This window comes from Aedes aegypti, chromosome 3 (genome assembly GCF_002204515.2).
Source record: "Aedes aegypti strain LVP_AGWG chromosome 3, AaegL5.0 Primary Assembly, whole genome shotgun sequence".
NCBI lineage: Eukaryota > Metazoa > Arthropoda > Insecta > Diptera > Culicidae > Aedes > Aedes aegypti.
The window spans coordinates 5,895,622-6,013,204 of NC_035109.1; the positions used below are offsets into that span (position 1 = coordinate 5,895,622).

The 117,583-nt window shown below is 36.7% G+C and overlaps 5 protein-coding genes and 2 long non-coding RNA genes across 10 annotated transcripts; 5 read left to right on the forward strand and 2 right to left on the reverse strand.

Annotated features, from left to right (window-relative positions):
- Positions 1-5,677: 5,677 nt before the first annotated feature.
- LOC110678424 lies at positions 5,678-12,142 on the forward strand. The gene is made up of 2 exons (XR_002501595.1): positions 5,678-6,382; positions 11,146-12,142. It is a non-coding gene; the product is annotated as an uncharacterized LOC110678424 (long non-coding RNA).
- A 9,760-nt stretch (positions 12,143-21,902) lies between these two features.
- On the reverse strand, positions 21,903-79,468 carry LOC5570305 (cyclin-J). Of its 3 annotated transcripts, none has more exons than XM_021848987.1 (4): positions 79,239-79,468; positions 78,972-79,161; positions 77,928-78,657; positions 21,903-21,989 (listed from the first exon to the last, which is right to left on the reverse strand). In XM_021848987.1, the coding sequence occupies exons 1-3, from the start codon at positions 79,263-79,265 to the stop codon at positions 77,933-77,935; spliced, it is 942 nt and encodes a 313-aa protein (XP_021704679.1). In that variant the 5' UTR covers positions 79,266-79,468; the 3' UTR covers positions 21,903-21,989; positions 77,928-77,932. The 3 variants fall into 3 exon arrangements, with proteins under 3 accessions (XP_021704679.1, XP_021704680.1, XP_001653129.2); XM_021848988.1 differs by lacking the exon at positions 21,903-21,989 and adding an exon at positions 56,821-57,139; XM_001653079.2 differs by lacking the exon at positions 21,903-21,989 and having other exon boundaries at positions 77,742-78,657.
- LOC5568435 (polycomb group RING finger protein 3) lies at positions 22,857-40,861 on the reverse strand. Its single transcript, XM_001652217.2, has 4 exons — positions 40,598-40,861; positions 40,337-40,489; positions 23,413-23,699; positions 22,857-23,348 (listed from the first exon to the last, which is right to left on the reverse strand). The coding sequence occupies exons 1-4, from the start codon at positions 40,701-40,703 to the stop codon at positions 23,223-23,225; spliced, it is 672 nt and encodes a 223-aa protein (XP_001652267.1). The 5' UTR covers positions 40,704-40,861; the 3' UTR covers positions 22,857-23,222.
- On the forward strand, positions 39,762-40,325 carry LOC110677737. Its single transcript, XM_021848990.1, has 2 exons — positions 39,762-40,062; positions 40,120-40,325. The coding sequence occupies exons 1-2, from the start codon at positions 39,890-39,892 to the stop codon at positions 40,295-40,297; spliced, it is 351 nt and encodes a 116-aa protein (XP_021704682.1). The 5' UTR covers positions 39,762-39,889; the 3' UTR covers positions 40,298-40,325.
- Positions 52,921-54,810, forward strand: LOC5570307 (threonine aspartase 1). Its single transcript, XM_001653078.2, has 3 exons — positions 52,921-53,143; positions 53,206-54,143; positions 54,333-54,810. Exons 1-3 carry the CDS (start codon positions 53,116-53,118, stop codon positions 54,414-54,416), a joined length of 1,050 nt encoding a protein of 349 aa, XP_001653128.1. The 5' UTR covers positions 52,921-53,115; the 3' UTR covers positions 54,417-54,810.
- Positions 79,469-85,328: 5,860 nt separating the features above from the next.
- On the forward strand, positions 85,329-86,106 carry LOC110678425. The gene is made up of 2 exons (XR_002501596.1): positions 85,329-85,444; positions 85,526-86,106. It is a non-coding gene; the product is annotated as an uncharacterized LOC110678425 (long non-coding RNA).
- Positions 86,107-92,567: 6,461 nt separating this feature from the next.
- LOC5570310 (poly(ADP-ribose) glycohydrolase ARH3) lies at positions 92,568-115,467 on the forward strand. Of its 2 annotated transcripts, XM_021854289.1 has the most exons (4): positions 92,568-92,644; positions 92,682-92,923; positions 93,025-93,704; positions 115,211-115,467. In XM_021854289.1, the coding sequence occupies exons 2-4, from the start codon at positions 92,764-92,766 to the stop codon at positions 115,406-115,408; spliced, it is 1,038 nt and encodes a 345-aa protein (XP_021709981.1). In that variant the 5' UTR covers positions 92,568-92,644; positions 92,682-92,763; the 3' UTR covers positions 115,409-115,467. The 2 variants fall into 2 exon arrangements, with proteins under 2 accessions (XP_021709981.1, XP_001653130.1); XM_001653080.2 differs by having other exon boundaries at positions 92,580-92,923.
- The last annotated feature ends 2,116 nt before the right edge of the window (positions 115,468-117,583 follow it).

The window sequence follows — 117,583 nt, forward strand, 5'->3', positions numbered from 1 at the left end:
GCGGATTCTCAAGATAAGATAAACAATCGTAACTTGAGATACCAGTGTTCAGATTTATCAATTTAGGGATAAAAAGTCGAAAGATATAACGTCGAAAGGAAGAAATGTGAGATACCGTGGTGCAGTTTGGACAACCGACAAGTAATCTGAATTTCGTAAGATCAAGTTGTACCGAGAACAAATAGATATTTTTTTTTTAGAAATTTCAGTTCATTTCTCCCACTTTCACTAGTAAATGTTTATCAATTCCATGTCTCAAATTCCTGCCAAAAACTCTACAAACCGAACATTTTTCCAATTTCTAATGCATTCTATTCTATTGCTGTTGGTTTCTCCGCCTCAAATTCCCTGCTCTTTTGTTATCTCGTAGAACTAACCCAATAGTTTTGTTTCAAGTTGTAACTTTAATCTCTAGCTGAAGTGAATGTGCGTGTTCATTAAAACTGACAACCAGGGATATTGAATTGAAGACACCATCAATGGGCTCATTTCTAAAACAAATTATTTTTTTATAAATGGGCTCAATGATAACAATTATCTACTGTGATTCACAAATTTCGTTTTACAATAGACGTCAGATGGATTTGAAATTTTGACAATTTTCAACAATTGGAAAAAAAACTATGAAAATGGATCAAAATGATTTGGAAAAGCATTGAATACGTCGAAAACAATGATACACGAAAGCCTCAGTTATTTTTTCTAAGAAACTCAAAACTATCGCTCAAAAGAAACAGCTGCAAAATTCGATCATTCAGAAACTAGATAGAGGAGAAAAAATATTAGAATCGAACAATATGTGTACAGTAGTTTGAGTGTAGCTTTGATTTGGAAGTTAGACCTAGCAGATTGCATGCATTTTTTGGGTTAAACGCCATCATAAGGCCAAAGTCCGCAAAGAGACGTGTTGACGCGCCAAACAAGTAGTGTGGATCAAATATGTTGTGCCATTAAAAGTTAAAAATTGTATTCTGAGGTATTCCTGATGAATTAAGTAAGGATAAATGAAACAAAAAAAATATTTAAAACTTTCAAGTGCTATAAAAGAGAGTCAATCTCTAGAGGTTGTGTAAATACTATAGAACTGTGTATCTTAATTTTACATGTTTACACCTACATTTATTAAACCTTAAGAAAGTATATAAAGAATGACAATCTCGTAGAAGCCTTTCTATTAACGCTACATATTAATTAGGACTTTGAGGAACGAAAACAAAAAAACGAAGATGTTAACATCAGTGATACAGGAACAATTATTGAAAGCAAAAAGTTTACCGTTTCCCTGATCGACCATCGGTAAGTGATGTTATACATAGGCATTCGGATGAATAGCGAATTCTCCCTTAATCTTAGATTATCTAATTCCTACGGCATAGCCTTCATTCAAGAGATTATGTTCTACTTATAGCGAAATAAACGAATTTTGTTAAACTTCAAACTGCCTGACTTTCCTTATTTTCCGCGAAGTGAAACATAATATCAAAATATTTAACAACTTCGAACGCATCCCCATCAAGTCCCTCGACCTGAATGAATTTTTATTGAGTTGAATATTGATTTCAATATTGATTCATAATCTAGTAACTATTCTAAAGTATCCATCCGCTTCTGTTTGTCTCAAATTCATCTAAAACCAATAGAGCTCTGGAGCTACCAGGGATTGAATTCTGAGAAAATTGAGAATATCTCTCCCTTATCGCTTCCTGTAACAATCATGATCCACAACACATCATGAGAATCTGTTTATCATATTCTGTTACAGCTCTGATTTTATACGGGGGATTAAAGTGCATGATAAAACCCATCTAAACAAGCTCCAAACCACTATTGTTATAAGATGTTTGTGGATTACCCAGACAACCAAAATGTACGTATAACGAAATCACCTGGAGGCTCTATATGTGCAAAATTTCACTTATAAGATGTTGCGAAACGGCCTTCTACGTACAAAAGTGGAGGCGATATGCGTGCATATATTATGTGATGAATAATAACATACAATGCGAGTGTACAAATATTCTACCGAACTAACCTGCAATATTATGCGACTTAACTTATGATAACAAATGATGATTTGACAGCTGCTACGGATTGATTCGACTTACTTTGTAAATGTGTACGAATCGAAACAAAATGTACGAATGAACTCAGAAAAGAAGTGTTTTATGCGAGGAAACTCATCAATCTGACGAGTTTATCCACGGTGTTTAGAGAGTTTGATGTAATTAGTATGAATAAACGAGTTATAACATAAACTTTCATGCGATTTCTGGTTGTCTGGGTATTTATCATGCCTGTACAATAAAACATCTACCCCCAATGGTAAATAAGCTAGAAAAATGAATTTTATCATCGCTCTCTCTTTGAGGCTCTCGTTCGGAGTATTGTTTGATCCTTCGACTTTGACGCTTGTTCCAGCGGGGTCGGGCGATGAGGGCAGGATCAAACATGTCGTGCGTCGGTAGTTAGAAGTGAAAAAGTGCGCGGTCGGTTAGTATTGTCGGCGCGGTAGAAAGTTAGAAACGATTTCTCACCGAAGTTGGAGCTATCTAACTTCGGAAGTGGTGCATTCGAATCGTATCCGGATGCGTTCTAATGCGCCCTACTTCCGAAGTAGGGTATCTCGCATAGATTCAGAGAAAAATCCAACATCGGCGAATTGCATATTCTAATGATTGACCGAATTTACAATAGTGTTTGATCCTTCGACCTTGACGCTTGCTTCTGGGTAGTGCGTCAAGAAAGCCCGAGCAGTCGTCAGTTGTATTTCCTCTAGGGTCCCGCGCCTATTTTCCCTGAGTGCTTTTATATAGCCGAGCAATCGAGAGAAGCTGAAAGTGGTTTGTTGCTGCTCAGTCAATGATGACGGATCAATTGGTGAGCTCGTTTCATGCTACTATTTCTAATCTATAAAATATGTATGACTGCACATTTAATCGTTACAACGGTGGGACGTAAATATGATTTTTCAACAAACTTTGAATGGTTCGTCACTGTGAGTGTTCTATTCTATTCTATTCTATTCTATTCTAAGTGCTTGCACAGCCAATAATGAAAAGCATCCTGGAAATACCATAAGATTTTCTGGTACTTTCTTGTCAGTATTAATATTTGTAGCATATCCGAAATATGATACAAATATTAAAATGGCCAGGCCCACTGTGCAGACTTCAGTTTTAAGATAGTTCAAAAATTTACGGCAATCAGATTATTCACGTATAAATAATATGATTGACGAAAAATTTCAAATGTTTGAGGAAGGAACGGGGACAACCGTACCAACCGTTTCAATTCAGGGATAAAGACAAAATCGTTGAAGTGGCTTTGCTAAGAATGTTGATGCGCACTCCGTTTCTGGTCTTTATTCCTGGGATGGGACACGGGTATTTCTTCCTCATGTCCTAGCTATAAAGCCTAGGCTAAAGCGCCATTACTCGCTCTCTGAAACGAGAAGAAAACTCATTCTGACCTCTCTCCCGCAGTAGTAGTAGTAGTAACTACAGATGAAGCAGGAACGAACTCACCAGAACAAATCCAAGCTGTAAAAATGATCGCAATCACTGCTGGTTGCTAACTCTTCCTTGCCGACATCGGAGACATATAGGGAGCTGGATCCTATTCTTGGTATTCACCTCTTTGGTACTAGCTAACTTGTTGTTCCTATCACTTGAATGTTTTAGAAGCATCTTCTCACAACGGTTCACTGCACTACACGGTATCACCAGACAAACTATCAATTTTCTTCAACACACTTCCCTGGTGGCACAGCACCATCATCCATTTCAACACTTCATCGGCCGAATCCAAAATAACGCGAAATCGCGAAAAAAAAAAGTTACAAATACTTTTTTATTATTTTTTTTTCGGACCCCGACCGTTGTGACTACTATGCTACTCATAAAAATCGTAAGAACGCAGCGCCACGCTGAAAAACCGGTTTCAAAACGCGGCGAGTTGAGACACGTCGCAAATTAGTTGTGTGCTGCCCGGTTTAGTGACGGTGCGACAATACAAGCTTCACAACAAGAAACGCACGGCAGTGTATAAACGTCAAATACGAACAAAAACGATGCGAGCGTTACACTGAACGAAAACTCCGGTCGCACATTGAATGATTTGTAATTCACAGGGTCATAAAACATTATATTCCTCATTTTGAATGACTTTGAAGGAATATGATGTATCCACTGTCTGTTGAACAAAAATCATCCAATTCAGAGATGAACTTTAGATCATAATAGAATGGTATTAGGCAGCTAATTGAACAATGGTAACACGAATGAATAGCATGCAACTTATGACGGATTTCAATATCTCCCTTGTCCCAAATCGAAAATCATTCAATTACTGTCTGAAGTATCAGACGAAAAGGGGATGGTCAAATGTCAAAACAATCTTCTAAATCTAAACGTAAACATGGTGACGGCAGCGTGGTTTTCCAAGCGTTTCTGGGGGAATTTTACAGGTAATTGCACTTGGAATCTTACATTAGCCTCTTTTGTATCATTTATTTAACACTTCTTAATGGTATCTACCAATCACAGGTCGCAAATCTGCAAGTATTTGAAGGTCATACAATGTATTCGGTAGGTTGGCATCTGTTCCTGAAGACTGGTAAATAATATATTTGATAACCTTTTTAAGAAAATAAATAACAATGTACATTCACCAACAATGCTCTGAAGTTGTTTATTTTTTATTTGAATTCTTTTAAATTATTAACTACAATGGAATGGGGATTGCTTACATGCATGTATGATGATCATTCAATTTGAGGCATCTATTCGAAGGATAAAAATCATTCCAAGACTGGATGATTTTCATTCAGAGTGATTTGTAAACAGATGATTTTCGCGCAGATGAAAATCATCTTGATTGTGTCTGAAAATAGGTATGGGGCTCGGATGAGTCAATGATCATTCAATGTGCGACCGGAGTTTTCGTTCAGTGTACGAGTGGTGGATCGACCACTAATTTCCGTATAGGGGAAATCAGGGTAAAACCGACACTGTGGGTAAGATCGACACCCTTTGGTTTTCATGTTTTCAGCAGATTTTCATGCAGTTTCCACCACGCTCTATCTTAACTAGTGAAATGTTGTGTTTCGAATGAAATTACAACTGACGCTACCAATAAACTGCCAAAATAAACGACAAAATCATATTGGATAACACAGAAGCAACAGCAGTTGAAATATGTCGCTGCTATTCCTTAACTATTTCGCATGTGAAATTTTCAAAATGTCATTATTTGCTCTGCATTTACATCATCATTTACTATTATTGCGTTGATACAACATGAGGGAGAATTAAATTTTTGGTTTTTCGACAGCAGAAAACGTTATTGAAAAATAAATGTCCACTCGGGGTAGATCGACACTTTCATTTGGGGTAAAATCGACACCTTTCTTTGCTTTATAATCTAACTTCAGGGAATCTTTGTAATCGGAAGACTATCTCTGTAGTTTATGTGAGTCTTTATTTTTGAATTCCACTGAAGTTCACGGATGGCGAACTTGTTAACATGCAAAAAATGACACACTGACAATGACTTGCCACAAGCTATCATTAAGTATTAAAAAAAAAAAAAAATATATATATATATATATATATATATATATATATATATATATATATATATATATATATATATATATATATATATATATATAAGTTAAGATCGAACCCTTACCGATCCTCAACAATCATCCATACACCAATCGCTTTATTGGTGTATCATCATTTTCATCATTCCCGGCAACAACAACAACAACGACGACGTCCACCACACCGACGACGATAGCCCAGCTAGTAGAACGGAAACAGTAGTCTAGCATCAGCATTTCATCACCTGACAACATAGGTAGCATTTACGTGGACAACCACCGAACGAGACCACTAAACGAAGCCACAGCCCTTTGGACCCGCGGCATCAGCAGTTCTTCCACAGCAACAGCATAAGCATTGCAGTAGGTAGTGAGGTTTGATCGTAATCAATAATTGAATAAAGGTTCAGTTCGTTTTAGGCAGTAGATCGAATAAGTTCTTTTTTTAAAACTTAGTCTGGGTGACACCCTTCTTCACTGGCGCAGTCGGCAGTTCTAGCGTGGAGTAGTTAAAGTGTAGTGAAAAGTGTTCTTATCCGAAATCATCGGCGGCTTACCGAAGAGCAAAGGAGGAAACACCTAAACTACAGATTCTAGTGCACCGGCGGTTTACCGAGACACCAAAATCATCTTTAACGAAGCTTCACACCTGCTAGAAGACATCGAACCATCCGAGGGAATATCGGACATCGAACCATCCGAGGGAATATCGGACAATCGAACCATCCGAGGGAATATCGGACAATTTAACCATCCGAGGGAACATCGGATAAAACCGTAAGTAGAATTAAGCTTTTTTATATAAGTGATTATCAGAGTGATTTAAGTGAATGATCAAAATAACAAAATATAAGAAAAAAATATCTATTACAGTGATAGAAAAATAATTAATTTAGCTTTTTTTTATTTAAAACAAAAATCTTAGAAAACATAAATTCTCTTCACCTGTATTTTTTTTTTACCATTTTTTGAAAGGATTTTTTTTTTGAAATCCTAGAAAACATAAATTCTCTTCACCTGTATTTTTTCTTTTTTACCATTTTTTGAAAGGATTTTTTTTTATCAATTTTAACTTCAAGTGTGAAAAATGGCAAAGTTTGACGAGAACCGCGACTTGATCACTATCCAAGTCGGGGAGTTAGAAACCCAGATCAGAGAATTAATAGGCATAATGCAACAACGCGACTCTAGAATAGCAGAGTTGGAAGCGTTCGCTACGCACCAACAATCAATTGCAAAAGAAGCCGCTGTTGTTCAGCAACAAAATTCGGTGGAAGGCGCCTTGCGAGCCCTTCAGACCCCCCAAATTATCAGGATGTTGCCACCATTTGATGGTAACCCCATTAAGTTACACTCATTCATAAGATCTATTGATGATCTTATGCCTGAAATTTCAAAGGTCAAGAACACTCCAGCTTACACTGTATGGCTTCTTGCCATCAGATCCAAAATTATAGGAGACGCTGACAATGTTCTAGAATTTTATGGCACTAACACAGACTGGGACGAAATTAAAAACAGTCTGATTACACACTACAGCGACAAAAGAGATGAAGTATCTCTCACAAAGGACCTGTTTAAAATTACACAAGCGGATAAGGAGATTGAAGATTTCTATAAGGAAATAACTTTTATGTTGTCCCTTATGGTAAATCAATTAAATTTAAACGAACACAACAGTGACGTAAGAGCCGCGAAAAATCTATTTTACCAGGAAATAGGCCTGAAAGTGTTTCTTGCAGGGCTCAATGAACCGGTAGGCACTGTCATCCGTGCTCAATGTCCCACATCGTTGAAAGACGCTTTAAGACGATGTATTGAAGAAAGAAACTTTTATTATCACAAACAAAAATCTTATACCCCACCTGTCCCTACTAGGAACAAATTTCAAAACAAATTTTCAAACCCATTTTCAAGATTTCAGCAAACTCCGGTAACACAAAATTCGTTTCCAAATTACCCAATCCAAACTAATCCATTCCAACGCGTTGCACCAATCCAACGTCCACAACAACTACAGCACACCCCTCAACAGTTCTCTCCATTCCAACCTCAAGTACCATTTCAACGTACATTTTCTCCCAGTCAACCAAATCATTCTCAAAGACCACAACAACCTGGCCCATCCAATCCATTCAACCGAAATCCTAACCAATTTAGTAAACCTCCTTCCGGAACCTATCGTCCTCCAAAACCCACTCCAATGGAAATCGACCAGTCATTGAGAAGTTTAAAAGTAAATTATATGAATAGACCAAATTTTCATGAAGTAAATTGGACAGAACCAATCGATTACTACGGTCAATATAGTGAGCCATCTAACTGTTACCAATATGATGCAACTAATTATGAGCAAGTTAATATCAATAATAGTTCCGAAGAACAACCCGTTACTGAACCAGAGGGTGATACCTTAAATTTTCAGATGGAATTGCCCGAAACACCAGAAACATGATCAGTAATAATTTTCTACCCTATATAAAAATGAAAACTAAATTTGGCGAACTAAAGTTTTTAGTTGACACTGGTGCCAACAAGAACTACGTAGATCCTGACAAAATTAGTACATGTTTTCTGAAAAACTGTACACCTACAGGAGTCAAAAGTATCAATGGGAAACACAACATTAACAAATGTGTTGAAATCGAAATGTTTAACCAACCACTAACCTTTTACGCTTTGAAATTCCATCCATACTTCGACGGACTGATTGGATACGAATCACTCAGAAATCTAAAAGCAGAAATTTTAACCTCATCTAATACTCTCAAACTCCCTACTACATCAGTTAACATGCTTCGAAAATACCCCGATTCATTTAGTCGCAATCTAAATGCATATGAAGAAATTCCATTACGTCTAAAAACGAATGTACCGAATGGCGACTTTTTCGTCGAACATCCACTTCCTCTAACAGACGAAGTAATGATTCTACCAGGACTCTACACAGCAAAAGACAACAAAGCTACAGTTCTTTTGAAAAATTGCTGTGAAGTTCCAGTGAAAATCAGCCCTAATCGACTCATTTTCTCTGAATTGAATAATTTTGAAGTAGTGCAAAAAGTTGAAAATTATGAACCTGGATACGTATTTGATAACACATCAATAGATCCTAGATTGAAAAATCAGCTTCGAATCGACCATTTAAACATAGAAGAGAAGCGAAAATTGATCAATTTGATTTCGAAATTTCCAAGTGTTTTCTATTTGGAAGGTGACAATCTAAGCTTTACGAACGTCATTAAACATAGAATAGAAACCAAAGACGATCTACCCGTTCATGCAAAAAGCTACAGGTACCCCTATTGTCATAAAGAGGAGGTACAAAAACAAGTTTCTAAGATGCTGTCTCAAGGCATCATACGTCCCAGCACGTCTCCTTGGTGCTCTCCAATTTGGATCGTACCAAAGAAATTAGATGCATCTGGACAACAGAAGTGGAGATTAGTAGTCGACTATAGAAAACTTAATGAAAAGACTATAGATGACAAATACCCACTACCCAACATAACCGAAATATTAGACAAACTAGGAAAATGCCAATATTTCACAACATTGGACCTAGCATCTGGCTTTCACCAGATCGAAGTTCACCCAGATGATATCCAGAAAACAGCCTTTTCCGTAGAACATGGATTATACGAATACTTAAGAATGCCATTTGGACTGAAAAATGCTCCAGCAACCTTTCAGCGTGTCATGGATCACGTACTCCGTGACCTAATTGGAAAATGTTGTCTTGTTTATATGGATGATATTATTATTTTTTCTGTTTCTCTTCAAGAACATATTGAAAATTTGACAAAAATATTTATGGCATTGGAAAAAGTAAACCTCAAAATACAGCTAGATAAAAGTGAATTCCTTAAGAAAGAAGTGGCATTTCTAGGCCATATTGTGACAGATAATGGCGTTAAACCAAATCCAAGCAAAATCGAAGCAATTCAAAATTGGCCTATCCCCAAAAACCAGAAAGAACTAAGAGGCTTTCTAGGAATTTTAGGATATTATCGTAGATTCGTTCGCGATTTCGCCAGAATAACAAAACCTCTCACTGCTCAACTGAGGAAAGGCGAACACGTAGAGCACACAGATATTTTTTTAAAAACATTCGTTGCATGCAAAAAACTTTTAACTCAAAGCGATATCCTTCAATATCCAGATTTCGAAAAACCATTCGTGTTAACCACAGATGCTAGTAATTTTGCTCTAGGTGCCGTTCTATCCCAAGGTGCTATTGGACAAGACAGACCCGTAGCATATGCGTCTAGAACATTGACGAAAACTGAAGAAAGATATTCAGCAATAGAAAAAGAATTATTAGCGATCGTATGGGCAACTCAATATTTTAGACCCTACCTTTTTGGTAGAAAATTTACATTATACACGGATCACCAACCTTTAACATACGCACTAAACCTCAAAACACCTAATACAAAACTAGTTAAATGGCGTCTACAGTTATTAGAATATGATTTTGAAATAAAACACCGACCCGGTAAGCAAAACGTTGTCGCTGATGCTCTATCGAGGATAACACATGATATCAACGTGAACGAAGATGATTCCGACTCAGACGACTGTTCAGTGCATTCTGCTGATACAGATGACTCTGAATTCATCAAATGTACAGAAAAACCAATAAATTTTTTTCACAACCAAATTATTTTAAAAATTGACCCTAACGAATCTGAGACATACGAAGAAATTTTCCCTCGTGTGTACCGAAGAACTATTACGAAAATAACATTTGGTGTACCACTTTTAATTCGAATTTTGAAAGAATACATGGATCCCAGACGATCAAACTGCATTATGTGTCCTGAAAACGTGATACAATCCTTACAAATTGTATACAAAAACTATTTTAGTAGATGCAAAACTTTCAAACTCTGCATATCACAAAAAATTCTCATTGATCTACCAAACTTAGAAGATCAAAACTCAATTATCGAGGATACCCACGAAACAGCTCACAGAGGTATTCGTGAAAATCTGGAGGAGATAAAAAGGAGATTCTTTTCTCCTAATATGAAAAGGAAAGTTAGGAAGTACATCATCCTATGTGATACTTGTAATAAAGCAAAATACGAGAGAAAACCTTACAAAATTAAATTTGGTGAAACCCCTATACCGAAACAACCCATTGAAATTATTCACATAGATATCTACATCGCTCAACCAAATTTGTTTTTATCTGTAGCAGACAAGTTCACAAGGTATGGAACATTAATCCCAATAAAATCAAGATCAATTGCGGATATACGAAAGGCGATAATAAAATACATAACACTGTACGGCACTCCAAGCTTGATTGTCTCGGATAACGAACCAGCAATTAAGTCCATCGAAATTCGAGGACTACTCTCAGATCTCAATATACAACAATATTTTACTCCTTCGAACCACAGTCAAACAAACGGAATAGTCGAAAGATTTCATTCGACAATAACCGAAATTTTTAACGCTAATAAACACAAATACGGTGAAGTGTCAAACAAAGAAAAATTTTTAATCGCATGTTCTTTATACAATAACAGCATCCATACAGCTACCAACATGAAACCACGTGAAATTTTATATGCAGCCAAAAATGGACAGGAGAGACCGATAGAAATGGAACGCCTTGTTGAACTTCGTGACAAGCTGTACGACGAAGTTCAAGTACAACTAACCAAGACACAAAACTCACAGAATCTGTACCACAACAGGAAGCGAGAGGATCCGCCAAAACTAAAACAAAACGAATTGGCATACAACCGCATCCAAGGAGTGAAGTCGAAAATTAAGGACCGCTACCAACAAGTGCGAGTACGATCTAACCGGAAACACACGTACAAAGATATCCTAAGTCGAAAATTGCATAAAGAAAAACTGCGACGAATCCGAAAGTAACACCACAGAATCTCTAATGTGTTTTTTCATTTGTTTTCTCTTTTTAGATGACGTTTATTTGGAATATCCTGATAACAACCACATTCCTTACTCAGCTATCCCAACCACAATCCATCCACGTCATTAATCTCAAACAAAACCCCGGTCTTTTAACCATAGAAACTGGCAACAGTTTTATAAAAATAGGCAATCACAGATTGTTTCATATCCTAGAACTGGATAATTACGAACCTATTTTTAGAAAATTGCTTGCTAATATCCAAGGAATACGGACATTCTCAAATTTTACTGATATGTTTGAAATCTTAGAATCGAAATATGGAACCGTTCACAGTTTATTCAATAATCTTCGGCCAAAGCAAAGAAATAAAAGAGGATTATTTAATTTTCTCGGAACTGGAATAAAAAGAATTACAGGAAATATGGACCATAACGACTATGAACAAATTTCGAAAAATATTTTTGAACTGCAGATCAAGAACAAAAGACTTATTAACGAAAACAACGAACAGCTTAAAATTAATCTACAACTCCAAAATAGAATCAATTCCATTATCAACCGTTTAAATCAACAACAGAGTGAAATAACTAAAAACATTATATCAGCTAGATTTGAAAACGAAACCAACAAAAACTTTAAATTATTTAGAGAAATTTTGAAAATCAATTACAACTTAGACAACCTTAAATCACATTTAGAAGACATTTTTGAATCAATTCAGTTAGCAAGAACTAACATTATTCCCAAACAAATACTTTCAATTGAAGAGTTAGGATTTGTTTCAGATATATTAGAAGAACAAAACATTAGGACGAACAGTTTAGATCAAATTTTTGAATATTTAGAATTGTCAGCATTTTATAACCATTCAAAACTAATATTTGTTGTGTCAATTCCAAAAATAGAAAAAGCTATGTACACACATTTTTTCCTAGAACCTCTTCCAGTAGTAGATAAAATTTTAAAACTTCCTGCTAATGCTGCTATGCAAAGCGACAACAGAACATATTTCATCAAGAAGGATTGCCTGCGAATCGAAAGGACAAGGCTGTGCAATTTAAGCAGCCTAGAGGACATAACCGGCGACCTGTGCTACTCAAACCTACTAAGAGGACTATCAGGAAACTGTACTTTCGTAAAATGCTATCAATCAACGGAGATCAAAGCGATCATGGACAATTACCTTGTCGCTAAAAACATCAATAACACAGAAATCGAATCGAATTGTGGTCTTTCAAAACGAAACTTATCTGGAACGTATTTGATAGAGTTCCACAATTGCTCTGTCATAATAAATGGCACCAAGTTCTCAAATGTCGAAGCAAACAAATCAGAACCGACATTTGTTATGCCATTAGATGGTTTACATATCAATGAACAGACCCTGGAAATCCATAATAATATAGAAGAAATTCACATCCATAATAGACATCGGATTGAAGCATTAACTAAGGAACACAAAATTCAGACATACACATCTCTAAGTATGTCGACCGTATGTTTTCTCCTAAGTATCGTTGCAGGTCTTTCATGGATTTCGAGAAAACGCAGACAGATATCTCTTCATATTGGAGCATCCATGGAGTCTAAAAGCAAACCAGAAATTAAACCTGAGACCAGTACAATTCGGGACGAATCGTCTCCAAAAGGGGGAGTAGTTAAGATCGAACCCTTACCGATCCTCAACAATCATCCATACACCAATCGCTTTATTGGTGTATCATCATTTTCATCATTCCCGGCAACAACAACAACAACGACGACGTCCACCACACCGACGACGATAGCCCAGCTAGTAGAACGGAAACAGTAGTCTAGCATCAGCATTTCATCACCTGACAACATAGGTAGCATTTACGTGGACAACCACCGAACGAGACCACTAAACGAAGCCACAGCCCTTTGGACCCGCGGCATCAGCAGTTCTTCCACAGCAACAGCATAAGCATTGCAGTAGGTAGTGAGGTTTGATCGTAATCAATAATTGAATAAAGGTTCAGTTCGTTTTAGGCAGTAGATCGAATAAGTTCTTTTTTTAAAACTTAGTCTGGGTGACACCCTTCTTCACTTATATATATATATATGTTTTTACGTTTCAACTTATTTGATGAAAGTTATTCTCCCTTTACTCATTTAAAATTGCAGAATTAATAGAATTTGAAATGTTTTCAAAAACATTGATGTTATTGTTTATTTACAAACAATGAGGTGCGACAGTTTTTATTATATAACAATAATTACACTTTTCTGTTTTATTAAAATAAAACAGTATTTATTTTCACAACAACAATTCGCTACAACTTCATCTTCGTAAGCATTCCATGAACACAAATTAATAATATCCATGTGTATTCACCCCAACTTTATAACTTGAATGGTTCGTCACTGTGAGTGTCGACATAAACTTAGATTCATGAATTATTTATGTTTGACATTTTTTTCCAAAACAACCCTTTCTTTTTACCTTTATTTTTGTAATTATAAAAAAAAAACTTTGAATGGTTCGACACTACAAGTGTAGACTTGCGAAAGGTTCACTTTATTCAACAAACGTTGGAAGGTTCGCCACTGTAAGTGTCGGCATAAGAATAAGAGTGTTCTATAATGTTTCAGCCTATCGAGTTTTTTGTTTCTTTTCAAAAAAGTAAAATATAATAACATATGCTTTCGTCCTGAATGCTGTAGGAATGTTACATTTAGGTATTTGTTCAACAAACTTTGAATGGTTCGTCACATCAAGTGTCGGCAAAATTTTCTTCTACATAGAAATTGTTCATATCAAATGAAAATATTATATTCACATACAGTGAAACCTCCATGAGTCGATATTGAAGGGACCATCGACTCATGGAAATATCGAGTCATGAAACAGCAATCCTTTGGAAACCTGCTTCTAGGGACCATCATAGTAACCATGAAATGTTGTTTTTGGTATGGTTCCATGAGTCGATATCGAGTCATGGAACATCGACTCATGGAGGTATCACTGTATAAGCATGTTTATATCTCACAAATAATTATTTATCATGGTCCAATCGCTTATCAAAGTGAATCCTGTGACCCAACGATCCTCCCCATTAATAAACATCCTTCCCTTTGTGGAGATGCAGAGGCAAGCACGGTCTCCAAATAGCAAAGGTACACACTAACTTTCCTTCCCTCAATCCCACCTGACTGCAAGGACGTGGCCGGCGCCGTTATTGACCCTGTATAAATAGAGGCATTGAATTATGCACACTGAAGAAGATTATGGCCAATCCCAGCCGAACTTCTAGTTGATTCTTTGTGCATTTTCACTGACTTCGGTAAATCATGGAATAGCAACCATTGATATGTGTAGTCAGTCTAAACTAAGCTAAGCTAAGCTCTCTCTTTGAGGCTCTCGTTCGCTTCTCTTACCTAAGGACTGTTCATTTTATAAAGTGGACACGTTGTGCATGCTGTATCTTCAAAATTTATCCATGAAATATCAATCAGTTTTTTGGCACATCGTTCGACTAGTATTGATAATTAAAATTCTCCAAAATAATGAAATTTCACCCAAACATGGAACAATGATTAGAACGGTCAATTTTTGGAAGTTATCAATGATTGTTAGAAAATGGCTGGAAAATTCGATAATTTATATTTTTTATCTCATAAAAGGCTTGTTCTTCGAAAGCATCATCAATCAGAAACCTGATGGGAAAAAATCAAATTATTTTTGGAGCAACAATTTTACAGACATAATAAAATCATTTTTCCCGTATATTTTTAAAGAAAAAAATTTTAAATTTGAAGGGAATTGAACTGAGTAATTTTTTTTAGTTAAAAGTGCGTCCTGACGGTAGTGCTAATATAGTATTTATATGAAAAATAACTTACGCCTTCATAGAGTTACTTAATAAGTCCCCACATCACATTTAAAGCACAATATAAACACAATTGATTTATTCTTAGAAGACCATTGACAATCATCAAAATTGGCAACACTTCTGTAATAAAATCTATTTTATTTTTCACATATTATTTTCGTAATATGTTATTCTGAGATTACCAATTGAAAAATTCGGAGAAAACCGTTAACAATTTGCTGTAGATCGATAAATATGCGCACATGATTTTAAAAGTATGAGACTTTTTAGCAAAACTACCATAAACAGTAAAATGTATACCTAAGGCTGTGGTTTTAACTCACGATTTAGCTCTCGTTTATACAAATATAGTTTCATTAGTAATCCAAACTAGTTTTGAACTCGCATTTTTCTTTTTTCTTTTGCTGGGAGTGAAAGAATGGTGTATCAGCAAATTTGACAATAAATGGGTAAATCACTAAAGTTACCTAATGTCAGAGAATGGTGGAATATCATTGTTTTTTTTAAAGCTATATCTTTAGTAGAATAGTAAAGGATACAAACATACAATTTGTTCATAAAAATTAGGATTTTTGTTTTGCGAAAAATAATGTTGAACTTTAAAAAACAGCTTTTCTTAGGAGTTTTCGGAAAAACTATTTAGCTCTTCAACCAAAAGCATTTTCTAAGATCTTATATTTTCATAGCATTGTAGAATAATAGTTGAACGATACACAGAAAGCCGATTACGATTTTATCGCTAAATAAGTAAGGTATCGCATAAACAAAGTGTCCACTTTATCAAATGAACAGTCCTTATCAAGCTTATGTCAACTTGCGAAACATTGCAGATCACGGACCTATATGCACAGCTAAACAGACGTAACACTGACAAAATTTCCATCAAACACTCTCATTTCAAATTCGCTACGTTACAAATCTCACAACAAGAGTAGCGCAATAGTGCTTCAAAATCAAATGAGAACAAATTCTGCATTGCCTGGTAGCTACCATGGGAAAGAGAGGATTTTTATGAAATATAACAAAAGTCCTTGAAGCAAGTTTATTTTAGAGAACTGAGAAATGAAAAACAAAATATATTTGCTGCTAAGCATCTTGCTGAATGTTTAGAGAGTTCCTTCCAAAATTATGGAACAATCCTACTCTGAACGCTTTAAAGAACTCATGCTCAGGATTTTATAAGAGTCCTGCTAAGAATTCGTGTCAAAATCCCACCTAGTATTATATGAAACTCTGCATAAGATTTTATAAGAATCACGTCTCAGATTCCGTAAAACTCCTGCTCAAGATTTTGCGAAAACATTGGTCAGGATTAAGTTTAAATTATGTCCAGAATTTTACAACAACTGTATCTGTGATTCCTTCGGAATTTCGGCAAACATTAATTTAAAAATCCTACATGAAAATTTTCGAGAATACTCTCTAGGATTTTTAATAACCTGTCAAATTTTGGAAATTCGTCTAAGATATTATCTGTACCCCACCTAGAATTATATTGAAAACTTTCCAGCATTTCAGAAAATAACGTCCCGAATTTGATGGAAATTCACGCTTAAGGATCAATTGAATCTTGTTAAAGATTCTGTAAGTATCTTATCCAAGTTTTCCTGTTCAAGACAATGTGAAAAGTCTGGACGAAAATTCCATTGAACTTGACACAATTATCCAAATATGGGCAGCATAGAAGGTACCTCAGAAGTTCCATCAAGAATTTCTTTAAAGATTCTCCCAGACATTTCTAAGTTTTTCAGGACTCCTATCCAGTGATTCTTTCGTCGTTTGCTCTATGACTTCATCCAAGATGTCCGTTTAAAACATCTTCAAAAAATAACCAGTAGTGTCTTCAAAGATGCATCTAGGGATTTCTTAGGATTTCCTACGAAATTGTCGTTAAGGATTTTTTTCAAAATTTCGACCAGGAATTTCTATAAGGATATACTCAGGAATTACTCCGGAGATTCTTCATAAGATTCCTTCAGAATTTTTCTAGAAATTCTTTGAGAAATTTTCCTAATGAATTCTTTAATAGGTTTTTCCACGCAAAGCCATGCTAAACGTGTGTGGCTTGCATTCCCGATCGGTCCAGGGTTTTTTCGTAATGGAAATTTCCTTGAGTTTTCTGCGCATATAGTATCATCTTGCCATGACATCGCGAAAATGGCATCCTTGGCAAAGGAAGCTATCGTTTAATAACTGCAGAAGTGCACATAGAACACTAAGCTGAGAAGAAGGTTATGTCAAAGTGGGGATCTAATGCCAGGAAAAAGTTGACATTGTCCTAGGGATGTCAAAAAAGTATTTCATAAATGATTAGAGAAATTCTTGAGAAAATCCTAGAGGTATTCATAAAGTAATCGCTGATGAGACTTGTGTAACTACTAAAGATTAGACTCGAAAAAAAAATGCGACACTTCGTTTTGGGTCTATCTTTTTATAGCGTGGGTAAAAATTAATTAAAGTTTGGGTAATACTAGTTTAGAGTGTTATGTTTAAGTGTGCAAAAATTTATCGGGAGCTGTCAAGTATGTTTTTCAAGATGCATTCGAAACAAGAAGAGCTACGACAGCAAATCTTGGACGCGGTGATCGATAATCTTTGTCAGTCACACAGATGGCTTGGAATCCACTATTCCACCCACGGTGCTCCCCTGACCGTTATTATCAGAAAAAAATCTCCATCAAATCTGTGCTCACCAGTCGTTTTCTATAGCTAAGCTGCATGTCTGGGCAAAATTTCAAAAAAATCGTAGGGCCCGTTTTGAAGTTACGCCCTTTTGATTGTATAAGTCCTCAAATTTAAAGGAAATCTGAGATATTTCAACGGATTTTCATTGGCCGTGATTATCAGAAGAAATAAACCATCAAAATTTGGTTCAAAGTAAGTGTTTTTAGTTATTTGTAACCTCTGGGCAAAGTTTTGAATGAGAAGATCGTCGAAATTTTGAGTTACGCCCTTTTTGAAGTGTAAGTAATAAAATCACCAATTTCAAATAGAATAATTAAGCATTCTAATACCGGTAAGCATGTTCAAATGTTTTCAATGACACATTGCAATAACATGGCTTCAAAGTCTTTCACAATTGTCTGATTTTTCATAGGCTCAAGCGATATAAGGCATAACGGAACCAAATTTTATCATGTAACCAAATTAGTTCTTATTCAACAATATTCTGTAAAGTTTGGTGGAGCAATGAAATCACGATAAGGATTATTTAACATGCAATTCAAAGACTACTTTCGGACTTGAGTTTTCGGTTATGAGTAGCAGGGTATGAAATAAAATGAAATTAACGATCTAGAAGGCAACGATACAAAATGGAAAAAAATAATGCAAAGTATATAATTTCCGTCATTATAATGCAATTTATTGAAATATTGAGTTTAATTTAAGATGTTTGTCTTTGTCACCTTTGAATGGTTTGTTTAGCAAGGTATGATTTATGTTTGTTTGTCTTCACTAATTATAGCAGCGGGTGAGTCTTTACTTCACAGGCAAAGTTAGCGATGGAAAACATGAAAGTTTACAGATAAATCATCATTTTGTGTAGGATTCAAACTCTGTTATGGATTAGTAGGTGTGTATGGATTAGCAGGTTACCAACACGGCCTCAGAACAATTAAATATTTTCCGGTAACAAAAATTGCAGGTTAAGTTTTCTTTTAATTATAACCCCAAATATCATGAACCTGTACAAGCTTTACTAGAATGTGCTTCTATTTGCTTAAAAAGAAAATACAAGCATTCCAACATATGCATTTTTTCTGATAGTCAAGCAGCGCTCGCTGCTTTGAAATCATACACATGTACTTCAAAGTTGGTTTGGGAATGTACTCTCTTACTTCAAAAATTATCGGTAAATAAAACTATAGTTCTTTACTGGGTGCCTGGACATCAGGGAATAGAAGGAAATGAAGAAGCAGATGAGCTGGCAAGAGTTGGATCATCTCAACTTTTACAAGGGCCAGAGCCTTTCTGTGGAGTTTCACCATGCTCCATTAAAATGGAGCTCAGGAACTGGGAAAAAGCCATGGTAAATACCAACTGGAATAAAACTGTTGAAGCCCGCTAATCTAAAAAGTTTATAACACCCAATAAATCAAATACACAAAAACTTCTCGCCCTGTCAAAAAAAGACCTGTGTGCATTCACAGGACTAATTACAGGACATTGTTTAGTTAAATATCATTTACGACTAATCAAGAGAATTGAAGATGATATTTGTCGCTTTTGTAGTGAGGAAACAGAAACCTCTGAACACCTTCTGTGTAACTGCGTTGCACTTTTTGCTGTGAGATTAAAATATCTTGATCAAGGGTTTCTACAGCCCTCTGATATATGGTCCTTAGCTCCATTCAAAGTAGTTCGGTTTATACGACATACTATTCCCCATTTTGAAAATACCGAAATCATGAGATGAGGATAACTCATAGTAATCTATCACCTTGAATACGGTTATACATTAAAATGGGTGGTGTATCACAATAGATCAAACAAATGGTCGCAGTGATTATACACCCAACACAGGAAAAAAAAATCATGAACCTGAAGAGCATAACCTCGAGTTCCAGTTTCTAGAATGGCTTTACTTCGAATTCCATTATCACAGGGCAATGTCATTCAAAGTAAATATAAATTCGGGATAATAGCATTGGTGCGTTTATGGTGATGAATCTTGTGTTAATGACATTCGGGGAAATGAAACTCGTGGTTATGGGGTGGAATATTTTCAAGAGAGGTTTGATTTGAGTATTGACTTTTATGGAAGACATGTGGAATTAAGCTCTGCTAGTGCTATGATATTAAAATAAATAAATCCAAGCAATACTGAATATTTCTTCTTTTTTTAAACGTATTTCAAGTATTGATACTTACTCTTCACGAGTTGGCTTGAGAATGGGTTGATTCATTTATACAATTCTTTCACTATTGTATTTCAGGATCCAGGGCACACAAAAGTATTGTTAGTGGTCTAGAGTGCCACAGTTTGGCCAATAGTGCATTTCTCAGCAATTGAGGTTTAAGTTCTAGGGCAGTACAAAGTTAGCCAGAATAGCCAAGAGCAGCTAATTGGGTTATAACAATATTTTATGACTAATAATAACAATATAACCTTGGCTCCGTAATGCCTTCTATCGCTTGAGCCTATCAAAAATTGTTCCATTGTGAAAGATGTTGACGGCATGTGAGTGCAATGTGTCATTGAAAACATTTGAACATGCTTACCGGTATTAGAATGCCTAATTAATCTATTTGAAATTGGTGATTTCAATACTTACTTTTCAAAAAGGGCGTAACTCAAAATTTCGACGATCTTCTTATTCAAAACTTCGCCCAGAGGTTACAATTGACTAAAAACACTTACTTTGGACCAGATTTTGATGGTTTATTCCTTCTGATAATCATGGCCAATGAAAATCCGTTGAAATATATAATATACACGCTCGAAAAAGCGTTCTGGAAAACGTGAACTGTCAAAAGTACACCGTGAACTACCATGAATGTTCTCGTATACATGATTTAGTTCACGGTGTATTTTTGCTTGTTGAAGAGTTCACGCCTGCTGTTCACGGATACGAGAACGGATTTTTTTCTGTGTATATATTCCTTTGAATTTGTGGACTTATACAATCAAAAGGGCGTAACTTCAAAACGGGCCCTACGATTTTTTTGAAATTTTGCCCAGACATGCAGCTTAGCTATAGAAAACGACTGGTGAGCACAGATTTGATGGAGATTTTTTTCTGATAATAACGGTCAGGGGAGCACCGTGTTCCACCGTGTCCCGCGTTGTGAAGATGTTCCAAGAGACAAAGACCATCGAGCGGCGCGGAAGATAAGGCGGGCACCAAACAAATCCCCGGCCTCGAGTTTTTTGTCGGTACGTCCAGCATGGAGGTTCCGTTGAAGTTCTGGAAGAAAAAGATAGACAAATTCGCGAAGAAGAACCTGTTGTGGCAGGGTATCTGCGAGTGCGAACGGTACAGTAAGCCGATCATTACAACCGGCACCATAAACGGGAAGATTTATTGAGAGGAATGCTTGTAGAAGCGGTACGAAGCGAAGGGTTTAATGTGGTCCAGATGAAGGCGAACCCGCCAAATACACCAGTTTTAGGCGGTAATGAAGAAGAATTTGAATTTGAAGACAAGCAGAAAAACATTTAGAAAAACGATGAAGTTTTGAAGAAAAACTAGGAGAAATTTTGTAAGAAAGATGGGCAAAACCTCGCCCAAGATATCATGAGCATTATTAAGAAAAATGTACGAGCATTCAGCTTGGGGAAGGAAATTTCATGAATAAATTATGCCAAAATATAGCTAACATATGGTTTTTAAATCCCTGAAAATTTGATAAGTATCCGATTTGAAATGAATTTTTGGAGATCATTTTTTGTGCCTCATTTATTCTCCCAAGAATCTCTGAAAGAACTCTTGGACACGACACTGAAGACGGCCTTACAGTTGAGGTCGAAATACGCATTTCTATCTAAGGATACACACTCTAGTGGAATTAAATGCTATAGTAATAAATTTAGTTTTCATATACTTACAGGTATTCCACTGAAGAGCTCAAAGATTTATTATCAGTATCTGAAGATTTCTCTGAAGCCTTTAGAATTTTGCACCAGCGTTCACTGCAAGCAGAGTAAGGAAAAAAGTAGCTTTAGAGACAATTTTAGCTAAAATAGAGACATTAGAATCCTTCCATTAAAAATAGAGGCTTTTTAGGTACATACTTGCATTAAAATGGTAAAAATGGGTGAAAAGATCTGCTACTAGCCCATTGTACATTACCGTAGATCGATTGCATTGTTATCCGTGTTCATAAGAACACGTTCGTCCAAAACAAGGGCAATTGTTGACGGCTAGGCTCTTGTTATTTTCAAGCAGCTTAACGATCGACGCTCCGTCATCGTAATCATCGTCATCATCGAAACTTCAATAGCAGTTTTTCTGTTCATAACTAAAAAATATTCGATGAAAATATGTTCACTGTGTTTAGGTTGGAGAATGGAATACAGTGAACACATTTTCCTGTAAATTTTCTTGATTTTGAACGAAAAAACTGCTTCTGAAAATTCAGAAATCAATGACGGATCCTGCCCCCTTAACAAAAAAAGCTTGTTTTCTGCTGGAAGAGCTTGAGAATCGAACCCATTCTTTTATAATGTGAACGTGTAGCTAACTACGCCACGTTGACGACCAGTTCTGTAAGTTGCACTGTTACCATTTAGTCTGAGTCATCCACAAGGTTAATTTCTGAACCGTTGTACACCATGCCTCACCTGAACCAGCCAGGTTTTTACCGACGAAGGATACCATGAGTGTTCACCACGGTATTGCGAAGACTCACGCATTAGCCTGTGGCTACTTTTCTTCGTAAACTGTACGATTACTTCAGATTTCACGTAATCCGAGGCCACCTTTTTACACTGCACTGTAATAGAGACATTTTCTACAGAGACAGTAACTTTCGGATAAAATCAAACACCCACTCGGCGTAATAAGTATCCTTCGTTCTTTATTCTACGTTATACATCATAATTGTCAATCTCTTTCTCTGCTTATTGATTATAAAACACTCTCTGAAGATCTACTGTTTCATTTTGAATAAAACCGATTTCATTAGTCGATTGATGCAACCCGTGTTCAAGAATGATTATCTTTGTAAGAAATCGCCCCTCCTATTCGCTCACAGATTGGAGAGAGCGCATAAAAAAAATCCAACATCTATGGACATCCCAATGGTTGCATCCCTCTTATTATTTCCATGAAAATGATAAGGATTGGAGGATGATTACTTAGACTACCTTCTACTAGCGTAAAATTGGTTTAACTTTCATAAATGAATTACAGAAATAATAAATTTATATATCCACTCGCGGTCGATACTGTAGTCTTAATGGTGGGTCTTTGAAGCGCCACCTCGTGACGTAGACGAATTTCAGCGTATGATCTTTGCCCAGCAGTTCATCATTGCACAATATATCGATCTGTAAATGGTTAATCGCATTATAAAATCACCATATTCGTATCACACGAATCCAGTCTACTTACATCTTTGTATCTTTCGATACCGTTGAGCACCTTCTTAGCTAAGAATTTCTTCAAATGGGTGATGGTCGCCTGCGAGCTGCAGCGAATGAAGCGCCGCTTGAGGTGCCGCAGATTATTGCTAATACAGTCAAGGCACACGTTAACCTGCTCGTCCTGGCGGTGGTAGTCCGCCTCCTGGTGTGCCTGTTCGTTTGCCTTGTCGTCGCTGTCCTGCTGCTGCTGGGGCATATCCTTCGGGCACGGCAGGTTGCGTGATTTGTAGAATTCGCGCTCTCTCCGCATCTCATCTGCAAAAAGGGTAGCGGTAACGTCAGGGATTAAGGAAGATTGCTTGAAGTATCACGGATTTGGAGCCCAAATAGCCGATAAATGCGTAGTTATTCAGCAAGACCATGCTGAAGGGATGTATTCCATTCCAAAATGGCCAGAATCATTTAAGTGTAACTTTTAAGCGTATATGATCTTTGTGCTTGTCACACGATGTAAAAACGCAAAACTGGCCAATTTGCAAAGAAAGTTCGCAGCTACTAACTGTGCAAGTGCTCATAGAACTAGAGTTTCCAAATTTCCCGGGATTCGAATTCCCGGGAAACGGGAGATAAAATTTTCATTTCCCGGCAAATCATGAAAAACGTGATAATAAAGCGAATTTGAAACATTTCTTTAGAAATTCTCTCTCCACATTTCGATATCGAAGGGACCATTGAGATAGGGAGAGATCGTGACGTAGAACACCACGGTGCTCCCCTGACCGTTATTATCAGAAAAAAAAAATCTCCATCAAATCTGTGCTCACCAGTCGATTTCTATAGCTAAGCTGCATGTCTGGGCAAAATTTAAAAAAAATCGTAGGGCCCGTTTTGAAGTTACGCCCTTTTGAATGTGTAAGTCAACTAATTCAAAGGAAATCTGAGATATTTAAACGAGTTTTCATTGGCCGTGATTATCAGAATAGATATAATATTAAAATTTGAATCAAAATTGGTTTATACAGTTATTTGTAACTTCTGGCATGAGTTTTGAATGAGAAGATAAAAAAAAATGGTTACGTCCTTTTGGAAGTGTAAAACACTAATTTTAACTAGATTAGTTAGGCATTCTTATACCTTTGAGCATATTCAAATGTTTTCAATGGCACATTGTACTTATATGCCACCAAAGTATTTCACAATCAACTGATTTCCCATGGGCTCAAGTGTTTTAAGGTATTACGGAGCTAATTTCATCATGTAACCAAATTAGTTCTGTAGCACAATATTCTGGCTAGTTTGGTGAACCCATGTACTCACAATTTAGATTATATTACATGCAATTGATTGTTCCCTGTTGTACATCGAAGCGAAGTATACGTCAAGGAATATAAGTTTTCGGTTATGGGTAGCAGTGTATGGAAAAAAATAAAATTAACAACGTAGAAAGCAGCGATACAAATGGAAGAAATGCAAAGTTTAGAACATCCGTTTTATTTTGTTTAATAGAGTTCAAAATTGTTGCATTTACAGAGCTTAATTTTGAATATTTGTCTTTGTCAATTTGGAAAACTTTGTATAGCTGCCAAAGTATTTTCGTTTGTGATGAGTCATAGCAGCTGGTGAGTCTTTACTTCACAAGCACAGTCTGCGATCGAAAACAAATAAAAATTTACATGGAGATCTTCAGTTTGTGTAGGATTGAAATCATATTGTGGTAGGTAGACCAGCAGGTTATCAACAGGGCCACTGAACAATTTACGATTTTCCGGTCATCAAAACTGGGATTTACGTTAAATCCATGAACAACTCTGTTTTTATCATATTTTATATATCTTTTCAAAATTATCAAGGGGCTTTTCAAAATACTATCAAGGGGCTTTGAATTCCATTACCCCGAATACCCGAAGACCATCTCCGCAAGTTCCAGTTTCTAGAATGGCATTACTTCGAATTCCATTATCACGGGACAATGTCATGCAAGGTAGGGTAACTCGGTGTAATACGCCCTACCGGGGCAATACGCCCCCCTGAAGTTTCACGGGATTGAGGCTTCTTTTACACGTAAATATGATTACATTTCTTAACTATTCGCGAATAAATGATGTTGCGCATATATGTTCTTTGAGAAGTATAAACAATCAATAGAAATTCTAAAAATATCGAAAATCAGGTTTTCGGCGTAAAATTATGCGTTCGATAAGCAAGCCATGCCGCCAATGAAGCCCTTCCTTTACTATTGTACTTATTGCAAAAACTTTTACCGGAAGACGACTGCTAATGGACCCCTTTAAGCTTAGCAAGAGGTGGAATTCTCCTTGGAAACATTTCTACAACGCTGGGGACCTTTTTTCTATGGGAGGGGCATATTGCCCGGGTTGTTTTGAAATGTAAACATTGGGACGGTTTACAAAAAAACATCTAGTACACTTTTTAGAAGCAACCTGGAAAGAGAAAGTTGCATGCAGAGCATGACCAACTAAATGAGCAACCCATTGACATAAAGAACTTTAGGAGTGATGCATTTGATACTGCGATAGAGCAGTTTTTCCTTAAGGGGGGGCGTATTACACCTTTTTACCTTAATTATATATTCGGAACAATAGCATTCAGTGTAATAGTGCGTTCAGGGTGATGACACTCGGGTTAATGAAATTCGGAGTTATAATTCGGTTGGCAAAAATTCGGAGGTATAGAACCTTCTCAAGAGAGTTTGATTTTCAAGGGAGACATGTAACAGCAGGGTGGCCACCAAATTTCGATTTTGAAATTCCCGCTTTTTTCCCGGTTTTCCCGGTATATTTTAAAAAATTTTCCCGGTTCTTAACCCTTTTTTCCCACGACTTTAATTGACTATTTTTATATCAAACATCGTTCCTATGAAATTCCCTTAAACATTTTTTTTTAAATCGGGTTAAATATTTTCATTGTTTTTTTTTTCAATAGTAATTTAATTATTTGTCAATAGTTTCACTTCAAGAACAATCAGTTGATTACTAGATTGTTCTAAACCATGTAGAATCTCATTCTGAAAATTATGACATACTATAATCGATGAAGCTTTGAAGCTACCATAGAAAACAGGTGGGTTATTGTGCTAATAAAACCGATCCTAATCTTGGCACGACAGGGGCTTAATTTGAATACTACTTAAACTATATTTATCAACAAAATGGCCCTTAGGGTGATTATAATACGAATTTTTAAGTTCAAGTTCTAAGATCTAGAGAACCTGACAAGCGTTCGCGTTGAAAATTTGATGGATTGGTTATATTCTGGTGATGATCAAACGATCAAAATTTCAGCTCAGAGCGCTGTTTGGTTCTCTAGACTCGTGCTCTTGAAAATTCGAAATTTGGCTTTGGTTTATAATCATCTTAGGTGCATCTCACTACTGAGTTTCAGATTATTTGGCAGACAAAAGCCACAGGTGCCTAAGTAAATCATCAAGATGCCCAATTAAAGTATTTCAATACTTAATCCTTTGAATTTTGTTCATAAAAATGAAGAGTCCTCTGAACCAAATCAGTTCAAGGTAGGGATGAAACAAGGTCACACATGTAGAAACACTTACTTAATGCGCATTCACAATAACACCGGAAATTATCATTTTTGAGATTCATTTTATCATTTTTTACAAGACGAACATTAGCTTAAATAAGGTAACTATTTTAGATTTCTGATTTACGTCAAAAAATAAAATAAAATACATGAACGTTGGTAAACAAACTCGTGTTAGAATTCTTAGCAAAATTCCTGTACATAAGGAACTTACTGGCAAGATTTTGAAGTAGGGATGCAAAATGAATTAATTAAAGCTTTTCTTAACAAAGCTGTGGAATAAATCGAGGGAAAATGTTTGGTTGTAGACAAAATTATGACGAAAAGCGAGAATAAATTTCAGAACATTTTGAAAAAAATCCTGACAGAATTCAAATATCAAAAACGAAAGAAAAATAGAAATTCATGCTAAATTTGTGGCAGAATTTCTGTAAAATAAAGAATCCAAATAAACAATAACTGCAGAACACAATGGATTTTAAACGAAATCGAGAAAAAATCAAATTATATAAATGTCGAAGAATTAGAATTTCAACTGAACATTTCAATAAATGAATTATTGAAAATAATCACATTACTCAGTGGCGACTTGTAAACTCACGTTATTATCTGATCTACGACCCTGAAATAACTAATTTTGCAAATTTAAATTATAAAGCAAACAGTAAACGATAGAAAGCACATATTTGACGTTAGAGAATAGCCACTGATATACTGATAACACTAGTGGTTAATTATTATCGCCCAACAATGTTCTGTCTCTCCTTATAGAAACTTTTTTTTTTGTTTAGTAATAGTTGACCAAAGTCGTGTAAAAAACAGTGTCAAGGGTTAGTGGAAACGTATATTGTTAGTTGTTGGTATTTCTGATTTGATGTCAGATTTCCAGCAAAAATAGTACTTTAAGTCATGGACGAGTTTATGACAAACTCTTTGAATTTATTTTGGTTGTTATTCCTAGCCATCTATGGCTTATCCTCCGGAGGAGTTTTGATGATGTTTTTTTAGAGTCTGGTTTTGGGTTTCTTTTATAGCCGTAGATTACTCAGATCAGATATTGCTCCTGGGTTTTGCGAAAATTCAATAAAATATTCCAGACAACAAATTCATCCCAATGTTGCTTTCTAAGTTTTGCCAGAATGTTCTCCAAAGCTTTTCCCAGGAAATTTTCAAATTTTCCATCGGAAATGTCGGAATATTCACTTGAATTCTTCCAAAAAGTTAGCCAGGAGAGCGGGGATGAACCAGCCTTGGGCTGGACTAAAGATTCAATAATAATATAGTTAGCTAGGAGCAGTGTTGTGAAAAAGTCAATTTCTTATAAAACACGCTTGAAATTTTTCATGCGTGAGTTGTCAATCACGCAACTCAGCAGTCAAAAAATCATGGATGAGTTGGCTCATCTTTTTGACTCATTGTCTCATATTTCCACAGTTTACTCACACACACACACACGGCAATAATTTCTTGTTAGTCTGGTAGAATTATAGTAATCCTTTCTAACGTAAACAACAACATTCGGGTTTCACAAGTTTTGCAACTGAATCATTTTTTACGGTTTGAGTTGATTGAGTGATATTCACCAATATCTCAAGCGTGAGATTTGCGAATTGTGATTGGAGTTTGAGTCTATCAACACTGGCCAGGAGTCTCTACTTTTTTTTTTGAGTCAAGAATCTTGACACTTTGATTTCAAAATCACGCTATTATTGTCTTTACAATAACAAATATCTGTTTCTAGTTGTTTGAGTTTGAAAAGCTAATTTAGTCTTGAATTTTATTATCATCAGATCACGAAAAAGTGACTTTAGTGACCATTTTCCTGAAAAAAAGTGACTTTAGTGACTTTTTGTTGGAAATAGTGACTTTTAGTGACCAGGTCGAAAAAAGTGACCAAGTCACTAAAAAGTGACTTGCTACCAGCCCTGCTAGTAAAAAAGTTACACGCAAAAAAATTGTGCGGTAAAAACTACCATATTAGGGGGTTAACTTAAGCGCTCGCACCGGCAATTTTCAGCAGACCAGAAAGGCGCTTGATTTTACCATGTCTGTAGTCGAAATCAGATTGTTGTAAATTATTGCTGTCAAATGTACCAGTAATGTGGTGGGATGTACCGTAAACATAGTAAATTGGTCTGAAATTGCATGGTAGTTTCAAGAATGGGCGTAGTCAGCTAGAATAGTCATTTTTACCACATAATTTTTTCCCGTGTAGCGAAAAGATAAAAAAATATTAGTCCTGACAGTGTGGCGACCTCTGGATACTTTTCTTGGCAAAAGTTAGTTTTCCCATAGTAAATCCCATACAAACTTTGAACGGCTGGCGCTAAAATATAATTTCATCAATCGAGCTAAAATTGTGCGTAGTTGTTATGGGTCCCAAATGCAATCCAAAAAGTGAACTGGAGCGAGAATCTAATTTTTTCTGAATTTTAGTTCAACGTCTACTTAAGAAGATACAGGAAACCAAACTATCTTCAAAGACGTCACAGGACGGAAATTCTATGATTGTAAGATGTATAAAAATTTCAAGAGTGGTGATTTATTTCAAAGATATTGAAAATCACAGATTGCAGTTCAGTCGATGAAACCTGTCAGCCGATAGTGGATATTGACCCGCATCACCCAGCCTTTGTACTCACAGTAAGATCTCCGACAATAGTTCCTTTCGTAGAAGTTAGTGATGAAGAAGTTCGCGACTTTGGTAAAGTGGACTACGAAACACTAAACGTTTTGCTTTCGAGAGTGGACTGGTCAACTGTCTCTCAATGCAACAATGTGGATAATGCGGTGAGCATCTTCAATGGGAAACTACACGAATGTTTAACGCACTGTGTACCGTTAGCAATGCCGCGACGCAAACCTGCGAGGTCTAATGCACGCTTGTTGTATCTCCGACGGAATCAATCCAAGATGCAGAGACGATTTTCAAAAAGAAACAACGATTGCAATAAGCTGGCATTTAATCGAGATAGCCGCAGTTATCGTTACTACAATCGATACCTCTACGGTAAATATGTAAGGCGTGTTCAGGATAATTTACGAAGACATCCAAAGCACTTCTGGAGTTTTGTCAACTCAAAGCGAAATCATTTTTGAGCTTGAATGGTCACTCTGCTTCCTCGGCCGAGGACAAATGCGAGCTTTTTGCATCATGGTTTGCGAGTGTCTTCGAGACATCGTCTCAATCTCAAGCGGATCCCGATGCTGCGTCACAATCGTTACCTACTGATATTATCGATGTTGACATCTTCGAAGTTAGCTATATGATGGTGGAGGAGGCATTGAAGAAGCTAAAACCATCTATATCGCCTGCATGCATTTTGAAACATTGCAAGGCGGTGTTAATTGCTCCTCTAAAGGCTTTATTCAACCTCTCTCTCCGATGTCAGCAGTTCTCTAAAGCATGGAAAATGTCTTATATGCGAACAATCTTCAAGAATGGCAGTAGAACGGAAGTATCGAACTATCGTGGAATAACCTCTCTTCCAGCTGGATCGAAATGCTTCGAGATAATAATGAATGATGTTTTATTTTTTTGCAAGCCTGTAAAACATACATTTCACAGAATCAGCATGGATTCATCCCACAACGGTCAGTAATCTCAAATCTATGCGAGTATACGTCATTCTGCATCAAAGAAATGGATAAAGGGGGACAGGTCGACAGTATTTATACAGATATAAAGGCCGCATTTGATACAGTTGATCACAGTATTCTCTTGGCAAAGTTGAACCGTTTGGGTGCTTCTTCGAGAATTTTCAGTTGGCTGTATTCCTATCTAACCGATCGTCAATTACTCGTTAAGATTGAAACAGCCATATCAGCTCCATTCACTCCGCATTGTGGTGTACCCCAAGGGAGTAATTTGGGGCCACTGTTGTTTGTCCTGTTTTTCAATGATGTGTCCCATGTACTTTCGAACTGTTACTTGTTGTTCTACGCAGATGACTTGAAAATCTATCTCATAGTAAGAAGCATCAATGATTGCTGCCAGTTGCAAGAACAGTTGGACCTCTTCGTGAGTTGGTGTACGTTGAATCATTTGAGTATTAGTGTGTCTAAGTGCTGCATCATATCCTTTCGTAGAACGAAAAGTCCTGTTTTGTACAATTATGCCATTTAATGGTACTATACTAAATCGTGTGGATAATGTTAAAGATGTGGGAGGGGAACGTGCCTTTGGAGCCGGCCTTCTGATACCTGACCCATTACGGCTACCGCCCTACGAGCATCGATGCGCACTGCTGGGTATCGAGACGCTAGATGAGAGGCGAAAGATTAACCAAGCCGTCTTAGACAGCCCAGTATTACTTCGCCAGCTTAATATATACCTACGCTCCTCAACGTGTGCTGCGTTCTAGACAACTACTGTATCAACCACCGAGGCGAACTATGTATGGATCCAATAATCCCATTGACAGATAAGCCGGAGATTCCAAGATAATTACAATTTGTTCGATTTTAACATTTCAACTAATACCTTCAAAAATCGGTTACGCAATCGCCAGATCTAATGTATCCTGTTAAGTGTTGTCCAAGAGTTGATACTTAGTTTAGTTTAGTTTTAATTTTATTCATTAAGACCATGATGTCGGATGAATCTTCAATACAAATACAAATACAAATCGAATGCCAATTCATTTGAAGCACTTATATTCATAATTTAAAAAAATAAAAACAAATCAATACAAAAACATCGATGTAAGGGATTCGATCGCATCGATAAATCGATTCAACAGTTCAAATTTGAATCGATTCAGTTACCTCGATGTTTTGATCGAACTTGTCCAACGCTATTGTAAATGCACTTTTCATCGGGAATTGAAAGATAAGTAATATTATTATTATGATTTCTTTACATCAAATAGTTAAACGCCTGATTTTGGTAGTTCAAAACAAAGCTAAGCTCAAAAGCTACAACTAGTAGTAACCCATCATTTGTTTTGATAGCCATGATGGCCTTGCATAGCGTAATTTCAAATTATCAAAACTCAGTCTTTATAGTAAATATGTTTCGGTAAAGGCTATCCACGCTAAAATTGCAACACTCGAAAATAGCTAGAACTTTTCTGATTTTAATGTGAAACGATTGGAATTTTGAATAGCTTTATTTCTTAAGCTCAATTGAAAAGTTCCAATAAAATTTTGAAAAAGAATCGGAAAAGCAGAAGATACGCAACGGAATTTTTTACATGGCTTTTGAAAAACCATATCTTTCACAACGTGCAGTAGCAAAAAAAGCTAAGAATCGTTATTTTTATTGCTTTCCGTGTTCAACGATTTGAAAAAAGAAGTGGTCTGAAATCATCCCCGCAAGAGCGCTATTTTTTTTTTTGTTTTTTTTTTGTTTTTTACAAGGGCGAAATCTGCAAACAGATCCCCTGAGAAGATAACTCAGGGAATGCGGGGATGACGCACCAACGACGACCCGCTAAAACCGGCCTATGCACTGTGCATGAGCAATTCATTTAGAATTGCTCAAGTGGTGAACAGTGCATCGACATGACCCTTGGACTCAGACCCTCATCTCCCCGGAACCACCTTACGGTATTTCTTCGGGAAGGGACCAGTGCATATAGCACAACACGTGTAGCAGAAGTAGCCTAGGCAAACTGCTTCTCCTAGCCGACTTAAACAATGTTACAAGGGACCAGCCTCGGCAGGGCTAATCCTCTGCAGCCAACTCTTGGTCGGCGCGCCATAGACGCTGCAATTTTAATATAATGTGAGTGACAGCCGTAGTTACTGCATTCCAGCACTCGGCATCCGCACACATTCTCTCTATAATATTGTCGGGGGACGTGTCCCCTCCGCATGTAGTGAGCATGCGACCTCTCACAACAATGAAACGGGGGCAATCGAACACGACATGCTCCGCTGTTTCCTCTACACCAGCACAATTGGGGCACGCAGGAGATTCTGAGTGCCCGAACCTATACAGGTACTGTCTATAGCAACCATGTCCTGACAGAAACTGCGTCAGGTGGAAGTTCACTTCCCCATGGCTTCTACCATACCAATCTGACACATTTGGTATTAGTCGATGGGTCCATCTACCCTTAGTGGAGTTATCCCATTCCTGCTGCCAGCTTCTGAGCGTTTCCTCTTTACACGTGTCGCGGACTCCTCTGGTACCCCTTTGGTTGAAGCATTGAACATCTTCCTTGATGATGAGCCCGATGGGCGTCATCCCGGCTATGATGCACACGGCCTCTTTAGATACCGTCCGGTATGCACTTGCTACTCTTAAGCACATTATCCTGTACGTGCTTTCCAACCGCTTTAGGTTTCTGTTCGTTCTAAGCGCTTTTGACCAGATTGGTCCTCCATACCTTAGTATGGATAGCGCCACGCTTGCCAGCAGCTTGCGTTTGCTGGCAATTACAGCAGAGCTGTTAGACATCATCCTCGAAAGCGCCGCTATAGCCGTAGATGCCCTTTTACAGGCATATTCAACGTGGCTAGCGAAGCTCAGCTTGTCATCGATCATTACCCCAAGATGCCTAAGGGATCGCTTGGACTCTATGGTGCAATCACCTACCGAGATAAGCGCCCGTTGCTCGGACCTGCGGTTGTTAACCACCACCACCTCAGTCTTGTGACGGGCCAGTCCTAGTTTCCTAGACTTCATCCATTCCTCAACCAGGGAAATAGAGTGCGCTGCTGTCAACTCTACTGCCTCCATCGATTCACCATAGACCACTAGGGTGATATCGTCGGCGAAGCCAACAATCTTAACACCCGTCGGAAGGGGCAGCCTCAGTACGTCATCGTACATCGCATTCCATAACAGCGGGCCCAGGATTGAACCTTGAGGTACTCCCGCGGTAATTCGAACGCTTTTCTGCCCCTCCTCTGTGTCATACAGTAGAATCCTACCATCAAAATAGCTTTCTAGAAGCTTACACAACTGCACCGGTACCTTGAGGCAGTGAAGCGCGTGTGCTATTGCTTCCCAGCTTGCGCTGTTGAACGCATTCTTCACATCCAGAGTGACAACCGCGCAGTAACGGATGCCGCTCCTTTTATGCTCGATTGCCACCTCAGCTGTTTGAACGACCGACTGGATGGCGTCCAGAGTAGATTTACCTTTTCTGAATCCAAACTGGTTGTTGGACAGGCCGTCCGCACTCTCCGTATACGGTACTAGCCTGTTGAGGATCAACCTCTCCAATAACTTGCCCGTCGTATCTAGTAGACAGATAGGTCTATACGCCGACGGGTCACCTGGTGGTTTCCCCGCCTTTGGTAGTAGCACCAATTTCTGTCGCTTCCATACATCCGGGAAGATTCCTTGATCAATGCAGCGTTGCATCGTGGTTCTGAACATGTCCGGATCCGTGTTCACTGCCGCTTTTAAGGCAACATTCGGGATACCATCGGGTCCCGGTGCCTTGTTTGACGCGAATGATTTCACGACTTCTGCCAGCTCTTCGTTCGTCACTCTCGCCACTTCTTCTCCTTCATCTGCCGCATACGGCGCTGGGGGCCATGGGCTTATGGGATGGTGCGCGAAGAGTACATCGATTATCGATCGCAGCAACTCGGGCGATTTCTCTTGGGGCGCTATGGCTCCTTTGGTCTTAGCCATTACCACTCTGTAGGCGTCACCCCATGGACTAGAATTGGCACTCTCGCATAGACTTTCAAAGCATGCCCGTTTTCGACTCTTGATTTCCTTTTTGAGAGCCAACTTTGCCTCTCTGAATGCTGCACCGCGTTCCTCTCTTTGTGCTTCTGTGCGTGCGCGTTGCATTCTTCGTCTAGCCCGAAGGCAGATTGCTCGAAGATTTGCAATTGATTCGCACCACCAATACACTGGCGGCCTGTTCTCTCTAGGAGGGGCTTTTCTCGGCATGGAAGCATCACACGCTCGTGATATCATAGCAACTAGCTCTTCACCGTTTAGGTCCAGAGTGTTTCGTTCGCGCCTCAGGGCTTCAGTGAATACTTCGCCGTCGAAGCGCGCTGTTTTCCATCCTCGGGCTTGGGTCGAGTTACATCGCGCTGCCTTCTGCCCGCCTGGTATTATACTATAGCGAATCGATTGATGATCGCTATGAGTATAACCGTCATCAACGCGCCAGTTCATGGTACCTAAAAGGTTAGGACTACAAAACGTCACGTCGATGATCGATTCTGCACCATTTCTGCGGAAGGTACTCACTGTACCCACATTTGCCAGCTCTACATTTAATGCGGCCAGGGATTCCAACAATAGCTGGCCTCTTTGATTGGTGCAGCGGCTACCCCACTCCACTGCCCATGCATTAAAGTCGCCAGCTATCACTACTGGCTGCCGATTAGCTAGTTCGGCCTCGCAAGAGCGCTATAGGCGACGGGAAAGTGGAACCTTTCAGACGCCAACCAAACACTTCTGCCCGGGGCATTGCAAATTAGCTATAGTTTCAAGCAAAAAATCAAGCATCTGGCTGGACTTCGCCAGAAATATCAGAAATATATGTGCAGCTTCAGTGCGCATCGTACCTTCGTACTGTGCGTACACGAATTCTCTCTGCTCTTGCAAGTTTTTTAAAAAACTACCTAAAGCAATTAAACAGTACTTTTCAGTGCTACTATACAGTACTTTTCAGTATTATTTTTCTACTATTGATCCCTTTACGATCCTTGTTTGGACCCGTGCCTTCGATTTTTCTCGTCTTTTTTCGTTTATTCACTAAACATGGTTGCAACTACAAACAAATGGAAGGGTGAATCTCTGAATTCACAACTTCCTTCCAAAAAAGTGGGTTTTAAAACTGTCACTAAACTTGGCAAGAATGGAAGAAAGGACGTTTCTCCGAAATGCGAACTTTCTTCCAAGGATGAAATGAAATTGTTTCGAAATGAGCAATCAGTTCGATGCTCTAGACAAATTTTCCGAACACCAAATCGAAGCAGCCTCTAGCCCAGGCTCTTTGATTCAAGTGAGGAAGCAAAGAGTGCCGCCTATCGTGGTCAGTTGTTCCGAATTTGGGGGATTTAGGCAGGAGATCTTGAACTCCATTAGGGGAATCAAGGTCTCCTTCCAAATCGCAAAGAAAGGAGATTGTCGCGTTTTGCCGGAAACTCTTAAAGAGTCTTCTTCTCAAACATCTTGAAGAGAAGAAGCACAATTTTTTTACTTATGACGACATAACTGAACGTTTGTTCAAAGCCGTCTTGAAAGGTCTCTCAAGTAATTATAAGTCACCTGAAGAGATTAAAAATGGAATTAATGATTTACTTGGATTTTCCCCAGTCCAAGTAATCATTATGAAAAAGAGAACCCAATCTGGCATTGTTCGGAAAGGGCTTTCTCAAGAATATTATTTAGTTCACTTTAACAAAAACGATCTAAATAATATTAAAGCTTTAGAAAAAGCTAGACTTATGTTCGATGTCCGTGTGACATGGGAACATTTCCTGAAACCTGGAGGAAATTACCAGAACCCCACTCAGTGCCGTCGGTGCCAAAAGTGGCGTCATGGTACAAAAAATTGCCGCATGGATGCTAAATGCATGATTTGCGGAGGTTCTTCTCACGCCAAGGAAAGTGAAGGAAAATACCACCTCGAATTGCGGAGGTAATCATAAGACCAATTTTTTGGCTTGCCCTTTCGCTCGTGCCAGGCAGATGAAAGATAATATCCTTTACGATAACAATCGTTTCCGGAATTTCCCTGGTAGAGTATCGAACAAGGAAAAAACCGTGCCGCCACAGGTAATATCTACTCCGCCTTCAAGTGATATGTCTGCCTCCAAGTTGGTGTAAAATTTACTAATCATTTTTTTTTTTGTGGTATTCAGTTGGAGCTGCCTGACAGCTTAACTTGTCAACCCTCGGTCTGGCTTTTGCCAAGTTTCCCCTCTACCAGGACCAATACTCAGACGGACTAGGCTATGGTGCCCACATGAACACTGTTTATTATTCGTATTGTAACGTGGTAGATTTTGAAAAATACCCACATACCTTTACTTCTGAGAAACGGAAGCATTGTGAAAATCAGCAGCTCCATCAAAATTTATTTGAAATAGTAGTGTAGTAGTGGCATACCTAATACTGTCTAGTCGAAATAGTTTTGAATAATTTGTCATTTAAGTGCTTTTACATAGAGATTAGAGTCTTAATATCAATTGTCGTCAAATCTTAACAAAATTAGGCTGGTTAGCAGTAGTTATAGTTAATTTAAGGTCTTTACGTTCATATATCCTTACATAAAAAAACACTTTCCTTGTCTGTTCAAAAATTTCTCGAAACTAGCAAGTGTACCCTAATGATCTCAGCATCTTACTTTCCATAGTCATTTTATAGTGAATATTTAAGAGTTACCTTAGGCTTCTAATACAGTCTCCTACAAGATTCACTTTTCGGTGGCAAATGCAATGCTTCAGAACGCCTACTTTCTACTTGTAAATTTTGCGAAAATGAAGCTGGAATCATGTTATTTATACCGTTGTTACAAAAGAGGTATTTCTTATTATGGCAATGTAAAAACCATATTAAAAAAAGATTGTCGCCACTTATTTCTACTCAGTGAATCTATTAGTAATTTTACTCAGAGTAATATTCCCTACGTCGAATATGATAACGATGTGTCTAGCTAGCTAAAAGTAAGAGTGGCTACGGATCATTCAGGATAGCAAAAGGCAAACTGATCGTCACCAATAGTATTAATGTCCATTTCGAATAGATTAATTATTTGAAATGGGCATCAATTCTATCAATGACGCAGAATGTCCGTTGGATCACATCCGAGATATTATTGCGTCTATGCCATACGAATTATGACGCGGCTTTAAGCAAAAAATGCCAAAATGTGATACCACCACTACAGGTTACGCCTTTGGTTTCCATCATATGGGCTAATGGATTATGCCCTCCCTTCGCGGCAAGGTCGCATAACCAAGGGGAGGGAAAATTTACTAATCATATTGTTATTATATTACGTTTTTCTAATGGATCCAATAAATAATAATTTAAATATTTCAAATTGCAATGCTCGTTCCTTGAATGGTAAAGAGGACGAGCTGTTTAATTTTCTTATAGCTCATAGCGTGCATATAGCAGTTATTACTGAAACATTTTTTAAACCTGGATCCAAACTTGAAAAAGATCCTAACTTTTTTGTTTATCGTAATGATCGACTTGCTGGGGCATGTAGGGAAGTTGTAATCATCATTCATTAGCGTATTCGTGATCAAACGTCAACATCCCACCGCAAAATCGCTAGTGTTTTGAGGTGATTTTAACCTCCAAATTGTGAAATCATCACCTCCAAGTTAGTTCTAATACCCTCCGTTATATGAAATATGGTGGCGCGTCGATCGTCGCAAGTTTCTCGTTAATCAGTCAATAAAACACCAACTGTTTTTGTCATTTAAAACTAAAGTTTCTGAAACTTTAGGTGTTTCAGTTGAAACACAGCTTGGTAAATATACTTTCATAGCTGCCTATTTGCCTTTTCAATGCTTTGGATAGCAAGTTAATTTGCTCCAAACTGACTTGCGAAAATTGACTCGCAATAAGTCAACATTGTTTGTCATTGGTCATGGAAAAATTCTCAAAGTAATTCCAACGGCAGAATTTTATTTGATGAGTGCTCTTCAGGATATTTCTCAATTCAATACCCTGATAGCCCCACATGTTTTTCCTCTTCTAGAAATCCATCTACGATTGATTTGGTCTTAACCGACTCTAGTCATCTTTGTAGCCAACTGATTACTCATGCTGATTTTGATTCTGATCATGTCCCTGTTACATTTCAAATATCCCAAGAAGCGATTCTCAATCCTATCAGCTCCACTTTCAATTATTTACGAGCCGACTGGAATATATATAAAACGTATGTTGACTCCAATCTTGATGTTAACATTTCTTTAGAAATTAAAATTGATATTGACAATGCTCTTGAAACTTTAACTAATTCCATTGTTGAAGCCAGGAGCATAGCAATTCCAAAATGTGAAGTAAAATTTGAATCCGTGATTATAGACGATGATCTTAAACTCTTGATCCGCCTTAAAAACGTGAGGAGAAGGCAATTTCAACGCACTCGCGAGCCTGCTATTAAAATTATATAACAGGATTTGCAGAAAGAAATCAAGAAACGTTTTGCAAATTAAGAAACAAAAATTTTGAAAATAAGATTTCTCAATTGGATCCTGGCTCTAAGCCTTTTTGGAAATTATCAAAAATTTTGAAAAAACCTCAGGAGCCAATACCGGCATTGAAAGAGGAAAACAAATTATTACTAACTAATTGCGAAAAAGCTCAAAACCTTGCTATGCAGTTTGAAAGCGCGCTCCATTTTAATTTAGGACTTATTAGTCCAATTGAAAATCAAGTTACTCAGGACTTCGAAAATATTCTCAATCAGGAGAACGTTCTCGAAAATACCTGTGAGACTGATTTGGAAGAAATGAGAACTAAATATTATTAAAAAAAATCGAAAATATGAAAGCTCCTGGTGATGATGGAATTTTCTACATCCTCATCAAGAAACTTCTAGAAAGTAGCTTATCATTTTTGTTGATATATTCAACAAATGTTTTCCATTAGCATATTTTCCTTACAAATGGAAAAATGTTAAGGTTGTTCCAATTTTAAAACCAGACAAAAATCCTGCAGGAGGTTTTAGCTATCGTCCAATCAGTTTGCTTTCCTCCATCAGTAAACATTTTGAAAAGGTTATTTTGAACAGAATGATGGCCCACATCAACGAAAATTCAATTTTTGCCAATGAACAGTTCGGATTCCGCCATGGACTTAATTATTTAAGTTAATCAAATTTTTTTTTAAGCAGGATATGGTGCTTGCACAGTATTTGCTACACGACAAGCAACCTGGAATTCGATTTAAGTTTACCAGGTGTGCATATTTTTCGAATGAAATCGATCCAAGATATCGTTTGTTTTGTGGCACACAAAGCCAACTACGATAACGTCCCGGAAAAACTGTCAAAATGTCACGTGGAATAGTTGATAGTCATTCTGGAACCATCATGGAAGACGAACGCATGGAACGGAACACGATCGTCGATATTCGGCACACGCAATGTGCGGCCATCGATAGCATCTCCCGGAAGGTGGTAGCTTTCAACCAAAATGAGCCGTATTACAGAGCTTACGTCAAAAGGTAACTTCGCTCTAATTAACTTTCGAACAGATGTTGAACCCAAACTTCCTTTTTCAGAGGAACCAAGAGCAATCAGTTGCACCGGCTTGGGGCAAGAATCCTGCTCATATTGGGCTCAATTTTGCTGTACAATCTCATCTTCGGAACTTCCTCCAGCGGAAGGTATGAGGAACCGTCATGGCTTGCTTGTGCAATCGGCAAAATGTTGGGCATCGAGGATCGAATTTACTATTGACGAAAGCGGAGTCTCACTTCCCGAACCGGAACTACTCACCTTCCATCAGATTCGGCACCAGCTTGTAAACAATATCCTGCATTGTGCGGTCAAAGCTGATGTACTGCAGAGGATGGGACTGATGGATGACATTTTGGCAGGTTGGACAGGTGTTATTCTCCTCCAAGTGTTTCACCAGGCAGCTTTTACAAACTAAAAATACACAATTATAGCGCACATTAATCACGATTACAATGGCTCGCCGTAGTATTTAAGAATTAACTAAAAATTAATAAGAGTAATCATTTTCCCAATACTTACACGTATGAAGACATTCAGTGACAGTTGTTGCATCGATGAAGTAGCCTTTGCAAATTTCGCAAGTAATGTGTTTGTTGAGGGTTTTTAGCTTGATCCTTCTCTCCATGGCCGCGCGGAATGGGCTGGCGCATTAAAATTCACAATTCCTAGCTTTAAAATACTTAAAATACGTCTAAAATTCTCCGAAATAATCCATCTCATCAACACCACTTTTTACTTTCTGCGGTCGGTCCCCGAAGATGCTTTCTTTTCCCCTTTCTGCATCACGTTCTCCTCCCTCCCTCGCCCACAACAAAAATGACAGCGCACCGAACACCGAATGCCAGGGATAGGTAACTAATGTTAAGCTCATGATACACTTGGACAGTGGGCAAAATGGCATTCACCGCTATGGACCAATGCACGAGTTCACTAATTTGACGTTTGAGCGGTGCCAAATTCACTCGTTGCCATGGTCATGTAAATAACACGGCACCGCTCAAACGTCAAATAGTGAACTTCTGCATTGGTCCATGGACCAATGCACGAGTTCACCCCTTGACTTTTGAGCGGTGCCGTGTTATTTATGTGACCATGGAAACCAGTGAATTCGGCACCGCTCAAACGTCAAATTAGTGAACTCGTGCATCGGTCCATAGTGCATTTTACGAGACTTTTTTGAACAGCTTAAAGCTTATTTTATGAATGAAATTTTGACAGGAGGCGGTGTCGTAACGTGTGAAAGTAACAGCAATGTCATCAGTGTTGTCGTTTCGTAAAATGAACTATTCTTCTGTTTTTACTAGGGGGGAATCTGCAACCGAACGCCTGAGAAGGTAACTCAGGCAGTGTGGGGATGCCGTACCAACGAAGACCCACTAAAACCAGCCCATGCACTGTACTTGAGCAATTTTTGTTAAATTGCTAGTGGTGTACAGCGCATTTACATTACCCTTGGCCTCAGACCCTTATCTCGCCGGAATCGCCTTTTCGTTATTTCTACGGAGAGGGGCCAGTGCATATAGCGCAAGTTGTGCTAGTCTTCAAAAAATCTCACTCCAATAGCTGCTGAGATTTAAAAACTGCCGGTCAAGATCGATTGCGCGCGCTTATTATGTTTCAATCTGAAGCCTGATTCGCTGCTGACAAGTAATTTCTCGGCCTATCTTGATGCATTGGAAATTTCTGCAAGAAATCGCTTAAGAATGCGCTTTTTTCTGATCGCAGTACGCAGTTGAAAAGAACTGTCAGTTCAAATGGGAGTCGCTGTAGAAAATTTCTGCAAGGAATCGACGAGAAATTTCTTTAGCGATTCCTTTTCAGTAGCAAATCAGGCTTGAGCATGCATTGAATCATGCGTTTTATATGAGAGGATTGAATCATAGGGTTCAATCCTTGATTGATGAGTGTTATTGAAATATATTGAGTCATCCATGATAATGCGTCAAACATTTGTGGGAAAATTGTCTTTGACAGGGCACATGGGAGGCGCTTGAGGCTTTGGGTATATGTACTTAGTAATCATTCTTGGAGAATTTTTCATAGTTCTGATGATCATATATTTTTTTGTTCCAGTTAGCTCTCACAATGACACTGTCAGATGTTCGTGTTTGGTGAAGTGTTTTGTGTGATCTTAGTTACATTTTTTTTTTCGATATATTACAGAGAGCTCTGTTCCCGTAATTCGATCGGACATTACTGCTACAGTATCTATGGAGCTAATATGATTGGCATTTGGATTGCATATTACAATGCCGTAATGATTTGTTACATGAAAAATATTGAGCGTTTTGCACCTTATTAGACTATTGTGCAGAAAATTTTTGCACATTGAATATTTGCACACCTCACACATCAGTCTAACAGCATGCTTTGATGATAACTTTTTTCGTCTTTGTTTTGATTTTGTGCTCCAAAATGACATCCACGCACCACCATGTAACGCATTTTATAAGAACATTTTACAAATTTTGTATGAGCTGTAATATCCGAAAGACCCCCATCCTACCTCTTCAGCGTTATTAAATTAGTGAATAAGCTCTTGACTTATCCACCGGTGAACTAAATTGGATCGATCCAGGAATGCAATCCGAACATTGCCAGAAACGCCACCGAAAGAATGGTACAGTGCCCAGAGGAGAATTTACACCTCTTGATGACGAGTTGAGTTCGTTCCTCAACGTGGAGTATTTGAGTGAACCGTTAGATAACGACAAGATCAAGTTGTTAAAAGTTCTTCCGTTAGGTTAGGAGGAATGCCGGTTTGCTAATATATTACATCCTGAATCTGTGGGAAACATATTTGATTCTGGATATGATTTAGATGATTCTAATATTATAGATTCAGCAATCAATAGTTTTCCAAAGATAAAACTCCCCAATGAGCCTTACGGCTGCTGACTGTTATAAAATGCTTATCCCTTCCCCAATCTCCCGTTTGCCGTCCGCGCTTCCAAGGGCCATGTAAGAAGAACAATGTAAAAGAATTCTGTTAGTGGGGTGTAGCTGGCAATACGGTGGAGACTTTTTACATCAATGCTGGTTGCTTTCAAATAAACATAAGCATAACGAAGCATTCACCCAGTCTATTTGAATGCTTTGAATTTATTTGAAACGTCATGCATAGCTTTCAAATCATACTGCTGATGTTAATGAGTGTGCAAATTGTCTCCAGTACATGAACATTTTCATTAGAATCTAAAAATTCGTGCAACGGTCAATATACTTAATGTGAAAACAGGAAGCTAAATGCTCAATGCGATTATTACAAATAAAAGAAAATTATATGTGACACAACTTCTACTTTCTTCTTCGCGCTTTGGCCACATATGCTATTTTTTATTATTATGCTTAAAATTCAATTTTCGATTTTGTTTCAGAAACTGAAACATAATGGTTATACAGTCACCTCTCCATATCTCGATATCGAAGGGATACATCGAGATCTCGCTGATCGAGGATTTTTTCGTAAAGAAAATTTTATCGATTCCCAGGGCATATAGTATCTTCGTACCTGCCACACGATATACACATGCAAAAATGGTCAATTGGCAAAAAAAGCTCTCAGTTAATAACTGTGGAAGTGCTCATAAGAACATTAATCTGAGAAGCAGGCTTTGTCCCAGTTGGGACATAATGCTAGAAAGAAGAAGACATCGAGATAGGGACAGATCGAGACAAAGAACATTAATTTAATGAACACTAGATTGAAAATCACTCCGTTACCAGGAAAATAATACACAAACAAACTTCATTTCAAATCTGGTCTAGTAACTTTTGATAATGCTCATATGACATATAGAGAGAAAACTGGGAACAAAAAATCAAAACAGTAAAAATATCATATCGAGATATGGAGATACGCAAAAATTGTAATTTTATTCTGCTGTATTGTTAGTGGCCACCCTCAAAATTAAATTGTATATTGTATATGAGACATAGATAACATGGTTCTATATGATGAAAACAGCAAGTCCATATGTTACTTCTTAAAAATCCATTCAATAGACCATTTCCGTGAAAAAAAATTATTCGCTCATATGATTCCTATCAATTTACTGAACAAATTATCCTAATGAAACCCATATCACAGACAAACAGAAGTCACACTCATAATTGTCCATCGACCACCTTCTCAACGGGTTGATTCGAAAATATGTTAGGTGGTCAATCTGCCACCCGCAGCGCTCGCATCGTTTTTGTTCGTGTTTGACGTTTACACACTACCACCGATTTTAGCATTGGGCGTACATGTCCTCGTGACTATGATTTTGATCGAGATTTGTTCTAAGTGTTACGTATGTTTGTCTGTGCCCATATTTTTGAAAGCCTCTAGCTATTTAAAAACAATGAAAAACTGGCGACACGCCGTTTTACCCCACGGTCCCTACACTGTAAGCTCAAAGTACCCTTTAAAGGGTAAAAAACTACCCTCTTTGAGAGAAACTAGTGTAACTCATAAAAAGAGTAAAGGGCCTTTACTCTTTAAAGAGTACTAGGCTTGTACGTCAAATCAACGAGTGAATTTTACCCACTATCCAAAACATATTTTTTCAGAAACAGAGTAAAATTTACCCTTTTTTCGATATGAAAATTTGTTTTAATTTTTATAAATCTGGAGCTCGATTTGAAAAGGTCGAATGTGACATTTTTGACTGTCTGAGATAACTCTCTATGAAGTTTCTCAAACGATATTCAATTCCTATTTCAAGCAAACAGCTAAAAAGCACACAATATACGTATTAAGACACAAAACGAAATCCCTCCCAGTAAACCTTTAAACAAACGCATAAGAATACACTCATTTTTTTTAATTTACGAGCATACATAAGTTTTCCGTCTATCTGAGATTGTTTGTGGTTCATTCGACCTAATCGATACGACCTAATGCCAGTCACCGCTGCACATCGAACGGGCACGTTCAGACGTTTGACGTCTGAAAATGTCCATATGTCAAAGTACGATCGGACTGATTGATGGTCAGTGAAGCACATACGACCCACCGTTGTAAACAGAAATAGAGATTTTCAGAGAATTTCTGGAGTTTTCTACATAAAGGTATGTATTGCATAACGTTGACGATGCGATTAATGCGATCAGCGATGTTACTCAGTGCAAATTCACATCTCCGCAAAATGTCTACTTTACAGAAGATGCAACGGATGCGGCTGTCGGATAGATTTACTTGCTCGTATCTTTGAAAAAATCTTCATAAGGCATCATCGGTACTTCTGTGGTGATGCTCGGAAAGCAACAGGCCGAAGATTAAACCAAAGTTGAACGAAGAGAGCAAATTGTCGCTGTCGGTTTTCTTAAACTTTTCCTTAAGATCTTTCACAATCGGGAACACTAAAAAATGAATTCCTTGGAAATGACAGCACCAGCACTGCTGTTTGCCTTCATCTCAATAAATGATTTGCTTAGTAGCTCAACCAGAGTCTGATTCTGGGGGGATTTTGTAAACTTGAAGATATAAGACAATAGGTCGAATACGCGTTTTTTCAGATTTAGCTACATTCGACTGAAAGCGCAATAGGACGAATGAACAAATTTTTATTGTTCCTAGTTTCTGTTAATTACGTCAAAGTGTCAATTATTTTTGTATTTTTGAAGAAATATAATATCAAAATGGTACTTTACCCTCATATTAAGCTGAGTAGAATCTACCTAATGGTTAAATAAACACGAGTATTCTACTTTTGTTACTTAGGACCATTTCAAATCGAGCTCCAGAAATATTAATTTTCGTAAAATAATAATTAAAACAATATTATTACTATAAAAACATTTTATTCAAAAATATCGCAAAAATCGATTATTGTTCTGATACGGGAGGATCAGCCATCACATTTTGAGTTTTTGACCGGGTAAATGGGGCTGCTGCTTCTGGAGGTTGTTGTACTGCATAAGCATACGGAATGAACTCGACAGAAAAGCTCCCTGTAAAATATAATTGTTTGTATACTCCACTGCACTGTGACGTCTCGCATCAATTTTGACAGGTACTGGTCCTGTTGTTTACAGTTTGGACTTAGTACTTTTTTCGAATCATTCTTAATTTCGTGAAAGTTTGCTGCGAGGAGAGGTCAAATCCACTGCAGATACCCACGGATCGTATTATTCTATCTTCCTACCGTGGAAAATCGTCACCATCAGCATGCTGGTGATAGAAATGCGAAGATGAAAAAATGATGGAAAAAACGACTAAGTCCAAAACGTAAACAACAGGACCAGCAGCTGTCAAATAAGTGAGGTTAGGCTCGTCATATGCAGCGCTCTATAGTTGGAACATGCAAAAAGCAATTAAGTGTACCTACCTTATATCTCCAAACATATTTAATTATTACAAGAAAAATCCTTCAGTCCCAAACACTAGTGACTAGTGCGATCGATAACTAACTTATAGTCCATTTGCAAGATGTTTTTCACCCATTAAAGAGTAAATAAATGGAATAAGTAAGTGGGCACAAAATACCCATTATTGAAAATTTTGAAGTACCCTTTATTTTGACAGTTGCATACATCGATACAAAATGGGTATTTTTTATTCTTTAAAGAGTAATGCCGAGTTTACAGTGTACAATGCTGATATCCCTCCTGACCCCCTATTCTCCAATGAGTTTGCCACCACGTTGTGGTGAATTTTTGATAAGCTTACCTACACTCAAAACAATCCAAACGTTGATACTACGAGAAAACATACGTAGTACTTTTCACGTAGCACTTACGTGAATCGTAGGTGACCAAGAATGAACAAATGAACTTTCTCACCACCGCTGTTTTGCGAAATAGCTACGTGATTTTACAGTACCTTTCATGAGAATTGGTTGTAGAACTTAGATGAAGTTTTGGTGAACTTGATCGGAGCTTTCAATGAAGAGTACTTGAAATGGCATTAATTTTGATCTGACACTTTCATATGCTTTGTTTTTCGAAATAATTTATTTCAAGAACGGAGATAATTCTTATACCGTACACCCCCGCTAACCCCCGTTCGGCATTTCAGTTAGTTAGGCACTTATTCCAGCTTCAAAAAAATCATCACATCGTCAACATTAGAAATTTTCATTTTCGCGTAGCTTACTAAGATTGAGCTATAAAAAGTATATAGTATGCTAGAAATGTCAGAAGGGGGTGTTTCAAATATTATAACAGGCTAGCGTAAAAAGCTGGATTGTATTTTTTATTCGGGAAAGCTCGCTTAACAATCACCTCTCACACAGGCCGGCTTAAACTGCGGGCCGGCTTGAAAACGCGAGCCAAGTCAGACAGCAAACGCTGATACTTTTCAACACTCAACCAACGGGATGTCTAGCAGCGTTGTGAGCCACACTAACACACACTCAAAACATGAACGGTACACTGAAAACAGCATTGCGGTAAAAATTACCATGTTGATAGTTTAAAATAAATGCACAGCACCACTTCTTTTGTGCAGACTACCCACTGCATTCATTTCAATCAAAATTTGTCGTCTTTTTTACCATGCTGGCGAAGTAAGAGGTAAGCAGTGAAAATTACCATGTTCCATGGTTATGTTGAAAACCAAGAAAAGTTAATCTTTCAACCATCTCTTGCATTCAAAGCAACGACAATCATGTAGTAAATTTCACTATTAGACGTGGTAACGATAAATAGAATTCGAAGTGGAATATTCAACCATTAATTGCATTTAAAATAAAGAATGCCGAGTAGTTAATATATCTAGCTGCTTGTATTATTGGATATTATTAATTCATCAAGCATAATGCATTTAGATTTATCGGTATTCCAATCTAAATGCAAATGCGCATACCTTGAATAGAGTCAATATATATTTGCAAGATATTATTTTTTATTTAGTTCGATTTAGTTAAAAATACCTTATCATTATTTAGATCGAAGAATTCGTCGTTGAATTTTGGAAGCAAAACAAAAGTAGGAACGATATGCATGACAGCTTCTGTAAACTCTTCCGCTTTCCTGTGGCATCGATTATAAAGAAATCCGGGTGGAGGTTCTCATTGCTCGATACGTAGGTCAAAGTACACTCCTGTAAATGAGTTAGCTTATAAGAAAATAAATTATGCTGTGATATAGAATAGAAGCAATTACAGCAGGTTTGGTTGGTATTTCTCTGCTATACATTACGCGACTCGAGTCTTGGCAGCTCTGGATTTTGGTATGAGGAACTCTAGATTCTCAGCCCGGGCTAAAAATATAAATGAGTATTACTTTATATCCAACTCAAATTTAGATCATACGCACCATTTCGCAGGTCTGTATTGTTTTATTTAATTTACATTTTGAAGCGAACCACACAAATAAGCAAGGTCCAGGCTTGACTGGTGCACAAAAAAATGGCGTCAAAATGAAAGTGAGCTCGAAACGTAAGTGAGCGCTGGTGAGAATTACATTCTTTTAATTCTTATTCCTACCATGGGCATGGTAAAATCGAGAACACTTTCCGTTATTCATTACTAAACGGGTAGTCAGTTTAACTTGAGGAAGAATGATTTTCGACTATAACAACATAGTTGAAAATACACAGTATTGTGGTATTGCAACATGGTAATTTCAATAACATTGTTTTTAAAATTGAAACAAATTCATTCAAATTAACAATAATTGAAAATAGTTGCGTTAATAACAATGGTATGGTTTAAGTTACTACAGCATTAGTTTCAGTGTAGGCGTACCTCGTTGCGTATACCCCCCCTGGCTTACACCATCCTCAATGCCCAGTCATTCAGTCAAGTGGGCCACTGGTAAATCCGTACTGGGAGTCGTAACCACAGCAGCATTCCATGTAGCGGAGCTCCAACAAGCGAATCCCCACCGTAATTGGGTTGTTTAGCGATGGAAAAGTTATAAGGGCTCATTCACAAATTTCATAACGCTTAAAAGGGTGGGTGGGTGTCCTAACTTTGTTACGGCTCGTACAAAAAATTGTAGAGTATCAATACAAAAAGCGTCACGAGGGGGTGGGTTGGTGTCCAAAATGAACAATTTTAGCGTTATGAAATAAATGAACAAGTCCTATTTTTTTGTAGCCGTTTTTATAAGTATAACATCATTTTAATTTTGACATTAAAAATGATTAATGAAGATTTCACTCTAGACTCAATGACATTTCAATTTACATATCGTCAGCTCGCCCCTTAGTTAAATTTGCCGATGGGTGATTCAAACGTGATTTCCATACTAATTGTTTTAAAAATAGTTCCAGGGCATGGACAATTCAATACAGAGTCAGAATTAGGGCGAATGTAAAGACTAATACATTCTCAGAAAAATCGGTTTGAAGTTTAACGAATGTAATTTTAATTCTATATGATGTTTCCGATCGATTTGATCGCATTTTGCATTTTTGTAGGATCTATTACAATATTACTTTTGCAGCAAAACATTTAATTAATTTATATATTATGAACAACATGTTAAATTAAATAAAAAAAAATCCATCATGCGCCATTCATCAAAATTTAGAGCTGTTGCGCCCCTCGGTTTTTCGTCTTCTTCAGTTTGACAAAAGCGATTGCGCCTTTTGACATCGTCCTTCTGTTTTGACTATCATCAGCTTCGCCGTTCTGCTACGCTCTCTCACACGAACCTTTATCACTATCGCCCTTCTGCACACTCAGTTTGAAACGCGCCCTGCTGCCACACTCAATCTCAAATGCGCCCGGTTACCGTAGTGGGGGAAGATGGGCGAAATTGACATCAGAGTTCGAATCGAAAGACAATATCAAATACGCCTTTATGTTTTTCTTACTTATTTCGTGAAAAACGTTATTTTTGAGGATCAGATGCGCATTATATGATTTAATTTATCAAATATACTGTTAGGTGAATAAAACTCAGTTTGTTTACATTTGTCTGTCAGGCCGTTATTCTGGTACTGTATTGAATTGTAAAATTTTGGATTCTGGCTGAATTTTAAACGTAGAATCAGAATACGTAAAACACTGGATACCCTTGAACAAGCCAATAGTCCATTTTACGAAACGGCAACACTGATTATATTGCTGTTACTTTCACACGTTACGACACCGCCTCCTGTCAAAATTTCATTCATAAATAAGCTGTTCTCGTAAAATGGACTATTACTTGAATAATTAACTCTGGTTGCGCCCTAATCAGTCATGCGAATTGTTAACACTTTCCTAAGTATATTGACAGCTATAGAAGGTATGCTATTCACGACTGTGCATTGGTATTAGTAGATAGTTATGAACTTTTTCCGGATTTTGCATTTGTTCTATTTATGAGGAGTATTTTTCATGTTTCTCATCACAACCCATTACCTCCATCAGAAATAACTTGTAATTGTAATTGCAAGCTGTTTTTTTTTAATTTTATATGCAAGAATATATTTACTATATGTACATAGAAAGGCCTTATTTTACGGAATGCAGGAGTTAGATCTGATATAATTTGGGAACTTTGACCGAACGTCTTGGTCATATGAGGGGCCCAAATACAAAGGAGTGAGAGTGACATTTCGGTCGGTTTTCAGTTAAGTCTACTGAAAAGTTTAAAGTTTTATAACAGTGTTTTTGGAAGATTTTCGATAGACCCTTTCAATATTTTAGATAGGTATAATAAAATAAATAACACATGGTGCATTTGCTTGTTGTTTATTGTTCAGTTAAATTTAACTTTCGATAGTTGTTCAAAACTTACATCAGGATTTTCTTTATTTTCTTCCGCTATAGTCCTGCTATCTCATTCTCGGAAGTGCTTGGAACATACGAAAAGATTCTTGGTATTTGTTTTCACATTTTAGCCCAAAAATGTTAGTCATCGGTTTCTCTGCACATTGATCGTTGGAACTCTATGGAAAGAAACCGGTTTACATCGTTCTGTTTTAGGGTTTCTTGGAATATAATTTGCTCCTGCATGTCGGAACATGACAATTCGACATTTTGATGGTGAAATTTAAGCGCTTTTCTAGTTCTAAATCGGTGAAAACTGGCACTGAAAAAGTTTTCGTAGCTTGATCGAAAAAGTACAATTGTCTTAGTATAATATAATTCGATAGCGCTTCAATATCATAATTTTGACGTTATAAATTATTAATGAAGATTTAAATTTGTAGACTCAATGAGATTTCAATTTGCATAATAACAGCTCGTCTCGTAGTAACATTTGCCGAGCAATGATTCAAAAGCGATTTCCATACTAACTTCAAATTTATTTTAAAAATAGTTCCAGGGCACGGAAAATTATGAAATTTTGGATTCTGGCTCAATTTTTGACGTAGAATTATGATATGTAAAAAAAATGGATGCTTCTAAACAAACCAATTGAATTAATTGAATTTATATTACGATTTCAGTACAAATCTGACGGATTTTCATAACTATTTTATCTGTGTGAGTGTTTTCGTGTAAGATAGACAAAAATGCAGCGTACCTTAGTAGCTGTCAAAATACGTTGGTCAACCACAACACAAAGCAGCAGCAGTACCAATACCATCACGCGCTACGCTGCCAACAGTTCATACCACGGACCCTCCAAGCTTGTCAACCACATATACATGAACCGTGGTCAACATGATTTTGACACTTTTGAGAATCTGACACTTTTGGGAATCTGACACTTTTGGGAAATCTGACAGTTTAGGGTTGTTCACGTTAACTAATAACTACTCATTAACGTGGGTTTAAGTTGGGTAAGGCGCATAATGACGGAATTGACTTTAGTGTGCTATTGCTAAAACATTACACGATTTCTAGAAATACGCAAGTAAATGAGTAAACAATTGTGTAAGCCACTAAATAAAAGAGGAAACTATCTCCAACGTGTTTTTGTTGTGAGCTACGGGGAAATCGTCTTTTGATGGCCCCTTGGTTCATACACTGCTTGGATGTTTTTTTCCCTCCTCGATGACCGTTTTCGGGCAGCTGTCCCAAAGTGAATGATGGGAAAAAAGGTTATTTTTGGCTATTTTTGTCTGATTCAGATTTGATTCTCTTCGCTCTCAGTGAGGAGCAATTTTCAAGTGTCTCTGCTTTCCTGAATTTTAGCTTTGTCGAAAGTTGCTAATACTGTTCTCACGGAACAAAATATTGCATTTATTGCAGTGCAAAAGGGGAATATCCGATTTCAAATGTCGGGACAAACCACTGGTAAGTTCTAAAATAATGTGCATCTAGCATCGTAACCATCAACTCCATTGCAAACTTTTCAGGCCTATTTGTCGTCTTCCTGGGAACTCATTCGTGGCAGGATAAAGTAATCAGCAAGCGAGTCCACAATTGCATTGTAAATCAACCAGAACAACCGAGAAGGCAGCAGGAGTTTGACGATTCCACCTTGTTCGAGCAGCAGGTTTGGAGGTCATCTGCAGAATAAATGAGTTTACGAAGTCCTTGAAGAACTATGGAATAGTGTTGTATAGCTATAGATTATAACGTGATCACATTATTTATTCAAATAAAAGCCAATGTTTGTCATTTTGTTTCAAATAATTGACTTAATTTGTTTCCACATTCTTCCTTGGAATCTTGAAAGTAAACAAAAGCATGCCGCAGTATAAAAATTAAAGAGTTTTATGCATTACGATTGATAAATACGATTTATACTTGAGAATGCTTAATCTGAAGATATGCACCCCATGAGGTGAATAGATCAAATATCGTTATAGTATGACTTTTAAGATTTTTAGTATTAAAATATTTAACCGTGTAGAAAGATGTAAATGTAGAGGCGGTATATGTTCGCTCCAGTACTTTTCGCATCCCTGGCCCTAATTCTAGTACACATTTGATTTCTTTTACTGTCCTTTCCCTTGAGTTCTGTCTCTGCAAAATAGGCCCTTTCGAATGTTTGGCATTATTTTGTTTAACCATTTTTGACGTTTCTCACCAAATCGACGACGCGAATGTTGACAACTTCGAAAACTTTGCAAAACAGGAAAACATTGAAATTTTCTTGAGTAAAAACTTGTTCTGTTCTGCAAAAAATAAGTGATTATTGATAAAAATGGCCATAAAGTGATTTACTCATCGGACACCATTAGTGCGTACTATTTTGGTGGCAAATCCATCGGCGCCATGCCAGGATTTGTAGCGGTTCATACGGGTAAAGGATCGATGGAGTTTTGTACATAATGAGTAGTGAATAATTCATTCGTTTCGGAATAGGTGCTGGAAATTGTATAGACGAAACCTTATACAAAAATGTCTGCAAAGAAGCCTGCTCACAAGGCGTCAATGCGCTTAAGAACGGAGGAAGCGCGTTGGATGCTTGCGAATTGGCCATCATGACCTTGGAGAATTCCTGTGCCACAAATGCCGGAATCGGATCGAATCTTACATGGAACGGACAAGTGGAATGCGACGCTTGTATAATGGATGGTGGGACATTGCAGTTTGGGGCTTGCACGAATGTTTCCGATGTAAAAAATCCAATTAGCTTGGCTCGGCATTTGTGCGAGAGGCAGTCCAAACTTTTGAGTTTTGGACGGATTCCTCCGATGGTCTTGGCAGGGAAAGGTGCCTCGGCGTATGCCAAAGAGATTGGACTGCAGATAGTTCCAACCGAGCACATGATATCTACGAAAGCCGTTAAAAGCTACGAGCATTATCGAAGGAACATAGCCAAATACGAGGAAATGAATCAAATGAAACTATCTCCTCTGGACACTGTTGGCGCCGTTTGTGTCGATGCCGAGGGGTCAATCGTGGCCGGATGTAGTTCCGGTGGCCTGCTGCTCAAGGTTAGTGGACGCGTGGGGCAAGCATCAACCTACGGAGCCGGATGTTGGGCCCTGACGGATGAATCCACGTGTATGTCGGCGGCCACTTGCACCACCGGAAACGGCGAATATCTTATGAAGACTCTCTTCGCGAAAGAACTGGTGGACGATTTGATAACGTGCAACTGTCCGATTACCTCGCAACATCAAACCTACAAACGGAAGCTGTTGGAATCTCCGTTCCTTTCGAAGCAGAGCGAAATCCACGCCGGATCGTTGTCAATAATCTACAACACGACCACTGCCGATGGGGACTTGCTGTGGGCCCACACGACCAACTCCATGTGCTTAGGATTTCAGTCAACCAAACAGAAGAAACCGAAGGTTAGTAACAAACACTGTGCAACGTTTTTGCAAGGTCATCGAATTCTGACTTAAGATCCTAGGAAAGTACACACCCTTTAAGGAACTGAAGTCAGAATTTGGTTTGCATTTTGTGTGTTGCACTGTGTAATGAGAGTAATTCGTTCTTTAATTTGGATTAACACCAATTGTATCTTTTTTTCTCCGCAGTTCGTGCTATCAAAGTTACCGCCAAACCTGTCATGCGGAGTCAAAACCGTCGTCAGTGGGCACCATTTCAAATTGACGTATTAGAGGAGATTAGAAGAACCCGTTCCTTACAAAATTAGTTTTAGGCATTTGTAATACTTCGTCCGTTCACCTATTTAAAAAAGATGCTGAAGATAACTCCCATAAGAGTACACCTAGAAGAGTTTTCTAACTTTATAAGCTTTTAACGGAAGAGATTGATAGAATAACAGATTATCCTAAACCAAGATATCTTTGATCAAGCACACAAATCTTTTATTACAGTCAATTTTCAAGTTCCGAAGAGACCAAATCGATCCACACCGAGTGCAATCTATTACCGCGGATGTTCTCTACGTAGAAACAGTTTGAAATTCAATTCGATATCAGATGATGAAGTCTCTCGTTTCTAGGAATATTATAATTTAGGAGAATAAAGAATATCATTGGAAATCACTAACGCAGTATTTCTGATTGGATTATTACATTGTTCCTAGATTCCAGAAAGCATAATTTCACTATGCTGGCAGCAGGTATGTATCTTTATTATAATGCAAGTCTCTATTATAAATGGAAGGGCACGTCCAAATTCTACTGGAATATTTGAGAAATTTTTCTAGAGATTCTACCGGGAATTCGTTCATAGTTCCCAAAGGAATTTCTCCAGACTTTGCTCCAAAAAATCCTTCAGCACTCCAACGCTACTACCTCGAATAGTTTCCACAAGGATTACCCACTATTGAATTATTCTAGTATTTCTTCCAATAATTTATTCGGCTATTCTTTACCAATTTCTCAACTTGTTAACATAGGAGATCATCCAAAAATGGCTAATAATGTTGTTCCAAAAAATCATCGAAGGTTTCTATTCCATAGTTTTTTTTTATATTCGTTTTGGTACAAGAAATTTACCTTATTCCTGAGCGATTGTTCTAGAAATTATTCCTAATTTTTACAAGAAATTCCTCTATTTCCTAACGTAAAATCTACCTCTTCGAAGAATAGATTTTCATGTAGTTCTTCCAAACATTTCTTCTGACGAGTAACTTCTTAAGAGAAATCTACATGAATCGTCAAAATTTCATTCAACTGTTTTATCACATTCAACAATTATTCCGGTAACTCCTCCGGTCCTTGCTGCACATCCGTCCGATGTTTCTCAAGCAATTCCTTCAGAAATTTTCCCCGATTATGTTTGTAAAATTTCCTTGGCAATTTCTAGAAGAAACCTTTTGAAAAAAAATTATTCTTTGAGCTAATCCGTGGAAAATTTATCAAAGAATATCAAGGAAGCAATCCTGAAGGAATCTTAGGAGGAATCTCTGGAGTTATTCCTGAGAGAAATTCTTGGAGGAAATCGTAAGAAATCAGTAGAAGAGGCATTTCTGAAGTAATTATTGAGCATTTTTTTGAATTATTCTTAGAAAAAATTCAGATAAAAATATTGGGGAAATTCCTTAGGAAGTCCGTAGAAGTATTACTAGATAAACTCGTGAAGAAATCTTCGGAGTAATACTTAAAAGAAACTAAACACTTGAATTCATTTTTAAAAATTGTGTTGAGAAAATCATAAAAAATTCATACAGTTATATTTGACGTAATGTTGTTGTTGTTTATTGACCATTGTCTAAGATATTTCTATCGCTCAGACTGCGCATTATTCCTTATTCTATCCTTAAACATAGATTTACTAACATCAAAATCAAACACATAATAAACATCATTGAATAACCTACAACATTCTACAAACGGATTAAAAAAGTCCTATGACCGTAGTTCGGGATTCTTAAGAATTCAAATTCTCTCAATGATCTGGTTGGAGCATGAATTGGCACAGCTGCTAGAAGTGAGCTACAGTTTATATTGCCCTGCAGTAAATCAAAAATAAATAATCTACGAAGCATTTCAGATCTACCACCTAAAAATTCTAGTCTAATCAGCTGACATCTACTAAGATATGGCGGGAGTCGTATCGGGTCATTCCATGGAAGGGAGCGCAACGCATATCTTAGGAATCTTTTCAGAACGCTTTCAAGCAATCTAAGTTCACCAATTTGACGTGGTGCCCAAATTTGAATAGCGTACTCCAATATACTTCTTACATGCGAACAATATAATGTTTTAAGTACATATAGAGTAATTCGCTAATTGTTGAACGCTACCCAAATGTTGAACGATCGGTACAAACCATGTTAAAACAGGAAATTGAACCATTTTCAAACAGTTTCAATAAATTATACAGATTATTTTGTAAGTTAGCTGTACTATTGGACACAATAAATTAAATTAGTACATCAATTTCTGAAACGAAAAATTTATTGAAAATTTTTATCGGTAGGTGGAACGAAAATTTCAATTCTCTTAAAAAATAACTTAAGCTGGGGCTGCTATGAAATAAGCTGTGTGGTAAAACATACTACGTATATTGGGTTAAGCACCTATTCACGATATCAGTAAAAGTCTACTTTAGTTATTTTCCTACCAAACACCTATATTGAAATGGAATATTGCATTACACAATATAGTATTGTTTTTTGCTTTAAATATCTGTTGAATAATTATTATAAAAAATCCTATAATGCTGTATGTTGCAATAGTGAAAAACGCGATTCAGAAAAGTATAATTAATTGCATCCCATTCCCATAGCCATTCTGATTCTTTTTTTTTCGAATTTCACTATCTTCACTATGGTATCAATGCCATCACCGTTTGTTTGTTTACACCTTGATTGAAATTACGCATCGGCAGCCGATTTATCCGGAGTATAACCTCAATCTCGCGATTGATGCTGTAATGTCGAAAATAATGTACATTAGGAGAAGCCGCTAAAGTCTATGGAGTGTCGTAGGGGACGATTCACTTCCGTTTCCGCCCAGAGTGGTCAGGGAAAGTGCTTCGCGGACCTAACCCTGGCCTCACAACCGACGAGGAGCGCGAACTTGCAAGTTGAATGAATGCGGGAGTAAAACGGTCAACATTTAGCGACAATCATTCAACATTAGGATAAGATGGGTTATGTATGTGTTCAACAATTGGGTATAGAACTATCTTTTTAAATATATATTTTTTCAATTAAAAATGGACATTACCGTGCTAAAAATGTTACAGAAATAATGTTAAACAATCGTCTACGGTGTTGAATGCTTTTTTAGCAACCTTTCTATCAACATTTCCATGAAAATCAAGTAACAAAAAAACGTCTATCTTAACCGTTCAACATTTGGCGATTTACCCTACATCATCAAAGTCTTTAGTGTTCCTAATAATAAATCCAAGCGTTGTAATGGTCTTTGAAATTGTTACAGAGAGATGTTCTTTGAATGTAAGACTTTTATCAACAATTATTCCCAGGTCGCGAATTGAAGTTACACTATCAATTACAGTACTATCGAGAGTGTATTGATGGATGGTGGTGCCTTCACTACGGTAAAAGGAGATGACTTTAGTTTTCTTCACATTCACCTGCATTCTGTTCACTTTGCACCATTCATTTAATGACTGTAAATCATTTTGGAGAGCAACACAATCTACACTATCCTTGATTTTTCTATAAATTTTGAGATCGTCAGCAAACAAAATTTTCTCTGATCTAATTATTACACAGATATCATTAATGGACAATGTAAATAACAATGGCCCTAAATGGCTGCCTTGAGGTACTCCTGACTTAATAGCAAAAGTGTCTGATGAAACAGTGCCACATTTGACAAACGCTTTACAATCAACAAGGTATGAACGAAGCCATGTGCATAACCATAAAGGGAACCCAAGATGATGCATTTTGCTAACGATTATATCGTGCGATAGCCTATCAAACGCCTTTGCAAAGTCAATATATATAGCGTCGACTTGGTAACGTTCCGTAAGTGATTGGCTTACAAAAGGTACAAAAACCATCATATTGGTGACAGTTGACCTTTTTCCTACAAAACCGTGCTGACACTCAGATGGTCAGTTGTAGATTTAATCAAATCATAAACAAAACGTTCGAGCAACTTTGCGAGACAGTTCAATATAGATATTCCTCAGTAGTTCTCTACCTTATGTGTGCTTCCACTTTTATGTACTGGAACCATTGAAGCAATCTTCCACGCTGACGGAAATCTGGACGTAGATAGTGACATATTAAACAATATACTAACAGGTAGCGCTAACGTATTTCTGCAATTCTTCAGAAATGTTGAAGATAAACCATCAGGACCATCAGGCCCTTTTGTTCATTGATCCTTGCTAACGCTTCCTCGATGTCTTGGACAGAAACCTCCAGATGCGGTATATTAATGTCGAATTCATGATGTACATAAGTTGACTTGAAATAATCCGAACATAAGTTTACTGCCTCCTGACTAGATTCAGATTTTTCATATCCAAGCGATAAACTTATTGGTAGGCCGTTGGTTCCTCTTCTGCTACGAATATAACTCCAAAAGTGTGCTGGATCAGTTTTCAATTTTCGTTGAATGTCTGTAATATAGGTTCTATACACATTCCGGTGCAGAACTTGATATTCAGCTTCACATGACCGTAACCACGTTTTTGATTCTACAGATGGAGAACGGCTGTATTTCTTACGGGCCTTTCTCAGGCGATTTTTCAACAATGGAAGCTCGCTATTCCACCACGTAACTTTTTTAGTCACTAGAGGTCGTCTGCGCTGAACATGATTTCCGATTGTGAAGTATATAGTTCTGTAAAATGCATCTACAGCATCATCAACAGACAATGAGCGCGCGAGAGTGTTCCAATCTATCTCACTTAAAGATGCATTTACTTCGGCGAAGTTGCAAGAACGAAAATCAAAAGCGCCTTCTAAATCCAACAGATTGAGAGTCTGCGTGCTACACATGATATTTAGAAGTAAAGCTGGATGGTGCGCATCAAGTGGCATAATTGGAACAACTGCTTCAGATAGATCCCAACAGTCCATGGTGTTCACGAATGCAAGGTCCAGTAATCTATCGTTCACATTTCTTATTCCATTAATTTGATGAAGACCACCATCAAACATTCCAGAAATAAGACTGGCGTTAAGACTGCCGTGCTATTTTCATCGAATTGATTCAATGGAAGGAAACAACACAGATCGTCGTCAAATTGCCATTCAACATTTGGCAGATTGTAATCACCCATCAACAACAATGTGTCCTTATCAGTTATCCGCTCGAGTGATTCATTCATGCATTTGATATATCGTTCATAGCTGTCTGTGCTCAAGCTTGGGCTCATGTATACAGAAGATATGAACAGCGAGCAATCGTTGAGCTTTACCTCTATGCATACTTGCTCAATTCCAGAATGTTTAAAAAACACTTCTTTACAGCGTACATGTGGTTCAACGGCTATTAATACACCGCCACCTCTCGAGTGTTGGCTTGTATGGGAGCTAAGATCAGAACTGTAGACTGAATAATTGGCAGAAAATTCTGCGCTAGCAATACCAGCATGCAACCAGATTTCAGTGAAACCAACAATGTCATAATCACATTCTACCAAAGCCAAATATAAATCTCTTGTCTTGGTGCGGAGGCCACGAACATTTTGATAATATATCGAATAATTTGTTTGGTGCGATTCATTACGATCAGCAGTATGAGCACAGCATGAACTGCGTAGTGGTTGTATGCTATCGGTGGATGTACACTGTTCTTCAGTTAGTGTAGAACGAGGATACTCACTGGTTTGTCGAGGCGGTAATAAATCATCTCTTATATGTAGAGGAGGAGAGTCGCGAAGAGGTTGCAGATCGTTAACGTTCATGAGTACTGGAGAGTTGTTTTCCAATGGTGTTTTCTTTGTACGACATGATCAGGTGAAAACGGTAAGTAAGATGATGGCTATATCACGATTGGCAAGGAAACTGCTTTTGGTCTTCCAAAAACGGATATAGTAACACCGTCGGGCCAAAAGTCATTCGATGATACAACACCAGCGTAGCATTGCGGAATTATCACTCTAAATGTTTGAAAACTTATATGTTTTCCTTTTTTAGCCACATTTGAGCAAGAAATCGCCATCTCATGAATCCTGCCTTTTGATGCTATATACTGCCCATAATCGCATAACAGTCCCATGTCGACTTGTGACCGATTTGCGTTTTTTGCATAAATCAACTCAACATCGTCAGAAGATCGATAAAAACTGCTAAAAAAGAAGCCTTTGTTCCTAACTTGTACAAAAACAAACCCCATTTGTGTTGTCCCATCTTGAAAATATTCGCATAACAGTCACATCAAAGTCCGTATAGTGATCGGGCTCAGAATGGGTACCACTTCTAGTACTACATTCGGACTCTCGATACTACTAGTTATTCACTGATGTGTAGCGAAGTATAGGGAAATCAATTATACAGTGAAACCTCCATGAGTCGATGTTCTATGTCTTAATATCGACTCATGGAACCATACTTTAACAAAATTTCATAGTACCTATGATGATTCGCTCAAACAGCTTTCCAAAGTATTTCTGTTCCATGACTCAATGTTTCCATGAGTCTATGATTCCTTCAGATATCGACTCATGGAGGTTTGACTGTATTTATTACACACTTGCTTACGACATTGTAAATGTCATGTATTCACGTTGTTTCGCAAATATTTTTAAATTAGTGGATATCACACATAATTATGTATTTTCAATTACGATGCATTACAATTTTTTTTTTTAAATAAGGCTTATACAAATATTAATATTCTTTTATGTCCGTAGGTAACCATTTGGGTGGTAAGGGAGGAAATAATAAAAAATGAGCAACAAAAAATAAAATGAAATAAAGTTCATTTCACATTTTTTATTTAAATTTTGTAATGATTCTTTGCTGGTGCTCAGGAATATCGAACTAAAACTTATTTTTGCGTTTTGCGATAACTGGTAAATTTGATTTAAGGAGTACTTGCTTGTAAGTGTGCAAAATAAAAACTTTTCAATGCGAAAGCAAGATTTCCATATACAGTACTGACCCGATTTTGTCAGCCCCCGATTTTGTCTGCCCCCGATTTTGTCTACCCCCGATTTTGACAGCTTTTTGACCCGATTTTGTCAGCCTATTTTAAATTTGTCAAAAAATTGTAATCGTCATGTTTTACCACGTTTACATTAAAGTTTATGATGATGTTTGATATCATGCACGCATGGGCGTAGCCAGAGGAGGCAATGGGAATGCCTTTTATTAAAAGTGAAAAAAATCGATATGACCAATATAAGGGAGGGGGGAGCCCCTGACAAAAAAAAAACTGGCTACGCCCATGTCCATTGCCTTCTTAAAAGTCCATGTAACCATGTAACACGTCAAAATTTGAAAAACAGGAACAAAATAAAATGACCCGATTTTGTCAGGTTCCCCATTTTGTCAGCCTAAAATTCATCGAAGGGCTGACAAAATCGGGTCCTTACTGTAAAAACAATTAGCAACCACATCGTCTTCTTCATCTGCTTATTGGGAGAATACAGAAAGACTTTGGCTCGGCACATCCCACGAGCCACTGTATTTTAGATCTGCGGTCAAGGCTTACAGAAGTTGCCTGAAAAATTTGTTTCGTCATTCTGAATCTCCCATATAGCAGATTAGCTAGGTTGTTCTGGAACATCTCGAATCATTTCCATCGGATTCCATTTCCGCATTATCCAAAAGATGATCATCTGGGTCTCTCATGACTGGGACTCATGACTGTAAGCGTATTCCACATCATAACGTGTGTTTTGAGAAATCAATCCGATGTTTTTTTTATCTGGTGATTCATCCATGGACTGGACATACAGTATACTATCCGTAACTCGCTATTCCGTATCTCGATATCGAGTTATAGAATGTGGGTTTTCATGGATACCTCGATGGTCCCTTTAACCAAAGTTACCCTGAAGTTGTGTTCTTTAACACAATATTTCCCTAACTCGATAGTCGCCTTAATATCGAGTTACGGAGAGTTGACTGTACTATAATAACTAAATTTTTACGGCCAAAGAACATAAATAGCAAATGAAACAACCAGTGCATTAATAACAATGAGTGTTTTAGTAGCTGTCGAACGAGCCGATGAACATGATGGGACTGGTATGCAATTACATTAGTATATTATATTGTATATAATCGCATAACAGTCTCGCTACGTATTTTGTGCATTTTAATTCAAATTTTATAACTTGAATTCAAAAGAAATTTATTAGGTTTGTTCGTGTACTCAACAAACAGTGATATGTAGCAATTTAACACATTTTAGGCCAAATAAAAACTCAAAATGGAGCGAAATTGTTTCCACATTTCAATCGTCTTTTTCTCAGTTTGTCGTTTTCCAACATGGGACTGTTGTGCAAAGAGGGGCAGTATACCTCTAAACTTGGGCAGCGTTGGTGTCAGGGGATAAATTACGTACACAGTAAGTAGTAGTTTGATCCGAATGTGAACCCGATGGCAAATTTTGAGCAGCTGTTAACTTCGGTTCAAAAGTTGCTTCCACGTTACTTCCACGAATGTTGTTTTTCTTACGCTTGACATTGCTTCTCTTATTGGCACTATCTGCAGGATGGGCAAAGCCAAAATATGACTGCTGAGTCCTAGGGAGCGCAGCAGCCATTGGATAAGGATGGCAAAACAGACCAGAAGCACCAGGTGTCCATGGGGCGTAGTAACAAGCTGGGTAAGCACTTGGAGGAGCATTGATAACAAGCGGATTGGAACTAAATGGACTAACAGAGTTTGCATCACTTGTAGGAATGTTAGCTTGGTGTGCCATTGCACTGCCGTGACTACAACTCTGTGACTCGACGATTTTTGCATTCGTGCTTTGTATCCTTGAAGCAGAGGATTTTGGATTGTCAGATTGAAATTCTACTGGAATAGGTGAGGAGTTTCGCTGCATATCATTCTCGTTGTCTCCTTGACTGGTTGAAACTTGTACTGCAGTTTCACTTGATCGTTGAATAGCTTCATCATAGGGGTTTTCACTTGCAGATGGACAAATTTTATCGGGGACAGCGCTGAGTGAATCCTCGAAATTGAAAGTTGCATTCGAAGACGTACGGGTGATAAGCTCAACATTCAAAGCATTTGAAGTTGCCGTGAGTATCGAGCTTAGTTACCACAACTTCGAAATATGTCTCCATGCGTTTTGCCAAGTCTGCTAATCCAATCCTGTTCGCATCAATTTTTTCCAGCAGTGCATCACCTCTATTACGGCGGCAATCGGAGCACAGCCATAAAACTCCATCATTTTCCTGGTGTGCTTTCAGGTGAGGCCCTGTAACACCAACACATGCGATGTGAAATGTTTTCCTACAACGTCCATCACATTGTATCACTCTTGCAACCTTTTCAGGATCAGGACAAGCTAGAAGCTCGCATACCACCATGGCAACGAGATAGTATATGCCCGACGGTGAGTGCAGAAAACGAACTGTGATTGAAAATGATCGTGTGAGAGCTCAACAATCGTTTAACGGATATATGCAATTGAATAAAAAACTTGATCACAGCCAAAAAATGCTGTGAAATGCTGTTTTATTCGCCACAAAAACACGAATCTATCTCAAAATTCGCCACTTATTCTGAACATTTCATGACAACCGGACAAAAAAGGTATTCCGCCCTAAAGTAACCTCTGATAAAACTTGTATAGATTTTAAAGTCACCCTTAATGAACAAGGGTCTCTGAAATAATCCCTGAACTCTTAAGGAAGTTTTAGAAGATTTTCTAAATAATTTGCTAAGAAAATCGAAAAAAAAAAAAACAAATCAATCGAATTTTGGGATAGTATTCCGCAGAATTTTCTAAAAAAAAATCTCGAAAAAACATTGTATAGAATCTTTAAAGAAATTTGTGTACGATCGATCGGAGGAATTGTTGGAAAAATTGCTGTAGTATAAACTGGTGTGAAATCCTCAATAAACTTTTGAAGATTGCATGGGAATTTTTTGAGAAACATTTAAAAAATATTAGTTAAAATCTTCTTTTTTTTAAATTCTGGAATAAACATTTGTGGGTTTCCTCGGAAGAAATTTTTGGTAAAAAAATCAAAGTGATATCTGAGTAAATTACTAGAGGCAGTAGCTTTGGAATTCCCAAGGATTTTCTGGAGCAAATTCTGAAGAAATTCTTCAAAGCATTAGTTGGAAAATCGCGGAAAAAATTTCTGGAGAAATGGTAAAGAAACCTCTAAAAGAATTGCTGGAGAGATCGCCGTAGGAGGCCCTGAAAGTATAAATAAAATCACTATGGAGAATCTGAGACGAAATTCTTGAAGACTCTGATGAAACCGTTATAGTTTTCGAAGGTCTATGCAAGCAAAATAGGGGAAATAAAATAGATTTTAGAGACCGTTTTGGTTAAAAAAAGATACTTTAGAGACCTTCCATGACAAATTGAGACTTTTTAGAGATTAAAATAGAAATCAAGTCTCTAAAAAACGGGGTTTCTTAGCCGCGGCTACAAAGCAAAACCATGCTGAAGGTGTCTGGGTTCAATTCCCGGTCGGTCCAGGATCGTCTCGTAATGGAAATTTCCTGGACTTCCCTGGGCATATAGTATCATCGTACCTGCTATACGATATACGAATGCGAAATTGGCAACAACTTTGGCAAAGAAAGCTCTCAGTTAATAACTGTGAAAGTGCTCATAAGAACACTAAGCTGAGAACAAGGCTCTCTCCCATTGAGGACATAATGCCAAGAAGAAAATTCATAAAAATACTAAGAGCAGATTCGCATACGTATATCGTGTGGCAGGTACGATGATACTCTATGCCCAGGGTAGTCAAGGAAATTTCCATTACGAAAAGATCCTGAACCGACCGGGATTCGAACTCAGACACCTTCAGCATGGCTTTGCTTCGTAGCCGCGGACTCTAACCACCCGGCTAAGGAATGATGTCACAAAATATCAGTAGAAATTTGATCAATTCGCTTTTTAGGAATTTACTAAGAACTACTTCTAGGAATTTGTACGGCAATTCTGAATCAGCGAAGAACTTCTGGTGACTGTGCTGTGGGAGTTCTATCTATCTATGTGGGAGTTCTATCTTTCTCTGAAAATCGTCAAGAGTTTCAGCAATGCTTTGATAGATTATATCAAGAGTGATTTCACGTTAAAAATTGCTAGCACCATCACAGTCGTGCTCTGTATACCACGAGGCGACTGGTACTCGATCAATACATTACTTCATCCATTACTTACTTTACTTTTTTACTTTTACTGGCTCTACGTCCTTCGAGACATGACCTGCGCCACAATGTTACGCCAATTAACTCGGTCCATGGCTGCTAACCTCCAGTTTCTCGATCGCCCCACACTTCCAAGATCCTGCTCCACTTGGTCGAACCACCTACTTCGTTGCGCTCCCCTTCGTCATAATACCGGCCGGATTTGAGGTGAACACCATTTTTGCGGGATTGTTGTCCGGCATTCTCACAACGTGTCCCGCCCATCGTACCCTTCCAGCTTTGGCGACCCTCTGGATACTGGGTTCACCGTAGAGTTGCGCAAGCTCGTGGTTCATCCTTCTCCTCCATACGCCGTTTTCACATACTCCGCCGAAGATCGTCCTAAGCACACGTCGTTCAAAAACTCCTAGCGCTTGCAGGTCCTCTTCGAGCATTGTCCACGTCTCATGCCCGTAGAGGACTACCGGTCTTATCAGCGTCTTGTACATGGTACACTTAGTACGGAAGTGAAGTTTACCAGACCGCAAGGTCTTGTGGAGTCCGTAGTAAGCACGACTTCCGGCAATGATACGTCTTCGAATTGCTCTGCTGCAGTTGTTATCCGACGTTATCGATGATCTGAGGTAGACGAATTCGTCCACCCCCTCGAACTCATCCCCGTCGATCATCACGCATCTGCCAATGCGAGCTCTATCGCGCTCGGTTCCTCCAGCCAGCAGATATTTCGTCTTCGACGTATTTACCGTCAATCCAACCCGATCTGCTTCACGTTTCAGCCTGGTATACTGTTCAGAAACCACCTGGAACGTTCTTCCGACAATGTCCACGTCGTCAGCAAAGCAGATGAACTGGCTGGATTTATTGAAGATCGTGCCCCGCATGTTGAAGCCCGCCCGTTTCATAACACCTTCTAGCGCAATATTGAACAGGAGGCAGGAAAGACCATCGCCTTGTCGAAGTCCTTTGCGTGTTTCAAACGGGTCCGACAATGCACCCGATATCTTCACACAGCACTGTACACAGTTTCCCGGGAAAACCATTCTCGTCCATAATCTTCCATAGCTCTTCGCGGTTGATGGTATCATAGGCCGCTTTGAAATCGATAAATAGGTTGTGCGTAGGGACTTGATATTCGCGACACTTTTGGAGGATCTGCCACAACATAAAGATTTGGTCTGTCGTCGATCGCCCGTCACTAGGTAGTGGTCCGAATCGATGTTTGCGCCGCGATAGGTTCTGACGTCGATAATGTCCGAGAAGTGTCTTCCATCAATCAAAACGTGGTCGATTTGCGATTCAGTCTGTTGGGGTGATCTCCAGGTGTACCGATACGAGAGGCTGTGCTGGAAGTAGGTACTACGTATGGCCATGTTTTTGGAGGCGGCGAAATCAATCAGTCTAAGGCCGTTTACGTTTGTAAGCTGGTGAGCGCTGAACTTCCCTATAATCGGTCTAAATTCCTCCTCCTGGCCAACGATTTTGACATCATGGCTTGGGCAGCCGTCGTATTCACGTTCCAGCTGCGCGTAGAAAGCGTCCTTATCGTCATCGTCACTTGCTAGGTGAGGGCTGTGCACGTTGATTATGCTGATATCAGGGTGTCCATCCATCCGGGAAATCCGGGAAAAGCGGGAAAAATCCGGGAATAACAAATGACCGGGAAAAATACGGGAAATATCCGGGATTTAGGAGAACACACCGGGAAACCAATCCTCGAGTGATTTCTGGAAGAACTTCAGTAGGATTTCCGAAACGGTTCTCTATGAATTTCCGGGAGAATTCTAACGGAATTTATGGAAGTATCTCAAAGGGATTTCCGAAAGAATTTAAGAAAAATTTCTGGAAGTAGACGAAGCAAAATTTTGGAAGCATCTCAGAAAGATTTCCATAAGAATCCCTGTTGTAGAAGAATCTCAGGAGGTAATCCGGAAGAATAATCGAAAAATAACCTGAAGAATTTCAGCAGTATTTCTGAGAGATTCCTGAAGAGAATACCGGACAAATTCCAGAGGGTTGCCTGGAAGAATCTTCAAACGATATTCCGTTTTACGGAAGCTTCCCTGGAGACTTATAATCCCTGATTTTTTTTAAGAATCCTCTAAAGACGTCTTGGAGATTTCCAGCAGGATTTTTGGAAGTGCTCAAGAGGAAAAGTCCTAGAAGCATATTCAGAAGAATCTCAAAAGTAATTCCAGAAAAGCCCCATGAACATTTCCAGAATTCCAGAAGGATTTTGTGAAGAGTCCGCAAGAGACATCCGAAAGTACTCCAACAGAATTCTTTAAAAGAACATGTTTTGAAGAACTCCAGAGGAATTTTCCTAAGTGGAATGTTTCAATTGAAAGCACTATGGGCGAAACTAGAACTTTTACCACAAAGTGTTCGACTGCTTGTCACTTATCACCTCGCATCATGTTTATCTTTTGCTGGTAGACAGATAGGTTAAGCTCTTCGAAATATTACACGAAGGTTATTTAGGGTTTCTTGACAAGGTTATTGGCGAGATTCTTGTTAGATTTCCATTTAGATTCATAGCCAATTTTAAATGAGATCTCTGCTAGAATCCTTACGGATATCGAATCGATAATTGATCAATTTCCTAAGAGATTACTGAAAAGGTTAATAATAGATTGCTATTATGGTTTTTAGTGAGTATTAGAACAGACCCTTGACTGATATTGATTGAAATTCTTATTTTTCACGTATTTACATCGGCTTTTGTGAAAATCATCAAATTTCATTGATTTTTTATAAGATTTCGTTGTTTCTTAATAGCATGATGAGAGGTAAATTAATAACGAATTTTTCAAACGTACTATACATCGTGAAGCTATACAAATGTGTAATTAATTGTGGCATTTGAACGAAAAAATATTGAGTTTTACATACGAAATCCATTTTGGTTGAAATCTATACTTTTTGGGGCAAGTATGCCCCAATAGGTGTATTCGGTAAACAAAAATGGTTGGAGTGAAATTCATAAAAATGTAAACATCATCAACAAAATCATAATAATGAACCAAAATGAGGCACCAGTAGTGGTTTCTGAAGTGTAGAAGGGGAATAGCGAACATTTTTGCTCCCACAATGATTTTTTCTCCAAATATTCAATAATAACAGCTGTTATACATGGTTTATTATTTATATTTTACTTATTTTCATCAATATTTTATCGCTATTCAGTGCTGATCTAGTGTAATATTATACAGATCCCTTGTAATGAAAGACTAATGCATATGTCGTATTGAATGGAGACAAAAATAACGATTTTTGTTATTCGAATTGACTAGTAGAGAGTTCTGCATATGATGAACCTTGTTATTAAGCATCCCGTCATGACGGTAAACTTAAAAATATTTTTAAAATTATCAATTAGACTCTGCTTTGTTAGCAATATTAACAGAAAATAAAGAAAATTTCATTACAAGTGCCCCATAGTGTTGAAAATCAGGTTATTTTGGATGATATTTGAGGAGCTCCAAAACTAATACTTTTTGAATTTATTTTCTTTTTAAATGGTACAGTTCTTATGAAAAGATGTGAAACTAGCATCATGAGGCTGAATTGGTGGGGTTTTTAAAGCTTTAGACAAAGTTGGAGAACAATTTGCTTAAGTTGGCACACTTGTTCCAAATCCCGCTACTTATGAGTTCCCGTTAAGAAGATTTCTTTGATTTCTTTGATGATACTGATTATTGGTGAAGGCTTATCTCGAATGCTAATTGGAGTAGTCCTTGATCTATAATACCAGTCTTATGAGGCCCCTGAAGAGATTTTGAATGGGATTCTTCATATTTAGGGGTAGTCGGGGCGGTTTGACCAATGGGGTGGAGAGCACCCTTTGCAAAATTACATATTTTTTTGAAATTTCATCTGAAATAACATGCAACCCCAAAGCTGATAAGGAAATGAAGCAATAGATATATTATAAGTCAGTGTTTTAAACTTAAAGAAAAAGAAATAAATGATGTTTGAAAAAACTGCCCATATTGCCCCGAATGGCTCTTCCGAATTTCATCATTTCATTTACCACCAAAAATCGGTACGAAATCGACTCAAAAAATGATAAATTTTTGACAAATCATTCATTCATTCGTGAATTTTATAAGACAACAGAAATGATGCGGATCTAATGTATTCATCTAAAAATTGTTAGAAATCATGCAAAAATCCGAAGGTTCCATAATGTTTTCAGCACTATTATCGATTTTTTCTAAAGGTTGTCAAACTGCTCCACTTTCCCCTACATCCATTTCTTCTTATCATACCGAAGAATTTTTTTTTCTAATTTTTATTTTATAAATTCATGATAAGCTCTTTGACTGATAATTAAATAGCGAGGTCCTTTATGTATTCTTACCCACATATTTGATCCACGCGATTCTTGGAAGTTGCAATTTTGGGTTAAGGTCAAAAGTGTTAGCCAACTTCATAGGGGATCAAAAAAAAAATGTATTAGGGAATATCGTTTTTGTTAATCTCTGCTTGGATGCAACAAGTGTAGATACACAGAGCAAAAATTTGTTCATATAATTCCAAATCCTCTCTGAACTTTCTATGAGTTCTCGTTGGCGGACGGTCTTAGTTTATATCTTTCTGTCCAAAACGTTTTCAAAATTTGAACCGTTTGATGCTTATAGCATTTTATAAATATAAATAAAAATTGTTCATAAATAAGTTAGTTAAAGACATCCTAAATGTGTATGAGATTAAAAAACTAAAATATTAAGTCAAAAGATCATTTTGTCATCAATTGTTAATATTTTGGGCAACCGGGAAAAATCCGGGAATTGAAAAATTGGTTTTGGAGATTCTATAACATTCCCCAGAAAACCATTCCCCCGAAAACCATTCCCCAGAATTCCGTTCCCCAGAATGAACCATTCCCCAGAAAATCGTTCCCCAGAATGTAACATTCCCCAGAATTCCATTCCCCAGAATGCACCATTCCCCAGAAAGCTATATGAATATCCATTTTTTTTCTTTTTTTTAATTATTGCTTTGCGTGAGTCACTTATGGGGGGGCCCAGATATCCGTAGCGGTAAACGCGCAGCTATTCAGCAAGACCAAGATGAGGGTCGTGGGTTCGAATCCCACCGGTTGAGGATCTTTTCGGGTTGGAAATTTTCTCGACTTCCCAGGGCATAGAGTATCTTCGTACCTGCCCCACGATATACGCATGCAAAAATGGTCATTAGCATAGTAAGCTCTCAGTTAATAACTGTGGAAGTGCTCATAAGAACACTAAGCTGAGAAGCAGGCTCTGTCCCAGTAGGGACGTAATGCCAGAAAAGAGGAACAAGAGTCACTTATGTGACAGGCTAAGGTCTGATGTGACAAAACAAATATGTAGGTAGGAGGGTTAGGGACATAATGAACACACGGGGCGAAATGGACACCCCCTTACTCTCTGGGAATATGCATATTTCAGCAAAACTTTATAAACTGTACGAAATCTGTATTGTATATGAACGTTTTGACGGTATAAAAGTTTACGCTTTGCTTCATTTGTCCTCTGAAATTCTACTATATTTTTTTTCTCAGTTTCAAATTAGTTTATAAGCAAAGCGGAGGAAGCGGTGGATTTAATTTTAGAGCAAAGAAACATATTTCGATTCTATGTAAAATAAGCATTTACCTAATGTGTCCAATATGCCCCTAATCCCCCTATTCATGAGTATTTTGCATATTATAATAATACACCCTTCTTTTAATACATTCCCATAAAATATACAGACTATATGTTTATTTTTGCATATATAGTGATGCACCCTTCTTTCAGTATTATCTCATTAATGATATAGACAAAATATATCGATGAAGAGCCCATATAGCATAAGGTCACTTGGCATAAAATGATTTGGTATAAAGCCATTTGCTATCCAACCATACTTAAGCTCCTTCTTTTCAAAAAGGATGTTCTTCATGTCATGCCAAATGGTCATTGGTCAAATGACCATTATATCAAATGGTCCTTGATCATTTAATCAATCATGCCAAATGCCTTCTTGCCATTTGGTATCCTTACGGAAAAATTTGTCTATATCGTCAGCAGGATAAGACTGAAAGAAGGGTGTATCACTATTTTGTGCAAAATTAAACAAGTCATTTGTAATTTAGACTTGACGCAAAGAAGGGCGTATCATTTTGATGTGCAGAATAGTAAGTTTTTGTTCTGCAGAGTTTACGTCATCATTATATCGGAAACGTATAATATGATACTAGGAACATCTTTGGAAACTACTATACCGAAAGAAGGGTGTAGCTCTATTTTGTGCAGAGTAGTGATGAGTTGTATATTTTTTTTAAATAAATATTGGATATTGTGTTTCCCCATAGACTGATCTATCAGTCTTCATAAGTGCCAATAAAAGTGAAACTACTGTGATAGTTCATTTGCAAATGAAATTTGAATTATGCGTAAAGTGTTCATAATTAGCAGCACCAATGCTAATCTTCTCATGTACTTGTAAACAACTTTGTATAGCGAAGTATGCACTTCAACAGAAAAGAAACGGCTTATCTCGATGCGTGGGAAATTTTTTGCAAGAAATGCTCAAGAAAAGCATTTTTCTTTGATCGCAGTACGCAGTTGAAAAGAAATGTCAATTCAAATGGAGCTCACTGTAGGAAATTTCTTGACCATTTCTTGGGGAGAAATTTTTACTTTTCTTGGGCGGAACAGCATACTTAGCTTATGGAGTTTAATTTCCAAGTTTTTTAAATAGATTGTTTCAAAACTTTAAAGTAGGTACATAATTTTCTGGGGAATGGTCCATTCTGGGGATTGGTTTTCTGGGGAATGGTTCATTCTGGGGAGTGAAATTCTGGGGAATGGTACATTCTGGGGAATGAGATTCTGGGGAATGGATGTCTGGGGAATGGGTTTCGGGGGAATGGTTTTCTGGGGAATGTTATAGAATCGTTTTGGATGGACACCCTGTGATATTGAAGAAACGGCCTTTGATCCTCAACTTGCACGTTCTGTTGTCGATTGGCCACTACCCAATCACGCGCCTCTGCATTTCGCCCATCACGATAAAAGCTGTGCCCAGCTCATGTCTGTTGCCACAGCTCTGGTAGATGGTATAACCATCCCTATACGTATGTACCGTCGACCCTTTCCAGCAAACCTCCTGCAACGCTACGATGTCGAACTTGCGGACACTCAATAATTCGGAAAGAATGCGGGTACTTTCCAAGAAATTGAGAGACTTACAGTTCCATGATCCGAGTTTCCAATCGTTAGTCCGTTTTCGATGCCTGGGTCTATACCGATTGTTCTGGTACGAATTTACATTGTATGCTTCCTGTACTGATGATTTTTACGGCTGGCTTGTAAGGCCTGCACCAACCCCCTGTCTCGCCGGAGGATCATCGTGTACAGCACTGTTTAGAATCCCACGCTGGCACTATGACGATGATCAGCAGCTCCTAACATGGAGAACAGACGCTCTGATAAGCTACACCCTCAGAAGAGAGGAGCCCCCCTTCCCTTCGGGTTGCTTACCCGATCTTCCCTACTCGTTACTCGTACCCCAGGCGGCACCACGGGGAGGTAGGGATAGGAGTTACTGAACAAGAAGCTAAGGACCACAAATGGGGTCTATTTTATACCTGCAGGTACGCGAAGTACCAATGGTACGCATTGTCCAGTCATTTACCATCCATACGAATGCGAAAATGGCAACTTTGGCAAAGAAAGCTCTCAGCCAATAACTGTGGAAGTGCTCAAAAGAACACTAAGCTGAGTAGCTGGCTTTACCCCAGTGAGGACGTAATGCCAAGACGAAGGAGATTACTTCATCCAAAGATTATTCAATAATCTTCTGATAATTCTCTATCGATGTTCTAGAAACTTCTTGGATTACTTCTGTGTAGTTTGGATAATCACCGGGAAAGGAATCACCCTCCACGCGATGCTTATGCAACTTACCCAGACAAGTGTCGGTTCTCAAGTGAGACAGCATTAACACATCTTGTGGGCAAATGACAGTAGTGATTCATTCAGAGATGCCAACCACCAGCTTGCTGTGATCAATTCTATTGTCACTCTTCAACGTAGTGGATTCTACATCTCACATTCTCCCTCTACTCCAAAGAAATTGTAGTCAAATTTCAAAAAACAAATTTGAATGCATGCTATAAAATGTTTGACTTTTACTGTGCGCTCTGTTTTCAAGTTGCCCGTGAAAGAGAGCGAGACAGCACCAACACACGGCGCTCAGTAAAAGTCATGAGAACAAAAGAATTTATGGCACGTACAGAGGCTCATAACATTGAAAAACATTGTTTTAATCATCGTTTTTTGCCTCTCAAAACTGTTCATTTTTTATAGCAGTATTCACAAAGGCGAAATAAAGACCTCCATGTCCCTTGCAGTTGCTCAAAATTTGTTGGCACATAAGGTAATAGAGCAAAATCTAGAATGCCGTGCAAAGTGTACTGCGATCTGTTAAACTTGGGTACCTTTTGCAGTACCAAGGGACCAAATGCAGTTCTAGAAGTGGTACCCAATCTGAACCCGAGTGGGACGTACCTGGTATTCATCTCATCGAACGAAATATACGACACACCAAATCTCGGATAATTAGACTCAATGCAAAATGTTCATTTTGGAAAATCTGTTGTTATTAATTATTCTACTTACATATTTTGAGAAAACAAATCTCTATCTATATTATTCCATTAAATATGGCTATTGTTGGTCATAAGGATTTTTAGTCATACACTGTGCTGTTTTTTTATTTGTCAGAACGTCGTGCAAAAAAGGAACTGGCATAGCCCACATAAACAGAAGTCGCATACCAGTTTACGAACAAAGTCGTTTACTCATACAAATCTCATCACACTCGTGCTAAATTGCGGATGAAATCGTTTGAACGATGAGTTTCGTCGCATAAAACGCTATTTTATGAGTTCATTTGTACATTTCGCTTCGTCTCGTATACTCGTACAAAGTAAATCGGATCAATCCATAGTAGCTGTCGAAAACAAATTGTTGTCATAAGTTAAGTCGCATAAGAGTACAAATTAGTTCGCAATAAAATCAACATACTCGCTTTGAATGCTATTTTTCATCATATAAAATATGCACGTATATCGCCTCCACTTTTGTACGTATAAGGCTTTTTCACGACATCTTATACGGCTTTGCACATATAAACATTGCATAACTCAAAAGCTTCATACGTTGCATTTCATTATACGTGCATTCTGGTTGTCTGGGATGATTCTGCAGTCGCCTCAAAAAACTTTTCATGAAAATAATTGCAATAATACTTCAATAAATCTTGCAATTTCATTCATACAGCTTTTTGGTAATCAGTCTCACTCGTTTCAATGTCTAACAAACTATTTTAACAGTTTTTATCCTCTCGTCATTTTTATTTGGGTTGAAAATTTGATGGTCGCTTATCCATGCCACGTAACTTTTGCACTAGACGAGAATTTATCCACATCTTGTATGTATATTACTGCATAAAGCTGTAGTATGATGTTCCGTTCAAGATAGGTAAATATTACTGTGGAAGAAACGGTTGAGAAATTTTCTATAGTGAGCTCCATTTAAATTGACATTTCTTTCCAACTGCGTACTGCGTTCAAAGAAAAATGCTTTTCTTGAACATTTCTTGTAAGAAATTTTCCACGCGTTGAGATAAGCGATTAATTTCCATTTCAGGCGCATAGTCCCCATAATTTTGGGTTTCTACACGCAAAAAAATTGTGCGGTAAGAACTACTATTTTAGGGGAATAACTTAAGCGCTCGCACCGGAAATTTTCAGCAGACCAGAAACGCGCTTGATTTTACCATGTTCGTAGTCGAAATCAGATTGTTGTAAATTATTTCTGTCGAATGTACCAGTTATATGGTGGGATGTACCGTAAACATAGTAAATTGGTCTAAAAATCCATGGTAGTTTCAAGAATGGGCGTAGTCAGCTACAATAGTAATTATTACCACAGAATTTTTTCCTGTGTATGAACCATGACTCAAATGTATGATAGAAACAAATACGAAGAAAAAAAACAATTGCCATGCTTTCACATTGTCGCCATACAACTTATTGCACTTTCAATCTGAAATTTGCATAATGCAAAATAATAGAATCGCCGAAAGTCTCTTCTGCCACGGCAAATATTGCTGTGTGCGTTTGAAATGCAAATATCAAATGCGGAAACACCAAATGCGGTAAGATTTTTAACAAGAAATGCGATGTCAAAGATAGATTTTTCTTGCTAGGGCGGCGGTGATTTATATAAACGTTGCTAGGTGTCCTTTGATTGTTTTTTGTACATCAATTTTAGTTCTTCTAAGAATTTTCTCCAGAGATTTTTCTGTCTACATTTTATCAAGGTTTACTACTAAAGTTTGTTTTAAAGAATTATCTAGTAATTCCGCAAGTAAATAATCATTAGATTTTCCGAGAGTATATTAAGAGTTTAATATGACAAAATTATTTTGGTAATTCCAAATTGCTTCATAAATTCCGCTCTTAGAGTTTTGTTCAATATTTTTCCCAACAACTTTTTTAGCAATTTATCTAGAAACTTTTTCAAGACATACACTAAAGTCCAGAAATTTCTTCAGAGATCCTTGCAAAATTATCTTCTCCTATTCATTAAGCTATCCTGGAATTTTACAAAAATGTCTACATTGCACATTGGTCCCGAAGCCATCCCATATCTAGGAAGCCAAAAATGATTGCGCCTAAACCGTCAATTTTAGATATATGGTGTCAACATTTCTCCATTTTTTATAGATATTTTTTTCGGCGATGTGAAATTAGGGTGGCACGCATGGTTTACGAGATCAGATTTTTTGTTGACGCATTTAGGCCTGTAAAATGTTCAACAATTTTTTAGAACAATCAATTTGGAGCAACTTTGTCGAAGAACTTAAATTTATATCTGCGTGTTTCTTATGATTTTTTTTAAAGTTAGGGTAGTCCTGAATAATCAGTTTTTTCTTGATAACTTTTTATATGATAATTTCTCGAAAAAGCTCTGTTTCGAGTGCTTTTAGAACTTTTAGGGCTACCCTAATTTTACATCACCGAAAAAAATGTCTAAAAAAATATGGAGAAGCTTTGCCGAAGACACCATATATCTAAAATTGACGGTTTAGGCGCAATCATTTTTGGCTTCCTAGACATAGCTTTGGGACCAATGCGCATTCATATAAAAATGTCGTTTCTGTAAAAAAATCTTTTTAAAACAAACGCTGGGCATGGGCTAATTTTTCCGAAATCACATTACAATTTAGAAAAAAAACTTAAGAAAATACGTTGAATATATGAACAAATTTATAGACAAAACCTTGAAGGATTTCGTGGAAAAAAATCAGATTTTTTATTTGTCAAACTCGAATTATTGGAAAAAACTCCTAAAGGAATCCCTAGTGGACTTTCTGGAGTAATTCATAGAGAAATTTTTAGTCGAACTTTTAAAGAGTCATAAATAAAAATCATGGAGAGAAAGATAGGGAAATCCGTGAAATAAAATTATTTGTCACTGTATGAATTCTTGGACGATTTTGGATTCCCTTCAAAAAATTTTTGGAAGAATAATTCTTATTAGAAATTTTAATTTAGAATAATTATTATTCGTAACGGAATTTTCGAAAGAATTTCTAAATTAGCTCCTGGATCATAATAAATCTTCGAGCTGTTTAGTGGAATACCTATAAGTAAATGAAAACCCGAATTTAGTACTATACTATACCATTTAATTCCACTAGAGAGACGAACCAGCCAAGGGCTGAAAGTCTCTTTAATAAAGAAAATTCATTCATTCCACTAGAGTTTGTATCTTTAGACAGATACGCGTATTTCGGCCTCAACTGTAAGACCGTCTTCAGTGTCGTGTACTAGACTAGACTCCTGGATCAGTTTCAGGAGGTATCCTTAGGAAAAAATATCCAAGTTGAATGTTTAGAGATATCCTGAAAGAAGGTAGGTATTTCTACTTGAGAACAAAGATACATAAAAATAGAATTGCACTGTTGTTTGTTGTTTTTTACGTTAGATATGGTGCAATCTCGATGTTACATTCCAAGATGTTTCATCTTAAATGCGTAAAATCAACGATGGCACATTTTACTTTTTCTAATCTTATCATCTTGAATTGATTCTAATACAAAGAAGTTATCACGAACAATAATTGTAATGGAATAAAATTTGAACAAAAACGCCTTGCTTTAGAACGAAACATTTTCGAGGACAGACAAAAAAATTTAATTGAAGTGCGTATCAAAAGAATATCATAGATTTGTATTTTGACCGTAATGAGGTCCCGAATCTACATAATAAGTAACAACGAAACAATGATCGAAACACCACCGAAAAAGAAAACCATAACTTATAATCAATCTTAATATCGAATTCGATTTAAAACACCCCCTAAATCAAAACAACCGAACTTACCTTCCTCATTCCAGTTTGGCGCGTTTGCTCCTGCTGACGAACACGACATCATCATCGGAGCTTGCGTTTGTCTCCTTTTCGCTAACTTCCACTACCTCATCATCTTCCTCGTCGTCCCCTGGATCCGTTATATATCCAGAGTCGAGAATCGGTCGCTTGCGACTTAGGGTGTCCGAGATGAGACATGCCCGGCCATTCATCAGTGCCCGCGTCAGGTAGCATATCTCGTCGTACGTATAGCCGGTCAGTTGGATCATGCTGTTGTTCCAAGTGCTATTGACCGATAGCATGGCCCTGGCCGCCGCCATGCAAGCAGCCGCCAGCAACGAAGGGCGCACATTGGTCATCGTGATGTCCAAGATTGTCACATCCAGAAACTCCAACACGAGTTCGGAAGCGCGAGCACGTCGTTCGAAGTACTGGTTCTCGTTAACGGTTGGCGCGAAATCCTGCTTGGAAACTACGTGCAGGAGCCAGTACTCGGCAAATACGGCGGTGGTCGGGATGAGTAGCTGCCAGTTGAAGAACTTTAGCAGTACTACCTCAAGGATCACAAAATCTGACAGGGGGCACTTGTCTCTGAGCAGTTTGTTCATGTCCTTCAAAGAGGGGACCTTCGGTTCATTTTCCTCTATTTTTGCGGCCAGCAAGACACAACTCAATGCCGTTAGTTTCAGTCTGTTGTTGGCGATGTTATGATTGTCCATGAATGCGTCCATTAGGTAGATCGCTGTGGAAAGAACTTACCATTTAATTTCGCGTATCATTACACTGAATCGGTTTTATAATATTCCCCAGAAATATTTTTCCGAAAACAGTCAATGCACCATTCTACAGTAATCTTTATCCATGTTTAGAAAACATTGTGGTAAATGATAATAAAATAACCCAAATTTGGCTTATTAGGCCAAACTACCCCCATTGGGTAGGTGCAGCTCTCTCTATTATATATACCAACTTTAGCTGGTTATTCATAACAGAATTTGAAAAAAAATAGATGTAGCTGTTTGGGGAATGTTTTAGAATCTACTTGACTAAGCATACCCAAGTGCACGGTTGTCCTCCGGAGCTGCTGTTGCTGGCCGACGTCTCGGATCAGATTCACCAGGCTCGATCGGAACGCTATTTGTGGCGAGATGTAGCGTAAAGTTAATCGGTTCAATTCCGCTTCCTGCAGTACCCAGATTATTTCGTCGCTGTATTCCGTACAGTTTTCCTCGAAGAGTCGACTTAGCTGAAAAAAAAAACGAACGGTTGGTCCAACTTGTGAGAATCCACCCTTCAGGACACGTTGACTGTATGTTAGCTTACCGACGGGTTATTTCTGAAGATTTCCATTTTGTGGATATGTTCTGAGAGAACGTTATTTTGGGATGATTTGATAAAGCACAGCTAGGCCTTAAACTCAGAACGAGTCGCACACATTTTCTGGATTTTCACAAATTCTTCATCTGCGAAATCGAGCCCGAGATCAAGAACGAGAACGACAAAAACCGAACCGCACAAAGTGCACTGAAGGGAAGAACAAAAAAGTAAAAGAAGTTTGTCGATCGATGACATTATGGGGATCGTTCAAAAATTACGTTCCATTGAAAACAAATATAAAAGTGTAACAGAAGCTTACATATGTCGCAAGACTTTTCAAAACATCCTGTTACAGTAGAGCATTGAAGCAGCCGTTTTAACCCCAAGGCCTTTATGGCCGGTACGCTGATCATAAGTACTGTGCAAAAGGATAGGAAAAGAAACGATCAAGGAATGATTCCGCTACCGAAATTACTTGAGCTGTATGCTGCTGAGAAGTAGAGCTGATTTCTAGCGTAACATTTGAAAAGGGCCTAACTGCAAAATGTAAACAAACTTGATTATTCATTATTCGTATCATTTTTTACGTAAATTACTCCTACATACTCTTACGGGCATGCAAAATGCATTATTAATGGTAATTTTATTCAAATTAAAAAGGGCCTATCTGAATATGATAAAACTAAGAGGGCCTAACTGGTCATAAAAGGGCCTAACTGAAAATTTCCATCAAAATCAGATTGGCCCTTCCGTGCATTTTTAATTTTCCTCCATATTTTTCAATATTTAGCCATTGTAATGTGTTTTTCTCACATAATGGAACCTGGTGAAATATTTGAAAAGGGTCTATCAGCAAAACGTAAAAATTAAGAAATGCTCGATTGAAGATTCTGTAACATATTGATTGTTACTATTTTAAACTCATTGCTATCTAATAGTTTTAAACTTTTGTTCGACACTCATAGTCTATTACTGGGCCACGTAACGTTTTAAATCTAACATAAAATAAAAACTAGTAAAAAATGTTGTATTCAAACATCATCGGCAGATAGGCCCTTTTACGAGTCTTCAAACCAGTTAGGCCTTTTCAATTAGGCCCTTTAATTGAACATGGTTTCAGTTAGGCCCCTCCAGTTAGGCCCTTTTATTTAACATAGTTCCAGTTAGGCCCTTTTGGAATTTGTTAATTTTATTGATTATTGAATAGATTTTCAAAGTTTTAGAACAAAATCAATCGATTATGTGAGAAAATCAACATTGAATATTGAAAATTCTTTATTTAAGATTCAGTACTATATTGATTATTCATATTTCAAACCCTTTCTCTTATTTACTAGTTTTATACTTGTGTTCGACACTCATAATAGTCAACTAGGTGGCCCATAACGTTTAAAATCTTAAATAACAAAACAACTCGTGAAAATGGTTGAATTCAAACATCATCGGCAGATAGGCCCTTTTAAGAGTCTGCAAACCAGTTAGGCCCTTTCAGTTAGGCCCTTTGATTGAACATGGTTTCAGTTAGGCCCCTTCAATTAGGCCCTTTTATTAAACTTAGTTCCAGTTAGGCCCTTTTGGAATTTGTTAATTTTATTGATTATTGAAGTGATTTTCAAAGTTTTAGATCAAAATCAATCGATTAGGTATGTGAGAAAATCAACATTGATTAATAAAAATTCTTTATTGAAGATTCAGTACGATATTGATTCCTATTTCAAGCCCATTCTCTTTTTTACTAGTTTTATCATAATCTTAATGCGAAGTTAGTTGAAAAACTGATTTTTTATCCTGAAAAAAAAATCAATTACATTGAAAATTTTGAATAATTTTTATTTGTTAATTTTCATTGGTTGCCTCTAGTTGTGGATCGAGTTCCAAAAATCGCGATTTTCACAAAAACAAAGTCGTTTGTTTTTGTAACAGCCCTGCATAAATTCATCTTATACTTCTTCTTGGCATTACGTCCTCACTGGGACAGAGCCTTGTGTTCAATAAGTACTTCCACAGTTATAAACTGAGAGCTTTTTTTTGACAAGTTGCCATTTTCGCATTCGTATATCGTGTGACAAGTACGAAGGTACTCTATGTCCAGGAAAGTAAAGGAAATTTCCATTACGAAAAAACCTGGACCGACCGGGAATGGAACTCAGATACCTTCAGAATGGCTTTGCTTTGTAGCCGCGGACTTAAACTGCTCGGCTAAGGAAGGCCCTCAAGTATAAAACAAGTAAAAAAGTGAATGGGTTTGAAATAGATATAATCAATAAGGTACTGAACCTTCAACTGAGAATACCCAACATTTAGCTATTACATTGTTTTTCTCTCGCTTTATTTTATTTAAAAATATGAAAATCACTTCAATAAGCAATAAAATCAACAAATTCCAAAAGGGCCTAACTGGAACTATGTTTAATAAAAGGGCCTAACTGGAGGGGCCTAACTGAAATCATGTCCAATCGAAGGCCCTACTGAAAGGGCCTAACTGGTTTGAAGATTCATTAAAGGGCCTAACTGCTGATGATGTTTGAATGCAACAATTTTCACGAGTCGTTATGCTATTTGAGATTACTAACGTTCTGGGCCACGTAATAAACCATAATGAGTGTCTAACACAAGTATAAAACTAGTAAAAAAAGTGAATGGGTTTGAATTATCAATAATCAATATGTTGCTGATTTTGTATAGAATAGTTTCCAATGTTTAGCTTGTATGATATTGTGTTGTTTTTTCATTAAATGTTGTCGAAGAATTATGCAAATCACTTCAATAATCATTAAAATTAGCAAATTCAAAAAAGGCCTAACTGGTTTGAAAATTCGTAAAAAGGCCTATCTGCGGATGATGTTTGAATTGTACTATTTTTACAAGTTTTTGTGCTATTTGAAATTCAAATCGTTGTGAGCCACGTAATAGACCATTATAAAGCGGGGGCCACAATGGTCCGTCAACTTCGACTTCGACTTCAGCGTTAACGCATCCGTCAATATACTAAAAACGTTGACGGATGCGTTAATGCAAAACATGCGCACAATACTGCGTTGCGTCGTGCGTTGTTATTATTGTTGAATTGCGTCATTCTCATCGTAGTCTTGTTTACCTACATCAAGTTGTGATCAATTTTTCCTCGGAGTTGAACTTTTGTGTGATGTTGACTGCATTTCTAGCGGAATCCGAAGTTTTGCCATTTTTTTTGTTTTGAATCTTCCGTCACGCGTTGGCTGCTGCGTCAACTTTGAAGATTTTCAAAGTTTAGCACAGCGTCAGCGTTTTTAGTACATGCGTGCGTTAGACGCAACGCATCATTGTGGGGTGCTGCATTGAATATCATTACTTTAAACTTAGCTGTCAGTTAAAGCTGACGGTGAAGTCGACGCTAACGGACCATTGTGGCCGCAGCTTAAGTGTCGAACACAAGGGGTTATCCGAAAATGACGTCCATCAATTGGCTTGTTTAGGGGTATCCTGTTTTTTACATATTCTGATTCTACGTTAACAACTGAGCCAGAATCCAAAGTTACATAATTTTTCGTGTCCTGGAACTATTTTTAAAACACGTTTGAATTTAGTATGGAAATCGCGTTTGAATCACCCCTCGGCAAATTTTAATTCGGTACGAGCTGTCATTATGCAAATGGAAATGTCATTGAGTCAACGGAATGAAATCGTTTTTAATCATTAACTATATCAAAATTAAGATATTAAAGCGCAATAAAATCGTGTTACACTTAGAAAAATGTGCTTTCTCGTTCAAGCTACAAAAAACTGTGAATTTTTTCATCACTAAACAACCCAATTGGGGCCTCCTCCAATGGGGATGTACGAAAATGTGACAGTGCATGGATTGGGTATTAGAAAAAGCGTGACAGAGGGGGTAGAAGGGTTCTAGAAATCCCGAAAAACGATTGACGTCATTTTTGGATCTTCCCCAAGTATGAAACTAGTAAAAAGCAAATGGGTTTGAAATAAGAATAATCAATATGGTACTGAATCTTCAACCGAAAATTTCCAATATTTAGCTATTATATAGTGTTTTTTCACATAATCGCCAAATTTTGTTCAAGATTTATGCAAACCAATTCAAAAATCAATAAAATTAGCAAATTATAAAAGGGCCTAACTGAAACCATGTTCAATCAAAGGGCCTAACTGAAAGGGCCTAACTGGTTTAAAGATTCATAAAAGGGCCTATCTGCCGATGATGTTTGAATTCAACAATTTTTACGAGTTGTTGTGTTATTTGAGATTAGAAACATAATGGGCCACGCAACAGACTTTAATGGGTGTCGAACACAGGTATGAAACTAGTAAAAATGCGAATGGGTTTAAAATAGGAATTATAAATATGGTACGGAATCTTCAATTGAGAATTTCTCAATGTTTACGTTTTGCAGATAGGCCCTTTTCAAATGTTACGCTAGAATTTCATAACGCACTGTAAACCTGGCATTACCCTTTAAGGTGTAAAAAGTACCCACTATTTTCTGATATATGAAGCTGTCAAAATAAAGGGTAGTTCAAAATTTTGCATAGTGGGTAAATTTTGCCCATTTGTAAGTTCCAGTGGTTTACCCTTTAATGAGTGAAAAAGTTCTTAAAATATTTTGGCGGATGCTGTTCTTCAGTCCGTTATACTTAATTGTAACTGGAGTCGCATCTGGGTCGCTGATAATGGAGGAGTGTCTAGATTTGCAGGTTAGTCCAAAATCGAAAAACATTATTCATTTCATTTCAAGAAACGCTGTTGTTTTTACAGAATGGATTGGAGAACCAAAAACTTCGTTGCTGTTCGTTCAGTTAGGAGCATGATACCAGAGAGGAAACTGCAGCCAAATGCCCGAGAGACGGTCGTGGCACGCAGCATCCCCCCACGCAGCAGAATTTTTACAATACTTTTATATATAACTTAATGCTAATATTAAACAAATGCAATATTTATTGAACTTAATAAAGTGCTGTATGGTTTTTGTCCCTTATTCATTATTATTATTCATAAATTGATTTCAAATTGTTATTATAAATCGTAAGACTAGAAACAGAGTAAAATTTACTCTCTTTCCTAACTGAATTCATTTCGAATAGTGGGTAAAATTTACTCGTTAGTTTGACGTACAAGCCGTTTACTCTTTAATGGGTACAGGCCCTTTACTCTTTTTATGAGTTAAACTAGTTTCTCTCAAAGAGGGTACTTTTTTACCCTTTAAAGGGTACTTTAGTCTTACAGTGCGTCGGTAACGCCAGAGTCGATGAATGGAGAGTTACGCGAAGAGTGAAACCAAATCTACCTATCGAACTGTCAAACCGTCTATCTATCGAAGACGAAGAAGAACAACCATTCAAAGAAGCCTCTTCGCGCAACTCTCCATTCATAGACTCTGGGTAACGCCTGCTGTACAAATCAAATAGAGCTGTCACTTTTCCTTACGGAAAAATGTGCCAATCAATTATTCCGCAAGTAATAGTGGGTGATATGAATAAAAAACTTTGAACTTTACTACATGTAGCATCCCGCATAGAAAAATCCAATTTGTCTTATAGTCAAAACCACAAATGTCTTCCAACTGAAATGGTTAGCGTATCGCGAACAGTTGTAATGTTGTAAAACAATAAGGAACCCAAAGCTGTATACTGTAAAGAACAGCTTGACTAAATCAAATCAAATAGTGACAATATGTTTGAAAGCTCAGATATTGTTGAACAATACGGGGATGTAAATTTGTGGAAAATAGTGGAAACGTTTATGCAATGTTCGTCGAATGGTTTTTGTGTTAATGAGGCGAACATCACTTACACACTTGCATTTAACTATATTTTACTATTTTTTAACAGTTTGGCAAACTGTTGAACGCATTGATATGTGTGAGAAAATTTTCATCAATTTGTTAGGCACGCTTAAAAATTAACACACATGCTATTTAGCTTTCACGCAATTATTAATTAAAAGTTATTTCATGGCATCACACATTTCGATGAAAAATGATAAACAAAGATTTTTTTTTATGGTGGTCTTATATGTTTTTTATGTTTTAAATCAAATGATTTGAATAATATATATATTTTTAAAAGCCAAGTGAAACTTAAATGTGTGTAAATGGTTTTTAGCGTGTTTTATTTCTGTTTATGTTTTGCTAGCAGAAACTAGAGTGAAAAGAATCCGTTGTTAATCCAGCGATCTGAACGAATCTTCAAAATCTGTGCTTGATCGTAATCCATTGGTAAGTGTTTCATGCTTTAATATTTCCTCTATATCTTATAATTTCTTTCTGTTTTGTGAAAGCTTTCATTCTCTCCCACAGCAGTCATTTTCCGTTGACGAAGGGCCGGAATGGAAGTTTCGGCAAGTTCCCGGACAGCAGAAGACGAACATTTATTCTCCAATGTTCGCAAGGACTAGACTCAAGCCAGAACCAGGGAGAGAAGGCGAATCAGACGAATCCGATGTTTTCTTCGGTTTTCATTTCGAACGCCCACATCCGTGAGGATGGTGATTCGGGAGCATGTTAGCGGTTATCAGTATAATAGTGACAAAGTGCAAAAGATTTTAAAAGTAGCGCATTAAAATCTACCAAGGGTTCATTCACAAATTTCATAACGTCGAAAATGGTCATTTTCGATACCTTCCCACCCCCTCGTAACGCTTTTTGTATGAATATTCTACGAATTTTGTATGACCTGTAACATTTCAAGGACACCCAGCGTTATGAAATTTGTGAACATGCCCTAAAAGCAATTTATGTAACTTCCTCAGTTATTCAGGTCATGGAGGAATAAAATGTGTATGCCAACCCGCATAGAAAAATGCAGTTCGTCTAATAGTCATTACAGTATTTCACTTTCAACTGGTACGGTTAAAGTATCAGAAACAGTCGTTTTTATGTTGGACTATAAAATACCTAAAGCTGTAAATTGTACTGAACGGTTTAGGTGATATACACGAAATAGTTACAGTTCATAATACTGCGCAGATATTGTAAAATGATATTGGTATGAATACATGTATCAAACGGTTTAAACATAGAATCACATTTCGTCAAATGGTTTTTTCACCTTTCTGTTACACACGCTCAAAAATTAACTCATAGGTGGTGTGTAAATTATACACATAACGATCATCTTTTCATACATATTAATCAATAAAAAAAAATAAAAACGAGTTCTCCTGTGGAATCATTTAAATATTACACAACGCAAAATGGAGAGAAAGGGGGTCTTACATAGTGCTACGGTCCATACAAAAATTTAAAATTTTCCGTATAAAAGCTGTTATGTGGGGAGGAGGGGGTCTAAAATGGTCAAATTTTGCGTTACGTAATATTTGAATAATTCCTTATGTTGTGTATTGTTTCCGTCGAAATGTTGCCGAAAATAGATTATTTTTCGGTTTGTGGATCTTGCAAAGCTATGTATATGTTTTTTGAGAGTGCATTTTTTTGTTGTTGTTTTGCAAAGATCAAACTAGAGTAAAAAAAACTGAAAGTCGGTGCGGAAAAGTAAGCAGGAATGCATATCGGAAAAGGATTCCACAGTTCCGCGAAGATTGTCCGTATTTCCGGTGACTTGGAACCTTTTATCATCGAAGTAATAAACCTCCTTGTTCCCCCGGCGACTGCTCAAACCAACTGTAACCGATGCTGCTGTTATTCGTCGTCCATCTACGAACGTTGTCCACCCACTAGAATCTACACCTGTTATGTGACGATTGGATTTCTCCATGATTTATCGGTAATTAATTGTAAATTTGATCAAATATGTGTTCCGGAATTGACAATTTAATGCAATTACTAACTCGGTAACTTGTGTTCTAGGATAGAAACTGGATGATCTTCTCTTCACGTCGCTTTCCTTATACTCGTGATACCAACTACTAGCAGGCATCCGATGAAAATCAAACAATGCTGGTGCTGATGGTAATAAATTCATGGATATTCTAGTCTTAAACATGAAACGGATCCTGATGATGCAGAGCATATGGACAACGTGAACTTTTTGAACATCATTAGTGATTTAAAATAGTTAAGGAAGTTATTTGAATTGTTGAATAATAGGAATGATAATGCTTATTGATTCTTTATTTATTTTCTAGAAAAAAAAAACAACAATGAAACAAGTAATGTGTTAGATCTAATTTTATTTCAAACAGAAACAGCTACAAAATAATTTAAAAAATCATGATTATTTACTTGTTAATGTTATACATGTTAAAATTGAAGTAAAAATAGACAACGTACTATTTGTTTCGTTTTTCTCAAATCTGTTTATTATTTCCAAACTTAAAAATACAAAAGAGCAATACGGTATACGGTTAAATTACCGTTTACAACTATAAACTAGTCATTATACATACATTATTCGTTTTTATTACAGCCTTATGGTTTGCCTGTTTCTGAACTGTTTGCCTTACAGTGGATTTGTTGAAAAATGGATGGAATATCTACCATTCGGCTAACTATCCATGAAAAATTTTGTTCGGGAAAATCTTCATTTTTAAATGGTTACATAACTTAACCGCCTATTACCCACATTGTTATTTGTCAATTTACAATTTCCCAAACTGTCAAAATCGTTTGCCGTAGGGTTGGTCTATTGTTATTTTGCATGTTATTACAAATTATTCATATACGATCGCAAATGGTTGTAAACACTACGGGAAACAGTACTCGTACGGTTCTTATTTATGCGGGAAAGTAAAATAATAAAAAATAAAACAAAATTTGCAATACTATTTTTCATTGCTTATAATATAAACATAAAGGAACAGTATCATTTGCGGTAAATATACCATATCACACTGTAAACATACTATTACACATACATTATTTAGTTTCATTCAAACTTTATAGTTCCACTATTTTGAAACAGTTTCCTTTACAGTAAATTGATTAATAAATGGATGGTATATGGACAATTGGGCAAATTGTAACGGAAAAAAATTGTTCGGGAAAATCGGCGTTTTTGAATGGTTACATAACTTAACCGCCTATTCCCCAAACTGTACTTTGTCCAATAACCATTCCCCAAACTGTTAAAACCATTCATAATACGGTAGGCATATTGTTATTTTTGGCGTTATATGGAATTGTTTAGATATTGTTATAAATTGTTGGGGAGAGTTTCGGATACAGTACAAATATGGTTCATATTTATGCGGGATCTACTCAAAAACAAAATCCACAAAGTTTATACTACACTTTTGGAATGAATATTGCGAATCTTTACTTAAATCCGCAGACTGTCCAACAAGTTGCGCGCCGGTGGCCCATGCGCCGAGTTGTGCGCCAGCCAAAAAGTAAATAAAGAAGTGTCAAAATATCTCGCCGAGGAAGTGAATCACTTTTAGGGCTCGAGTCCTAAACTGGAGAGTGAGCATAATTGTATAATAGATAAAAAAACGTATGGAATAAAATTGTTCGTACCTTCTTGTTTTCAACTTGTAAGCGATTTAAATCGTTTTAATGACCCACAACTCGGCGCATAACCGATCGGCGCGCAACTTATTTGGTGGTCTGCGGTTTTGAGAAAAGATTCGCAAAGTGCCCAACTAGTACCAGACCGTGGCGCGTAACACACGAAGTATAGAGGAAGTGATCGAAATGCTAAAAATTCTCGAGAAGCTCAATAAAAAACTTTTCGAACAAGTAGTACTTACTACTTTCGAACATGAGCAGTGACTGAAGCTGCACGTTAAGAAATTTCCATTCAGAGTGCAGAGTGATTCTGCACGTAAAGAATAATCTATTCAGAGTGACGCTTAAAATTAATACAATCATGCATATGAAGAAAATGCATGGAATCTAATCGATTACGCGACAATTTGCACAAATCATGAAGGTGCTGTTATTTGACAAGATTTGTATTGAGGATTTTGCCCTCTTATAGACTCACACCTAAATAATTTTGTCAAACCAAAATATTCTCCCACCATGTTTGCCATATATTGGATGGCGTCGTAGCTAACAAAACCAACAAGTAACGCACATGTAATTTTGATGCTCCCCGTGTGTTTTCTTAACAGCATGTTGAATTCCGATGTTCTAAGTGTTTCTGTGATATTCTCGTTATTTTGGTGGGGTTTCTGATAGTATCCTTGGAATGTCTAGAACTTAGAATGTAGAGATTTTTATGAGAATAATAGTGATTCCATTGGTAGTCGTTAGAATTCAATGAGGATCTCCCCTAAAACACCAGGGAAATTATTAAAATTCTTAACGATTCCACAAAAAATCCCATTGAAATCTATAAAATATTTACCGATATTCAAAACGTTTATATTAAAGCTTTACTTTGAAATTCCAACGGAACTGGAGATCAACGGAATCTTAAAGGTTTTTTACAATAATTACAAAGATTGATTTTCGGAATTACAAATATTCACACAATAATTCGCAGGAATCCCACCGCAATCTCATAGATTCTTACAGAAATATCGTCTCAAAGATACCCACAGAATTCCAAGAGATTAATAATCGGAATCCCATTCCCACCCCAATTCTAGAGTTTTTACCAGATTCCTAATATTTCCGCAATATTCCTAGAATGGTATTTAAATTTTCAGAATTATCATAAAAAATCCGACATCCCTATCGGAATCTCAAAGTTCCTACAGGAATTCCGGAATTCAAAAGGAAATCTGAGATGTCAGAATTTACACGTAAAATTCAGAATTACTTTATCAATATCTGAATTCCTACCGACATCCTAAAATTCCTAGAAAATAACATAATTATCGTAATGTCAGAATTCACACGGATATTACAAATTGCTACTGCCAGTAATCTTACCGGAATCTCAGAATTGGCGGAGCAAAAGTTTTCGTAACCTCAGAATTCCTTTGCAAAACTCAAAATACCTTCCGATATATCAAAACTCATATCGTTTTCCCATGATTTTTACTCAAAAGTAAATTATTCCATTCAATTCCGCAAACTCAAAGCATGTGTAGCAACCTCTGAAGCTAACTACCAGTAGCTTTGTAGTAAATGCTACCTTTATTCATAGCGATGCGTTGTTTGTAGTATGTTCGAAAGGTGTAGAAAGGAAAATGACACAAACATGTTCCACTCGTGTTCCACATATAGCGTTTACTACCGAGAAGTAACCCGAATAAAAAATACAATACAAAAACAATATAACGTATTGTAACAGTACCATTCAATATATTGGAAATACAATACAGTATATGTAAAATGACAATACAACTACAGTACAATATATTGTTTTGAACAGTTCACTGTATGGTATATGAGATTTTTGCAATATAATGTATGGGTGGTTAAGTACACTGAGCCAAGAAATATCATAAAAAGTATTAAAAAGATCACATACATTCAGAATATTACAATTCATATCCAAATTATGTGTATCCATTGGATTTCATGTAGGAAGTACATAACAATCATTAAAATACTTGATTATATTCAATGACCAATACTGTAAATTGTATATGAACCAAATTCATGTATGTTATCCGATAACAATCATGTGATTTGCAGATATGAAAATTTTCTGTTTAAAGCAGTGTTTTCAAAATGGCGTATTCGTTCGATGTACTTTTAGCAGATTTAGGATCCATTACACCTGTTTCAGTGGTTGTACGGTAAAATCAATGTTAAATGGCAACGAAACGTAAGTTAACCTTTTACACAAATCATTATGATATATAAGTTTGTTTCGCATCTTACATTTGCAGAGAGTAAGGAACAGGTCCTAAGGAAAACTCAGATTATTCGTAAGTGGCATTTGAAGGACCAAGGCAGGAAAAAACAGACTCGGAAACTAAAAAACGAATTCCAAAATCAAAGAATTTTGTTTTTAATATGCAATAAGATGTATATCAAGGATGTTACAAGCAAACCCATATAATAAATTTAATAAATGTATATATATATATATATATATATATATATATATATATATATATATATATATATATATATATATATATATATATATATATATATATATATATATATATATATATATATATATATATATATATATATATATATATATATATGAATGTAATTTATATTTTTGGTTTATTTTAGCAAAGCAAATCCTGAACATTTATTATTAAATTCATTAAACAAACAAATAAAAATTACGAACAAAACCAATAATTATCATCTTAGTTTCACATGGAATTCATTAACAAAATCCAATAACTCACACATGAATATATTACGAAAGGTATGTGATTTATCTGATAAATCTGATCAAAAATTGATTGTGATAGTTTATGTCATAAGCTAATGAAGGTTATGTGAAAAACTAGATGGAAAAAAACCATATGTGTTTTCAGATAAACCTGATATGATTACTTGGCTCAGTGTATCGTAACAATACAAATATAGATATTTTCTCATACAAACATTTTGAAAATACAATACGATATAATGTTCATGTATTGTCTTGATTAGCAATTTGTGTATTGTTTTACAATACAAAAACAATTCAACGAACTGTTACATGGTTGCATTCGTCGTTACAGCTAATGTCAAGTGTCTTCTAAAAAACTACTTATTTTTTCTTTTTGAATATTTTTCACCCAACATTTCTTGCTTTCTGAACTTGTTTTGTTTATTTCTTTCAGCAAAGCTACATAGAAAAAAGCAACAGTTGTTATACGCGAAAATAGGAATTTGACCAAAATTGTAAGGTATAAAACCAATTAAAAACAATACAATGTTCTGTTACAATATATTATATTGTTTTTGAATTGTATATCCAAACAAGAATAATATTGCTTCGGCATTCAATTACAATACGCTGTATTGTATCCAATACGTTATATTGTACATTAATGGTTTATTCTATTCACTGAATGATACGTTTTTATCCGGGAAACTCAACTTTACTATATTTTATTCATACGGCCCATTAAATGCTTGCGTGGTCAAACTGGGTGCATATCTTTAAGATCAACACAGGGGGTTGGAAACTCGGCTCACTGTGCCCGGCACACTATTCCGCACATCTGGGCACCCTTCTCATCAGCATTTTTTTCTTTTTTTTATTGGATTTGACAACTGAATCTTTGTTGTTTGTTTGTGACATTTTAATTCGTTCGCTCACTCTCGCACAGTCGGCACATTTCGGCACAATTTCAAATGAGCCGAGTTTCCCACCCCCTGCAGCAATGTCTCTTGCAACGCGTAATATTAAAACCGCCAGCTAGCCAACTCGCCAACTGTCACTTCCACTTTCCCCACACCGCGCACCCACTGACTGATCGGTAAACCTGTCATTATAATAATCTTGATTAAAACTCCTGAATTGGAACACAGCCCTAAAACAAAAATTGGGTAAAATAAGCATTTTATTGACTAGTTTTCCCATGAGCGTGTAATATTTATTTTCTTTTGGAGTCAGCTGATTTCTCGATTTCTTGCATGCGGCGCGGAGTGAAATTTGTTTTTGTTTTTCGCAGAGTTTATGAATGGTTCATAGACTCTGGTTTTTCGTTTGATTGGTTCGAAAAGCGATTAATCCGGTTTAGTTTCGCCGGTTTGTGGTGCAATTTCAAGCGTTAAAAACCATGGAAAAAATCTTGTTGCGTTCGAAATTTCGGGGCAGCCTTTTGGGCACTCTGGTGGGCGATTGTTGCGGGGCGCCTTTCGAAGGACAGTTGATGGACAGTGGTTCAAAATTGGTTCTCCGGCAAAACTTGGACAAACTCGAGGGGCCATTTTTCAAAGGTAAGTTCTGAGTTCAGAGCTGTGGGCCGCAAAAGAAGATTATATAATTTTGCAAAAATGCACACAGGGACTCACTTTTATACTATTTTGTACTATTTCAGCTCCTTACAAAAAGTACACAGACGACACTGCATTGACAAAATGTGTTCTAAGCACACTCCTGAGCCCAAATGGTTTCTCGCAGAAACTGTTGGCCAAAAATTTCGTTCTGGAATATTTCAAGGATCCCAGACGGGGTTACGGAGCCGCAGTGGGAGATGTGTTCGATAAGCTTCGTAAAACTAAAATCGCCGACCCAGTTGGCCCAGCAGCCGCCCAATTCGGAGGAAGTGGATCGTTTGGCAATGGTGCTGCTATGAGGGTGGCTCCCATTGCCCTTTACTGTGTAAATCGAGATAACACCCATCTCTTGCAAATGGTACGAGATGCTTCCCTAGTGACCCACAGCCATACCCTCGGTATTAACGGTGCCATTCTGCAAGCGTTGGCCATTACACAATCCCTCAAACTGAACCCGGAAGAGCAGTTGAATGCGAAACAGTTTCTTGCCAAACTCAAAACGGACATCGTCGAAGTGGAGAAAGAGAACGATCCCGATTTGGATGCCAACTACAATGCCTACCAGAAGCAGCTCGATGCGGTGGAACAGCTGCTGGACGGGAAAATTGAGACCAGTGACGAAAATGTGCTGAACTTACTGGGCCATAGCGTGGCAGCACTTCACTCGGTTCCCACGGCAATCTTTTGCTTCCTGAAGTGCACCGACGGGACGGCGAGTCATGTGAGTATATTTTATAATCGTTAACATAATTGAATTATCTTCAAAAGCCGTTTACATAACTTAATTGAGGTTCTAAAAACTTTTCATAAATTCAATTCTAGACTTTGGTGCTAAAGATATCTAATTTAAAAAAAAAAAAAAGTTATGTATAAAATTACCACTGTTTTCTTGATATAAGATGGCTGAACCCATGGCCTTTTTTCAAAATATTATAACACGTCTAGGTTTTAAGATATATGCCACTGAAAATTATTTTTGACAGCGGGATGCAAGCTTATTAGCTTGTATGGCGAATTATTTGCTTAATTTAGCATTGAGTTTTTTCACTTTGAAATTGCAAGCTGAAATTTTAACATGGCTGCCAAAACAAATGACGGGCTACTTAGCCTTAAACCAAACTATTTTCTACATGAATGTGTACAGTGGTGTTCTGAATAATATAAAATGCTCAACTCTGGCATGCTGTAGTTTTGTTCTCTTTCCAGCAATCGAGCTGAAATTTGCTCCACAGAACTACAAATATGATCAGATTTGTAACTACAAAATTTAATTTTTTTCTGAGTCCCTTCCGGAAAGTGAGACACTAGGTGAAATTTTTCGAAAAAATAGCAGTTTTTCATTTTGAAATTTTATTTCTACAAATATTTAAAACATTTTCGATTTGGATGTACGTTTGATAAGTAGGTGGAGATTATTCAAATGGCACGTAATATGATTTTTTTAGAATTCAATGCCAAGCAGAAATTCAAAATTTTAACACTGCTATTTTTTGGAACAATTTCACTTAGTAGTGGTGTTGAAACTTTAATCGAATAGGTCGCCCGAAACTGAAGCCCCTCTGGTATTTTTACTGTTTCATACTCTTGACATAGTTACATCCTTTATTTAATTTTTCTCAAACATACTTGTTGATCTTTTTCAGGTATTTCACTATTTGTGTGTACACCCCGGGATTATTATTGATTAATATATTTACTATAGGTGTTTTATTATTAAGTATAGATATGTTTTTACGGACTGATTCATATTTGGGACAATAATGTAGAATGTGTGTTAAGTCTTCATTATCACCACAATGATCGCATCGAGAATTAGCGACAAGATTCCAATTCGCTAGTTTGTTTTTAGTCACTACATGACCAGTTCTTATTCGTCCAATTTGTATTGTCTCTATAGTTGATGAATTCAGTCCTTTAAACCATGGTTTATTGTCGATAATTTTCGAGTGCTCGTAATGGAATTTTCCTTTGTCTATGGATATTTGTTCATATTGGTCCTGCCATTGTTTATTGACTTCATTCTTAAATAAGTTAAACATATCTTCGAGTGTATAGCCTATAGTTTCTTCTACATTCCTTGTTGTGCCCATTTTGGCTGCGTGGTCCGCTCTATCGTTTCCTATCAATCATATATGGCTTGGGATCCATTGTGCATAAATTTTTTGTATATCAGATTGATTGATATCGTTCAAAAATTTTATTATTAAGCTGTTTTCTGTTTGGAATGGTTTTGAAAGAAGTGTGCATGTGTTTTTAGAGTCTGTAAATATTACTAATTCATTTATATTTTTACTATTTGCATAGTCTATTGCTTTGATAATGGCCACTATTTCTGCACTCAAAATTGTAAATCCAGTTTTTAATTTGCAACTATATGATGATTTCTCTTGGGCATCATAGTACCCGCACCCTACTAAAGAATTTAAAATAGAACCGTCTGTGTATATTTGATAAACTCCCTTAAGGTACCGTGGAGCAAGTGAGTAATGGAATTCTCATAGTTGAGATTCTTCAAAATCTAGAGACTTTAAATTGAAACAAATGAGGTCGTGTATAGTTTTTAGCTTGACTCCCACCAAATATAAGCAGCATGATGAAATTATTTTTTATGAAAAATTAAAGAAAAAAATACAGAAAAAGTTTTTGAAAAATGTCTCCTTACTTTTCACTTGCCCCAAAAGTGGGGCAAGTGAAAAGTTTACCGTTTTGAACAATAATTTCAAAAGCAAACAGTTATATTCACGATTTCTATTAGCTTTAACATTTGTTAAGGCTTCCCAATGAACAATAACATAAATAACATGTAAACAAAGAAAATATTACTCTTTTCACTTGAATTCAGTTATGTTAGTTGAAATAATTCGACAACATTATAACTGCAACATTTCCAATGTTAGTTCTTACATTATAGGACAGCAATTGCATTTCTGCTCTGTAGAATTTCCACCGCTCGTTATTTGTTTTTGAGAAAGTCGGATATGACGTCGGATAACTCTTCGGGAGAAATCAAACGGAATCCTTCAATAACGTATTTAGGGTCTTTTTTATGTGGATAGACCTATACCCCATTTTTATGTTTTGAACTAGCTTTACATAGACATTCCACGAGATTTCCGTGTGTTCTCTAATATTGCAACATTTCAGTCAACGTCTTCCTTTTAATTGGCTGCCCGAAGTAGCCATATTAATATTGTAATGTTTGGCAACATCTTTTAGAGAAGTTCCATGATTTCTAATAGCTTTTAACGCTTGAGTATAGTGTTTCTCGAATTATCAGCACGTTATGTTTTTCTATGATAATTGCGAACCATGTTTACTTATGGCTACTTAAGTACGAAAACTCAAATTCAATCTCTAATGATAAACTTTTCACTTGCCCCACCTGATAAGAATGTTGACGGTGTTTAAATTTAGTTATTTTTAGGTCTACGTCGAATTAATTCTAAAACTTATTGCAGTTTGAAACTGTCACAGAGGACAACTAAGAAGTGGTACAGGAAATTATTTTCCGCAACTTTTTTCCACTGAAAATATTAAAATAAGATTGTACGCCGCCAACTTGTTACGGAGTAACAGTTGACAGGTTAACAATTTTTCGCTCTATTGTGCAAAAATGGCTGAAAAATCTCAGAAATCTCTTACCTATCGTAATGTTTTGAATGGCCTCAAAGGTTTACGCATGAGTTTAAAACGTTAATTCACATATTCAGTAAAATATATCAATTGTTTTCACTTACCCCATTTACCTACTTACCCCGCGGTACCTTATACTTTTCTTCTATTAATTGTAATACCATTTGTTTTTGTGTAATACTGTTTAAATTTTTCTTTTTGAGATCTTTTATTTCATTTGATATTGTAATTTTATTGTGGATAGTAGTGTTGTAATTTTGACTTGATCTTGGGATGAGTTGAAAAAATAAGTAATTATTCAATGAAGCTGTTCTTTCTAAGTATGAAGTGTGTTTTGGAAGATAATCTAAACTCATAATGTTCTGCAAACTATTTTCTATCATTTTCTATCAACATGATTGGGTGTGGAATTTAATTGCCTAAGACAGGTTCTGATAGCTAGATGCTGCACTGTTTCTAGTTTTTTAAATGTTGTTTTTGGTACTGAGCCTATAATTGTTAAACCATATTCTAGATGGGGCCTTACTATTGCTTTGTAAATTTTTATCATTTGGTTTGGATGAGCTTCACTACGTTTTCTACTAATCGTTTTGAGTAAATTTATTTTTTTCTTTGCTTTAGTTATACTATTGTTAATATGTGATTTAAACGATAACTTGTGATCTACTTGAATCCCTAAAATTTTATGTTTTGCTACTACTGGAATACGTGAATTGTCTAACTTTATCGAAATGGTAGGATCATACTTATTTTTAAATATTATTGTTGCTGATTTGTTTGGGTTGATTTGCATACCTAAATTTTTAAACTTTTTTATACAAGTACATTTATACAAGTTTGATCCACAATATAGCTAAAGAAGGTGAAATCCTCATACAGTTTGCCGACGATTTTACAGCAATTGTAATAGGTTTTAGTACAGCAACGGTAGCAGAAAAAATGAACAACTTTCTTACAAGATGGTCATTACATCTTGTAAGAAAGTTGTTCATTTTTTCTGCTACCGTTGCTGTACTAAAACCTATTACAATTGCTGTAAAATCGTCGGCAAACTGTATGAGGATTTCACCTTCTTTAGCTATATTGTGGATCAAACTTGTATAAATGTTAAAAAGAACTGGAGATAATGGACATCCTTGTGGTAGGCCTTTATTTGAAATTTGAATTATTTAAGTGCCATCATTTAGTTCTAAGATCATTTTTCTTTCTTTTAATTATGAAAAAACCCAATTTATAATTTCTGACGGAATTTTTAGTTGCTCCATTATTTTCAAAAGTTTGTTGATGTCAACATTATCGAAAACTTTGATTAAATCTAAAAAAGTCGCTGCTAATACCATACCTTCTCTTTTTGCTTCATTCACCTTTACTATGAGAGTGTTTACACAATTTATTGTGGATCTGTGTTTTTTTAAAACCATATGAATTTATAGGAATTATTTCATGTTCGTGTATATAATTAGGGCAAATGTACCATTAGTGGTGCACCTAAGGGAAAACTGCTAAACCACGGTGATAAAATCATCAAATATATGATTTTAATGTATCAGTCGATAGATTTCAAATCCTTCTGTCATTCAAATGTATAAAAATCACGATTCATTTGAAATTTCCCTGTAAAAAGCCTTGCACCAATAATAGGAACACTGTTCCTTTAGTGGAGGTATGTTTTAAGAATGGTTCCTTTAGTGGCGCAATCCATTGATTTCTTATGGAACCCTCCACTATGGGTACCGATGCACCACTATAGGTGCAAAGGAGCAAAAAATTTAAGCAAAATAATTGTTTTAAATAGTTTAACGGTTAAATTTCATGAATATTTTTCAATAAATTGTATTATTTTCACATCGTACATCAAAGAAAAATATCACATAGCCATAGATTAGTGCGAAACATGTCAAAACACACTACCTCCACTAAGGGAGCGTTTGCCCTATTCAGTCTATTTTTGATTACATTGTTAATTAGTTTGATCAAAACATTAGACATAGCTAATGGCCTGTAAGATTGTACATTATCTGGATCTTTGTTTGGTTTGAGCAATGGTATTATTCTAATTGATCTCCATTCGTTGGGTATTATTCTTGTGTTAAGAACTTCGTTCATTAGTTCTGTGAATCGGATGATCAGATTTAAATTTAGGTGTATTAATATATAAAATGATAAATTATCTATTCCAGGGGTTGAATGATCTTTTTTCGACTTGATAATCTTAATAATTTCTAAGTGATCAATTTTTATTAAATTGTCTGATATGGGGGTGTTTTTTTATAATGTCTGTGATTGGTGGAAAATTCGGATTGATGAACTGCTGAGCTAATGGTTTATTATTCAAAAGGTTCAAATTATTTTTCGCTGGACGACCTCCACTGACCATTTTAACTGTGTTCCAAAGTGTTTTAGCATTCATATTTTCATCGATTGAATCTATCAGTTCCTTCCAACAATTTCTTTTTTCTCTTCGTATTTCTCTTTTCAAAACGGCTCTACTTCGCTTAAAGTCTGTGTAATTTTCATCTGTTTGGTTTCTATGAAATTCCTTTAATTTATCGTTTTTTATTTTCAATACCTCTTTGATTTTCTCCGTCCACCATTTCTTTGGGCTCCTGTTTTTATTATTGTTGATGGTGTACGTACATTCGTTGAATTTCTCTTTAATTATTTCCGTTATATCATCTGTTGTATGGAAAGCATGTGGTTGTAGCATATTCAGTTTATTTATGGCTTGTTTTTTATTGAATTAAACTTTATTGTAATCGTATTTACGTGCTGTGTTTACTTACTTACTTATTTGGCTTTACATCAATTATCTTGATAAAGCCTCGCCAACAATATTTCGCCAATTCCCTCGGTTCATGGCCGCTTCTCTCCATCCTCGACTGTGACCCACGCTCTCCAGGTCCTGGTGTACCTGGTCAATCCACCTAGCTCGCTGCGCCCCACGCCTTCTTGTTCCGACCGGATTCGTGGCGAACACCATCTTTACAGGGTTGTTGTCCGGCATTCTTGCAACATGCCCTGCCCAGCGTATCCTTCCAGCTTTAGCTACCTTCACGATACTGGGTTCGCCGTAGAGTTGAGCGAGCTCGTGGTTCATCCTTCGCCGCCACACGCCGTTCTCCTGCACGCCGCCGAAGATCGTCCTTAGCACTCGGCGTTCGAAAACCCCAAGAGCTTGCAAGTCCTCCTCGAGCATAGTCCACGCCTCATGCCCATAGAGGACTACCGGTCTTATGAGCGTTTTGTACATCGTGCATTTGGTGCGGGGGTGAATCTTTCTTGACCGCAGTTTCTTCTGGAGCCCATAGTAGGCACGACTTCCGCTGATGATGCGCCTTCGTATTTCCCGACTAACATTGTTGTCAGCCGTCAACAAGGATCCGAGGTAGACAAACTCGTCCACCACCTCGAAGGTATCCCCGTCTATCGTAACACTGCTTCCTAGGCGGGTCCTGTCGCGCTCAGTTCCGCCAACCAGCATGTACTTTGTTTTCGACGCATTCACCATTAGCCCGACTCTTGTTGCTTCGCGTTTCAGGCGGGTGAACAAATCTGCCACCGTTTCAAATTTTCTCCCAATAATATCCATGTCGTCCGCGAAGCAAACAAATTGTCCGGATCTCGTGAAAATCGTGCCTCGACTGTTAAGTCCGGCTCTCCGCATGACACCTTCAAGCGCAATATTGAACGTGCTGTGTTATCTATATCAAATTCAATTACTCTATGGTTACTAAAGAAATCTTCATTAAGTACCTTCCAATTTATTTTACAAGCTATTTCTGGTGATGCGAATGTTATATCTATGGCAGACAGAGTAGTGTTAGGTGATTCTATCAGAGTACTTGTACCATCGTTCAATAGTACTAGTTCCTGATTGTCTAGTAAGTGGTCTATCAGTTCTCCTCGTGAAAAATTCTCATGAAAAGGATTCCAGAGTCGATTGTGGGCGTTGAAGTCTCCTGCTAATATTACTGATCCGTGAAAAGTGTCTATTGTTTCAAATAATTTCTTCAAAGGTTCTCTGATATCGTTATTATTAATCGGTAGAGGTGGAATATAAATGGATATGAACAATATTTTAGGCAGAGTGTTTTGTGTGACTATAGCTATTGATTCTATTGGCTGTAAGTTAGGTAGTTTAAAATGTTTGAATTCTATTTCATTCTTGACCAGAAACCCTATTCCTCCATAACCAGCGGATCTGGTTTCTGCCAACAATTTATATCCTGTAAAGTTGTAAGTTTCTTCCGGTTTTAGCCAAATTTCGCTTAGCATTAGTATATGCCTTAAGAGGAAGTTTTGAATGGACTCTCTTGTATCTATTGGTCGCAAGCTTGTGACATTGTTTTGTAGGTACCCAACAAACATTAGCAGCTGAATAGCAGTTTATTCAGCTGAAATATGTTTGAGAGTAGTTTATTCAACTCTTATTCCACGAAAATGTTTGTTGGGTACTATGGTCAGTTTCCTGAAGTTGTCCTGCATTTCAAGAGTTTTTCGATTCTATTTTAATTTTGTAGTAGTAACTTCCGGGTTAACTATTTTATTCAATTATTCGCTGATATTAATAAGTAACAAATCTTGTTCTATTGTATCTGTTTTATTTGTGCTTTGGATTATGGTTTTTTGTATAGCTTTGATTTTTTCGAACATATTGTTAAGGTTGAACTGGCAAATTAGGTCTTCTTTGATCATTTGTGTGATTTTTTCTATTTCAGAGGTTTTGTATGGATTTGTTAGAAATTCGTGTTGTGAAATATGGTGTTTGGTTAATCGGTCGTTTGGTTTTTTGTCTCACGTACGTCGTACTGTTTTGACTGTTGTCTTCCAGTCGTGGAAAATCGCGTAATGAATCCAGTCTAGTTTGTAGGTTACTTTTGGTCTGTTTTGGGTATTTGTCAGATGCTTCAAAATATGATGATTTATTTACTGCCATGTCTTGTCTGATTAAGTCCTGTCGCAGTCTTTCCGGGCATTCCTTATTCGAAGCCTTGTGGTTTCCTGAGCAATTTACACATTTAGGTTCGGGTGTATCGCAATTCTGTTCGTTATGGAATTGTCCACAATTACAACATCTGGTTACCTTCGATTTACAAAATTTTTCTCGATGACCAAATCGCCAACACTTAAAACAAATTTTCAATGGAAAAACGTATGGTTCGACAAATCGATGAGTACCGTAGATCTCAATGGACTTTGGTAGAGTTTTGCCTTTGAAAAAAAATTTGATCGAATATGTGGGCTGAAACTTATTTTCTCCTACTCTCTTCTTAATCCTTTCCACTTTGTAAATTTTTAGATTGTTTCCACAACTGCTATTTTCAATTATTTCATCATCTGTTATGGATGGAGGTACATCCCCTACCACCCCTATGCTCTCCTTGAACCTAGTAGGTACGAAAATTGAGAAACCAAAACTGTCTGTCAGAAGTTTGGAGTTCAACAATTGCTCTGCATCTCTTGGTTTTTCGAAGCTAATCTGGAATTTGCCTCTACCTACACTTTTCATTGTGTTGTGTTTCGTCACGCCTTCAGCATTTTTGCCACTTCCATCGGGTGCGGGTACTTTACATTGTTGTTCTGTTCCTTGTCCTTTATTTCTTTGTGGATAATAAATGTCTTGTAGTTTTGATTTTTAATCCAGCCGTCATTGTAAATTCCATCGGTGTTGTCCTTGTTTTGTCTTTTTGTTGTGAATTGATCAGTTTTGCGTTTAGTACCGGTGTTCGATAGGGATTTGTGTGTGTTATTGTCTTGATTTTCGTTGTTTGTGTTCGAGTCTCTATTTTGTATTCTGTTTTCGTCATTTAAATTGTCGTCGTCGTCGTCAGTCAAAACCCGAGTCGCATGGTATTTTTTCTTTTTTCAGTTTCGTTTCATTGTGTTTGTTCCGTTTCGTTTTCCTGTCGTAGTCACTATCATTCTCGTCGTCTCTGTCTTTGTGCCTAGCCTTCGACTTCCGTGCCAGCACGTGTGTCCGAACATTGTCCTCCATCTTGTCACTAATTCCCTCCGCCATCATGTTCCCATAATCGGTTTCCCTTCCCTTCCCTCCTTTGTACAAAATATCCCCGAAAAGCACACCAAATAATTAACACCCTATAAAATCAACTTAATGGAGAATACTTACAACAACTTATCAATCTTATCACTAATATATACAGTAACACTAGAGGTTAGTCAGTTTATTTTACACTTTTCTGAAACGTTCGCGGAAAATTAAAATTCACAACACTCGTCAAGGATCGTCTGAACTGGTCGATTAGCTTGGAGAGAATGATATTTGTAGTTCTGTGGAGAAAATTTCTACTCGATTTCTTGAAAGGGAACAAAACGACAGCATGACAGAGTTGAGCATTTTGTATGAAAATCGACATGCGCTGCTATTATTCATAAAAGCACTGTAAGTCCTATGGACCAATGCAAGAGTTCACTAATTTGACGTTTGAGCGGTGCCGAATTCACTAGTTTCCATGGTCACATAAATAACACGGTACCGCTATAACGTCAAATAGTGACCGCGTGCATTGGTCCATTCTGCACTGCCCTTCTACGCCTACTTGTCCCATGTTCTATGTAAACCTTATGGACCGCGGGACAAATATGCGTAGAACGACAGTGTAGGCCTGGTATATTAGATTACTGAGAAGTTTGATAAATAATAGTTCAAAATTCATGTGACTTTGTGAATTAAAAACAGTGTTTTCTACAACTTTGACGGCCTGTTGCTCAAAATTGTAACGAGTTGGAACATTTCTGAAAGCGGCATAAGATCCAGCAACCCAAAATAAACTCTCTTCCCCATGGTAACACAGGTGATCCACCGATTTTCGACGAACGCTAGCTAAATCAAATTAGTACGATTTGCTCAATAATGGTTGGAATAATTGTATACGCTTATTAGTCTGATCAAACATTGGGATAAGTGACCTAAGGGTCAAACTATTGAAAAACAATCAACTAACTATTGATTTTTATTCATTTTTTTTATATTTATTTTGAATAATTTAGCTCTTTTGCTAAAATTGTTATTCAAGCACTTTTTTTGGAGTCGCCATTTTGACAGTTAAATTGTCGAGCAAAGCTGTGGAAATGAAAGGGTTAATGGAGACACATGATTTGCTCACTGAGATAGGGTGCAGAACCACTTGGGCACTTCCTTGATTCACTATGGCATAGGAGGGTTTTCTCGGTCGAATTGTCTGAAATTTTGCAAAAAGAAGCGCTTTAGTACGACGAATCTTGTGGCCAAACATAAGCTCTGTAGCTTTCAAAAACCCCCACTGGATTCGGCTCCCTACGTACAAATATTATTTTTGTTACGCTGTGCAATTATTCTAGGTTTTTCATGCATTTTATTCATTCAAGCTATTACTGTTTCATACTCTCAAGACTTTGTTTTCAAGGCGTTATGAAGGTCTTCAGAGAGTTTATATTCCTAGGCATTTATTAGGGATTTTTTTAGGAATTACTCCAGATGCTTTCCTGCCAGATACATTTCTTTAAATTTTTCATAAGAATTCCTCTCTATAATTCGGTAGAAATTTCCCCTATGAATTCCTACAGAATCTCTGCTGGAATGGTATCAGCAACTATATTATATTATTTTAGATTTCTTTTAGTATGTTCACTTGGATTCCTTCGGGAAAACTTCCAGAGATAATCCATGGATATTTTTGTTTCTGAATTTATCTGAAATTCCTTTAGGAACCCTAAAATGTCGTAGAAAACTGGAATATTTACTAGACTAACTGAATTTATGTGGATTTTCTCGGGAATTTTTGGTATTTATAGAGTAATCGCTGAAGTGTTTCCCTGGGCTTGGGATTATATTTTCCAGGGAGCGATGAGTTTTGATAATTGATCGCTGTTGTTAGTAGCTTTGATTAGATGTTGGGTGAATTTCAAAGCAATGGCAACCTTTTTATTACAAAATTTAGATTTTGTCTTCTGACCTAAAGATTCTGGTTAAACTACTGCATAGTACGGCTATCACTCATCAAAATTACTTTCGCTTTGGGAAAATATAATTTCAAACTGGCGCGAAGATTACAAACTGAGGGTGGGTTAGGAGCACAGTCAGACCCTTGAATGTGCAATGTGGGGTAGTAATTGGGAATGCCATTGACGGTTTGTAATCTTCTACGAGGTTTTCGAAAACCAACAGGGCGCGTGCGCCGGGTTGCGGATAGGAGCAAAGGGAGATCAATAGCATCTACTTAAAATAATAGAGCAAAAAGCCGTTCCATGATTAGGTAATGTTTAGCGATCTTCTATGGTGTTCTAGTACTATAAAATTCTTCACTCACTGAGAATTCTGGCCTTGATAATATCAATAGTGCTAAACATAAAATAATACCTAATACTCAATAAGTACAATGTAGTTTCAATGTAGTAATAAATGAAATAAAATCAATTTTCTATACTTGACAAGGTTTTGAAGACAATCAATGAGTGAAAGAACTACCTATTAGAAAAGCCACATCAGCTAAGGCTATACATATACAAATGTTGGTCATAGGGTCATGGCGAGCATTCGGTATGTATGTCTATGACTGATTCTGATCTAATAGGGGCACTAGAAGACCACGCGGACAATTTCGAAATAAATTAATAATGTCATTTTTTAAGCTATTCATTAGTGCTGTTTAATTGTTTATTATTCTAACAAAACTACATAATTATTCATTACTAATCACTGTTCCTAATTCTCTCTTTCTCACCTTCTTATCTGTTGCATGATTATGATCATTACTAATATAATGCATGAGCATGCACAATAAGAATAATTTCAGAATTGTAAGCAGTCAATGGATAACTGGATAGAATAGCTTCGAAAAGAATGCTCAAAACAGAATAATTCTGGTCAGGGAAGTATGACCATCATGAGTAAGTAACACATTTCATTTTAGTAATATCAAATATTTTTATATAAATCAGCACCGCCAATCAGTGAACTGAATTATAATTTTATATCTGTACATGATAAAAACAGATAAAGTTTGTACAGTTGTCACCATCGATTGAATTGCGTTCTTTATAGTAATGTTCAATCATTATCAAAAGCTCCTAAAGCGTCGCATCGTGCCATCAACAGTTCTTAGCATCACTCTCATATTGTTATTACTTTGTTGTTTATTAAATTTATGTAAAGCGATCAGCTCATTCTTTCTTACTTGTACAATTGTTTGAAATTTTAATAAATCAAACCAAACTTCAAAACTTAAATTAAATTGCTCTCAGCACATTTACATTTTGCAGCATTAATCGCATTACTGTGTCAAGTCTTCTCCAACTTCCTATACCCTACCCCAACCCTTCCTATCATTTCCGATGGTGTTCAAGTGGTCCGCATAGACTATTACGGCCATTACCTATCCCTGCCCCCGGCTTTGGACTGACTTGCGCTCTCATTGCCCCACCAAACGCTGCAAAATGAAAATGAAAAATGAAATTTATCAAAAAAATAAAATGTGTAATATACAAAGCCAGGTCATAAGGATCTACTCTGAAAAAAATCATACAAATCGGTTCAATATTCTTGGAGAAATCTGGAATTTACGATATGAGGTTTTTTGAGTTTTCAAGATCTTTATTTATCCAGCGTGGTACCGGAAACAGAAATGCTCATTACTCAAAGACAGCTGCACCATTGCTTCATTGCTTCATTTTTTACAACATGAATATCCAAATACTATAAAAATTCTGTATCCTGAGATATTCACCAGCCATAACCCTACTCGTCGGTCCCCAAGGAGTTTTAATCTTAATATAAAAGAATTTTTTGAGATCTTGTGAAAAAATGGTGCAAAAATTTTGAGAACCAAAGAGTTATCATGATTTGAATATTTTTAGCGGTAAAAAAATGAAGCTGCCGGTAGAGGGGTTAAAGGTTAAAAAAATAATCTGCCGATAAAAATTACCATTTCGGCCAAGAAATCGTTTTCGTTTCAACTTTTTGTGGAACCTAAAAAAAATATATATATATATACACTTCCAACAGCTGATATGTCGGATTTTTTTTTACCGAGATCACGACAAACGTATACCGAATGTCGATAGCGATTGCCGAAATCTCGATAAAAAACTTGGATTGCGGAAATCTCGGTAAACTAATAACCGATATTCGGTATTGAAAAGTACCAAATTCTCAGCTGTTGGATTCTCGGCTATTCGTTTTGCTGAGGTCGACGAAATAATGTAAGTGTATATAAAGCTTCTATTTTTATTTAAAACAGAGGCGTCGCGTCTCGTTCATCATAACAACCTACAATATCTACTATTATTTAAGTACGATTCTATAATTATCTCAATAAAATTTAGCCTATTTCAATTATCTTTATTATTGATAGCTTGCAACGCAATTTTCACCTTTCAAAATATTTGTTGTTATATTTTTGCTATTCAAATTAAATGCAAAAGCTGTTTGGTGCGACGCGAGGTCTGTGCCCTAATTTTCCCTACGCGTTCAGCGCGATGCATGCTACGCAACACTTTATTCCACGCTACACGTTGCTGCTGTGACGATGAAACCCAACGTGTGTACTCTCATCGGGAGAAGCATTGCCTTTTGTCGTACACACAATTCTGTATATGTGGTAGAATGTTTTTTGCACTACAAATGCCAGTGTGTAAGTAGCCAAAGCGTCAACTCTGGCCGGTGCACAGTCTTGTCACATCAATCTGTGCGAGCGTGCGGTGGGGAGACAAGAGACAAATCAATCCACGAGAGAGATCCATTTTGCTTGCTCTCTTTTGGCCTTCGCGCTTTCAGCATCACCACGCTTATGGTGTGGAGCACTGGCGTGATTTTTCAGACGGCTGACGGTAAGAAGTTTCTGTAAGTTTGAGGCTCAGGGCTCGCGCTTGTTTTTTAACAATACTGGTTAAGAACCTCGCTTCCAGCATACAGTATTAGCGCGGTGATACTTGTGATGGTCAATCAGAAGACAACCAGAAAATTAATTCTAAAGCGGTCGTGACCTCCGTACCGTCATCGTCAGCATTTTAACGCTTGTGGTGTGGTTTAAAAGCGAGCAATTTTCTTAATGCGTGCACCAAGTACACGAAGCGACCGATCTTGTATTAATTCTATGTAAAAATATGTGGGTTATGATCACTAGCTCTATATTGCAATATTAGTTAGAATCCAGTGCTTTATAAATCGAAACTGATGACCACGCATAATTTGAATTATTTTCATATTGAAAAAGTGATAAAAATAAAACTAAACAACCCGATTAGCATCTACAATCATAAAGGGTTTTGATGAAACTGATGACCCGCATAATTTGAATTATTTTTATATGCAATTTTACAATTTCCCCATAATGATGACTAATCGTTAAAATTGAAAAAGTGAAAAAAATAAAACTTAACAACCCGATTAGCATCTGCAATCATAAAGGTTTTTGATCAACTGAAAAACTAGAAAAAAAAATTAAAAACGAAGGTTAGTAAAGATTGATTATACATTTTATTACATTAGAAAAAAAATGGTTTGAATCCAAGGTGTACCTAATAATAACAAATATAAAATGACACTAATGTTGTTTTCGTTTTTAGGAACTGGGTCGGTTATCAACACATAAATAAATCAACGTCAAGCAAATTGTAGTTCCGTTGAACTTGAATCGGGTTTGGGTTGAAACTGTGGTTCAGAACAAGTTGCGCCAGTTCCAACCTAGGGTCAAAAACGAATTCGACATAAATTAGAAGTGCACAGGTTGATAATTAGGCCACGCGACGCCTCTGATTTATCTGGTGCAATCATCGGACAAATTCGTTGTTGTGTTTTTTTTTGTGCAGATCTAGGAGGCAATCAAGGTAATATCCTTGATTTTTTATGTTATTATTTATGAGGAACTTCCAGCAAATATCATAGAGGTACCCTAAGAAAAAAAAAACATGAACAGATTCTTCTGAAGTAAAATTTTGGAACTACTAGAACTCTATCGAATTTCTATAAATTCTTGAATAAAAAAACTCGTTGTAATAGAAGCCTTGGAAGACATTTTGTAGGAATATTTGAAAGAATTCTTGATAAAAAAAAACTGGCAGGAGTTCCTGGGGAAATTTCTGCTTTTATCGCCTGAAGAACTTCTCGTACAGGGTATCCGCATATTATCCGTACTAAATTTGAAGTTATGCCTCTATGCAACCGAAATAGATACATTGAGCATTCCTACATGGTTTAACCCTCTAATACCCAACCCCGCCTTTAGACGTGGTACACTTTGGAATTTTGTGTATTTTTTCGTAGCTTGGAAATCAAAATGATTTTATTTTTGGCTCAAACCTTGACTCATAACACGCATATTAGAAACGTTTTTCATAACTTTTGAAACTTCTTTGTATTTTTGAAAATTGTTTGAAAAAAAGTATTCTTATATAAACTACAAATGCCTGGGGTTTATTTAACGTATAATATAAAAATTGTACCTTTTATATTTTTCTACTATCAACCTATAACAGAAGAAGAGCTTGGTGATATTAAAATAATTTCAAACCTGTTTTTCAGTTAATTACACGGAAAATAAAAATATGTCCAGAAAATATTAAAAATTTATTATTTTCAAAAGTATTGTAAAAACTTGAATTTTTATTATTGCCAAAAATCAGTAACTAGAAGAGGCTTCAAGAAAAAATGAAAAAAGATAGGGATGTTCAAAAATAAAAATCATAAAAATCAAAAACCAAATTTCATAGATTTGCGAATAAAAATAAATCATTGCCCAAAACGTGTTTAGAACGATTTTAGATAACTAAAAATTATATTTAGGTCGAAAATAAAAATTTGGGTATTAGAGGGTTAATATTATATTCCCAAGCAACAAATTTGACCCATTTCTGATGTCAAATATTTGTAAAATCCTACCCAATCGTGTTGGGCTGTTTTAACGAACGCCGTTTTTCGGGCTTTATGATGAAAGAGAAAAGACCTTCGATTCCAATGGATTTAAACTGAATAATTTTCTGTTTCCAGTATATCCTACAGCCAAGATTCTGTAGGAAATTTCAATCATAAAAAGAATATTTGAACTCATCTTATAGAAATTATATCTAATATGGCTAGCACCCTTCCAAAAAATGTGTCCAATAAATTTCAATTTGATTATCTCAGTAAAAAGCAATAATTTTGAAATTACCCATCACCCAATTTTTTATTTTCGATCTAAATATCATTTTGAGTTATCTAAAATCGTTTTGGGCAATTTTTTTTTCGCAAATCTATGAATTTTGGTTTTTGATTTTTATAATTTTTATTTTTGAACATCTTTATCCTTTTTCATTTTTTATTGAAGTCTCTTCTGAGGGATTCCACGGAGGCATGCAAGTCGATTCTGATCGACCATTTCAAAAATATCTGAAACTTTGCACAGTTTTTCAGTTCCATCTAAATCGTCATTTTCCGATATCAAATCTTCAAGTTGAGTCACGACTAACTTTTCAAAAGGGTGTATGTGAAAATGGTTCAAAAATATTCAAAAAGCTGCACAGCAAAAACGGTTCGTTCGATTGTTAGACAACTAAAGAAACAAAGTTAGACAACTAAATAAAGATTCCAAAAAAAATACACACAGTAAAAAAATTTTTTTTTTGCATTAAAAAACATCATTTTTGTCACAAAAACTCAAATATCTCAAAATCCTATCGGAATACCAACGTAATTTTTTGAGGGAAAACGATCCATTATATTAGCTATCTACCATAAAAATTTGGTGATGGTAAGCCAATAAACAAAAAAGTTATGACATTTCAAATATTTCACAAATTTGACACTTAGTGAAAATTTTTTTTTTTTCATTGTTAATTTTTTTTAGGACCGCAGTTTGTTGCTGATTTTTTTGTTAAGGGTACCGCATGAGGTTAACAAGTTGTTTTCATGATATTTTATTTAATTATTCATAACTATTATAGCATCTATTAGAAAGTTAAACGCGATCCAGTGTTGTGATCTAAAGTCTTGATAGTGTCATATTTTTTATTGTACGTAACTGAAGAAAAATTCTCTCAATAGTGTTGAAACCTTTTGATAAAAGAAACCTGTAAGAAATCTAATATTGAAGACAAAAGCTACAAAAAAAGTTTTCTATACAGGTATACGACTAGTTTACCTGCAAAAAGTTTACCTCGTAGAGAACAAGGCGGGTCTATACCCAGGTGATCTAGTATACGTAAAGCAGGTCGGTTTTCTCGGCGCTGGTTTTCTCCACAAAGTTAAAATCTGATTACACCTGGGTATAGACCCGCCTTGGTAGAGAATAGACTTTGTTATTCATATTTTTGAGAAAGCGAGTAACTTCAACAACATCAAAAACATGATAGGTACATACCATGAACATACTCACGAAAAAGCTAAAAATATACTACCACTATGGTTATAAAAGATTTAATTGTAAAATTTTTCTTCAGTCAAGCAAACGACACCAAACTAGTCAGTAAAAACTTGCCGTTTGCAGAAAAAAAGTGTTCGAAAGAGCTACGAAATCTCACCGAAAGCACCATAGATAAACTGAAAGCGGCTGGTTATGCTCCAATGTCTACATTGAATACAAATTTACGCATTTGTACGTCCTGCCGTTTAAACGTTGACAAACGGGCAATCTGTACATCATCGGTGGATCAGGTTGCAGGAAGTTCGAAAACAACAACAACTGAGGAATTACTAGATGCACCGACAACAACTGAGGAGTTACCAGAAGTACCAAGTGCAGATAGTCTTGCCACGGTACCATCAGCGACATCTGTTTCAACAAATCAATCAGAAGATGAGTGCATCCAGAAGGTCAACATCGAACGCTTCAACGAAGGGATAGCTGGAATAAAAGTGACTCCGATTAAATGGACGAAGATGGGTTACGTCAATTATCCCGAGAAAAAATACCGTGAAATCAACGAAGCTGTACGAAGAAACCTCTTCAAATTAGGACCTGAGGATGTGGAAAATACAGACTACGATGAGGTAATTATGAATATGAAGGAAAGGTTCTCGAATCTAGCCACGACAAGGAAAGATTATTGATTTTGTCGATGCTGCCAAGCTCGTGGTCTATTCAAGACGCCATCGATGAGTTCAAAACCAATAGAAATACAGCAAAAGAGGCAAAACAATTCAAAAATAACTGTCTTGCAACCAAAAATGCTAGGTCGAGTACTTCATTAACAGATGAGACAAAAGAAAAAATAATTCAATATTTTGAAGACGATGAAGTAAGTAGAGCTATGCCTGGCCAAAAAGATTATGTATCTGTAAAAAAAGATGGAAAGCGTCAAGCAATCCAAAAACGATTAATGATGACTACTTTGAAAGAAGCGTATACACGCTTCAAGGAAATTAACGAAAATATTAAGGTAGGTTTATCCTCATTTGCAAGCCTTCGTCCAAGGCAATGCAAGCTTCTATGCAGTTCAGGAACACATAATGTTTGTGTGTGCACAACACACGAAAATATTAACCTAATCTTACATAGTTTGAAAAGAATCAATTTATCAAAGGATATTAAAATGTTAACTGGTAGTCTTTTGTGTGAAAATACAACATCAAATTGCTATCTACGATCTTGTTCGGATTGTCCAGATTCTTCATCATTGGAAAATACTTTATTCGCTGAGTTTGAAGAAAATTATATTGATCAGTTATCATTTGAGCAATGGGTGACCACGGATAGGTGTGACCTAGAAACTATTGTAAAACCTGTAGATGAGTTTGTGTCATTTTTTTGCTTGAAATTAGAAAGTTTAATTCCTCACGACTTTATTAAAACAGAGCAATCCCGCTTTTTAAAAAATACGAAAAATACATTACAAGATGGTGAATTTTTAGTCATTTGTGATTTTTCTGAAAACTATAGCTTTGTATTGCAAGATGAAGTGCAGTCCCATCACTGGAACGTACAACAAGCTACAATTCATCCATTCGTTATTTATTTCAATGGAAGTACGCAAATTGAACATTTTAGTTTTATTGTAATTTCCGAAGATTTAAGACACGACTCAGTATCTGTAAATTTGTTCATTGCCAAAATGATTAACTTTTTACGCGTTGATAAGGATAAAGAAATCAGAAAGATATATTTCATGTCTGATGGAGCAGCATCGCAGTACAAAAACCGTAAGAATTTTTCGAGCCTATGTCAATTTAAATCAAAGTACGGAATTGATGCAGAATGGCATTTCTTTGCTACGTCACATGGCAAAGGTCCTTGTGATGCTATTGGAGGAACCATAAAGCGCATGGCCACAAGAGCAAGTTTAGCCAAAGAACGTGAGCATCCAATTAAAACTGCAAAAGAACTATTTGATTGGGCGAATCGCAGAAAAGAAGAAGATTTAACAAAATTATCATTTTGTTTTACTACTACTGAAGAGTACGAATTAACGGCATCAGAGCTCAGCGAGCAATATAATAACGCGAAAACGATCCAAGGAACCCAAAAATTTCACTGTTTCATTCCATTGCCAGAAAATAAAATTAAAGCAAAACTATACTCGAACTGTACTGATAATGATGTAAAAGTGTTCGATATTGTAAAAAAATTGAATAACAATAAATAAATAAATAAGTATTAATAAAATGTTTTCATGATCTCATAACGCATACCCAAATCCAAAACTTTTAAAGTTTATATATAACATTTAGAAACTCATCGATCATACTCTAAAAAAAATATCCTGGTAAAAAAAAAATTTATTTTCGTGTAATCTGTTAATTCATTTTAATTTATACATATATACATATACGTATAATATTTATACATATACATAATATTTATACATATAATATACATAATACTAATGAATACATGAAAACGACTTGTTTAATTCACGTAAGGCCCAAACAGCAACAAACTGCGGTTCCCGTAATAATTTACACCGAAAAATTTTTTTTTTTCTACTTAATGTGAAAATTGTGACATGTTTGAAATGTCATAACTTTTTTGTTTATTGGTTTACCATCACCAAATTTTTATGGTAGATAGCTAATATAATGGACCGTTTTCCCTCAAAAAATTACGTTGGTATTCCGATAGGGTTTTGAGATATTTGAGTTTTTGTGTCAAAAATTATGTTTTTTAACCTTCCAGTCGTCGCGCGGTTTGCCACTGTCAGAGCCACCACGCTGCTGTTGTGATCGAAAAGCGAAGTTTTTTCAACAGTGTTGTACAAAATACAACAGCGCGACGACTGAAGTGTTAATGCAAAAAAAAAAAAAAATGTTTTTTACTGTTTGTATTTTTTTTTTTGGAATCTTTATTTAGTTGTCTAACTTTGTTTCTTTAGTTGTCTAACAATCGAACGAACCGTTTTTGCTGTGCAGCTTTTTGAATATTTTTGAACCATTTTCACATACACCCTTTTGAAAAGTTAGTCGTGACTCAACTTGAAGATTTGATATCGGAAAATGACGATTTAGATGGAACTGGAAAACTGTGCAAAGTTTCAGCTCAATAGAAAAAAATGAATTAAAAAAATTACCAAATTTTGGTGCTGTTGCTTGGATACCCTTCTAGTTAATTATTTTTGGCAATTATAAAATTCTAATTTTTATAGTACTTTTAAAAATAATAAATTTTAAATATTTTTCTGATTTTTTTTATTTTCCGTGTAATTAACGGAAAAACAGGTTGATAATTATTTTAATACCACCAAGCTCTTTTTCTGTTATAGGTTAATAGTATAAAAATATAAAAGATAATATTTTTTATATGTCACGTTAAATAAACCCCAGGCATTTGTAGGTTATATAAGAATACAATTTTTCAAACAATTACACAAAAACCTATTTTTGAAGAGCGTAGGGTGTCTCTTAATAGCGAAAAATGCTCTAAACGGTCAAATTTTGAGCTAGGAAGAAACTTTTTTTGTCAAATCATCTTAAAATTTTCCGATCTTCAACTATGTAGAACAAACTATATCAATATTCCCTAAAATAAAAAAGTTTTGATGGTTATATTTTTTACAAAGGGCCATCCTAATTTTCGTTCCGACCAAAAAAAATGTTTTTATAATAAAAACAACTTTGTAGAACATCATTTTTACGTAAAATCACAATTGAAGGCGTAAGTTCCATCTTTCCTCCTAAAACCTCAATCCGGCCCACTGTGCAGTGGTGATTGTGGAGATGCCGAGGTATTCTCGGTCTCTAGAAGCAACAATCCCAACTGACTGTAAGGACTTGGCCGGCGCCATTATGATAGAGGTGCAATTCTTACCAGTTCCGATCAATCACGGAGTAGCAGAAATTTCTTATGGAATTCCTGAAGAAACCCTGAACGTTTATTTTAAGTATCGGATGAATTCTTGAAGGAATGCCTGAAAGAATCTATGGAGAAAATTATTGCAGAATTCACGTTGAATACAAACATTAGTGATATGAAAAGTAAAATATATTTCGGAAACAAAAAAAAAAAAACAATAATCAAGTCACGTCTTTTAAAATAATATGATGATTGGGAAACACATTTTAGACCACTGATCGTGTAAGCGTTACCAGTTAGTAAAATGGGACATGTTCCCGAAGAAAGTGACCAATTACAATCAAGTGATAGTTTTTAAAGTGTAAAACTATTTTCTCTTTCCATCCTTGTTCAGCGCTCGTTCCGGGACACCCTGGAGTATGCCATTTCCCTCGGAGGCGACGCGGATACGATCGCCAGCATGGCATGTGCAATCAGTGGTGCATTTCTGGGCGCGGAAGCAATCGCAGAAAATCTCGTCAAACATTGCGAAGACGCCGAAAACATAGCGAGCATGGCCGATCAGCTGCTCGAAGCCGTAGTTAAAGGATAGTTAAGATTAGGAACGACGCCATATCGAAATAGTCAAACCGAACAATGTAGATCAGTGTGTGTCGACGTGGTTTAATGCTTTGGGCAAAAGGTGACATCCCTCTCTGATAAAGGTCGTTCGGATTTGTGGGAGGTAAGTGGATTCATTGTGTGATTTTAAATTTGCTACGAAAAGTCAACATCGTTTTATTTTTCATATTTTTAATATCTTATTATTTTTGGTTTGTTCCAATTATTTATTGGTTTAGTTTTGTTTTATTTTTTTAATGCGAATAAGCCATTTTGATAGTTTAACTAATAACCTGCTATGGTTCACATAATAATTCCATGCTTTGCTTGGCTTTCCTTTTTCAACATGGGACTATTATACAAATGTAGCAACGGCAATTATCTCCTCCCATAATTACAAGGTAATTTCAGTTTAATAATTATTTTTTACCAATTTGGATTGATGGCGGGTGATTGACGATAGTAAAAATAGTGTTATCATTCATAGCAATAAATCTGTCATCGACCTGCTCCATTTTGTCAATGTGTGGTTTTTTGATAAAGTAGCCGTTCCATACTAATTAGTTGTGATTCCATAATAAAAAAGAAAACATTTTATAAAAATTTCTAATAGCTTAATGTTCTGTTGTTTTTTTACAATATGTATATAGGTTCATCTTCCTTTTACAGTTTTGTGTAACTCTGTTCCGCGTTCTTACGTTTCTATTATTTGTATTGTTGTTTCTCTACTATCTTTATTTTTTTCTTGTTCGCTCTCTAGGTTCATAAATGTTCGTACAAATTTCAGATTGACACTTATTAACATCAATAATGAAATGCATGTTTACTACGTAACTCTGGATGTAATCTGGTCTATTCCGCATTTTTTTTTTCTCTTTTTCATGAAGAATTAACGTTGATGTGAAGATGAAGCGTAAATTTGGCTTTGTTATGGCTTGTTTCTATTTTAGTTGCTTTGAGTCGATCAACAACATTGAAATGTGAAATATTTATATTAAATTATACTTGGTTTGTTTTGGTTTGTCTGCCCCTGCTCGTTATTTGGCTGGTAGTAAAGTTTTCCTTTGGATATGATAGGGTGAATGATTCAAATAGGGTGAATGTGCAAATTGTGTATGTTTGTATCTCTTTTGTTGCACCTATGTATATAGTTCTTTGAAATTGGTGATGATGTGGAGGGATGCTGCAACACTGTGTATATGAAGTGTATGTTGGATTTATTCTAGTTTGCTATTTCAACTATGTAAGTAAAAAACTAAACCAAGAGTCAATCTGAACTTTTATTCATAATTATTTATAGTTATCACATAGTTTTTTTTTCTTCCTTATAATTCTTTTGTGTTCTGAACGCCATTACTCGGATGTAGGGATCTGTTTTCCGTTTCCATCCATGCATGTCGTTCGTTGGATCCACCTCTTTGAAACGAAAACTAACGTAAAACTTCGTACGGTGAACATACAAATTTTTGTTTGCTTTTCGTTATTATTTGTGCTGTTGATTTTCGGGCTGGAAAATATTCTTCACGATCTTTTGATTAATCATTTTCATCAGTTAAAACGGTTGTTGCTATTTTCTCTTTACGTGGTATTGAAAACTTCCAGCTTATTGAAATTAATCATTATTTTATTTCGCTATTAAAAAAACTTCAACCCACCGAGTTTGTCGGGGCTTCGTTCGATTGAGAAATTTTTGTCCATCATTAGGACCGAACACCAAAGATTTTCGAGAACGAGCCGGTTTTGGTAAAACAGTGAGTAAACGTTTCAAAACAAATAACCTTCCATTATCCCAAATCCTATGAGTGGTGCCAAGGGGAAAACACGGTCCTTTTGTTACGGAGAAAAAATCCAATACAATAATGGAGAATAATTAAGGGGGGTCTGTAGCCTTGAGGTTACGCTTTCGCTTCATAAGCGGAAGGTCATGGGTTAGATTCCCAGCCCCTCCACAAAAAACCCGTCCAGCCACCAGAAGACGCCTCACGGAGGACCGTGCTTTCGGGAGCACATCCATCCTCCGTCAGTATCAGATGGTGACTGAGACAAACTGACCCTCTTCGCAGGCAGCTAGCCTCACTAACAGCAGAGCTCTCTCTCCTACCTGCTCGGTGTGAGAGTAAAAGAGCAGGAGAGAGTGAATGTAAATATTGATAAGTTGAAAATAGAT

Excerpts from the sequence above, each read along its gene's own strand:
- LOC110677737 (XM_021848990.1), top strand. The coding sequence starts at position 39,890 with ATGTCACGTGGAATAGTTGATAGTCATTCTGGAACCATCATGGAAGAC. Across the intron at positions 40,063-40,119 it reads TACAGAGCTTACGTCAAAAG|AGGAACCAAGAGCAATCAGT; the intron begins GTAACTTCGCTC and ends TTCCTTTTTCAG.
- LOC5568435 (XM_001652217.2), bottom strand. The coding sequence starts at position 40,703 with ATGGAGAGAAGGATCAAGCTAAAAACCCTCAACAAACACATTACTTGC. Across the intron at positions 23,700-40,336 it reads GGTGCCGAATCTGATGGAAG|ATGAGATGCGGAGAGAGCGC; the intron begins GTGAGTAGTTCC and ends CCCTTTTTGCAG. Across the intron at positions 23,349-23,412 it reads GTATCGAAAGATACAAAGAT|ATCGATATATTGTGCAATGA; the intron begins GTAAGTAGACTG and ends AACCATTTACAG.
- LOC5570307 (XM_001653078.2), top strand. The coding sequence starts at position 53,116 with ATGCCAGGATTTGTAGCGGTTCATACGG. Across the intron at positions 53,144-53,205 it reads ATTTGTAGCGGTTCATACGG|GTGCTGGAAATTGTATAGAC; the intron begins GTAAAGGATCGA and ends GTTTCGGAATAG. Across the intron at positions 54,144-54,332 it reads CCAAACAGAAGAAACCGAAG|TTCGTGCTATCAAAGTTACC; the intron begins GTTAGTAACAAA and ends TTTTCTCCGCAG.
- LOC5570305 (XM_021848987.1), bottom strand. The coding sequence starts at position 79,265 with ATGGAAATCTTCAGAAATAACCCGTCG. Across the intron at positions 79,162-79,238 it reads TCTTCAGAAATAACCCGTCG|CTAAGTCGACTCTTCGAGGA; the intron begins GTAAGCTAACAT and ends TTTTTTTTTCAG. Across the intron at positions 78,658-78,971 it reads GAGGACAACCGTGCACTTGG|CGATCTACCTAATGGACGCA; the intron begins GTATGCTTAGTC and ends TTCTTTCCACAG.
- LOC5570310 (XM_021854289.1), top strand. The coding sequence starts at position 92,764 with ATGGAAAAAATCTTGTTGCGTTCGAAATTTCGGGGCAGCCTTTTGGGC. Across the intron at positions 92,924-93,024 it reads CGAGGGGCCATTTTTCAAAG|CTCCTTACAAAAAGTACACA; the intron begins GTAAGTTCTGAG and ends GTACTATTTCAG. Across the intron at positions 93,705-115,210 it reads CCGACGGGACGGCGAGTCAT|CGCTCGTTCCGGGACACCCT; the intron begins GTGAGTATATTT and ends ATCCTTGTTCAG.